Source organism: Lichenostomus cassidix, chromosome 1, assembly GCF_008360975.1.
Source record: "Lichenostomus cassidix isolate B80296 chromosome 1, HeHo_3.0, whole genome shotgun sequence".
In the NCBI taxonomy this organism is placed as follows: domain Eukaryota; kingdom Metazoa; phylum Chordata; class Aves; order Passeriformes; family Meliphagidae; genus Lichenostomus; species Lichenostomus cassidix.
This window is the reverse complement of record NC_139479.1, coordinates 5,263,996-5,394,450: the sequence shown is the minus strand read 5'-3', so window position 1 is coordinate 5,394,450 and position 130,455 is coordinate 5,263,996. Positions and strand designations below refer to the sequence as shown.

General features: G+C 41.7%; 4 protein-coding genes across 5 annotated transcripts; 2 read left to right on the top strand and 2 right to left on the bottom strand.

The window, feature by feature from the left end:
• Positions 1-41,169: 41,169 nt before the first annotated feature.
• ICOSLG (inducible T cell costimulator ligand) lies at positions 41,170-54,797 on the top strand. The gene is made up of 7 exons (XM_085047216.1): positions 41,170-41,280; positions 44,003-44,043; positions 45,945-46,313; positions 46,800-47,078; positions 49,015-49,191; positions 50,220-50,255; positions 52,615-54,797. Exons 1-7 carry the CDS (start codon positions 41,267-41,269, stop codon positions 52,623-52,625), a joined length of 927 nt encoding a protein of 308 aa, XP_084903342.1. The 5' UTR covers positions 41,170-41,266; the 3' UTR covers positions 52,626-54,797.
• Positions 54,798-65,706: 10,909 nt separating this feature from the next.
• LOC146444123 (myelin-oligodendrocyte glycoprotein-like) lies at positions 65,707-97,417 on the top strand. Of its 2 annotated transcripts, none has more exons than XM_085047080.1 (7): positions 65,707-65,876; positions 68,308-68,441; positions 87,159-87,241; positions 87,662-87,714; positions 91,662-92,000; positions 93,154-93,189; positions 95,779-97,417. In XM_085047080.1, the coding sequence occupies exons 3-7, from the start codon at positions 87,234-87,236 to the stop codon at positions 95,880-95,882; spliced, it is 540 nt and encodes a 179-aa protein (XP_084903206.1). In that variant the 5' UTR covers positions 65,707-65,876; positions 68,308-68,441; positions 87,159-87,233; the 3' UTR covers positions 95,883-97,417. The 2 variants fall into 2 exon arrangements, with proteins under 2 accessions (XP_084903206.1, XP_084903237.1); XM_085047111.1 differs by having other exon boundaries at positions 94,542-97,417.
• A 7,585-nt stretch (positions 97,418-105,002) lies between these two features.
• On the bottom strand, positions 105,003-112,341 carry GATD3 (glutamine amidotransferase class 1 domain containing 3). The gene is made up of 7 exons (XM_085047032.1): positions 112,161-112,341; positions 109,545-109,597; positions 108,787-108,900; positions 108,311-108,430; positions 107,066-107,158; positions 106,568-106,723; positions 105,003-105,967 (listed from the first exon to the last, which is right to left on the bottom strand). Exons 1-7 carry the CDS (start codon positions 112,272-112,274, stop codon positions 105,838-105,840), a joined length of 780 nt encoding a protein of 259 aa, XP_084903158.1. The 5' UTR covers positions 112,275-112,341; the 3' UTR covers positions 105,003-105,837.
• A 769-nt stretch (positions 112,342-113,110) lies between these two features.
• PWP2 (PWP2 small subunit processome component) lies at positions 113,111-128,873 on the bottom strand. The gene is made up of 21 exons (XM_085046923.1): positions 128,765-128,873; positions 128,521-128,633; positions 127,760-127,854; positions 127,309-127,408; positions 126,674-126,817; positions 126,150-126,285; positions 125,463-125,683; positions 124,843-124,986; positions 124,045-124,115; positions 123,260-123,396; positions 121,960-122,108; positions 121,173-121,320; positions 119,996-120,146; positions 119,459-119,639; positions 118,375-118,522; positions 117,317-117,425; positions 116,814-116,879; positions 116,214-116,432; positions 114,907-115,057; positions 113,800-113,874; positions 113,111-113,658 (listed from the first exon to the last, which is right to left on the bottom strand). Exons 1-21 carry the CDS (start codon positions 128,780-128,782, stop codon positions 113,499-113,501), a joined length of 2,736 nt encoding a protein of 911 aa, XP_084903049.1. The 5' UTR covers positions 128,783-128,873; the 3' UTR covers positions 113,111-113,498.
• Positions 128,874-130,455: the final 1,582 nt, after the last annotated feature.

Genomic DNA, 130,455 nt, shown 5'->3' with positions numbered 1-130,455 from the left:
TGGATTGCCATCACTGCTGGCTGGGTCAGCTTTGCTCTGCAGTCTTTAAAGGAGGTGGTGGACAGGGACAAATCTAGAAAAGAGCATTAAGGCTTGAAATCAAAAGATGTGGTGAGATGATTTACTTAATTCAGTTGTAACTCTTTGAATTTTTGCACCCACAACAACATCCAGCCAATTAAAACGGCTCTCACACAGTTACCTCTAGATAAAACATTGTCATTAACTCCATTTTGTACCACTGCAAAAAGCCCACTGCTAAGAAATCCTGAATTGCATTTCTCTGAGCCATTATCATTACATTAAATCAGGCATAGGCTTCTTGGTGAAAAAGAAGAATGTGGGAGTAACATACTGTAAAAAATACGTTAATAATTATAAAAACTAGTACTACAAAGGGTAGCACCTTCGCAGCAGGTTGCTCCGTATATAAATGAAATAACCCAAGATCATTGCTAACACTTTTATCACTTCTTTCAGAAATTTCTCAAGCTGTATATATTATGTGACATTGTTTCTTAAATTTAAACAAGCTAAAACTCACCTGCCAACACCTCTGAATTCACACAGATCATGAAGAGCCACTATCTATGATATAGGAGATCTTTATAAATGTTGTATATAGTTTTAAGCTTCACTTCCTCTTTTGATTGGTTTGACACATCATTCCTCCAGTGCTCCCCTGATTTCTAAATTGATTCAATCAGCCTGACTGATGGCAAAGGGGTTGTTCCAGCAACACAGGCATTGGTTATAGCAAAATTCACCAAAGGAACATTTTGTGACACACCAAATACTGCTGACACTGAAAGCATACTGCATTGTGGTGTCAGTTCAAATTTCTTAAGTGATATTTCTCAAAATTACACTTAGAAGAGCCCTGTTTCCAGTTGAAGAAAGAAGCTACGTGTCATAAAAAGCCATTATATCAGTGATAAGAAGTGCAAGAAAAATATATTGCTTAGAAAAGCAAGGAACCTCCTCAGACCTGAACTTACTGAACAGAGGAACTGGAAGGGCAGACGGTGAGGAAGGGCAGCACTGCAGAGCCAGAATTTGTAGCATTCCTTTCCTGCAATTGATTTCTTTACAGTCCCTTCTTTGCCTACTGCAAATATGGATTTTATGGATCTACTGAAGATCAGGACTGCACCCACACTGCAACCAGCACATCCCAGTGGAGCTGGGAGCATCTGCTTCCCAGACTTTTCCACCAGGAATACAAGAGCTCACCTGACTGCAAAACAGTTCTGGTCAGCATTTACCAAAATTGCAGGAGATAGAGGGAAAACCATCTGAGCTCCTATGCAACTCTATTCCCTCTCCAGGAGCCTGTAAGCAGCAACCTTCCTTCCAGCACCCCAGGCACACTGACACTGTTTTCAATGGCACTGCTCTCCCTGTTTTTCTAACCTGCCGTTTGGATTTCACAGCCCACTTACAGCCACCGCCACTCCAGCTCTGTGTTTGCATTAACCCACAGGTTATTTTTCTGTGGTTTGTGTTCTAGGCAGTCTCATACCCCAGCTCCAGGAGGCAGTTTGCTGACAGAACACAAACCACTGAGAGTAGAGGCTGCCAGAGAGCAGGTATCCAGGAGAAACCTCTGCATCCTGGGGGAAAACTCCTGGGGGAGAAGACGTGAGCAGGACAGGAACAATACCCCGCAGTGCTGATGAAGATGTGGTCTGAAGGAGCAGGTTTCCAACAAAGACATGGCAATGCAGGACTGGCAGGAACCCACATCCAGTCAAACACAGCCACAGGTATAGACAGGAGAGACCAGCACACCAGTGAGAAGCCCCAGATCCCTACTTGCTGTGACACCTTGGATGGGAATAAAGGCAGAACACTCACTAAATCCATTTAGCATCCTTTTCCTCCACCAAAGAGGGATCCCCTGCACTCAGAACGCATCTGGCAGATGTTTGCCAAACCTCTCAGGACTCCCATGAAGGAGCTGCCATGGCAGGAGAAGATGAGGGCCCTAAATCAGCAGGGATAGCTGTATTCCCACACAAACACCTTCTCTCTCAAGCCAGTAGGATTTTGAAATTGGTGTCACAACCTCCATTTGCCCAAGCACCACACCAAAAATCCTGACTTCCAAACCTGACCACCGGGATGAGCATTTCAGAGGGCACATTGAGTTATACCTCCAGTTTCCAATTATGGCATTTCTCTTTTCTTCTTCAGCCAGACAATAATTCTCTTATTAGTGCCCAGAAATTTCAGGACTCAACTCCCATTCTCCAGCAGGAAACTAAACATTTTTGTCACTCTCATTCAAACCCTGAGCTGAAGTTTCTCAAAATCTAGCATTTGTTTCATGGGAAATTCCATCTTTTTCAATTATGTTTTACTCTAAAACGAAAAGTAAAAGAGGATTTCTAAACTTTCCCATGGAATAAAAACTCTGAAATTTGTTTCTTTAAAAGAGGGTAACTAGGAGATTTCAATTCCTTTATAGAAATTTTTTACTGCTTAATTTATATATACTGTTCTTATATTATTTAACAAATGGGAATATAGGAAATTGGTTATTCAGGAATTAAACATAACTACTACCATTAATTCATAAAACATCTAATTTTTTATTCCGTTTTGAAAATCATTAATGACCGTAGCAATTCAATACACACTGAAGGCTTTGCTCTTCTTTCTGCTTAAAACTTCTTTCTCTGCGCTGAAAGTTTCATCACATTTTCACTAACAGAACATATATAAAAGATGAAGTCCAATATCAAGCAAAATATGCAGTTTCTTTTTACACCATCCTATTATGTTGAAACATTTTCTAAAATGGAAATTTATACATATATATATATACTTTTTTACAATTCTTTGTGAAATCACTTGAAAAAGATACCACATGGGCATATTTCCACATTAAAAAATTCATCAGATTTTTCTGACAAACTCTTTTCCGGCTAATTGCGCAGGGATTTTCACAAGGAGTGCCCCTAAAAACCTCACTGAGTTGAATACGGAATTTGGTTTCCTCTGTATACTTCCTTTTGGGATCTTGAGTTCACATACTTGCCCAGTATGGACTCTTCCTCTCACAATTAACCTGTTCTCCATTTCTCAGACAAGCAGACCATTAAGACACATCTATGAGTTTGCAGAAAGTGGTTGCTTTTACTGCAAATACACATCCAGGAAAGCTGGTGCCCCACCACGTCTCTTTACGACAGTTTCAATTCCAGCTCTCATTTGTTACCTCCAGGCTTTTGCTCCTGGGAATGCTGATCAAGCTTCTGCTGGGCCTGGGGAAGGGGCAGGAAGGTTGTCTACCGAAGTGTTTATTTGATTCTTTTTGTCCTTTTTCTGTCTCAACACCAGAACCGAGGTGACCAGAAGTTTGTGTTAATTGATAATAAATTAGATTAAATAAAAATTCTCCAAGTAGGGACAGTTTTGCCTGCAACTGCCTCAATCCCTTATGCTTCTCTGCCTGCACTGGAATTTATGATAAAATAAAACCAGCCTTATAAGCACAATGACAAAGCAAGCAATAATTTCACCAAGGAAACACTCACCACTCTAATAGCACTAATGTGCAGGTGTTAAAATGAAGATCCCAAAACTTTTACCAAAATATATTTCACATCCACCTACTGTAAACAACATCAGACTCTTTACACTCTGACAGATCAAAGTGCACAGGATGCTTATTCTCAGAACGAGCAGGTACAGAACATTCCTATCACAGATGATTTCATAAAACAATAGAATTAAACCTGACATACATTCATATGACACTATTTTTAAGATTGAAACAGTCTTTTCTTACAGACAGAGTTTGTTTTCCTACCATTCTTCTTCCTTATTTGGCATTAATTCACAACCAAACTATAACCAACACACCTTGTCTGACTGGAGGCACAGAACACCACTGAACTCCAAACTTCCTAAATCCTGTCTTTTATTCAAGGGTTCCTGACGGTCTGAAGTGAATATTTGAAATGTCAGAAAATCAGACTGTCAGATTTTCTGTTGTCTCAGATTATTTGTCACAGGAAGCTGTCAGGTCAGTTGCATTAGAAGTCTCCAGAGCTGATGCCCTGCCATGGATTTCCTGCTTGCAGGAACGAGGCAGACATAGGGGAGAAAAGGGTATGGAGAAGACACTTTATTGCAAAAATCCAGGGTTCTTAAACTGTTACCTTGTTATGAGTTTACATACTTGTGAGGCACAACAAATGTGCTTCAGCAACCACCAGAGACCAGAATAGGAACAGGCCTCAGGTGTAACCCATCACCAGCCCCACTGTGTGAGCACTTCTTGGTTCTAATAATTGTTTTACAATTGTGGAACTTGTTTTTCACCTCTAGTTTAGCTGAGTCATTCCCAGAATGCTTTTCTAGTTAGCCAAAGTAAGAGACGTGAGCAAGGATTTTACAAGGGCAGCGAGGCCCTCACTTTGCAAGGCCTTTCTGCTCCTCAACAGTAGGGCAGAAAGAAAACATGCGTTTTATCACAGTTACAAAGTAATCATCCAGAAAGGATCCTAAAGGATGAAGCAGACCCCATTCCCACCTCCCTCCTGGTGGCACAAGGTGCCCAGAGAAGCAGTGGCTGCCCCTGGATCCCTGGAAGTGTTCAAGGCCAGGCTGGATGGAGCTCTGACGGGTGACACCCTGCTGGTTTGGAACAGGATGGTTTATAATGTCCCTTCCACCCCAAATCATCCTATGTCACTTTAAAAAGGGAGCCCCTGCATGAAGGAACACTTCAGGTGAAATTTAAAATTGCACAGGTTCCAGGTCTGGATCAAAAGAGGATTTCTCCACTGCCTCAGTTGGGGCTGTGCTTCCATTCACAAGCAGTACAAAACCAAAACCTCCACCCTGAACATCCTCCTAACATGAGCTCATCTAAAAGGAAAAGACTTCAAATCTTAGTTTTCTGTTTCTAGAGAAAAAAAAGAGGAAGTAGCAAAGAAAAGAAAGCAGATATTAGTAAACCAGAGAAAACTACTTTCATAGGAACTCCTTTATAAATTCCTTGAAAGAACTTTTTGTTAGTTGAGGCATTTGTGAGTTGATTTCCTGCTCTTTTTTTTACAGTGTTCTTATCTTTGTTCCTTGTGGTTTGGGTTGTACAAAATAAAACTCTGCTTCACCAGCCAGTAAGGAATTAATAGACACTGTAAACTGAGTCGTGACGTTTGTATTTGCTCATTCTTGTTATCAGCTTGATATCCTCCCTCCTGCCCTCCTCCAGTTCTCCAGGTTTATGAAGGAGGCCACTGTGTGGCAGCCCAGTACCAAAAACAGATGGATGGCAGGGTCAGCAGTGTCCAAGTGAAAATTTATCATGGCATTAAATACATAGGGAGCAAATATCCAACTCTTTTTGCTGTAATCACAGATGGCAGGAGTGAGAGGGACATGATTATTTGCTCTGTTGCTGAAGGAGCCCACTCCATGCAGGTGTACTCAAATATTGTGTAAAGGATCATCTCTCAGTCACCTTTGCAGGGAAACATTTTGCAGAATAACAGATCTGACAAAATTTCTTTGTGAAGCTTCAACTCAAAATTACCTTTTTTGGAATCATTCCACAGAATTCATTATATGACTTTTGATTTAGAATGGTGAGCAATGTAGCAGCTCTTACATAGTCATAAAATAAATTTTAGCATCTTTCACTACTCCCTATGAGAAGCACTGCAGCTGATATAATAGTCAGTTAAAAAAATAAACAACTCCACAAAACTCAAACCCCACCATTGTGAAGGAAACTCATGCAAGGAAAACAGAATCTGAGTCAGACAGAATATTAGAATAATAGTTCAATTGAAAGACCCCAAAGTGTACCTGTGTCTTCTCATTTCTGAAGTGTGAATGATGATTTCCCTTTTAGAAAATTCTAAAATAAGTACCAGAGAGCTCCAGATCTGGTTGCCCTTCATCATACTTCCTTCTACATCCTGGACAAACAAGCAAGTCTGTGAAAATGTCTGTTTTTTCTCATTACAAATATGTTCTGATGTGACTTCAGCCTCTTGAGCTGTGACCTCATCCCACCTAGCAAGCTGAGTAGATCTGTGTGTCTGATCACTGTTTGAGTGGAGAGAGCCAAGGAAAACCTCTCCTGTCCCACAGCTCTGGGGCTGATTCAGTGAATTGAACTTTCTCTTCTGAGTCAGCACTGAGTCACTGGTGGGGCTCAGTGCTGTAGGACAAGGTATTTCCAAAGAGGACGTGTTTCCACTAAAATATACTAAAATACAAACCAAGTTCCAGCTAAGGACTAAACACAGCTCTCTTCAGCCAGAACAATGACTGCAACAGCTTTATGCGTGAAAAAATTTGGGAAGTCAAACTGTCTTTTATTTCCTGCATTAAGGAACTAGATGATTTCATCTAATTGCGAAACAGTAAAACCTTCATGTCAGGCAGTGACACTGCTCTGTCTTCCCAGGGGATCAGTCTCCTCATCACTTCCACACACAGAGAATTAGAGCTCAAGTCTTACTGCTCCCACCCACATTTCCCTCCCCAGCAGGGCCACATGCAGGCTTTATACTCCACCACCACAGCTCGTCTTCCCTCCCTGCAAAAAGGAGCTGGAAGCACTGGATGTGTGGCCCCATGTAAACCCAGTGTTCCTCTAGAAAATCCTACAGCCACAGTAACAGGGCAAGATGATGAGGGTAAGGGTAGGAAATGCTGCAGGATCTCCAGAGCTCACTCAGGAGTTAAACCCTTTCATTCCTTACCACACATTTTTGTTCCTACGGAGAATCTTCTGAGCAAGCACAGGGTAGAAAAGTGTCCATATGGAAACCCTTGCAAGAGTTCAACTCTGTGTAACATCCTGTGTGAAAAAATCAACTTTTTTTTTCGTTGGTGTTTAGGTTCTCAGACACTGAACAGTTCATGGGACCCACAGGCTTCTCTCCACTACACCTCCCAGGACAGGAGAAAATGCTGCAGCTCTTGTCTGGTTACTGGGGCCAGACACTCTGCTTCTGTCCTGATTTCCCTTCCATGTGCCATCCTATGGAATATCCTTCTTTTCACCACCACTCTGTCCCTCCTGTGGTGCCCATGCTGGCCTCAAAACAATGTCAGCCCTCTGGGCAAAGCACAGCCCTCAGGCTGCTCAAAGTGTTCTGTCACCAATAACTGATGCTGAAATCCAGAGCAAATGCCCAATTCTTCAAGTGTTCCAGCCATTGGCACCATGGGATCAAATCCACAATCAGAAGGTTGGTTTTAAAGAATAAATTCCACACAGAAACGCACAGGACCCACAGCTATCACATTGAATTTGCAAAGCTGAAGAGGGGTACCCATGTTCTCACCATATCTGCCTTTGGCTTCTTCTTTTGCTTTGTCTGGTGGTTCATTTCCACACAGCCTTTCCCTGGAAGGTAAAAAATCTTCCTGATGGTCTGCTCATTCCAAGATTACCTTTAGACTGACAGATAACAGTACCAAAATCCTTAAGGAGAATTTTAGCTCATCCATTTTAGAGGCCTGGTATGGCTGCCTAACTGTATGATAGATTGTCATATATTTACATATATTTACAAAGTACATGTGGCTTTCTCACCAATGCAGCTAGAAAAGCATGCTCACTAATCTCCAATTTTAACTCAGCAAAACCTTTCTTTTTCCCCCCATAGGAAAATGCCAGTTCCTGAAAAATATGCATATATATTCTGCAGGAACAGATTGGTTGAATCAAATCTTCTAACAACGAGCAAACACACTTCCTAGGGAAACCTGGCTGGTTTCCTGCTAGCTCCTGGGCTCCCTGGGAGCCTCCCTGGTGAGCAGCATGTCTAAGCTCACAGGCTCCCTGCTGCAATCACCACGGGGAGCCCTGTCCTTTTCTATTTAAAATTGTGAAATAAAAATCTTTCTTTTATTAATTAAATGAGGTTTCATATTCCTGCTCTGTGGGAAGTGAAAAATTCCATGATACTTAATTTTAATACAGAAAGGATGTGAGGGTGGTGATGAACTTGTCCATTTCTCCCTCTACAGGAATTTGAGGTTCTGATGAGCCCTTCTTACTCATCAGTGCTTACTCCACTGCCTACCTCTGGCTGGGTAAAGACAACTGGTGGAAATCCAAACCTGACAAATTAACATTTGAAAAAAAAAATAAACTAACCAACTGTTATGAGTTTAACAACAAACAGGAGCCTACATTCCCCAGAGACCAACCATGGAGAGCAGCTGGCAATAAAACCTGATTGCATGTGGAAGTGGTTAGGAAAACAAAACAAAACAACAATATAACTTCAGCACGCAAACTCAAACTTCTAATCTCACCCAGGCCTTGGGAAAAAAAAAACCAAAAAAACCCAAAAAAACAAAACAAATCAAGTAGCAGAAAGAACAACTCAATTTTTATGCAGAACTTTCCAACTGTGAATCTCAGAATTTAACGAAGTTAAACTTTTTACAAATAGAAAAACACAAGTAAAAAATTTAAAAATAAGGAAGATAAGCAGGCCAGCGGTAGGTGAGCAGAGCATGTTTCATAGCCACACCCCAGCGCTCACCCTTCAAGAATTTATCAAGGTGAGTTAAAGCCTTAGGTTCTCAGGGTATAAACCTTGTGCTCTTCATAGTCAGCTGCTGCCTGTGAGCCCTGGACTGTTCTACTCCCACTGCCAGCAGGCAGAACAGCCACTGAAGTTGGCAGGACTTCCAAATACAGCAAGTTTTTCAGCTGGGCTGATACCAACGTGATCATCTTCCTCCCACAAGCCACTTATATGAAGTCTTCCTCTTTAGGGACATCTGTGGCTGGTACCTGCACCCCTCCGGGTGAAGGTGCAACCAGTAAACAAATTTTTGGTCTTATTTTGCCCTGTTTTGTTCCTACAACACATTTCCTCCATGGGGAAATGACAGAGGCTGCTCTTTGTCCACCTCAGAGAACAGTCAAAAAGCCCAGAGACATCTGCCCAGGATCCTGAGGGAGCATTTGAACTGCAAGCATTGTAACATCTAAGCCAGCGTGAGATCATGTTTTGGCTATCTGCTGGAGGTAATTTCCATGAAAAGATGTGATCCTTTTGTGGCTGGTGTTAATATTTCAGATCAGGGCTGTGAAGGGTGTTGAGAGAAACGCAGTAGACATCCGGTCATATTGTTGGAATTTATGTGGGAAGCAAGAGAAGTATCTGCAAACCACAAAAAACCAAGATTTAAACATAGAAAAGGGGGAAATAACATAGTTCAGGATGGCAGGTAAGAGGAGGCTGCTCCTCCTGCTGCATTTTCCACCATGCACTGCACCACTGCTAGGCAGAGTAAGGGCAAGGAGCATTTCCTTGCAAAGAGATATAGAGGGATTCTCTAAACCATTCGTGCAGAGAACAGTGTGATTAGATTTTCTGTGGCAAGAAACAGACTTCCAGAACAGATTAAAACAGCTCTTAAAAATGCAAAGCTTTGCCTTGACATAGCCTTGCTACAGAAGCATGACACATCCACACCTCCTTGCAGCAAAGGCATTAGGGTAGGCATTGAAGAAAAGCTTGGTACCAAAGGGGAGGAAATTAAATTTAATTAATTCTATCCTGAAAATTAATTCTATCCTGATTGTTTTCTGCATTGGAAGTCATCACTTTTTGGTTTTGTTGATGCCATTTCTTTGATGCAATAGCTGGGAAACCTGTGGGAAGAGAACCCAGGTTTTCTTGGTTCCAAGCCCCAAATCACAGCACCTTTCTGCACAAGAGAAATGTCCTGTATGAAAAACAACTCAGAGAAGAAACCTAACATTTATGATTTCTTTGGCACAGAATTTTGTTGCTCATTTGTTGATAATGGAAAGATTTTTGAAGGGAGGAAAATGTAGTGGATTACAAGGGAAGCATCACATTTTTTAAATAATTCTCAGTTTATTTAAAAGGTCAGAGTTCACACTGCTCAGAAAAGTTGCAGCTCCAGCAGCAGAGGTATTCTCCAACCCTCTACATTTATTGTAGTCATTATTTGCTGTTTTAAAAGAGAAGTGTCTTCCAGGAGAGGACATGCTGCCTTTTGCAGGGAAGGAGGAGTTTCTGCACAGTCCTGAAAAAAAATCTTACTTTTTAAATTGCTAGTCCTACACATATTTGAGGCAGAGCAAATAAATGCAGTCATGAAGACCTGTGCTTTGAGTGATACATTTTCATCTGCAAGGAAACATCTCCAACCTTTGAGAGTCACACATCCAAGTCCTTATTTTTAAAGATAATCCTCAACATGGCCATTTTTCTCACAAAATGGACTTGCAGATTAGATAGGCACCACTGATAATTCTCAGGCAGAGAAAGGAACTAAACCTAAAGTTTTTAGAACAAAGAAAGGCCTTAGAGTCCTTTGAGAACTGAATGATCAGCTCAAGCACAAGCAGCCAATACCCATGAACTCACGATATCCAGTCAAACTGAAGACCCAAAAAAATAAAGTAGGCTTGTCTCGCACTTTCAAGTGAAATTCCAATGTCCCCAAGGCCTAAAGTGAGTGCTTGCAAAACTTAATATAGGAATCTTTTGCACCTTCATGTTTTATGTGAGTTCCTGAGTTAGGAGCAGATGGGTTTTGCAGATTTAAATCTTTGGGGTTTGACTGCTTAAGGTGCACTTAAATACTTCTTATTGCTACTTTTATAATGAACATATTTCACCAGTTAATAAGGTAACAAACTTTGAAATGCAGGCATATGGGCAGCGTGGGAATTCAAGTGAACTCGTGTTTCTGTGGGATGGAACAGCCTTGTGCCATCAGAGGTGAAAATTGTTAATGGCTGGAAGTCCAACATCTGCTACACCACCTTGACAGGGTTTCATGTGAAAACAAAACCCATATGAAGCACTGGTAGGAAGCAGGGCCTCTGAGCTCTCTTCAGGCTCACAGGATGCCCTGACCATCCCTGCCTGGCAGATGCCCAGCCTCCAATTTCACCTGCTACACGAAGCAGGGCTGCACAGTACTGCAGTAAAATATCAACCTTATGCTTTTCCTGCTTTTAAACTACAGCATTATTTAATATTTTAAGGAGACAATATTTTTCAGGTTAATATTGATTTCTGTTTTACACTTTTTCCTGTAACAGTAGAAAGCTTCAAAAATGAGACTGTTGCTGAGACTGATTTTACCTTACCACCGCTTGCTTTACCATCACTCGGTTTCATAAACGATATTTGGTAAGGAAAAAAAAGCCTGTTTTTAATTTTATCAGTCTTCACCCTGAAAACAGTACTCAAAAATTTCAACAACAAGCAGAAACTGAAGATCCCTCATATCCTAAAAAATTTGTATCTGATTTGCAACAACGTTTCTTCCAAGATTTCTAAACCGTTTAATACACCAAGCAAATAACACAAAACCACTCTCCTCATTAGAAAGGACCCTGCCTCATATCCCTTCAGATTTTAGGAACAGAAATTGTTGAAACTTGCACATTCTGGTGCCCTAATGAGGCTTAAGGCCGAGGTCATTCCTCCAGCGAAGGTGACTCTATTGACTGGGGGTGTGCAGGTACTTGCACAGATGAATTGTTTGAAAACCTTTCAGGCTTTTTCAGCAGCTATAATTAGAAACAGTGGCACAATCAAGTGAATCAGTGCAGCCACACCAGGGCTGGACAGTGGTACAAAGGTGCCTCCCTCCCTCCAGGAAGAAGAAACCACACAGACACATCTCTGGCGGTGGAAAAGGAGGAAATTACCATACCCCTAATTAGTTCAAAAACACACAAAGGCCGAGCCCTGGGAGTGAGTTGTGGTAACTGAGTTAACCAGCATTTCCATGGATAAATTTCATCTTGAGAGCACATTCATTAATTAAATGTGGGTGTTGGTCACTGACTCAGTGCAGACTCTTCATGAGCTATGTTAAGATGTACTGAGAGAAACAGGTACCTCTAGGATACAAATTCTTCATCTTAAGGCAGAAGGATAAAGGATGTGAAGTAAATCACAGCCTGCAGTGCCTGTTCTCTCCACTGACTGTAAGTGGAGCCCAGAGTGATTAGCTCTGATAAAGATATCCCTTCCAAATATCTGTAGATGTGAAGAACATGCAAGGTAATCCCTGCCCTAACTAAGGCTCCAATAGACCACAACAAACCCCAAATGTTGGTTTACAATAGAAATGTCCCACTTTAGGGCAAGAGCTGCACCAACAATCAACTGAAGCAGAGTCACCACTTACTGCATTCACAGGGCACAGCTCCTGCTGCTCCACAAGCAATCCCAAAAGCTTTTGGCCAGACTGCCTGTGTGGCAAAAGGTTGGATGACTCCTAGTAGATAAACCACATCCTGTCACTGATCAGGAAGAAACCTGAGGACTTCCAAGTCTCTTGAGGACAAATTATGCAGAGAAAAATCTATAAGGGTTTTATTAGTAGTAGTAATAGTAGTAGTATTTAAAATACAAATGCCTTAAAATAGCATGACCAGGAAGGGTGGGTTCAGGGAGCTGACATCTGACAGATGTTGGTAGTTAAGAAAAACTCTGGAATGCAGCCCAAAGACTCACTGACTGAAATAGGCTTGACACCCAGCTCTAACCAGGGAAATAAATGCCCAGAGCCCTCCATCCTCTGGTGCCTGGGTGCCAGATGTGTCAGCGTCTAGTCAACAGCAGAGAGACCACAAAGTACTTCCTCGCTGTTACAAACAAAACCCAGTCCTGGCATGTGTCATTTAATAAATGTGCCTTTCAGTGCTTAATGTTGTGGTTCCCAAAGCAGCCCAAGCAGCAGGAAAGGAGGATTAGTGTCTTTCCAGAAAGGATGCAGCAGTGAGTCACGATCTCAGCACTGCTGTGAGTCACTTCGACATAGCTGACAGGCTCAGCTATGAGCATAAAGTGACAAAACATTCCCTTTGCATTAGAGATCATGGGCAAATCCCCAAATCCAGACTGGGAGATGTCTGTGGTCCAACCCTGTATCCAGATAAGAACTTCCCCTCTGCTTCTGCTCATTTTCATGATGACAGGAAGCAGAGAGGAGCCGAAACATTAGACAACCCGACCATAGCTGCCTTTGCAACTCTACCCCATCACCCACTAGAGCCTTGAGCTGAAATTGCTCAAATTTCTGAAATCTCAAAGTCCTGAATTTTCACTCACTGTGGCCAGTGCTGCTTCCCAATATCCAGTCTGTGGCCATCCTTGGCAGTGATCCCTGGACCCCACCAAGAGGAGCACGGTGTCTGTGGCTGGGACAGGAGAGCCCTCCCCAGGCACAGGGAGCAGGCAGGAGATTTTCCTTGCCTTCCAGTGGGCAGAAAAAGCCATCCTCACAGGGAAAAATCTGTAATAAATACATCTTTCCCTAATCTAGGCAATAACATTATGCCTGGGTTGGAGTCACCATCTTTCATGTAAACAAGTGACTTCCCTGATCAGAGGTTAGACCTTCACTAGAAAGCCTTCATGCTTTCTGGCAGCAATGTCACATTAAGCCCTGGGTTTAGCTGGCAAAATGATCCCAGGAAAATGTGATGCTAAAGACATTGCCAGCTGAGCCAACCAGATTATTCACCCCAGGCCTTCTTCTCATGTGTCAAAGTGAAGTGAAACCAGGGAGATAAACCTGGAGGTTTGCAGAAAATTAGTCCTGAAGGCAAATCTGAGCCCTTGCCACGAGACACCTCTTGTTTCTGAGAGGATTTTTGCACACAGAAAAAGCAGCAGCTCGCAGCTGAAAGAAATCACAGCAGTTCATGGCATGATATAATTCAATAGAGTACCTAGCAGTCAGATGGAAAAAACCTTTCATTATACAAAACCCCTAAATTACAAATGCTACTTCACACTTTCAGATGACATATTTTAGTGAGTAAGTAAAACTGAGCAGGGAACAAATCATTCTCATTAGTGAGAGACTTACCTGGATGCATTATCCAATTACTTCAGGATGACTGCAATTTGAGAATTGGTTCATTGCATCTCAAATTCAAATTCCATTGGAAAAGGAAGGAAGGAAAAGCTTGCATGCAAGAAAAAAACACATATCTAGAAATCAAAAGTTTGAATTCTGATTGTGCGTGAGTTGCATTTTCCAGCTGTTTCCATCAGCACTTTGCTGCCAGAAAGCCCTAAATCTTTGTCTCCACTTCTTAAAGTATTTTATAATACAGAGTTTTTGGAAAAGACAAAGGAAAGAGCTGCTAAAACCTTTTCTTTACTATTTAATTTTCAGCAAGGTACATAATAGTTCAAAGAAAGTGGTATCCAAGCAACAGGTTTGAAAGGGGCAAAGTATTAAAAGATTGTTAAGTCAATTATCATAGCCTGAACATGCTGTTAACTGGCATAATTGTCTTTGATGCAAAACACACTTTTAATAGTTATAAATAATCACAAAATATTCAAATGCTATATTAATAATGAAGAAAATCATCTCTTAGAATATTCTTCTCACATCCAGCTCATGCTCACATACATTTTCTCCTCCAGCCAGAACATCATATCTCACAGAAACTAAAAGCTGACACCTTGAAGCAATATATTATTCTGATTTTCAGTTAACTATAGCCAGAAAAGTGATATTTCTTCAAAACATACTTATATATATCTGCATTCAAAACAAACTTAATGTCAGATCTCCCTCTCTGAGCAGACTAAAACTTTTTTCCACTGTTTTATTCCCTTAACTCCATGGAACTAATATAGCTGAAAGATTATGTTTAGGACTCTACATAAGCATTATTAAAGAAATAATAAATAACACCACAGAGAATCTTTTCAATCAGAAGAATATATGTTAACCATGTTCTAAGTGTTCCCCTGTGATTGCTGAGTCAAGGCTACAGGTGATGATTCACAAAGAACACAGCTTGACTTTCAGAGTTTCCATGGCTGGCAGATAGATACTCTCTACTCCTGCAACGAGTATAGTTGATGGAAAGACAGCAAATGGATAATCTTAGAATGCTGTATCTGCAGAACTGGGCAGCAGTCCTGGAAATATTAATATTTAACAAGCACAGTGCTGTTCAGACATGTAAAATGGCGTGTATGTGCTTGGAGCATCAGGCTTTGGTTCAAAAACCAGAGCTACACCTTATGATGTGACAATGCTCCCCCAAAACTGCCACAGACAGGGCTGTTTATCATCCAGATTTAAAAATGAAAAGACTTCTCCCAAAGGAAGGTATCTGGCAGTGTAGAAATGAGCTGACAGTTTACCAGGCAGGAAGAGAGCATCAGTGAGGAGATCCACATCCATCCATGCACCTTCCCTCCCTAAGCCAGAGCCACCCTGGCAGAACCTGAGCCTTCCCTGTGGCAAACCAACTCCTTGAGCACAACTTGTGGAAGCACAGAAAGGAAAGAAGGAAGGCATTTGGCATCTGCCTGGCTCCTAGCAGAACTTTTTGTCTCCAGTCTCTTCCTGTCTGCACCGCCTGTGCCTGAGAGATCCTGGGCTCCTCCACTTGGCACCAAGGGATCCTGTACACCTCCATGGTAATTTCAGCAATCCTTTATGAAGGGGGCAGTTGAAAAATTGCCTTTTGTCTTAAATAGGAGGCAAAATCTTGCCTTTTTTGTCGTACATCGATATGCAAAGTGTAACAAATGACTTACAACTTGGAGATGACTACAGAGAAATTAACTGATAGTGGGTCAGCCTGACAAATACCTAGTTTGGCTTCAAGGTGATTTCTGATTTCCATTCAGCTGGTTCAAGTCAACCCAAGCCTCATGATAATTCATGGTAATCAATTTGTGTGGCAAGCCATTTTTTTGGAAGAAGCTTTCCAGAAAAGGCTCTTCAATGTGGTATAAGATCTTTCCAATAACTGTCAAATCTGACACTACTTGATTTAAAGAAGTAAACACCTTAAAATGTTCCCCATGTAGAAACTCTGTGACAGTTTTGATCGTTGTTGAGTAAAGACATTTTCAAAATGCAAACCCACAAATGGAAGATTCAACAAATCTTGCATCACCTGGACTGCAAACAAACCCATTCACACAAAGCAAACTTCTCTTCTGGCAGGGAAAGTAGGTAAGGAAAAGTTGAATTACTTGTGGAATGAACATTAATCCCAACCTTCTAAGGCATACCAAATACCCTTTATACAATAAGAAGAGGAAAGATAGTTTTTGATGGGAAGATGGTTTTTGATAAGAAGATGGTTCTTGATAGGGATGAACACAATGTCCAAAACAAAGCAGGGGACAGCAGTGACTGTGCAGAAGGTGACTGCAAACTGCACATCTCCAGCAAAGTCTGAGGAGAGAGACCCAGTGGTCAGAACACTTTTATTTAAAACTATAAAGGAATCATAAGCTAATTTTGCATGTGATACCCAAATTGCAAGAACAAGAAAAGTGTTTTCAGCTAACAGATTCATTTTTGCAGCTATCAGGTAAGACACACTCTCTAAAAATGTCACAGAAAACATATTATTATAGCACACTTGTGTCCTCATCCCCCTTGAAGCATAAGGGACTGTATGTTCTGGTAAGAGTTCAGGTCACAAAAATTACCTTGAGGGTACAACCTTAGTTGTCAAACCCTTGTTTTAAAAGTCAGTCTGAAAAGTGTTAATATGGTGTCTCCTGCACACTCAATGGCTGATACACTGCATCTCTTAAATATAGTCATGCCACCAAGCATGGGTGACTGATTTCAGACCAACTTTTATTACAGGAGGCTTTTCAATTAGAACTCCTGCTTTGACACTGTGTACTTAGTTGAACCTTAAATCTCATCATTTTCAGTACAATTCTGAAAGCAGATTCAGAGTAATACATGAAGTGGATGCTTCAAAACTAAATGTAAACAGCTCTGTCCTGAGCCAATACCCAGCAAGGAGTTGGCAGGTGCTGCTTGAGTTTGCCACCTACACACAGAGAATTTGACAGAGGATGAAAGACAAGTACTGTATTTGTGTTCCACCTCAAGCCCTCCGAATTCACTGTTGGGACTGACATTTGGGAACAGATTTCTGCAAAAATACAGTTCAGTGAAGTATTTGAGCAGCTCAGCTGTGCTTCACTCAGATGAAGTGGCACAGCAAACTTGCTGCACTGAGAGAAGGAGGTTGCAGCAAAGGATTTATTGTGCAGCTGGGATGCAGAGGATACCAATTCCATCCTCTTCTGCATTTTAGATATCCTACCTGATAAACACCTCTGTCCTTGAAACAGAGAGATCCCATCCTTAAAATGGTAACTAAAATAAATATATACAATCTAACATGCAGCTGCCAAAACCATGGCACATGAGTCAATGACAGTATTTTATGTGGATTCACAAGCTGGCCTTCCATAGTCACCTTCCCAACAGATTCTCTGTTTCAGCCTTCAAATTTCTTCTTCTTCTTTCTTGCTTTAGATGCCTGCAGCTGATAAAGCATCCTGGAGATGCAAGATCTCACCTCTTGCCATTCAGGCTTAATGCTCTTAGGACTCCTGGGCTGTGAGAACAATCCAGTCCCATGGGTATCCCTGGAAATCCAGACCAACCAAGCCCAAACCTCTGTGAAAGATGATGCATTTAAATCCATTCTTGCAGCTCAGTGCAGGAACAGCTGAAAGGCTGAGCTAGGGAAAGAGTGCCATGGGAAATGGAAACTAGGATTTTAGTCCCTTTTGGGGCTGTTTGGGTTGAGAGGCAAAGCAGCAAGGGATTCAGGGCATGGGCACCACTGGCTTGGAGACTCTGCTGGTTAAGGCACCGTTCACACTATCTTTTTCTGGAGAAAATTAATATTTTGCTTATAAAAATGGTTATTTCAGATGCCTCTTTTACTTCCTAGCACCACATAATCCTACACTCTAATTGTGCTTCATTTCTTTAATGCAGTGTTAAGTCTTCAGACACATTTAAAGTCTAGAAAGAACATTAACTGCTTTGTAGGTATTTTTAGGAGACATTTTGATGACTTTGTATCATAGAGTTCAGTCAGAGTTTTCTTTCTAAAAACAACTAAGTCATCAGCATGATTAAAATATAAGTATTAAATTCTTTAAAGGATTTATATAAGTTTGTGGCTAGAAATAGGAGAGTTGTTTGGTTTTTTGGAGACACAGGACATCTGAAACTGTGCTATGGTTTAAAAGTTAAAGATAACTTTTACTGAGAAATGGTCACTGGGCCTTCAAAATCCATCTACAGGTCCAAGGCTAGAACTCATCAATAAAATCATAAATACTGTGACAATCTCAATTCAGACCTAGAACTGTACATATAAATTCTTAAAATTTGACCAGTTATCACTGATTTCCCTCAAATGTGACAAGTTCATTCATGCTTATGAAAGAAATAAACTTTGTATTTGAGCAGGGAGGAGATGCAATAAAACATTAGACAGAAGACATAACTGAAAATCTGACAAGTTCGACACAAATCCCGTTCCACACATTTGTTAAAGCACAACCCCTTCCTCTGCAGAGCCACAGAGCTGTGGATGAGCTTACACAAAACTTAAGGGACCAAACTCACAAACCATCACTCAGGCATTATCCCCAAAAGGCAAACATTCCTGCTCCTTTTAAAGGTTTTCATAGAATGAATGAGAATTACCTTCAGAAAATGGAGTCTGGCAGGATGAATGGATGCTGAACAGAAGTTTGGCTAAAGAAATTCTGTTACAGTTCACAACACAGCCCACAACACAGCCAAGTTGCAGTGAACACCACCAGAGCCTTCCACCCCTCTGGGAAATGCAGAGGAACACACCCCACAGCATCCAGAAAGCACCAGCAGATGGTGCTCTGAAAGCAGGAAGGTTTCTAACAAAAATCAGCTTTTATGAATCAAAATTTGACAAGCACTGACGAGAAAATATCTTCAGTAAAGATATCACAGTAATGTAATAAATTATTCCTTCCTTCAGAGAAAAATACTGCACAGTAAAAGGGCAATTTCCTCCCTAACTCATCTCTTTCAGGTGATGCTGCTTTCATTATAAGAGCACTGCTTTGTTTCCAGAGCACAAGTGGCAGTCATCATGCAGCAATCTCCTCCTCACCCATCAGTATATCTTCAAGGCATCATTCTTTCTTGATACTTCACAGATTTGCCTTGGAGGCAAGAACAGTTCAAGTCATTCATTTATGAAACCAAAGACACTCTCAGTGTTGTCAGAAATTGTGAAAAATTCGGGTACATGATTCCAGTGTCTTCTCTTTTCCTTTTGCTTGGCAGCATAAAATAACACTGATTTAATAGATCTCACACTTGAATTTTTTTCATATATTCTCTATTTAACAGCTTCCAGAGTAGGACTGGCTCTCAGCACATACAGGTGCAGTCACACAGCTGCAAAAGGATGAAACAGCAGCAAAAACAGACTGCAACACCAGAGAGCTGGAGTGGGATCCCTAGAGGAAGAAACTGGTGATAAAGCAAATCAAGATATTTAATTTCACTTATAGAAAGTGATTATAGACCCAAGCCTGACAGAGTCTGAGAAGTGTTTGGACAACACTCTCAGGCATGTGGTGGGATTCTTGGGGTGTCCTCAATGATCCTGATGGGTCCCTTCCAACTCTTCATGTTCTGTGATTCTGTAAAAAATGACCATAAAAAATGTGACATGAAGTCCCCAAACAGGCAAGTCTCCTTGGTGGGAGCAGGGAAGGGATCCCCACCACATGAGCTGTACCACGATGCACAACAGGAATATTCCAGGGCAATCAATGTGCTCCACTCAGCCTGGGTAAGGACTAGTGATCCAATGAAGGGAAAAAAACAAACCAAAAAAACTCCTGCCCAAACCCTATGTATAGTTAAAATGTAGATATTTGATATACGCTTCTACATTTATTTATTTCCAGAAGTTTATTTTATGTTCACTAAACCAGGAGACGAATCTAACATAAGATATGAGGTATTTGCTTCTCTCTTTGGATTAGAAATCATGTCATCTTTAAATATTTAATCATCAGGTGTCTCTCTGGGGACTCAGAAGATCAGAGTCTCTTGGCCCAACTCAGGTTTTTGGTCCATGGTAAGACAGCCCTGCTGCCATCAGGGAGATAAATGAGCAGCAGAGAGGAAGGAAAGGCAGTACCAAGTCCTGGAAGGAGCAGAGACAGCTTTGCTGGGCTGGAACAGCAGGGAAAAACAGGGATGAGGTGAAAGAGGAGTGGGGCAGTTCTGAGGTGCTGATACCTGAGGCAGAGCTGCTGGGAAGAGGTGTGGAGGAAGGGGAGAAGGGTGGGAAAGGGAAGGGGGATGCAGTAGCCTGGACGGGTGCAATCTGGGAACAACTGTAAACAGGTAACTCATTACACCACACCACTAATCCTAATTAATAGTCTTGGATATCAAAGACCTAATTTGTGTAGAGTCTGACCTTGACACTCTTGGCTGGTTTGGATAAGTTGAGGTCACCACTGCCTGCATACAGGAGTGGGATTTCAGCTTCAGGAACTGCCATCCCATAGAATTCATCAGAACCAGGGCTTTTTAAGATAGTCTGTGTACATATGTGACGGAGAGGGCAATATTTGTTCCTCACTAATTGAAGAGCCCAACCTTTTCCTGTCCATTTGGAAACACAAGTTAGACCAGCATTTACCAAAGCTGTTCACCTGCACAGATGGATTCCTCCTGCACATCTGTCAATTGCTAGCCAGCTATTTTACATCAAGGTTTGTCTTTGGCAACCAGTTTCACAACGAGAATATTCACACCTCACTGCTCTCACCACAGCATTTAGCTCCAGGCAGAAAGAGCTGCAGTGGCAGCAAAGTGGGCACAGCTCAGTGTTCACTTGCCTCCCACACTGGGTCACATAAATACTTGTAAGTTCTCTTTTTATTTGCTTATGATCAGTACAAGAGAAGCAGAGAACACACCTCACTCACTGCACCAGAGCACACATTAATTTACTGTATCAATAGAACAATTCATGTGTTGATTTAGTGCTCATTAGTTCCTATCATCTCTCCCTCATCATTAAACTTCTCTCTGATGCTCTGCTTGATTTTAATGAGACCTTAAATTAGTAAAGGGCTGTGCACTCTGAGCCACATCTGTTTCCCCTTAGATTTTTTATGCTATTGCCTGTAAAATATTTCTATATGTTTCAGAGTGAAAGGTCAAAAATTATCATGACGTTGTTTCCTCCTACTGAAGCACTGTTTTCCCACCAAGTCATTGATTTGCATGCAGTGGGAAAGTTCCCCTTGCTCAATATCTTTGCCAATCCTAAATCTTTCATTACCTTGCTGAAGAAAACACATGATGTATAATTTGACACTGTTCCTGGATTAATAGTTCCATCATCTCCACTACAGTTAATTGTCTATATTTTTTTTTCTCTTGGAGTAGTGGTAGAGACAACAGCTCATGTTGTAACATTGCATATATTTTATATTATCTCAGTTTTAACTGATGCAAGGAATTGACATTTGCTGTCTGCCTCAGTTTCTTGGACAAGGGCATGCATTTGGATCCCAGCTCAGTCTTTGGGTCTCACTACGTACCTTTCCCCCTCATGAACAATCTTTCAGCTCTTCATCTCCAGCAGAAAAGTATTCTTTATTCCATTCTACCTTTAGCCTTATTTTATTTTCAGTCCTTCCTGACATCATTGCCATCAACTTCTACTGGTGCAACAGATTCCTCCAGCACAAAATCCAGTGTTTTCCCCAGGACATGATACAGAATATGATGGGTTTAATTTCACTTCTTACCACACCAAAAAGAAAAAACCCTGAAGTGTGAGCAGCAGGCAGTAGATATAGAGTTTGCTCAATAAACAAGAGGAGCATTTTGCAGCTGCAGAGCACATTTCAGCTAAGGACCTCAAAACATAAAATAAGTTTCACAAGAGCCTAGCTGAGATAGGGTTTTGTGAGGTTCACTTAATTAAGGCTTAGTTGATGAATGAGGGTAATGTTTGGGTTTTTGCAGAGGAAATAATGTCAGTGACAAATAACTATGTTGTTCATTCATTATGTGAAATTTGTGATGTTTCTGGAGCAGAATTTTGTAATAAGCTGTGAAGACAGCCCTGGATAATGTTTTTCACACCAGAAAATTTTTAAAAACCTGCAACTCTGCTATGTCAAACCATAATTGATTTCATATCGACCAGTGATGCCACAAATTTGTATCAATGCAATGAGGAGCAAAACACACCACAAAGCAGAAGAGAGCAATTGTGTGGAAAATAAGTGACAGGATTATTGAACCAACTTTATCTGATATTGCATGGGAAGATGACTTGCCATTCAGGCAGAAATTATACACAAAAACCATCTTTACACTAGGAAAACAGTTAATTAATACACTCAAGTTCACAGATGTTTTAATCAAGTGCAGTGTAGATGATTAAAACTGTGACTGTTTGCTATGCCCAGCAAAAGACATCAAAATAAATCTTCAGCATTAAATACTGACATGAATGTGGACCTTCTAATAAGGGAAAAATTTACAATAAAATTAGCATAGGCGTTTCTTGACAATTCAATTAACTTAAAGAAATGTATGGTTTTACACAAATCACAAAAAAATTATGACTTTAAGGAGCTAGAAATCCTTTTACATTTACCATTAGAAAATTAAATATTATGTACACCAGGCAATACAGAAATTTCAATAGCTCTATTGCCACAGAATATTGCCAGATTACTAATCAAATGCCTGTTGATAAGCACACAAATAGATAAATGGATACCAGCTTATTTTAAAAAAATATTTAGGGACATTTGAAAATGTCTTTGACCATTCCATGTAATGATTTCATGCAAAGTAAACCCTCATCTACACTTAGGCTTCAGGGTCTCCCTGCTTGCACACCCCCTGCATAAACTGGGAACATCTCCAAGAGGAGATAAATAACAAATAAATAAAAAATAAATAAAAACACCCTCATGTAAAGAGTCTCCATCTCTTCAGGGAGCTCACTGGGCTCTCTCTGCTGTCCATTCAGCCCAGGGCTCCCACTAGTGTTGCTCTTTATTTCAGTTCCATCACTGGAATAAGGAACTAAAAATAGGGATTATTAAAGAGAGGAAAAAATCAGTAAGAGAAAGAAGCCGTCATAAGGGTTAGGCTCACAGATACTTTCACACTCAATTAATCAGTTTTAAACCTGATCCATGCTGTCAATTCCTCAAAGCTGATAAAATCTGGAAATTATATCATCTGGAAATCTTGTTGAAAATATTCAGATGCCGCTGTCAGCACCTAATGAAGAATTGCAACACTTTGTGAAAAACAAAGTTTTAGCTGGAGCTCTGGAGAAGGATGGAGATCAGGGTGATCTGTCACTGCTGCCTGTGGCTCCTCTTAGGGGCATTCATGGCCATTTTGCTATTACAAGTTATATTCTTGGTCCTCCAAATACATGGAGTTGGGACACAGAAAGGATCTGAAACCAAGGGGAATTCAATGGGGTTAAAATATTTAGTATGGTGGGGGTTTGGTTGGTTGTTTGTTTCAATTTTTTTTTTCTTTAAATCAAAACTGCAAGTTGAAGATCCTGCTCTGAAAAACCAATTGTGCAGGACTGGCTGCAATAGCAGTAACACTGGAAGACTAAGGTCTTGGGAGCAGAGTTAAAGCTGCTAGATATATATATGGATAAATATATATAACATAACTGACAGCTTAGGCTGGCTTATATTAGATGGAAACTTGCACAGCTTAATAATAACAAGTACTTTTCACCACATATTTTTGTGTAGAACTGAGAATTTCTACTGTTGGAACCTTTGCAATATTCCAGCCAAGTTCACATCTATTGAAATGCATCTTCTAACATACTGAAGTACATCCCTGACTTGGATTTTCTTTTCTAGCAAACATGATGAATATGCAATAATAAGAGCTACTAACTGGGGAACTATGAGGTTTTTGGTCTATGTGTATAAAAATTGGGTATCTAAATAGGAAGGGACCTCAGGAGGAAATTCCTGCTTCTGGACTAGATAAAGACATAGGGCACAAATAACATCTTTGTATTTTCATTGAAATTTGCATCTAGTCTGGCAATTTCCAGGCTCATATCCTGCATCCTTTATAAAACAGATATTTTTTATTTGTTTCTTGTGTGTCATGATTTGGCTGGCATGACTTAGGGGAGAAACCAGCCTTTCTGCTGGTACTCAGGAATCTACTGAGAAAACTGTAAAATATCAACTATTTTACATTTTAAAAGCCTGGGTAAATAGCCATGAGGTAATTCCACTAGAGCATACAATAGAGATATTTCTGACTCTTCATATCTCGTGGCACAAGAGCATAACAAAATGCAGAGCTCAGAAAAAGAATGCCACACAAATCCAGATGAGAGACAAACATTTTGTATGGAAACATACAGCAAAGATTTTTCTATTACACGGTCAATTTTCTGATTTATTTTTATTAAACCTTTAATTCAGGTTTGTGCAAACATATATTTTTAAGTACCTGCTATGCTATATTAGGATGAATTACCTGTGGGACAGCAGCTAGGTAAGAAATGGGGAAGAAGCTGTGATTTTAAAACCTCAATTCCCTTTCTCAGTAAAAAATGGAATTCCACAAATAAGTGTCAGACCAACATCTACAGCATTGATAACCTTACTTTTCTGGAAGCTGTCTTAGAAAATAAAATAAAATAAAATAGATAAGTAGATTTACAGACATTGCTGCCACTAAAGAAAATACAAAGTTCCTTGTGCCTCCACGACTACCATGCACCAAATTTTGCATAAACAAATAGAAGTTTCTTTTTTAATCTTCCTGAACTTGTGTTCATTTAAACGTATCCACTTTATGAAAGGTGGGATATGTGACAGCTTCTTTAAAAAAAAATGAAAACCTGAGATTGGATTTGATTTTAAAAGGAGGAGGAGTAAAAAATTAAGATGAGCCTTCATGAAAATGAACCTGCACAACTTTGAAACCTGAAACTTTGCTGTTTCAAATGAACAGGTGCTACTGCTGTAAGTGATTGGATGCCCTTGACACTTCCATGAGTGTTAAAGCCATGAGTAACCAACTGTGTTTTATGAATTTGTGCTCGAGCACTTGCAGGCTACTAAAAAGAAATCAGAAATAACATGCACAGCCGATGTGCTGCTATGCTCAGGTATAAATCTCCATTGTCTTTTGATTGATTACCTGAAAGGGATGATGTTATTTCTAAGCCTGATCAATCCTACAGTGTCTTCCTTTGTCCATATCATTATAATAACACATGCTTTTGTTTTCATCTTTCTTCTTAAAAGGGAATCATCACCAATGAGCCTTGAACTTTCAAATCACTGTTTTGTAACCTTTGAAGGGATTTTTCAAGTTAAAAAAGGTCTTATATGCTTGTGACTCAGAATATAACTTCTGTATTCAGTGCACACAGGGTTTCTATTTACAGGACCAGAATAATGCAGATTATCCCCACTGATCATTTCAAAACAGCAACTGTGGGCTTTGATGACTAGACAATAAATATTTTTTTTTAAGAGACAAGAACATTGCTACAGCAGATTTCATCCTATTTCACCAGACTTGCTTTTCCAAACCACCTTGCCTTTCACCAGCCCCTTAAGGGTACAAAGCCAGAGGTATCCAGAGTCAGCAATTAAAAACAGTTCCACAATGGAACAACAGAAGGAAAATCCTTTGCCTGCTCCTGCCCATCCATCCTGTCCCCAGGAGGGGGAAGCCGAGCTCTGCCAGTTGCAGAATAAAGTTGCAGCGGATTAAAGGAAGTGTGGGAAGGATCTTTTATTCCTTAACATAACTATCCTTACGCTTGCTCCCAGGAATGAAGTTAAAATTCTCCAAGTGTCTCCTCCCACTGCAGATAAGAATGTTTCTATTCTCTCTGAGAATGCTCTAAGTTTTGGGTCAAGGAGGATTTTTTTTTCCTAAGCAATTTTGCTCTTGAGCAATAGGAGGATGAAGCTGACATGAGCCACACTGCCTTTCTGGTTCTCCTCTGCTCAGAGCTTTAAGGAGTCCAAGCATCAGTTTTAATTAACGTGAAATGCAACTTTTCTGTTATCCAGAGCCAGCAGCCTCTCCAGAGGGCTCCTCTCCATAATGAGAAGGATCCTGCTACTTTCACAGAAGGCCATTTTCCCTGCTGGAAATGAGGAGTGTGAGCCAATTGCCAGAACACTTCCACACTACTGGAGACACCTGTGTTCCCAGGCAGGACCAGGCTTCCTGCAGGTCCACACTGCACCCCCAGACGCCCATGGTCATCTGTCCTGGCACCACTGCCCACCTCTGGGCACCAAATCCTCCACCTGGATGTGCTGCCTGGCCACTGTGCAGGGCAGGTGTGAGGTGTGAGCAGCACAGGGCACAGGCTGGAGTGTGGTACTCAGAAAATGAAACCTTCTCATGAAGCAGCAGGACCACGGTAACGTGGTGACTGGCTGTGTGCAGCATGAAGAATCACTAATTCTGCAGTGATTGCCTACAGTTTCAGCTGCTCCAAGGTCACAAAGACCATGTAGCTGTTTGTTTGGCTTTTTTAAATCTTTTTAGAAAAGATTGGATGTGGCACTGAGTGCCATGGTTTAGTTGAGGTGGTGTTGGGGCATGGGTTGGACTCGGTGATCTTGAAGGTCTCTTGCAACCCTGTGGTTCTGTAATTCTGTGAGCTTCCCAGGCTGCCAGGAGCTGGGGTGACAAAGGAACATGTGTGTTGGGTGGTTCATTTATCTAAGGGAGGGCAGGCTGCCTTCCCCACGCGGAGCAGCCGCCAAGCAGTGATGCAACACCCACAGCAAGCACCACTCCAGACCTGTCCTCCTGGGAAATCAAAACCAAAAGCTCATGACAAATACGTGCATTTTATTAGCCTCGGCGGACAACTTCAAGCACTCAGACAATTATGCAAAGCAATCTTTTAATTCAGGGCAGAATAATCCTGAGAGGGATCTGCTTTCATCTGCCTGAGGGCCCAAACCTTTTGTGTCCTTTCCCTTCTGATAATGCTGTGAAAGGTGAGCACACCTGACAAGACTCAAGGTCAGCAAATAAACATGGTATGAATCAGGGATTAACCCAGCAAGTTCTGCCCCACTGGTTCTAATGAGGAAACAGCACATGCATTAGAAGTGGCTCTTGCTCCCTCTATACTATGGCATGCACACAGAGCTGTCCCCCTTCTAATTCCTTACACTTAAAAAAATTGACAAGAAATCAAAAAGATTTTTCAATAAAGAACTATTTAGCAAAAGATGTCCAGGTTCTCCTGCAATATGGTACTTCTAATAAGGTGTCTTAGCCCTGAACTTTTAAATCATCTTACTTTCAAACTTTTCTCAAAATTAGCAAAACCAAGCAAATCAAAAGATGTAATTTTTTTTAACAGAAAAACATGGAGAATATTTTTCTCTCCTGTGCATTTCTATCCATTTGTGTAGTGCATAGACTTTTGGTTCTTATGGGAAAATCAAGTACACAAGCAATATATAGCATTGTTGGTCCAGAATTTTTGTAGTTTCCTACTAGAAAAAAAAGCCTCTTTATTTAGCATGCATCCTCAGGGAGCAGAAAACTGATTCTGTGCATGCCAATTTTTGTACAGAAATAAATAAAATTTGGCACCGTGATTTATATCTCCAGTATATAAGCAATTCCTTGAATAAAAGAGTTTCTAGGAGTATACATGATTTAATGATATACAAGACTCACTGCCACTGCCTCCATTCCAGAAGCCTATATTTCCCATCAGGAGCTGCTGAATATTTTCTCCCACATTAATGCAATGGAATACAACATAAATTATTCTGTTAGACTATTTTTTAATTATGCCTGTTGGAAAAATCCTTATCTATATGGAAGCTGTGTTAACATTGTGCAATTCAGTGTCTGACTTCATCCATGCTCATTTCCCTGCCAGTGCCTTGTGCATTTCCCTTTATACCTTGTGCATTTCTGTTGCACAGTAATTCAAAATCTGGGGCTCTAGGTAATGGAATTTTTTTTACAGCAGTCCTTCCACCAGCCTTTTTTTTTTTTTTTTTTTTTTAAACTAAAAGAAGGTCCATTTAGATTGAGATACAAGGAATAAGTGCTTAACAAGTGTTTCACAAGTGGTTTTGTGTTCAAAGAATGGTTGGACATGGCTCTCAGCCACAGAAACTTGGTTTGGGGTTGGCTGAATGGAAATGACACCAGAGCCACAGCACACAGTCCTCTCTCTCCCTTACTTTTCTTTATTTTCAGTGTCTCTCTGGAATGACTTATATACAGACTTAATTAACCCCACACAAATTCTAGCTGGTGCATTTTTTTTTGTGTTTGCATTTTTATTAATCCCTTTTTTTTTGGTGTGCCTGTAGACACCACCAGAGTCCAAGAGAGGATGTGCCACACCTCTAGGACCTTTGTCACTTAAAAGTATGGAGCACATCCCAGAATTCATCTCAGCTTGTTCCTGGATCTCCTCCAGACCCAGGGCCTGAAAGAAAACTGGAGTGGCTGCTCCATGTGCTCTGTGGCCCTCAATGTCCCCCCAGCATTCTCTCTCCAATACACATCATTAAACCAAGCCTACAAAAATCTTTATATATCTCAGAAGCAGCATTTTCACTCTCAAACAACTTCCACTGCCATGTCCTTCTATACTCAAAAGAGAGACTTTGGGAGCCTCTTTTCATGGGCTTGAGCCAGTGAGCCGTTGTGTGCCCTTTCTGCCTCTCCCACCTCCTCCCCATGGCCTGGAGTGTCCATCAGCTCCTGGCAGCATTGGGAGGTCACCCCTGTGGGTGGATGTGGAAAATCTTGATTTACTGGGCAACAAGCAGTTTCTTGCCCCTTTAAAATCCTTGAAAATTCTCAGAAAACCCACTGCTTCCCCATATTACTCAGAGTTTGGAGGGTAGGGCCTTCCTGACAGAAGAACATTTTGTCCTTCAGGGTGACAACGTTTTCTTCTCTTTAAGGGCTGCTTCAGTTTATTTCCCTGCCCTTTAAGCCTCTCAGCTCCTGGTCTAGGTGGGGGCAGCAGCCTCTGGGGTGTCTCTACAGCCAAAATATCAATCACTCATCAGATTAAAGATGAAGGGAAGGTCTCAGCTTGAGCCCTCCCAGAGTTTGAAACAGAGGAGCTATGAGAACAAGAGAGGATGGCTGATGGCTGATGCTGGAAGCGGAATGCTTCTTGCACAAATTAATCTCATATGACATTGGGATTCATATCTGAACTTCCTTGACTGTGGGAAGTCCTAGACAAAGTTCTTGGCCTAAGTCTGTTATGGATTAATGCTCAGTGACTTTAAAAAAGCACACAAACACCACAGAGTCTGTGCATGCCACAGGCATATGACTGAGCATCAAGTTTTGATGCACTAATATGAATTAATAAAATGAAAACACTCAGATTTTAATATGCCTCGTGTTTATCACTTTCCAGCACCTATTTCTTCAAGAATTTCAATGCTTTTATGAGAAATAAATGTTCATAATTACAGCCTAAGAATTGCACAGCTGTGTATTTTTTCTCTTTTAAAAGACCAAGGCCTTGACCATACAGAGATATCACACAGATAACATCCAGAACTGGATAATCACAAGAAATAACACATCATCTGCCCAGAGGTGACCAGGCAGGGGTTTTCATTTTCAAGAATTCTCATTTCTGGCCCTACTTTTGCTGGTGAAACAGCCAGCTATTTCTATCATCCTCTTAGGTTACTGTTGAAGATGAAAGCCTACCCTGTTATCTGTAGGTACTTTAGGACCATAATAGGATCTGATCCTCTGGTTGACCAGGTCCTTCAGCTTCCTTGGCTTGGGACTTTTAAAATTTTTCTCACCTGATCTGAAACTTCATAGTATTGTCCTCAGGCTGAAGGAATGAAGCACATCTCTTGAGATGGCAGATATTAATAATATCCTAGACAGGGCTGCCTCACATGTCCTGCATTCCCAGAAGTTTGGGGGTTTTTGTTTTTTTTCTTGAGAGAAAGTCTCTTCCCAGAACCACATCTCATAATTAATGAAATTATCACATAAACTGCAAAGAGGTTCCTCATTACTGCCCTAAACTCTGTATTCAATTAAAATCATATTGAAATATTTTGAACTCTTCTCTTGATAAATAAAATATGTTTATTTTAATTCTTTAATTCTTTAAAGAAGACAATAAGGTCACATTTTTATTTAGCCAAATCACAAGGAGATAGTGTTTGTTTGGGCGCAATCATGACTCAATGTCACTATCTACTTCCGCCACAGCCACTATGAAAACATTCTTTTAAAATGTTTCAAAAACCATTATAAACATTATTAAAACAATAGAGTTTTGATAACGCTGTCTGCTGGCATACTTAAAATATGGACAGAAAAAATTCTTCCCTGGTTTGGATTAATAATTCCCCCAGTGCTACAAGAACTGCTCAATTAACATTTGCAAATATATAGTAGATATGTAAGGACTGTAGGCAGCCCTGACTGAAAGAGGTTTCCTCTCAGGACAAGGGCCATCCAAAATTTATGAGATTTCTGTGTAGTTTCACTATTAAGTCCTGGTTTAGATTTCACTAAAGTAAATAAAATCTTGTTGACTCTTCACGATCTTGGTTGAGATCTAGACTGCAGCTTTCCTTATTCATATGTCTTCCCTGGTGCTGTAAAAAACCACACCTTTTTTTTTTCCTTCCACAACCAAATTATTGTCTTTTTTTGACATGAGGTTGAGATTGGTTCTATGTTATTTCATTAGTTACATGGAGATTGTTTATGCTGACCTTTGTGGTGATTTTGTAGACTGCTGAGGTCTTGATTCTGTAAATACCTAATTGAGGGAGTCTCACTGACCCCTGTGTGTCCTCAGGTACAAAACCTGGAAGGTGGAAACCTCTATCAGTACCCATCAGGTCCTTTACATAAACAGTAGCATATAAAAATATCCTATCCCTCTAACCTTTTCAAACACTTACCAAAACAATGATTATTTATAGGTAAGAATAGCAGAATGTGTCTCATTTTGAGAAAAACATAGAGGATTGTGAATCTGAGAAAGGAACAGGATTTCTTAGTCCACAGTTTTAAAAATCATCCTGTAAACATACTTGAAAGTGTTTAATATTGTTTCTAATGGTGTCATTGCAAGGGTTTTCACATCTGAATAGAAACAGGATAATAATCAGAAAATATAACCTCCTGGAAGCTGACAGGAAAACAGAAAATAAAGTCATTGTAACGAGTGCAATTCCACCTGTATGTTACTATTTTGTTCTGGGCAACCTCAGTTCACATCCAGGCTGGCAACAGATGAGAAGCAGACACAGAACCAAAGCAATCACATTAAATTATAGCTACACTAATGTTTTAATGGGTAATTATTAGAGATAATTGCTCTCAGCACTTGAGGAAAGGCCATCCAAAAATAAACACCCTCAAAGCAAACACTACTGCCAGCTGGGAGGAGACTGAGCTCTGCCACTGCTTCTTGATGCCTGCAGAATAATTCACCTCGTGGCCACATCTCTGGCTCCAAGTCCATCACCTTCTGGGCAAAGCCTCCTGAGTTGTAAGTGCAGGCAGTGTCCAGCCTCACAGCCTCTCTGTTCTCAGCTACACCCCAGAAGCAGAGGAAAAATCTTCCTGTCTCTGGTTGCAAAGGCAGCCCAGCCATGCAGCCAACCTGTGTTCAACAGCTGCACCTCAACACAAACCCAGTGAAACACCACCAATCACTACAGCAACCTCATGACAGCTTTTAAAGCCACAATTTTTTCTGCCCCTGGTAAGCAGAAAGTTAATATTGTCTACAAAATATGACTCAGACAGAAAATGCTCAGGGCTGTGGTACTAGAGTGGGGGATATTCTCCCCTGCAGGACTCGCTTTCCTTTTAATGGCTTTCCAAATAGTTTGATCCTTCCAGTGGGAACAAGAAGAATGCCAAATGAATGCCTTCTGCTTGGGCAAGACCTTACTGCACTGGCTCCACACAAAGCCATAGTCATGAACAAAAAAATAAGATACTCAGAAACAATTAAAGCACACTGTTGGGGGTAATACAGGAACAAAAATGTCTGGGAGTCAGGAAGACATAAACAGCCCAGACAATTTACTGGAGTCTGGCTGGAAAAACAGTTACTGGCACAGAATCTTATTTAGAAATGAAGAGACTTGGTTATTCCCAAGGAGGTAATAAAGTTACAAACATTTGTATTGTATGTCAGATGTATATCTGATATTGTGGTTTAAACAGCAGAACTTTCAGGGACAGAAATATCCCAAATATTATTAAATAATTTCCACTGCTAGCAACATTCCCATTAGGAAGGGATTCCCTCCATCCCTCTCACCATGGACCACTCAGGCACTCGCACACTTTCACAGATCCCTGCAACTCCTGGCTGCACTTAGAAGCGTGCAATTCAACATTTTCCATGGTGTCACTGAGTAGCTGCTACACCATTTTCTGTGTATTTTCACAGCTTGTTCTGCTTTTGTGGCTGTGTGGGAGGCCAGGCTGAGCAGCCCCTGCGAGGAGCCTCAGCACAGGAAGCAGCTCCTCATGCATGCTCCACTGAGACCCTTCCGACTGTGATTCCAGGAAAACCCCGCATGGCCCCCATGGAAGAACAGCGGTTTGGGTGGGGAAATTAGCATGGATAGGGAAACTGAGCTCTCTTACCTCTCGTGCTCTCGCATCTTTCATTCCAGCAGGTTGGAATCTGAGTGAAAAATCTCTGTACAGAATGTAGAGGACAAAGTAAAAGAGAAATGTCTAAAGTAAAAGATATATGTCTGCTGGATTTTGAGTTGACTCCATGATGTGTGTTGTGCTGCCAAAGTTTTCCTGCGGTTTTCATTCCCACTCCTTTCTTTTCTAACCTCCTGTGCTCATGGGTGGAAGTTCTCATAAAGAAAAGGGTTGAGAGAACAATAGAGCTTTTTAACAACATCTCATTTTACATTTCTTGTGGATCCATGCTGGCCTTATGCACACAAGAATACAGACATAGATTTCCCTTGCCCTAGAGCTGATATTCTGAAAGCAGAGCACAGTATGGATTGCATCTCCTGCATAGATATATGAGCAGCATGCAGGAGAACCAGGATTCCTTCCCTCCCCTAAAATTAAATTAATGCCCAATATGGTCAATTAAAAAAAAAACAAAAACAAAAAACCAAAACAACAACAACAAAAAAGAACCCAACCAAAACAAACAAACAACAAAAGAACCAAAACAAATACAAAAAACCACGACCACCAAACTTAAAAGACCCCAATACTTTCTCTAGAGCAGTCTCATGATCTGTAAGGGCAATGCTCCTTTCTGTCAAGGTTGATGTACTGTACATGAGTGGGAGTGAAAACAACTAGGGCAAAGAAAATAATCCCAAACTTTCTTTTAGTTCATAGACAATTTGCCTTGCAAATTCCTCCCTGAAAGTCCTTAATCATCTGTTGTCTTCTCTCTCACAGCCAAAACACACTAAATCCTCACAACAGACATTAAACAAACACAGCCCTTCAGGGAGATGTGTGACACCACAAACTCTGAGGTGTCCTACTTTGGGAAATAAAATAGTACTGATTGGAACAATGGAAACAACCACTGCTGAGAGGTGTCAGTCCCTAAAACAGTTACTCAGAGAGAGTTCAAACAGTCCTTAGCAGCTTTTTTTCCTCCTAACAAATCTCCAGAAGATTTGAGGGAGGGCAGAGGAGGGACACAGCTGCAGGTACATCAGCATCCTTCAGTCATGGTCTTGCTGTGTGCCAAACACTCACCAGCCTGCTCACGAGGGGGAAGAGAAATGCACATTTCTGCTCCCCAGCTGAGGTACAGCAGGAGCAGACAGTCTGTTAATCCTATTTGTTGCAGAACGGCAGACCTAGACAGATCCTGCTAATATAAACACACTCGAAGAGGAGAATGAAAGGGATTACAGCTCCTCATTCACACTAAAGTGAAACAACTCTTAACAAGTGCTCGAGAAAACTAAACCTGTAATCGCTTAAACATTCAGAATAGGATCTTAAAACATCTCTCAACAATCTCAGACCTCAAAGGCTGAATGACTGCACGGTGCTTTCAATATTGAAATAAATATTTGTCTTTACAAGGGCAACATTTCCTTGTTTCCACTTAGAGCATGAGTTAGCACACTCAAAAAAAAAAAACTCCATCCTGTACAACCAAGAACGTTTCAAATTTATGTACTTTGGACTTTTTTTTAATTGTCTATTGATTAGGAGAGCAAATAATTTGCATTTTTTTAATAACAAAACTGGGGACCACCACAGGTACAAAGATGAAGGTTTTTTATTCCTGAGGCACAGTAAAATTATAAAGAATATGGAGGAAAATATAAACTCTGGCCTGTCCTTCTCTCCTCACAAAATCAGTTCCTAGAACATTTCACTCGGAGCTTAATTTGGGCTTATTTATCCAAGTCACATGGTCTTAAAAATGGGTTTACAAAGGTTTTGTATGTCTGCCTGTCTTTCTGTTCTTCTTTTTCTCATTTTTCGTTTAACATTTTGGGAAAAGCCAGTCTGTTAAGAGTGCAATGAAGACATCACTTTCAACACCCTGCTAAGAACAGACGGAAGTGTTTATAGAATTAAATTTTTTCTGATATGTTTCTCCTCTGACAGAGCAGAGGCAAAGGGCCTGATTTTTCATCTTTAAAGCCCAACAGTCCTTCTGTACTGACTCATTTATTGAACTGCCTTGGAATTTGGGTTCTATTCCACCCTCAGCTGCACTGCTGCACAGGTGAAGAGCAGTATGTCATGTCAATAACTCTTCAAGCTGCAGGAAAGCAAGAAATGCAATGAAAGGTCAATGTCCACAAAATCAGAAATGTATTTCAGTGCAATGCTATGTCACAAAGCCCATCAAATGGCTGGCTGAGAGACAGGACAGAGGAGGTGGCCACTCTAGCAAAGCTCTTCACTCCAGCACAGAAATGAGAAGAGAAACCAAATGCTGGAAGCAAATCCAGGCCACTGCCATGGGAGAGTGAGGAAGAAGTTGTTAAGAGTAAGAACCACGAGCTCTGGGAATGAACCACTGACGACCTAACAGTCTTGGGGCTGTAGGTTAAACCTGGAGGTCTTTCTGGAGGTGATGCTCTGGCCAAGCATTTGCTGAAGAGCTCAGGGCCCTTTGGTGGCTTGGAGGAGTCAAAATAGCAGGTTTAATGGTCCTGTTGCCTCTGCAAGGTCACCACTTCAAACTCAGATCCCAAACAAGACAGGAAGTGAGTGGGGTGCCTGTGGGAGCAAATATGCCAGAGCCTCCAGCTGCTCTTCCCCTGCTCCTGCCTTTGGGATCACAAGGGTGAGGGTCTGAAGGAAGACTGGGTGGAGGTGGCAGGGCAGTCTGCCAGCCTTGGGGGCCAGCCAGCTTTCTTATCATTCCAGTGCAGCATGTTCAGAAAGCAGATTTCCATTTGTTCTTTGCAGCAAAGGGTGTTTTGAGGCTGAAACCAACTGCCCCAGGAGCTGTGGGTACCTCTGGTCCCAGAAGTGCTCATGCCTGGGGAACCTGAAGGGCTGGAGCCAGATGGCAGAGCTGGGCTGATGCTAGAGTAATTTTTGCCTTTTTTCTTTTATATATTTGTAACCTTCCCAGTGCATTTCCCTATCCTTTTCCCCAGCTTGAAAAACCAAACAAATTCCAGAGCTCCAAGCCCTGGTGTACAGATCCTTGGGGCACCAGCTGCCTGGCAAGAATTGCCTGTGAGTGTGTTGATGTGTGGCAAAGTTCATCTCCTTTTCATTGCTTTCTGGAACATTTCAGGGAAGTACCATCAGAATGGGCAGTGTCTGCTGACACCCTGCCAGATCACATCCTTTTTTACCCCAGGAAAAATTATTTCTGCATCATTAAAGGCACAAACTCATCTTAAATACCATCAAGTTATGGCAGATCATGACCTTTTCCTACAAAGGGCAGAGCCTTCAGAATTTCTCCTTCAGAAATGAAAGTCAGAGTGGATTATCTCTGGAATGTGTCTAGACAAAGATCACATTGTTTCCTTCACCTGTCCGAGGAGAAACTACAGATCTGTGATGTAGATCTTACTTTCAAAATCTCTTTCTTTTTTATTCTTTCCTTCTCTCACATTTTCCTACCCAACTCCCCTACTAAGAAATACATCAGGTGAACCTCAAAGGGCAAAATAAAGTGCCAATTGATAATCTGACAAACAAAACTGAGAAATAAAAGCCACTTCTCTCTCTCTCTGAGCTGTGACTAGTACACCAGTGTACATTACTCCACCAAAGCTTGCCTGCCTTACATCACACCAACATCAGTGATGGGAAAAGGCCAAAGAGGCCAGATTGCAATGTTAGCTAGAGACAAGTACAAGGGGAAAAAAAAGAAGTGAAGAGGTTAGGAAAGTCAGAATTAAAATAGTACGAATATTACACATACGCAATCAATGGTGTGAGAAGTTCAGCACTGGGGGCTGGAGGAAGATGTTGGACAGCTGATCACCAGCTGAGGAGCCATGCAATATTGCTCCTTTTTTACTGGATGTGGCAAGCCCTGTCCTGCTGCAGACAGGAGAAAGAGGCTGCACATCCGTGGGTGCATTTCACAGCCTGGAAACACACAGAAAACCAGGCAGCATCCACAGGTAATCCCCACCTGTCCTCATGGTACTGACAGCTCCTGACCTGCCTCAAACCCATCGGGTAATCAGACCTAACGTCCTGACCACCACAGCTCCTGAAAGACAGAGCTTTTAGGGGAATTCTGTCCTGCAACCACATTTTCGAAAGCCCAGATGCCACACTATCCTATATCTATGCTTTGTATTGCAAGTGGTATCAGAGGGAATTTTTTGAGTTATTTAAGGGGCAAACCAGTTTTTTACAAAAAAATGAAACTACAGTTCTCATCAAATCCTAGTAGCAGTACCATTTTTTTATCAAATAATGCAATAAACAGCATTAAGTCATACAGATTTCAGTTCCCATTTCTCACTACTTGGCACCCATATCATATCCTGTTACATTACATCGTTTCCTATTTGACTGTGCCATGAGGAGAAATAAACACTTTTCTAAATTTTCTGACTCTAAAGACAACATTAAAACATTATTTTAGGTATGTGATGGGCACTGTTTAGCTCTGAAACGAATGTGTCCAGGAATACACTTGTGGTTTTTTTGAAGAGCAAATATTTCCATATCAGAGATTGATTTCCAAAATTTGCTAGATTCTTTACTTCATGGCAACGGCTTATAGCAGGACAAATACATATTTGCTTTCTAATGTAGTGTTAAGATTATTTTTTACTATACCTGTTCTTAAAATAGCTTTCTGTAAGGTCCATTTAGGCTTGGAACACCATATCAGTTTCCAAACCCATGGTTAATATGTTTTATAATTTCAAATCAGAGCTCATTTACTTTAACAACATGATGTTGACATAATCAAACAAGCAAGTTACAATTATACCTACAAAATGATGGATAATATTTTTCCTTTTAATCTGCTTCATAAAACTCTTGATGTTCAGTGAGATATGTGACAAAAACCTTTAATTTGTACAGCAAATACCTGTGCTGCATTTTATGTCCTTAGAGTAAATATTAGTCTTGAGACTTTACATAATTGCATTTTCCTTTGAAAAATGTTTCACCTGTTCAGCTATTGCCACGATGGCTCTTAAGTGTTTTCTCTGAATGCTTCATTAGTTCTCTTTACAGAAGATCACCATCACCAGAAACAAAGAGAGACCTTAATTGTATGGCATTTTATGAACTTAATCTTGCCACAGTTTGGGAAGGCTGAGGTTTGAAATTAGTGTTGGTAGGCTCTAAATACCTTTACGTTTTAGTTCTAACCAGAGAGCAGCCAATGTATGCATCATGAACTCCCCTTCCTGCTCTCTGTAGAGAGTTTGCAACTCATTGGGACTCAGGCTTAGCTGTGATGGAATTTTTTTTTTTAATTGCTCAGAGGATTTTCAATGAGCTGTGTGTTATGTGGGATCAGAAATGCTATGCTGAAGATGTCTTAAAAAACTAACAGCTTCCTTTTGGAGAAGGAAAACTTCTGCTGGATGGTTTCAGACAATCTGCTCCTTCTCCTCCTCAGCTAAAGGCATCTGCATCTGGCTTGAGGTTGAGTTTATTCAGCTGTGCTCCCTCTCTTGTCATTCTTACAGTTAATATAGTGAACCTGGGCAAAAGAAAGTAATCCTTCTCCAGAAAGCAATTCACACTGTAAAACCTGTGAACTCCAAAACCTGTGAACTCTATTCCCAAACAGATTCTTGAATGCATGATCTGGTGTCCTTGACAAATGATCAGAGCAAAGTATATCTGGCAGAAATGAAAGTGAACAAAGGAGCAGAGGGCAAGTCAGACAGCAAGAACATTCTTCTCCTTGGGATCACTCCACACAGGATAAAATGGCCTCAATACAAGAGGCTCAAGGGACATTTTCAGCAATTACATACTGTTGTCAATTTTTTTTTTTAACACACCCACACACAGTTGTGTGCAGAGAGCAAAGTATCAAAAAGTTAGTTATTCCCTTGCTATTCCTAAAACAAAGGTTATCAACTATCTCAACATGCACAGCTAATAAAGAACTGTGAATACCAGTGCTCCTTTCTAACAACATGATTAAATGTGACATAGCACTTTCCTTCTCTGGTTGTAAATAAATGGATTGCCATTGCTGCCACACATGCAGAGGACGTGCTGCCCAAAACATGTGTTTTACAGGGCTGCAGGTTTCTGCTTTTGAGTGGAACAGTCTTGGAATTTGGGTGTTTAACGTGTTATTTTTGGCCAATGCCCTGAGAGCCTGGTGTGACAACAAAATGTGAGCTAGAGAGCCAACAGACAGACTATTGTTTCCTCTTAGTTTGTTCACTCTGACAAATTATTTTCTCAGAATCACAAGATACTTTAATTGCAGTTGAATCTTTTCCCTCATCACCAGACTGTTCTTAGTCTGGTGACTGAGAAGTCAGCTCAGCTTTGCTGTTTTACTCCAGATGTCTCCTCTAGTCACGGAAACAATTTGTGTTTGTGCACTGTCAGACCCTCACCCTCTATTAAGATAGAGTGTCTCCCTTCCATTTGCTACTTCTGCTAGTTTCTCTGGAGGCAGAGATAAAGTGTTGGAAAAGTGTTGCACACAAAACAGAGAACAAATTAGCTGTCAGCAATTTTATTTTATTAACCACTCTCGAAATTCAGCTGTCTCTTTTCATGTAAGTGTGTGGCAATAGGAATGAGGAGCCACATCTTCAATAAAAACTTTTCACAGAGGCTTTTCCAACATCCCTGTCTGTTATTGTTCATCTTATCTTTGATGGAATACTTGTAGGGCAAAGATCATGTCCGTGAGGTCTCTATTTTTACCCTGAGTCAAATACCCTGACTTATTGCTAGCAAATGTCATATTACCAAACCTGTGTCCAGAAGAAAAAAAATACATTGCTATTGAGTGCAAATACAAGGAACCATATCAGCTGCAGCAGCAGCTTCTCTTTTCCCACTTGTGTGGGAAGAAAAAGGGAAACACTCCCCAAGAAACATCTCATGCGTAATGGCAATGATTTGGCAGTGAGAACCTGGTTTAATTAGCCACAGGTTTGTTCAGTGTGTATCATAGGAATGGAGTCACTGGTAGAAGAATATCCTTATATTTCAAGCCCTCTGAGGAATTCTGCAGGTAGGGGCAACTTAGGACCTGCCTAAGGCTGGGCCTTCATGTAAACCATTTAGAAGAGAAATAGAAGACAAGGTTGTCTGATAGATTAAAAATTCATCAGGCAATGCAGATTTAAAAGTCTCATGCAGGCAGCAAAGAGGTTTGCACCCAACCTTTCCAAATTATGAAGAGATACCTGGTTATGGAGACACCTTTGCCTTTCTTGCTTATTGGAAAATTCCTCTCCACCAAAACTGGTACGTGCATGTAGTAATAAGCTGCTCTTATTCATCATGCATGAAAAAAGCAGGATAGAAACCATGGCAAAAAGCAGCAGAAGAGTTCATTCAAATTATGCATCTTAGAGAAAACAAACTTATATCTAGAACTCTAGAAATTCACATATAAAGTCCCAAGATTTTAAAGTCAGGAAGCTTTTAGACACAAAGAACTGATTCCATGTGGACCCCTCTCCACCAAGTTATTTGCCTGTTATTAAAACACCTAAAATATCAAAAGTAGTTCCCAAATTAAGATATCCCATTAGGAAACATTTCAGTGAGAGACATGAATTGGCTGTTGCAAACATGTTCTGATTCAGTTATAATTCCATAGAAATGTTTATGTTGCTTTAAATTCAACACAATTTTAACTCTACCCTCCCAAACTGATCACTGATTTGCAGGTATCAGTGATACACAAAGACGTTGAAGCAGTGTCAGCTTTAAAACCCAAAACTGAAATCCCCCTTCTTGCTGCTGGCTGGCAGCGGAAATGGCGTTGAGACCTGCAGGTCTTGCACAACCCCAGAGTTTCATATTCATGGTGCACAAAGCAATTGCCTTCCCAGGATGACTAACACCAAGAAAAAAATAAAACACAAACGGGGCAGACTTTAGCCACTGATGCTGCAACAGCTTTGCGCTGTGTGTCACAAAATGCTCGGGTTGGCAAAGGGGTCGGAGCTGGGTTGAGGCTCCTGACAAACGAACCAAACGCAGCCGCTGATGTGGAGCCAAAAGCGAAACTGCCGAGACTGAGAACCGCAGCTTTCAAACAGCCGAGTGGTGCTGCAACCCCCCTCAGCAACACACCTACCACAGCTCCAGGTGCTGTTGTGCTCTCTATCAAACCCCATTTAGCTATTTACAAAATATAAATATATAACAAATACGCTATCTATGCAATCATAGACCGAATGCATTTTGATACACAACCTTCCCAGCTCCCAGGCAGGATTCTTCTAGATCCCAGAGCGCCCCGGCTGCAGCCCCTGCCCACCCTGGGGGCTGCGGGAAGGGCACCGCAGGGCTCAGAGGATGCGGCTGTCTCCGTGCTAAGGCAAAAGCTGCCCAGCACGCCCAAAGACAGCCGTGAGGGTCCCTCCCGACGGGGACAGCATCCTCCCCGCGGGGCGACGGGCTTGTGGGGAAGGTAGGTGGGTTTGCGGGAGCCGGGATCCCGCATCCATCGGCCCCAGCGAGGTTCTGTGAAGGGGTCTGTGGGGATGGGCGAGCAGCTGAGCCCCCCGCACGGCCGGGACGGGCTGTCCCCGCTCCCCGGGGCGCATAGAGCCGCAGACCCGGCACCGGCCGCTCTAAAGGCGGAAATCCCCGGCGGGCGGAGGCGTGGGAGGGAAAGGGAACGGCCTAAAGAGGACAGCTCGGCTCGGCTGGGCTCAGCATAGCTGTTCGGCACGGCTCGGGCACGATGAAGCTGCAAGGGTGAGTGGTGGCGGCGGGGAAAGGCAGGGTCCGGGCGGGGATGCGCATCGCCCGCGGGGAGTTTTGCCGCTGCAAGGGGCAAGGGAGAGGGCTGGCGGGGTTGGGCTGCAGAACTGGAGGCAGGGGCGATTTCCCGGCGCCGGGACAGGCTGCGGAGGAGGTCTTGTCAGCCGGCAGCGCTCCCGGAGCTGAGGCAAAGAGAGGCGAGTGCCGCCAGACCCCCGTCAGCCCGGGCAGGGCTCCTCTGTCCCCGCGCGGTCACCAAGGGCTGCAGGCAATTAACGGGTCTTTTATGGGTGATTTCAGTGGGAGGATTGCGATGGGACATGACTCACCTGGGGTTTATTGCCCAGGGAAGCGCTGCTTTACAGCCGCTGTTAGCAAAGCTCCGCAGGTGACCTGCTTAGGGTATCTGCTGATGCAAAAAGAGCAGCTGCGCTGCAAGGTTAGGGGAAAAGGGGGTCTCAGCAGTGGAGCAAAGACCCCAAAGCTGGTATTGAAAGCATCAGGATATCTCTGGCATGGCTAGATTGCGGCACAGCAGCAACGTCCCATGGCTCTCAGATGAGAAGTGATAAAAATGTTTAGAGGCTGGTAGGAAGGATAATCTCACCGAGTAAGAATGTATGAAAGGGGAAGTGCAACTTTCTCCCGTTTCACATGGCATTTAGAAAAAACTTACACAAGAGGAAGGTGTGGGAAAGAATTGAAAAATTAAAAAAATCAAAATACTGATTTAAAATTAGGAGAGCAAGAGCCTAAGAATCTAGTGCAGCTGTGCCTGCACTGAATTAAGCTCACTGTTAATGTGATGGACACAGGAGCTGAGTGAATGTAGAGGGCAAAAGGGTGGTTTCTCTGCAGGCACAGCATTTTTCCCTTTTTCCAATTGGAGCTTTTAATTAAAGTTGTTCATGGGGAACATCGTGGGTTGACACTGCCCCACAAAACCACATGCTGCAAGCAGGAGGATGAGGCATCTCTGGATCTGTCCAACCTAGACGGTGGCATTTATCAAAAAAACTCAAGATCCACTTTGTATACATACATATGAGAATCAGCTCTGGCTGGATATATAAATATTTGTTGGCATTAGCAAATGCCTGCCATGGGAAATTCCCTAGAGAGTCCCATAAAGATCAGCCAGTCATTGTTTTCATTCAATTCAAATGAGTTGCTATATCCATAGCTTCCAACTTGGGTGGGGAATAATAAACAGAGGCATGGGATTAAGAAACACTGAGGACTAACTACATTAGCTGAGCTTGCCAAGACAGACCTGGCACAGAAGTGATGATTTCTACACAGTATTAAAATACAACAGGAATACAATATAAAGCCATGAGCAAAAGCCACTGTCAGAGACAGAGTGGTTACACATGCTTACTTGAGAGATTTCCTTTGAAACTGATAGCAGTTTTACTGAAGTAATAGAGCAGAAATGTTTCACACTGGGCATCCACTTAAACTTTACAAGCCTCGTCTATCAAAACATTTCAAAGGACACGAGAAAAGAAAATAAAGTGTTTTCTTCATACAAAAAGTAATACAATTCAGACTGGTTCTCCCCTAAAGTTTCTCCACCTTAGTGGAAAATGGGACTTGGTGGAAATGGGACTTCAAGGAGATTTTGTGTCAGGAATGTCCCCTGCTTTTGGCATGGGAAGCTAAATGTGGGACCCTGGAGCTCCATCCTGGATGGACATGGACTACTGGGGCAGCTCTCCTCATTGCCTCAGCCCTGGGCTGAGCACAAGGGGAAGGGAGCCAGCTGTACCCAGGCAGTGTGGCCCCACAGCCCTGCCTGCTTGCAGAGGTGAGCTGGGTGTGCTGGGGACAGGCCAGTGCTCCTGTCCCTCTGCCTGTCAGCTCAGCTTTCCACCCTTTCCAAAACTTTTCCATCATCTTCCTTTCCTTTCCTTTCCTTTCCTTTCCCTTCCTACAGCAATCTGGAGGAAGGAGACCACAATGTGGTGGTGAAAGGCAATTTTAAAGTAACTCACAGGGAGTACTCCATGTATCTTCCTTAAAACCCTGTGGCATGGGAGTTAAATCACCTGGACTTTACAGATATGTTAAACTGGGTTTTCCTATAGCATCCTTTACTTCGGAGAAACTCCTGCACAGATTTGCCCCTGCTGAGTAATCAAACAACCCAAATTCCTTCCAGCAAAACCCAAAACCTTCCAGCAAAAACCTTTGCACAGCCCTCCACTGTCAGCAGGTTTCCTGTTTACACATTTTTACTGAGTGCACAAGCTGGTGGGCAGCATGATCAGCTGCTGCCTGTCCTTTAGCCAGATAAAACCATAACTCCTTGAGCTTCAGCAAAAGTTTGGAAAACCTGGGTTTTGACCTGTGCAGCCACTCTCCTTCCCAGTGACCCAGATAGCCTCCAGAGCCTGTTTGTCCAGCAAGCCAATCGATTCTTTCAAAAGAAAAGACAGACACAATACCAGCTTCATGCCCTCTGCCCTGATTCCAATATTAGTGCATTTTGCTGCTATTTGTGGCTTTGGCCACCAAACCACTGTTGAGTTGTATAAACAGAAGTTTTGCAGCTGTCAAAAATGCAAATACTTAATGGGGCATTTCACAGGAGCAGAACCTAATTTACCTACTTCTGCTACTATATTGAAACAATCAATACTGGGTTTATTGCTTATTTAAACAGCAGAGATGCAAAGTCAGTTGTAACACTCTTGTTTGCTTTTCGTTTTAGCTATGGATTTCTGTTACTGCTTTTTCATATCCTGAGAGCTGGTAAGTTTCAGTTAAAAATTAAACTGCCCTCCCTTTAATATGTTTGGCCAAATGCTCAAAGTAGTTATAAAATGCACAATATAAACATCTGTGTGTTTTCTACAAGATATTGAAGAATTCCTCAGTGTGAAATGTTTCTCTGACACGCATCAGGGAAAGAAGAAATAATCAATTTCTATCAGTTTTGTTGCAGAGAACAGTAAAGCACATTATGGATGCTCTTGCTCAGACTGCTTTGCTTGCTTGAGAGAAATCCCTGTGTACTTATCTCTGTCAACAAAAGGCCTTAGAAGTGGAATAATAAGAGCTGCTGATAAGCAGATCTAACATGCCTGTACACTCAAAACTAGAATTTTACATCACAGTATCGAGTAGCCAGTATTAGTAATTTTATTACTATTTATTACTAGTAAATTTACTCCTACTCTTACTAATTTTACTTTTACCACGGCTCTAAAATATCCCTTGCAAAACAAAGGTAGGTTTAAATCGTATCACCTGATGATATTTAAATGTTTTTAGAGGTCTTTTTTCTCCTCTGTTCTTGCTTCATCACTGAGAAGGACCTCAACAAAGTCACCAAGGAAACTCCCTGTCCCCAAAATCAGGACAAACTGTACCAGATTCAGTCTCAATAATTGCTGTCTGGCTTGTTTCTGGCCAGTGATGGAGGTGCCCCCATCTTGCCAGGGAATTACTTTTCCTACTGTTCCAAGGGGTTTCCAAGGGGTTTCCCAGTCTGAGCCAAGGAACTGTGTTGCAGTTCAAGCCTGTTACTTGCAGTTCCACCCAGCAGAGCTGAAGTGCCTGGTAAACATCCTGCCTTTCTCCCTGCAAGTCCCATGTCTGCCTCAGTGGTATTTTTAGACTGGGGTGCCCAGCTCAGATGTGTAGATGAGCTAATTCTGAGCCCAGAGCACCCTCACAAAGGCAGGTCCCCTTTAACATTGTCATCTCCCTCCCACCTCACCACACGCTGTTTCCACCTTTCCAAACCTTCACTCCTGTAATCTTCCTTTCCCTAAATCATCCACCCACATCATCCTTTCCCCAGCTGTAATCTCTCCAATCCAGCGAGGTTTTGGCTGCTGGGCTGGAGCTGATGGATCCTCCTCAGCAGGGAGACCTTGGGCAGAGCTGCTCCAGCCTTGTGGGACTCACTGACCTGTGCTTTCTTCATCACCAGAAATTTCTGACCTGGCTTTCTGTCAGCTACCTCGTGCCTTTGCCTTGCTCACCTGGAGCACAGGCTGCCTTTCTCACGTCTGGAAAAGTGTTCTGAAAGCCAGATACGGTCCTGGTTTTACCTCAAGTGACCCTCCAGATGTAAATCTCTGATGCATGTGTCACTGGAGGTATCTGGGCGTGCTGGTTTGCCAGCTGAGTGTATTTGTTGAGAGGGTGTCACTGACAGAAGCAGTAAAACGTGATTGCTATGACATGCCTGCTTTGAGAAGCACTGCTTTAACTCCTTTATTATTTGGGTTTAAAAGTTATTGCAGTACGCTTTCTTATCAATGTTTCCACTTCTTGTGATTTAAGTGGCATTATTTGGCATTTTTCTTAATTAAAAAAAAGGTTATTATTAAAGCATTAGGACTTGAATATGTGTCTGCAGCCAGTGGACAAAGTGAAATGTGGATATCATGGGGCTGGGAATGCTTAGACTGGTTGGTCCTCAGAGAAAAGGTCCCTTTAGACAATGTACAGGCAAACAGACATGGAGAGAACTAGCCACTGGCAAGTTGTGGGTAGGAATGACTATGAAGTCACCACACTCAGCCACTTGCTATAAAACTAATATTGGAATCTATATGTGGTAGAATGTACTTGAAAATGATTACTTTTTTCCCCACATAACCTCCCTTTTTTCTCTCTCTCTCTCCCTTTTAATCTTGTAGTTATGGCACTAGAGAAGACGAACGTCATCAGTAAACCTGGAGACAATGTCACACTAAGTTGCATTTATAACAAAAGAGACGTGCAGTTAAAAAATCTACGAGTATATTGGCAAATAGCTGATGATTCCAGTAAAAGAAATTGTTTAGTTGTACATGCACTGATTGCTGGCCAAGACAATAACAGTAATCAGTGTATTCGCTTTAAAGACAGGACTCAATTATTCTGGGATAGGTTGGAAAATGGTGATTTTTCTCTACTATTACTGAATGTCAGCCAGAGTGATAACCACACATACAAGTGTATAGTACAGGAGAAAACCGAATTCACCACAGTGATTCACCAGGCTGAAGTGGTTCTCAGTTTAGCAGGTAAGAACTTGTGTCACTTTGCCCAAATTCTCATTTCAGCTTTACAAATCCACTCGAGTTCAATGTTATATTTAAGCACTCATTTAGCTTTGAAACAGATTTCTCTTTGCTGAAATGAAGCCTGCTTTATTTAAATGTTACAGACAGGGAATGTAAACCTTGGAGAATACATGTAACAACTGTTTACTCAGTGTGTGTTCCTTTTCTTCTTGTTTTTCATGGATATAAGGGCTCTTGAATGTGACTGGGTGACAGCAGCATAAGTTGTTCCTTTCTTATTTTCTTCCTTTGCATTTGGCTTTAGCTTCTGCCCTCCCAGTGGTTCTCTCAGCTCTCTGGATTACCAAACACACAGTTATTTCCATTTCAATTCATGAGGATGCTGTGAAATCCAGCAGTTTGGCTTCAGAAACCATGTCAAAATTTTGGTTTTTTCAGTATGCTTCAAAATGTCAACAACTATTTATTTTTTCTCTTGCTCTCCAGCGAGTTACAGCCAACCAGTGCTCAGTGGACCAATAAAGAACAGCACAGGAGAGATGGTGACCTTCAGCTGCAAGTCTGGCAATGGATACCCACAGCCCAAAGTTTACTGGATAAATAAAGTGAACAACAGTCTCCTGATTCCATCAAAGCTGAACATTGAGCACCACGAGGATGGCACTTTCAGCGTTGATAGCACACTGACAGTGAAGGCCACCTCTAACCTGCAGATAGAGTGCTCCATAGAAAATGAGATGCTGCAGGAAAATCTGTCAGCCAACTGTAAGTCCCTTCATGCTGCCTCATGTTTTCTAGACAGCAGGAACATCAGCCTGTGTGTTGTCTGCCTGCAGATGTGCACTAATGAGGGCTATGCCTTAATTCAGTATTCCAAAAAGCACTGAGAAGATCTCAGGTTTTGTTTCAAGCTGGTTACGCTTAGCCATGGATTCAATGTTTAATTCCACACTGATATGAATAGCCCATCAAGTATATTATGATAAGAGCTCTTGTATCCAAGGCAGTCACTGGGCTTTACCCTTTAATCCCTCAGGAAGATGATGAAACTTTTGGGGAGTCAGGTTGTGTTTCAGAGGCCACCATGGGGTGTTAAACACAAAATCTCCAAGAGGGTATGGCGAAGACAGTTTATTGCAAAAATCCAGGGTTCTTAAACTGTTTGTTTGTTACAAGTTTCCATACTTGTGAGGCACAACAAATGTGCTTCAGCAACCACCAGAGACCAGAATGGGAACAGGCCTCAGGTGTAACCCATCACCAGCCCCACAGTGTGAGCACTTCTTGGTTCTAATAATTGTTTTACAGTTATGTAACGTGTACTTCACCTCTAGTTTAGCTGAGTCATTCCCAGAATGCTTTTCTAGCTAGCCAAAGTACTTTTCTAGCTAGCCAAACATAAGTGAGCAAGGATTTTACAAGGGCAGCAAGGCCCTCGCTTTGCAAGGCCTTTCTGCTCTGCAGCACCTCCATACAGCAGATCCATGATTTCTGCTGTATACCCAACAACCTTGCAATGCTCAATTTACTTTTTACTCGGCCTAGTTCCAAAGTTCAGTTTTCAATCTCCAAAACTCAATTTAATACAGTGTGCTACTTAATGAGACACTTTGCCTGAAGCAAATGGGCAATAGAAGCTCAACAGAACAATGTACTTAATACCACAAATACAATATGCTGCTTATTGCTGATGTGATGATTAATAGCAAAAGCAAGTATTTACTCACTCAACTCTTCACAAAACCAGAAAGCTATTAAAAATGAAAGCTATTAAGAAGTTATAGGTTTAGTACCATTGCTACACTTCATTTTATTAAAAAGCTGTGTTAATAAGGAAGCTGTCTGGAGTGGGAAGGCTTATCTGGAGGTGGCTGTTTGGTCTTGTTGCTGTTCCTGGTCCTGCCTGCAGCCACACCTTTCTCTCACAGGTTTCTGCACCCTGTGCATCCTGGTGCAAGGTTGGAATGTTTCCAGAACTGTAGCTGGATACCCACAGTTCATTCACCTGAACACCCCAATCACTGATCCCACAATGCACGTAATATAAACTATTTCCAGGGACAACAATTCTACACATGAGCAAAAGTTGCACAGTAGAGTGTTCATGTGATAATACACAGTGGTGTCATCCCAAATTAAAGGAAAATTAAGTAACCTCATCATTAGTTTCCTAATGGCATTCTGTCATATTGTCTTCTGAGGGAAAAGACTCATATTACTCTTTTTTGTTTGTTTTTAAAAGTCTCACAATCACACCTGTAAGAGGTGTGATCTGAAAGCTTCAGTTTGCAGCTATCTGTGAAGATTCTTCACTAATTTCAGGGAAACAGGTTTTCACCCACTTTTCTGAATACCATTAGATTTACATTACAAATTCTGCATAGATTTATTTTCATCTGAGTCTAGATATAAGCCCAAACATACAGTCTCTCAAAGCTGGAAGGAAAGAAGAAAAAGGAAGAAAGAAGGCTTGATGCAGTGTGATGACAGGGAAGAGTAAACTAGTATTGTATTATTAGACATTATTAACTGGAAATGTGCCTTGCTGAAAAGGAATCACCAGAATCACAGTGATATGAATAGCACAAATATTTAGTCCTTCAGAATTTTCTTTTATGCATGTTAAACATGGTGACATATTTGCCTGGGATGAAATGTGAAAATTTATACCTTATTACATCCCTTTTCTATTTTATTCTAGACACGCAGCAGAAGCAAAGCAATGATTCTGGCACAGAAAATGACGAAAACCTAGGAAAAAAAGGACAAGGTGCTCAAGCAGCTGGCATCATTTCCGTTGTCATTGTGTTAGGTCTTCTAACTGTTTTAATATGCTGGCTGTGGAGAAGGAGGTCCTCTAAGCTCATGTCCTATAAAGGTAAGGGGACACTTTGTTTGAATGACTAAATCTTAAAAATTCTTCTTAATTAAGTGCCAAAATATGTAATATTATCCCGCAGGAAGATAGAAAGGATGACTAAGCTGCATGCACACTACAGCACAAAATCATGCCATCATCAAAAACTTGGGGTGCCCTGAGAAGGGGCCCCAGGACATGTCATTCTTTATGGTTTTCTCCTCCTGTGTCTGAGCCCCACAGGAGTTAATTTCTGGATGTGAGAGTAACTTGGACTTTGTGCCTTTTCAGGCCATTTTTGTGATCCCTGTAGGCTCTTTATGGATGGATGGCATGGAGCAGGACTGGGCTCAGTGCTCTCTCTGCATAGCACAATCTGAAACAGAAATCAGAGCATAATTCAATCCTGAGAGCTTTAGAGTCACTGGCTGGACAATTCAGGGTCACCATCCCACTAGGATCAAGCAGAAATGCAGCTTGTCCCACTGTCACCTGTCCTCTTGTGTAGCTGGATGTGCCCACGTGTGTGATCCTAAAAAAGGTGTAAAAGTCACTTTGTGACCAGACTGAGTCTGGCAGTGTAGCTGAGTATTTGCTGTACTCATGTGCAGGAGCTAACATCCAAGGGAGCAGGGACAGCCACACTTTTCGTGGACAAGAACAATCTACAATTTTCAATCCATGCCCTCCTCCTCAATGCTAGCAACCCTGGGTGCTTCAGAAAAGATCAAGGGAAAGCACCTTGTCCATGACCTGCAGCAGCTCTTGTCAAAGTCACATCCTTCCTTCAGAATCAGCTCAAGAGTGGGGCAGGACACTGTCCCAAGACAGGGACAGGGCTGTCACTTCAACCCCAAAATCTCTCCTTGCTGAAGTGGTAGCCTAGGTTGTAATCAAATGGAATATGAACTGAATTTTGCTGTTGAAAGAACATTTACCACATTGAATCCTCAGCTTTGGTGGATGTTTTGTAAATATTAACCTCATTTATCTGAAGACTGTAGTTATCTATCCTATAAATACTTAAACCCATGCATTTTTTTCAACAGATGTCCTACCAAAAGAAGACCAAGGAGGACTCAACTGTAAGTATTAAAAATATATTCTTTCATTTGTCTCAAGTGACTTAACTTGATAGCTTCAGCACTCAAGTTCAGCACAAGCTTTTGGATTAGACTTCCTGCACACTACAAACTCAAGCATTTTTTAGGCACTACATCCTAGGGGGACTTTAACTAGGAATACAGGGACATCGTTTGCTTCATGTCTGTGAACCTGACCCGATAAACACCCAATTTTTTTTAAAGCACTCTCCTTTCTTAGAAAAAAAATGGTGTTCAGACTTCCACCTTGTTCATATTTTTATAAGAAAGAATGCAATATTGCAGGCCAGCTGGTTTACAAATTCATTTATTATTTATCATAAGGGAAAAATAAAAATCAGGTGAAAAAAATGAAGACAGATTTGGAAAAACAAGCAGGCACAGGGGACTTGGAACAGTAGGGTGAAGAATCTGCATATTTTATATCTCGTTTGGTGATTTCTACTGAAACAACTCAGCAGAACAGGCAGAAAATACTGTGGTTTCACAAAACTGTAGTAGTTAAACATAGCTTGCTGTAGCAGATGCTGTGAATGTATCCAATTCATAGTATCAAGCAGATGCAAATACCCCTTAAATTAAAAAACTTTTTTCTGGAACTTCTTTGGCAGTCATGGGAACTGGGCTGATGGTCAGTTATTTGCCAGACTGCAGCCTGATCCCCAACATTTGTGTTTGCTAAGCATCAACAGGCATTGCACTGTCTCCTGCAGAGTAATATGCAGGGAGGAGGATGGACTTGCTCCTTAAAATGAAGAGACATTTTCTTCTTTTGTTCCTGTGAAACGCATTAATGTAAAACAAGAAGTTCATTTAAGGTCAACTTTTTCTTCCCCAGGCTTACTTACACCAGGTCCTTCTTGATGAGATCCCTGGACTTAGCTCATTAGTAAAAAAAATTTGTGACATAAAAAAGAGTAAATATTTATCTTGTATTGGAGGCTGCTGTAGCATGATTTATTCACTAAGAACAAAGCAAAAATGCCTTCCACACGCTGCCCTTTCCTTGCCATGTCTCCACACCACTTGTGGAAGGGAAGGTGGGACAGAAGCTTTGGTGGCTCACTGGTGACAGAAGCTGTCCCACCTCTGAGGGCCATTTTTAGGTATCTGGATCAATACCAGAGAAATGAGACTGATCCAGGGAATGTGATCTCTGGTGAGAGATTGGTTATGTTTGTTTAGGCTGGAGAAGGCCAGGCTGATTAAGGACACAATAACAACCCTCTCCAGAGTGTCTTTAGAGAGGATGGGACAACTTGTTTATTGTGCTAACCCAGCTGACACTGCACTTAAGGCACAACAGACTTAAACAAAGGAGATTTAAGCTAGATGTTAGACAAAAAAAAATTCTGAGGGTAATGATGGTTGAGCAGTGAGGCCAAGAGTTTGTCCAGGCTACCAAGTCTCCATCAGTCCAGGATTGTTGCTTTGTTCTTTCTTAACAAAAGAGAAAACCAGTGTCTGTCAGAAATTATTTAGAAATATAGCTGGTACTACCTTGGTACAAAAGATGGGCTCTTGGAGAAATTCTAGCCTAATTCAGTCATGTTTTGGTATTTTCCAGCCAGTTGTATGTGGCAGATGGGAGGTGAGGCACTGGGGAAGTGCACCCAAAACGCTCTGCCACAGCATTTTGCTTTTCTGTGCTGATATAAATGCACTTCTGCCTTTGGCAGTTGCACCTTATGAAGGAGGTCAGAGGTTGGTTCACGGGAAGTGAGAATCCTGAATACTGCAAATTGGAATAAGATTACTGAAACTAACTTTGCTGTTAACAAAAGGAAAAAAAGGGTTTGTAAAGTGTGAGGAAGGCAGGTTGTAAAGGAGTAACTCCATCCTGGTGGGGTTAGTCTCTCTAGACACCCATTCCAATCAGTGGGGCAGGATGCTCTGGTGAGGAGAAATCCAGAGCTGGAGCAATTCTGAACTACCCTCTGGAGGAATCCCTTAATTTCCTGAGAGGAGCCTGGGGAAGCTGTTTTCCCTTGGCCACAGATGGGCTTTGTGCATCTCATCCTCTGAAGTAGTTTAAAATGAACCCAAGGTGATGCTGACATCTCTTCACAGGGGAGGGGGATGTTAACAGGAGGCCAGTCATTCAATTTGCATAGAGAGGCACTTCCAGCCTGTGGCACAAGGACAGAAAGCCCCCAGTGTCCTGGGTATCTAGGCAGGACTTCACCCCACTCTCTTCTCCCTCAGCAGCATGAATTCATCTTTTTCAGAGCTTTGCAGCTTGTTCCACTGGTTACATAGGAAAAACAATGCTAGAAATTATTATTTCTGGGGAAGCCTTTTGTCTATTTTTTTATAAAAAGAAGTTCTTTTGTTTTTACAGCACCTGCTTAGATGGAAAGTCTGCCAACAATTTCGGCAGCTGGAGATGTGTCAAGAGAAGCATCACTTCCCATCTCAGTGGCAGCATTGTTTGTAACACAAGTGACAGATTTCTGCCAAGAGAGATGGCAAAAAAAAAATTAAAAAAGCTTCTAGAACACAAGAGACAGGAAAAACTGCTGGATTTTCATTCCAGCCACTGACTGTGTCCACAGAACAGTTGTGTCACCACTCCAGCTCAGCACTTTGGACAGTCCTCTGTGGTTGTTGGTGATTTAGGCACCTGTACTGGGGAAAGCACAAAGCCTGGGACTCAGCTGCTCTGTGCCAGACCACTGAAAGTTGGTGACTGTCCAGTTCCTCAGCATCATCCTTGAGGACTTTGTCAGGAGCAGGAGCAGCTCCTGGAGCAGGGGAAATTCTTGCTGTCACCTCACCCTGATGATGACTACTGCATGTGAAGAAAGGCAGCTAATAAGAAAGAAACAAAGAAAACAAAGAATGAAAACTGAAGGACTCTGCAAAGTGAGATTTTTGATCTTTTCTGTGTTTGGCTCTCTCTAGAGTACAATCCTTTCATTGTCTGTTTTCCCCAGCTTCATGTTGCTGTGTACAAAGCCAGGCAGAACACTTTGACCCATTCCCCCAAAACCAGGAGTTGCTCTAATGGGGTTAAGTACTGCATGTGTTAACCTAAGGGAAGGTGCCTTCTATAATGCCTTGATAGCAACATTTTGGTTTTTACCAAATATTCCACCAAAAAGGGGACTTCCACTTTCAACAGGAGCCAGCTGTGAGAAAATAAACAGGCTGTGGAAATCTCACCAATTAAAAATAGTGCTCTCTGCTATGTTAATGTCAGGGTACTGGGACTTACCCTTTCCAGGATGGAACAAAAATTGTGATTGAGCTCTGCTTGTTTCAACTGAATCTTTATTTAAGCACTTTCCCGTAGCTTCCAGAAAGGATTTTAAACTGAAGTTTTTAAACTGAACCTGTGCTTGTGTCTCATCCTTATACTCACCCAACAAAACAAAGAAAAGAAAAAAAAAAAGAAAAGGTGCAAGCTCTGTCAGTGTGTTGTCCATGAATGTCCAGAAAGCCAAGAACTGCAGTTTGCTTGTGCCAGTGCATGTGTCTTGCTGTTTCAGCCCCAAGTCAGCCAAACTGGTTGAAAAAAGCAAAGCAGCTAACTTTGCTGATGGTATGAGATTTTGAAGGAGGAGGAATTTTTACTAGCTTTCTACCCAGATGGGACAGTTTCCCCATCTTGTCAGAGGGGGATGGAGATTATTATTTTAAACTGAGCTCAGGAAACACTTGACCTCTCCTGCACCAGTTGTTAGACTAAAATTGTATGATTTCTGTGAATAAGTCAGAGCTTTGTTTGTCCTTGCTCTGTGTGTGAGGCACTCCAGTATCAACTATGAGCCCAGACATTGGTTTTTCGTATCAAGATCAGCTTTCAAGTTCCAGCCAAGTGAAAATTTTGTTGTCCTCACATCACATGGAACTCAGAACCATCTGGCAATAGTGGAGCAGTTATCTCTTGTCAAAGCAAAACCCCAGGGAGGCTCCAAGCTGAGTAGCTGTGCTTCTCTCGTGTCCATGAATCCAGATATTGGATATTTTCTGAGTCCAGATCTTGTCTTCAATGAACCCTAAATGGAACTTGCTTGAGGAAAGCTTGCAGACATCTCAAAAATGTGAACATCTGTGTAGATGTTCAGGGTAGCCATTTCCTGGTAGTTCAGTAAGAAGTCCAGTAGACGTTTCCTCATTATCTGTCACATGAAGATGTTTTGTGCAGCCTGTGGTGCTGCTGTACCTGACAGAAGCCTTTTCTAGAACCAGTTTTCCACTTTTATATTCTGCAGCTATAATGGTTCAGAGATGTAAGAAGAGACCGAGCAGTCACTCCACACTATGTTATTAAATTAATCTAGACTTGTTGGATTTTCTTATTTCTGGGCTATTTCATGGCTACATCTCAATGCAAAAGCCTTTTCTTGCAAAATCTGGGCTTTCAGTTGGTTTAGAGGTCCAGCTATTCTCGGAGATAAGTAAATCCTAGCTGACAGTTGGTTGTTACCATTCAAAGGACTTGGGAATTTTGTAGAAACAGAGTTATTGTCTTCACGTGCCATGTTTATATTTTAAATAAAATCTATTCATTCTTCTGTATGTTTGACTGCACCTATCAGCACACAGAGACAAGTCAATCCAAGCCATTACCCCCACCCAAAGTGGCAGTTTTACTTTTAGCCACATCACTCAGGGCATACAAGTGCTCCTTTCCAAAGCCTTCAGATGGGGAGAGACAAACACAATGCAGAGCTGACCCCCTTTGCTTCATTTTGGCTCACACAACAAAATCACTTGAAAAACAGAACAAACTCCATGCAAGCAATGCAGTAGCCTGAAGGCAACATGAAGCCTGGGCTGATTCATCCATTTCTCACCCAACTTTATAACCCCAAGCACAGAAAAGGTACAGCACACACTCCTGCTACCAGAACTGAAACCAGCTCGTTGCACTGCCCCAGATCAGTCCTGCACTCGAGCAGCAGCATCCCTCTGTTTGCCTTCTTTAAAGACATGAACCACAAGTCCCAAGAAAATTAAATACATGCACAGGAAAGCAACACTTGATGCAGCTTTGGAGGAAGGCTGAAGAAATGGACTCACTTTCACAGAAAAGCGAAAGACTTTTGTTGTGGCATGGCTGGTAAACCACAAATGGAAAGCCCCAAGAGAAAACATGCTTTGCTACTTAGTGATCTGAATCCATTTGTCCTGTAGTCAAATTCACTTTTAAATCTTTCTACCTGTGCTTTTGCTCAAAAAAGCATTCCTTTTCTCCACTTAACAGCCCTGATTCCAATGACTTTTCTCAGTAGCCATTGTGCTATGTCAAAGAAACCTTATTTGTTGCTTTCCCAACTTGCAAATTTTTCTCATATTTGTAGCAAACATGCACAAAGTTCATGAACAAGAAGTTCATGTTACCCCCTAAGTGTAATTTCTCTAACCTCTCTCTTTTCCAGAGGAGGAGAAGCTGCTCTAAAGAATAATTGAGTGCAGCCCAATTTCACAGGGAGAGAAAACATCCACCCCCATAGGTGTTCGGCTTTTAGGACTTTTCCTCTCAATATGTGGTGGGCATTAGGGCCTTCACCACATTCATGATAATATGATTATGATATTATATGGTATGGATATGATGATATGATATGATATATGATATTATATGGGATAAAATTGTTGTAATCTGGTCCCAATTTGAGGATCATTGTGGAGCTCCTGGAGCAAGTCTGGAACAAAGGTACAAAGCACCTCACTGATGAGGAAAGGCTGAGAGAGCTGAGTCTGTTTGGCCTTAAGGAGAGACAACTGAGAGGGGACTCAGCCATGTCTGTCATTGTCTGCAGGGAGGGTCAGACCAGGCTCTGCTTGGTGGGGCTGGGAAATGGGACAAGGGGAATGGGCAGAAACTGATGCACAGAAAGTTCCACATGAACATGGGGAAGAACATTTTGCTGAGGATAGCTGAGCACTGAAACAGGTTCTCCAGAGAGACTGTGGAGATCTTCCCTGGAGATACTCAAAAGCTATCTGGACACAATCCTGAATACCATATTCCAGAGGACCCTGCTAGAGCAGGGAGGTTAAACTGGATGACCCACGGTGGTCCCTTCCCAACTTACCCATTCTGTTTATAAAAGGCACCTAACATGTTCTTGGAGGGGATCTCTGCATCTGGCATTCCAGGGAATTACAGAGCAGGAGCTCCTATCTCATTCATCTTTCCAGTGTGACAACAGGTCAGTTTGTACAATTACCTTCCAACACAGGAAAAATGATTCCAACACTTCTGATGTTATCAGCACCATTTATCATAATTGCTGTATCTGAACCATGATCATGCTGCAAACTGCAAGTCCTTGGCAACTACTCATGTGACATTACCATGAATCACAAACTCTTTGTTTGCACATTGCTAGGAAAGAGCCTGGCTCCCATTTTAGTCTGACACAGAATGCTGTGTAAAGATAGATGCTCATATATCAAGGATGCTCAGGCTGACCTTTGAACTTGCCCAAAACAGGTCCAAACGATTTACTAATAAATTACTTACTTGTTTTTCTGTGATTCCAAGAAATGTTGGTTAGGAGGATTTTATAATTGAAAAACTTGGGCACAGAGTTGGGCTCAGAGTCACACAAGGCTGATTGCAGCTGACTTGATGCTTGCACCCATATCTTCAGCTTGCAGAGATCTTCTTCCACTTGCTGGACTGGAAAGTCTGCTTCTTTGCAGCATTCACCCCAGTAGACACCATAGGTTAATAGGAACTGTTGGCTAATTTTGAATGGGATTACCCTGCACAAAAAAAGTTCACCCCTTAAATATTTAGAAGGAAGAAAAAGATAAGATCTCTCTCATTCAGACCGGAAATCTTTTAAGAATCTGTCAGTAAGAAGCTACAGTAACACAGCCATAATGTGGACAGAGAGCGACTGCAAACATTTCTTTTCACATGTCATCCCTCTTACAAGGCTGAGAGTGTAGCTTCGAAACAAGATCAGATTTGCTTGCAAAAAAGCTGTTCCACAGCATCATGCTGGACTGGAAGCAATTCTACACCTCTCAATTCATCCCTTTATCAGTCAGATTTACCATTATTATGCTACCTAACTTGCAAAATGCATCAGCAGTGCAGTTACTGCAGTTACTGTAACTAAAAACAGGTCAAGGAATGAAGGTGCAAAATGCCTGAACTGCAGCTACTTTTATAACTCTAGGCAAACACAAAATATCTTTATCACCTTCATGGAAGTCTTATTAACCAGCTCAGATCAGTGTGATTAAACTCTGTGTCAGCAAAGTCCCACAAGTCCCCTCATAAAAACCTTGTCTTCCAAAGTCTTTTCTCTGGTTTTCCATGCCCTCATGACCTAAGTCTGGGTATGCTGATATTTCTGTCTGGCTGTATCTGCAGCACAGAGGGCTGCTATCCTATTCAAGACACATTATTGAATTCTCTTATCGAAACCATGAGAGAAATCCAGCCCTGTGCTGGTTCCTGACCTACTGAACAAGGCAGGAGGGCTGGCTGGATAATGACCACACTTTTCAGGAGAATTCATTGCCTGTTTCCAGGGTTAGGCAGCAGACACCACCCCAGGAAGGTTTCCTGCACTCCTGGCACCAGCTGACACAGAAAGCATGCCCAGGAACCAAAGGACTGGAGAAGCTGAGGAAGTGGCTTTGGAGACAGGGAAGTCTCCAGGGATTGCTGACAGGGTGAGCCTTGGTGCCAGGTCTCTTCTCAGCAGGTGGAGATCCCATTAGGAGTCCAGGGCACACCCCAGTGCTGAGGGATAAGTGCCTCTGAGCAGAAAAAACTAAAAGCATACATAATTAAATACATAAATAGATAAATAACCCCCATACTTTGCGCAACTGTTCTGTTTAAATCCAGATTATCTGTTTATTTACTTGAAGATGCATTTTTCCTGACTACCACGAGGCAGACAGTTTGATCCAGCTGAGAGGAGGAGCAAGAAAGAAAAGGAAAAAAAAGAATTAAAATCTTTTAATCTGCTCCAGCCCAGGAACAATTCGCCAGTCCTCAGGAGATGAAGCTCTGTGGGGGAAATTGTTTTCTAATTTATTTTTTTTTTAAAGTAGCCCTTAAAGAAGAGCTCCCATTAACAAACATATACTCTGGCCAGCTGGAATGATTAACCACAAAACCACTAGGCATGCACAGAGTGAGCCAGTGCCTTTCATGAGCACTTTTGGCAACGTGGCAACTGCTGACCAGCTTCATACAACGTGCCTTAGCTTCATTTTTGAGCAATTCCTACTGCATCTCAATATAATCTGGGTCAAACATTATTTCTAAACAAAGTCAAACAATGGTTCCTCAGAAACAGGAAACTTGGCCAGATGAATCCACCAGTTTCTGTGGCTGCATTTACTGCATCAATAGACCTTCGAGTCTTGGGAAACTGTAGTGGATGTTCCACATGCTGAATACCTCCATTAGTATTTCATACTATATCAGTTCTTGCATTAAAACTGGTTTTAGTGTTCCCAGATCACAGGTGCTCAGACTTTAGCACCCCAAAGCCACAAGGGATCCCAGGCACAAGAGGTGTGCTTCTGCCTGCATGTTTGTCAGAAGTTTTGGGGTGGGGTTGAAGGGCAGGAAAGGAAAGGAATTGTTTGGTTTAGTCTCCAGGCAATGCTGCTGCAAACAGCAAGGAGGAAACCGCTGAACTTTTGCACCTAGGCAGAAGCCAGGTAAGAATTTGGCTGTGAAGCTGGAAATGGACCCTAAATCCTCCCTACACAGGTCTGGCTCTACAGCCCAGTGCTCTTATTTATGTCTCCCTACATATTTTATAAAGGAAGCTGTAATCGTAATCTTTGCACTCCCAGGTGATGGGATAGAGCACCCAGCCTGGCAATAGATAATTGTATAACATATCTCTGATATATTATATCTCATCTGGAAACTCCATGCAAGCAGTCAGCACAGTTGCAGAGGAGAGCGCAAGGCAGCCACACTCAAAAGTGTATTTGAGCAGAGATAAAGTGCAATTTAGCTGTGTGCCAAATGCTGGTTCAGTTTGACAAGGAGATAAGCAAGAAAGCACGTGGCTCCCACAGTGTCCTTGTCTGAGTGGCAGGATTGCCACAGACTGGATGGAAACCCAACTAGAACGTCACCTCTTTCATTCAGACTATTTATTTCTCTGGCAGGGAAGGTTGATATTCCATCTCCCCCACACCCCAACGTGTCAAAGCTCGTGTCTCTGTTCACTGCCAAGACAGCACAGACTTTTTTTTGAGCCTTCTTGAGGTGCTGCTCCCTACACGTTGGCAGAATATCAGCAGCTTAATTATGCAGACAGTTACTAGAGCCTGCCTGAACCTCCACACCAGGAAAAATTGTGTTTCCTCTCATTAAATTTATAAAGTATTGATTTTTGGCTAAGGTGGGGTCCAAGAGTTCCTGCTATATACTCTGCCCATCACAAAGTTCTTGCTCTCTCTGTGGGTCACAGCCACAGGTAAGGAGTTGGGCTATAAAGGTCTTTGGACACTCACAGCTCAGCAGGTGTTGCTGAGCTAAACAATTTTCCCACTCTTATTCCAACTTCTGAAAGGCCCAGGGGTAAAGGACTGCAGATGACAAGTGAAGAATGGGCACTTTAATTGCTGCTAACATTTACATTAACACATAACTTTCAGAGACCAAAAACACTCTACAAAATAAAGCAAGAGGCACTGGATCTGCAGTACTGTCATGTTTAGAAATTAATACAATAGAATGCATTGGCAAAACTCACACAAGACACCACAGGGCACACTTGGTGATGCATAAACCACATTGTGGGGTGTTTTTGCCCTTGGATTTCATGGTGTCCCTGCCATGCCTAAATGGAAGAACTGCTCCTGTAATTAGCATTAGCCTGAGCAGTTGCATCAGTGAAAGAATGCAGATGGCATCGCTGGAACTGTGCTGAACCTCCTCCACGTACCTCTTCTTATCCAATTCACAGGCCCAGAGAGGAACCCAGTTACACTCCCAAATACTATTACAGTTGCAAATAAGCTGGTTGGAATGTTAAATACCTTCCAGAAAGTGGGTGTGCTCCCCGTGTATTTCTAGGCAAAGCAGAGCCCTCTCCCTACCTGATTAAAGCAGGTCCCTCCCAGCTGGAACAGTATGTTCTATGTCTTGCTTATGGTGGGAGGAAAGCAAAGATACACAGAGCAAATTATGCTTGCAACATCTCCCAGTGCTTGCTACTATTCCCTAGGAAAGCCCAGAATCCTCGTGGCAAATGCAACCATGAACACTTTTGCAGAAAAAGTACAAATCCTCCCTCCTGAGTGTCTGAGATCCTGAGCCCTCGGACAGCCACCCAATGCAGGGTACTCTGAAAAAAGGCAAGAATATACTTCAGAGAAAAACAACAGATAATTGATCAGCCCAAAAGTTTTATCATTTAAGGGATCAGACTGACAGAAATAGAAAAAATCAGCTTCATATTCATTCCTTTCTCACAGTCAAGAGGAATTTTTTTTTCCCATCTCTGCTGGCATGTTCAGATCATTAGGCCTAAGATATAGATGAATATTTCTTGCCAAGTATCTCCTATTGCCAGGACTTAGGACATCTCTTGGACAGCAATGCTGCTGGCTGTCACCTCTTCTTTTGTAAATGAATATGCTGCTTCAATTTTTACTGCTATGATTGCACCATGAAAGGACTTCCACAGTTGCTCAAGTGGTTCAAAAGCCAGCAGAAAAACTCATTATTTCTTCTCTGCATTTCTGTCTCTGCATCTGCCCTCATCCTGGGCCAAGAGTCCTAACCACAGAAGGTGTTAGCTACATGTATGTGGCAACAAGTGAAACCAGACACAACCAGGATTGCTTCCCACGGGCTGGAGAGGCTCAGTCTACAGCCAAATCCAAAACGACAAAGTACACAGATCTCAGTTACCAATTGATGTAAACAGCCTTTTTGTTTCCACCTGAACTGGAGAAGGATTAAGGTTTAGCAACAGGAAGTAGAGAAGATGAGCATGGCAAGCTATAGCTACTGCAGATCTGTACTGCCTTAGCCAAAAAGCCTTGCTGTCTTCTGCTCAAAATGACAAATAGAGTTTGCATTTCCCTTCTGAAGAGAGCTTAGTTAAGACTGTCTATACTATTTGGTTCATCTGATAACAAAATGAAAGTGGGGCAAAGAGAAAAACTCACATTTATTAAAAATACAGTGTAAGATCACCAATGTTAACAAGTTTTGATGAGTAACAGTTAAAAAGGTACTCACTTTTTGGGAGTACTCTGCCAGCAGGGTTAGAAGCCATTCCGACCATAAACACAAGCAGGGGAAAATATACAACTAAAAAAAGGAATATTGCAAGGTTGCACATGCAATCATAGCACCAAAGAAAAATACACAGGTCCCCTGTCCAGTCTGCACCAGTACTTGGCTGAATGCAAGTTCATATTCCAGATACAGGAAATTAAACTCCATAAACCACTCATTCTTCCATCAATTCACTTACAGGTGATGAAAACAGTTTGGCTCTGACTTTGGAAAGCATCTGATTCACAGTGTTTGAAGCAGCAGATGTGTAGGCAACTGTGTTTGGTAACAAAGCAAGGGAGATGTGTTCTGGAGAAAAGGAGGTTATATTTTGCCTCAGATGGAAGCCTTTTAGCAAATATGCAGGATATATCAAATGCAGGGGAGAAAGCACATTTGTACAACCTAAATGCAGCATGACAAAGGTACTGATCATGTGAACATCTCCAAACACTGAAGTGAGGAGCCCCAGGGACTGAAAACCACAAAAAACTATGAGGCAATGGCCTGTAGTACATGATTCAGCTTAAGGATTTGTGTCAGCTTGGTAGCTTGCCTCAACAAAGTTTGGTTCTGTGCTTAGTTCATCACAATGTGTAGGAAGCAAGAAAAGAAAACATACCAAGAAGACTGCATGGATGAACAAGGAGATCCTGGCAAATCTCAAGCACAAAAGGAAGCATGCAGAGGGTGGAGCAGGGGTGGATAACGTGGAAGGAACAAAGACTCACTGTCTGAGCATGCAGAAACAGTTAGGAAAGCCAAAATCCACCTGGCACTGGAGCCATTCAGGGTCTTGGTGGGATGTACCAAGTGAGTGCATCTCACCAAAATGAACAATGAATGCTGAGGGAGTTGGCAGATATCATTGCAAGGCCTCTCTTGATAATCTTGGATTGACGATGGCAATTGTGAGCAGTACCAGAGAGCTAGGGGAGAACAAATATCACCCCTGTCTTCAAAAAGAGAACAAAAAATTATCCACGTTGGACACAAGTCAGCTTTGTATCCTTGTGGCAAAGAAGGTTTATGGTATTCTGAGCTGCACTAGGCAAAATATTGCCTGCAGGTTGAGGGAAGTCATCCCTTCCCTCTCCTCAGCACTGATGAGGCCACTCCTGGAGTTCTGGGCTCCCCCATACAATGAATATATTAATCTAAAGGAGAGAGAGTGCAACAAAGGGCCACAAAGATGTTGAAGAGACAGGAGTGTGTCTTCTGTGAGGAAAGGCTGAGAGAGCTGGGGCTGTTCTGCCTGGGGCAGAGAAGATTGGGATTTCAGGTGGGATTTCATCTGTGTATGGAAACACCTCCAGGAGAGTTCAGAGGACAGAGCCAGACTCTCCAGTAGTGCCCATAAGCAGGAGCAAAGGAAAAGGGCCACACAGGAGGCTCTGTCTGAAGATCAAGTCAGTGCCCTGGCTTGACCAGGGGAGCAGAACCAGAGGTCTCTTCCAGAGGTCTCTTCCAACCTCAGCCACTCTGGGACTGTGGAAAAGTTATGTCTGAATTTTATAGCCATAACAACAGCACTCTCCTTCAGGTCACTCAACCCATGCTGAGTTTAATAGGACGATGTTGAAAGAACAGGAAGGGTAGAAAGAAAAAAATATTTCTTTCAGTCTTTTCTTTCTGTCAAGATAAACAGTTATAAACCAGTATTGCACTGCTGCCAGGTCCTCATTTTATTTTAAGTTTTATTTCATTTAGGGCAGCACAGTGGAACACTGAGCAATCACAGCATCTTAACTTCTGTCCCATGAGCCATTAATGAGCCTGGAAAAAAATATCCCCAACAAAACCTGACTCCAAACCAAAACACAACCACACAAACCTTTTACAAACTGGAGACATTTATCCTGGTGAGCAATCAGCACAGATCAGTGTGATTCCTGTCTTTATCACTGAAAATCAAATGGAATAATAACTGTATGGCCATGCCTGACAGACCCACAGCCTTCACTCCAGGCCATTAAATGACCACAGGTGTCTGTGGCTCCTGCATTTTTGTACACTGAGAGGTCTTGAAAGAATGCATTAGTGATCCATATCTGGTACCTCCTCCTGCAAGATGGGAGGACAACAATAACGTGAGAAAAGAATGGAAGACACAGAGGGTATCGAAGCACAAAGCTGGAGCACAGCAACCTTTCCATTCTCATGATTCTTTTCCTACGTGGTACTTAATCACCAAGCCAGTGCACTTGGAAGACAAAACACAAGAAAAACTTGTTTTTAGAGACAGAGGACTTTAAAAGGATGTACTGGAAAAGACTATTCAAGTCACTGGACACACTGGGGAATTACTGTCAGTTTAAATGTAGGCTTGCTCAAAGCACATAAAGAAGGAATTAGCACATGAAGCATTAAGGATACACCATCACATCCTTAAACTTTGCTCTGGAGTGATTTCTTGTGTTTGGAGCAGGGCATGGCACCTCTGAGCCAGATTCCAACAGTTGTGGTATCTTGGACAATACTTCTGCTATTGTGAGAGGAGCTCTCAGAGCAGAATTAGGATCTTCCAGAAGAGTAGCTCTCAGAAGAGCATGACGGGAAAAAAAAACCACCAATACTACTTTCTCTTGACATTAGTGCACCCATAGATGGTTTTGTTTCTTCATCAGGATCTCTAGTCTTGGAAGCCTTCCACTTTCGTGCTTCAGTGCTAGAGAAAAAATAAATTCTGCAAACTCAGAAGTATTTTCCTCTGCTCTGTCTTCCACTCTTCTAAATGTGAGATGCATCAGGCATTCAAAGCTTTCCAAAAGTGAAGTGCCTCAGGAAATACTCTGGATTATCACTGCCACAGGAGAGAATGAGCAACTCCATTACAGCCCTGTTAGAGTGAGAAAGTACATATTGCTGAAATTCTACCATGAAGCTGACTGATTTACCAAGTGTTACTTTTGAAACCATTAAGTAGAGTGTGGGCGGCTTTGTTTATTTTCTAGCATAATGAAACATGATTTTTCTGGACTTTTTTCAATTATTTAACTTCTAGCTTAATAAAAAAAAAGAAAACAAATCAGACTTATTCTAAAGTTTAAGTTATCTTTTTTCTATGAAAGTTTCATATTAATATTAAAATTCATCCAGCACGATTAAATAGCAAGCTCTCTACTTAATCCAAGCAGAGGAGGAGCTGAGAGGAATGACAACAGTGGTTGTAATACTATTATTAATTTTTAAGAAAAATTATTATTTAATACTTTTTAACAGTAATTCAAATGGGTATGCCTTTTATGGCATGTCTATATAATGTAAAGCTCAAAACTGACAGTGCATTAAGAAGTGTGTCTATACACCTACAAAGTAAACAAAGAGAGATGTCAGAAGGATTCAATTCAATGCAAGAGAGACTACCCAGAAACTGGTAGTCTAAATAAGAGAGTTGAACAGAATCCACCAAATACATTTTTCCACAATTGCTGAATTGCACAATTATGCAACTATGTGCAAAAAAACCCTCCCCAGGGAAGCAACGCCCTTGCCAGAAAATGCCCATAGAAAGAAAAACTTAAATTCCTTTATGAAATGCCACAGCAGACCATGGCAGACCCACAGCTCAGTCGACAGCTCAGCGAGATGCAAAAGCTCTCAAGGAGAAAAAGAAAGGCTTCTGCCATGGCTGGCTGAGAACATAAGGGGTAAACATTGCTCAGTACCTGCACATCAAAAGCAGAGAGCCAGGGAAAAAGCAGTTCTTGACTGCAGAGCAAATAAAAGAAATACCTTTTTTTGGCACTGCAGAGTTTGGAAAGGCATGCTTAGAAATTGCAAGTGGTAGCCTCAGTGCTCAGCTGTACAGGAAACCAAATACATGAACATCAGTCAAAATTAGTTGTAAGATAGGAGTTTTTAAATTATTTTCTTTTCTTAATAGAACAAACTAAGCAAAGTCTCGAGTGCCTGCTTAAGCTGAGAGACAAGAGTTGTTTCAATGACATTGGCAAAATCCTTGTTCTGGACATTTTCAAGGAGCACATGCATGGTAAATGCTTAAGAGTGAGCAGTGTTTTATAGGACAAAAGTTAGGCAGTGCTCCCAGAAAGAACTGCAATACCTGCATGCTGCATTATCATAAATAGCCAAATTCTGGGAAAAGATCAAAGGTGAACGTTCCTGAGCTTTTACCATTGGTAAAGTGCTAGCTTGCAAGCTCTTACGTCAGCTGAGCGCGCTACAGTGAAAGCTGACAGTAATTCCTTTTATTCCTCAGCTTTTGGTTGGAGAAACACAGCTCAGATACTGAGTCACATCCTGCCCTCCTCCAGCACTTCCTCGTTCACAGCAGAAGCTCCCTGCAGCAGCACATTTGGATCTCAGCACGTGCAGAGGGAGCACAGGGAGATTCCACAGAGGTAAGCAAGAGATCAGGTTTTCTGTCTTGTACCAGAAATTGCTAAAACTGCAGTATTTGGACTATGGGTTTTGCCTAAGGTCTTTTACACTTGCTTCAGTTGCTGTAGCCCAGTTTCCCATGCTCTAGCATGGGAAAAATGAAAAAGAAACAAATCTGGGTTTGGCTTGGGGTTTGGTTTTTTGGGTTTTTTTGTCATAAGCGACAGTTTGCAGGGGAAGAAAGGCGACAGATGGAGGGGGTTCCCAGTTGTGTAACTCCATCCCTGTGCTGGATGTCTGCTTAGACTGCAAAAGGGAAAGTGAGGCTGAGGCTGCCACTGAAAAGGCATTTCCAACTAATTTTCTCACTGAGTACAGTTTTGTCTTTACTCCTGCTCATAACTTTTTGCTTTTCTTTAGTCATTAAAGTGACATACAGTCCGAAGTGACCAAACAGGGAATTTCAGTGTAGTGAAATTCAGAGAATGAGCACCAGGCTGAAAATAATCAAATCACCCTTGCTGCCTCAAAGTACCACCTGAGCAAGAAAAAAGGCTCAAGATATTCAGCACACTCCTCACACCAAAAAGGAACCCTGTGTAACTTCTCAGATTCTGAATGGTCGCTGCTCACACACTGGCAGAGAATAGCAGAAAGAAAAGGGAGACAAAGTCCCAGAGCACTGAGCTGCAAACTCACAATCACAGAACCAGAGATCCAGTTCTGGTTCAGGGAGTGAAGAAGTCAAGTGTAAGAGTGACAAGACAAGAAAGAGGGAAAACAACAGCGCAAGAGGGTTTTCCCAAGCTGTGAGTCACTGTGGTTTGTTATGAGCAGTGGTGGACTTTGGGGGAAAAAAAAAAAAAAAAAGAGAGAACAACAGGCTGCTGCACGAGTAGGCTTTAGACAAACTTGGTGCCTTCAAGTCTTGATAGAAGATTTATATTAGGTGAATAAAAAAAATTAATAACCCCACAAAAACTACACAGCCATAGATGTAGTATGGCAGGGCATTTAAAAATGCAGGGTATTTAAAATACTTTCCAATTTTGAAATCTAATTTTCTTCTTGATTGCTTGTCCCTTCCTTGAGAGGGGACTGTACCCACCAAATAAATGCAGGGACAGAGGAAGGTGGGAGAGAGACACCTGGGAAAAGTGCAGAGCAACAGAGGCCACAAATTCCAATATCTAGTACCTCTTCCATGTGAACCTGGAACTCAGACCCCCCATGAGCCAGCTTATGCCAGATAATTTTACCTTTTGGAAAGCTAAATAGAAGTGTTTCACCAGCTGACTAAAAGTGAATCCTGAGGAAGAAGTGAAATGACACAGCTATAGATTTCAGTTCTCATTAAATCAAAAGGTTGCCATTATTTTGAGCTTAACTTGGTAACACAAGTGTAAGTAATGTAAATGTGGAAAACAGCACAGATTTTTCATTCTAGAGAATTTATTTGTCTCTTTCTGGAAAGGGAGAGGAGGTGGTGAGAAATTTTCAGCTCTGAGGGTTCTTCTTGTAACACAGACCAGGTTATCAAAATATTTACTAAGATGAGCATTACAAAAAAGTCTCTGATACACTTTCCCCAGTTGGGAAAGCCCAGAAAAAAGGTTGCATGGGTGTTTACTACATTCAGGAGACTGATCTTTTGGTAGAACAGTCACCAGTTCTGCATGTTTGGTCTGCCAGAGAAGCCAGTCAGGGGTTGGGGGGTGAAGAATCAGTGGGAGAAGAACATTTCAATCTATAAAAGAAAAAACTTATATATTCTCTAAAAAAAAAACCAAACCAAATCAAACCACCACCAAATCACACACACAGGTGCAACTAACTCTTTAGGGGGCTTGTTGGATTTTCCCACCTTCTCATTGTAAATGACATGCACAGTTTACTGCTAACATAAGACCTGTTGTAGCAGATCCAGAAGAGGTCCACAAAAATGGTCAGTGCTGGAATCCCTCTCTCCTGAACACAGGCTGAGAGAGCTGAGGTTGTTCAGCCTGGAGAAGGCTCCATGGAGACCTCAGTGGGGCCTTTCAGGGTCTTGTAAGAAGGAGGCTTTTTGCCAGGGCCTGTGGTGACAGGAAAAAGGGCAATGATGTTAAACTGAAAAACAGTAGATGTAGGTTGCACATAAGGAAAAAATCTTTACAGTGAGGGTGGGGAGGCACTGGACTGGATTGCCCAGAGAAGTTGTGGATATCCCATCCTTGGAAGCATCCAGGCCAGCTTGGATGGGGCTCTGAGCAACCTGGTCTACTGGAAGATGTCCCTGCCCGTGGCAGGGGAGTTTGGAACAAGATAATCTTTCAGGGTTGCTTCAACCCCATTCTGTGCTTTTATGATGAGTACTTCAGAATCCTTTGAGAAAGGTGATCTGGTTTCTGTCTTTCACACCCCTCCCACATTCCTCTTCTGAACTGTGTGACATCTTTCCCTCCCACTCAGGACAAGGAGCCTATAGAAGAAGCCTATAGAAGTCTCCTCTGGAAGCTGAGCATTCCTGAACAGCCACCCAGAGGGACAGTCCAGGCAACAGGACACTGCATGCTCCTGTCAGTGACTGAGCTTGGGTTCAACAGGTGAGAGGAATAAGGGGAGGAGAGGAAAATATATAAACTGTCCTCTGAGTAATGAAATACTTCACTGAGTGTACATTCTCATTCAGTGTATGTGTATATATCTAACGGATGGCAGCAGAAAATATCTCATTGGCACTTTCCAGTGGCATGTGGGGATGTGTACAGACTGTGAATGTACCTGCAGTCAGATTTTTCAAAGCAGCCTGAGCCTCTGAGACTTCCAGTCATTGATTTCAGTTCACATCTGCTCATATGTTTTTAAAACAGCACTTTAATACCTTGAGGGACATCCTAACCCCAGAGTGAGGGGTGGTACAGAGTGCCTTTGCTAAAAGGGGCTGGAGAAGTACCACTGTCTTAGTGTAGCATGAATTCCATGTGCTGAAGGGGAGTAATTAATTGCATCTCCCCAATACACAAAGTTTCACTCCAAATTCACTTCTGCTCTATAAAAAAAGAACACTAGTGAGTGATGCAATTCAGCTTTTGCTTGGTGTAGTTGAAGAATGCAACTTTAATAAAGAATGGAAAGGATGGAGAAAACTGGCAAATTATTCATCTAGATAATTATGATGGGTTATAACCTAGAGGGTTCTAATTTTTAAAATTATTTCTACAACTTAAGTTTTGCATGCAGGTATTTTCCTGTCACACCACTTTGTGCATATGTTATCATGTGGTTTTCCATGTTATTTTATTCCACTTACCATTTCCTTCCACAGCTGCTGAAAAGACCAGGTTAAATGAGATGAGGGAAAGTGTTGTTTGCTTGATTTTTTTTTCCTCCCACCAGTTTATGAATATAATTAATTAGTTCTAGGGTCCAAACATATTTCTCAACTAAGTGCATTTAAGTATAATCTCCAATTCTGGCTTCTTTTCTAACATCTGAGCACCTCATGGTCAACATTAGCATGTGCTTAAGTTTGGAACCAGAACTTTTAAGTAAAAGCAAACTTGCTTTCAGCTCCTTTATCAGGAGTCTTGCCAGGCCACTGATTGATTGATATCACCACAGAGAGAGATCAGAGCTAGAGAGATCAGAGCTGGAGCCAAGCAGATCATTCCCATTCCTTCTCCAAAGAGGACTGATTTATTTTGACATCAGGAATGGGAAGAGCATACAGAACTCCATCCATTTCCCTCATAGAGGTAGACCAGCTTCAACTTTGCTGTTCCTCTTACCCAAATCCAGCTTACAATGCAGAGAATGACACTTTCTTTAAATAGCAATAGCAAAGATGAGGGGACAAAAGGAAATGCCCAGAAGCATTTGAGAAACCCAAGAGGTGAGAAGAAATGGCAAGAGGAGTCACTACTTTTCCAGCTCCACCATTTATCCTGCAGGGGCAATTCCATGGTTAACTCACTCCCATAAACTCCTCACTCATCTCCCATAGTGATGCTTCTGAAGACTCAGCCTGCAAGCTAAGTTTTCTTGGCATCTGGCAGGACTAGAGGTAGCATTGTGCTTGTCAGAGATTTTTGAAAGCAAAGCATGATCCTGTATGAATCTAAAGGCCCACAGTGATAGATTCTACTCAATAGATCCTATCAGAGTTTCCACTGTGTCCTATAACAAAATCCATACTCTTTTATAGATTGGTTTTCTTGTTTGTTTAAGATGAGGAAGGAATTTTTCTTGACAAGAAAGCCTGCAACAACACATGAGGATGGGAATGAAAGCTCCCTGGGGTTCCCACGTTGTGTTGCATCTCTTGGACTTTTTAAGTCCTCTGCTGGGAAAGGGTAGGGGGAGGACATGAAATTAAAACCTTTAAGGCTAAAAGGTTTTCCTGGAAAGGTCTCCTCTACAAGACAGTTGTGCCAAGCTAGAGAGTCAGGGGTCAGCATTTCATTTCATCCCTCACTAAGACTCATGTATGTCCCTGGGCTGTAACACATTTTACTACATCCTTCCCATTTCTTCACTCACCACAGAGGAATGAAGCAGAAAAGAGTGTCTTGATTTGTGCCAGAGTCTTGTCATCCATCCAGTAAGTGTACTCAGGGGAAGCCTAATTCCATAAACATTGCTTGGGCCCACAGTTGGGATCTGTTAATGCCAAGGAAAGCAGCAGTGCCTTGCTGAGTACAAACTGGTTTTATGACACCAGGATAGAGCTGCATGAGTGCCTGGATGAAACCTTCATATTCTCAAACCAGAAAGCAAAATACCTGATGAAAGAGCTAGCAGGGTTGTGTGGTAGGTCTGAATAGGGGAGCTTTGAATTTCCTCATGGGAAACTTCTGTCCTCAAAGATTATCCTCCACACAGTTAATTTCACCCTTTGAGAACCTCACTGCAGCTACAGTTTTCATGGTGGTCATGGAATGAAGCCACCTGGTGACAGGTGTTTTCCAAATACTGCTTTCACTGAAGTTGAATAACTCAACTGAGATGCAAAGTGACCTGCACAAGCTGGTCTAATTCAGTGCAGCTTTGCTGGCTTGACATGCTTGGCAGTGTGTCCCTGCTTCAGCCCAACTACAGATGTGTCCCACACCTCAGAGGGTAAGAGATAAGGATCTAACTTAGGACATTCTTGGCTAAAATTCAGTTTCATTGTCTTGGTCTCCATTTTCCCTGCTCTTCTGTGTTGAGAGATGCATGAACAAGTTCCCACTCAGAAAAAATCCTCATGTCAGGGGTCATCTCCAGGAGGTATAAGGGTTACCTTCAGCTCCAATCCACCTAACTTCAGCTCCAATCCACCTTGCATTTGCAGCCCATGGTGCAGGAGATTTTGGGATGAAGCAGCTGTAAGAAACAGAGCTGAGTGAGGTAACACAAATCATGGCAAGTACACCACTGCCTCCATGAGCGAGGTGTGGATCACAGACAACCCAAGTCCTACCCTGGTCAGGCCAGGGTAGGTATTTCATCTCATATGGCTCCAGAACCTGGGAGGCTGCAAGGCTCAGACATTCTGCCATCCCTGAACAACTGCATAGAAATAGGGTTGCTTTAATTTTTGAAACTTGTGTTCTGCTTCAGAGCTGCTCTAAGGTGTTCACTGTCCGTCAGCTGCCAACTCAATGATGGTTTACAGCTTGAAGGATTATAAAAAGGCCAACATGTAACACTCTTAGTTCAGCCCTCTAAATAAACAGTCCTAGGAAGGCCAAGGTCAGCTTCGAACTCCTCAAAGTCTGGGGCATTGTAAGATACAAACTTAGCAAGGCTCTTCAAATCCCATCTGGTAGTAGGACAGGAATGTAAGGGCTTTGAACTGCAAGTATGAGATCAGGATGTTAACATCTGGAGAAGATTTCTGTTAGTGCCTGGAGGAAGTGCTTCAAAACTAGGTCATGTAAATTTTAAATACCTTGAGTGCTTCCTACAAATGATTTCTCCCTTGGGTTGAACCTATAGGTTACTACTTTGTTTAACAGCTGTCAGTTAAAGCACAAGACAAATCCTATTGAATAATTATTAGATAACTTTACACAAACGTGTCAGCAAGGGGGAGGTGGAAATCTTGTTCCATTACATATTCTCACAAATGGACATTTGTGTCTGCAAAAAGGACACCTTTAATGTTTAATGTTTAGCACTATTCAATAGCACTCTAAAGATCAAAACAAAATATTTCATTTGCCTGCATTATAATGAAGCTCCAAGATGTTTTCAGCCACCTGTAAAATATGCACAATGCCATACCCAGTCGATTAGCACTTGGTACTTTCCCATCTGAGGACATCACATCCCTTTTCCTTTGAAAGTTAGGGATGCAGTAGGTTGCACAGCAAGTCCCATCCAACACTCCTCCCCACTGCCCCAGCTGAAGTTACTAGATGCAGTTTGGGTAATCAGTCAGTAATTATCACATTCCCATCAAGGATCAAGTACTCAAGTTCTCATTGAAGGCATCAGCTCTTTTTACCAGTAAGCAAAGACTATTTGGAGAAGGAGTCCTGCCTTTCCTAATCAAAGTTTCTGTACAGTTTGCATTCCAAGTTTAGTCATTTCTTAAAGCCTAAGTCTGGCCATCTCTTACCACAAATACTGAGGGCTCAAGCTTTGAGCACATCGAAAAGATGGGTTTTCATGAAGAACTTACAGCAAGAGAGGATGTGAATTCAGACAGTCCAGCTGTGGGAACAGGGGTGGCTCAAGGACAAGATCTCCAGCCAGCCATAGGAAGACCCACTCAGTTGCTACATCTGTCTAGACTAAAAGTTGCACATTGCAATGACAAAAATCCTTCTGGATACAGCTTTGTTAGACATCTCCCTGGAAGTGTGTACTTCCCTAGAATCTGATATCAAAGCAGAAAAATCAATTATTTTAGCAGCAACAGCTGTGCATTGAATAATATTGTGTTTTAGAAGAGTTTGACTGTAGTGGAAACACGCTGACAAGTACTTTGAGACAGGCAAGTAAGGACATCCCTTCCATCCAAACAAAATATCCACAGCATACAAGATGCCAAAAGAGCCTAGCCAGATATGGTCCTGCCTCTGCCCTGCACATGGACAAAAAATAAAGTATTTGGCCTGTGATTGTAAACATTTTGTGCAAGAACTGGATAAAGGAAAGTAGTCTTTTCTAAGGAAAATGCAGCAGGCGTTCTTAATTAAGATGATAAACAAAGATAAACAATGATCTCTCTCATATATGAAAATACAGTTCCTTCAGTTGATATTTTACATGTCATGCTCTCACAGAGAACAGGGCTATTCACTGGTGTTCACAGTTCTCAATGTGTATGACATGGCAGAAAGCTCAGATCCTGTCTCTGATTTGGGTATATTTGCACCTGAAGAGATCACTAAAGCAGAGACTATCAGAGGAGCTTAAGAGTAACCATTTTAAAAGTTTTCACAGCTTGGATGCTCAACATTTATGTCATGACTGTAGGAAATTGTGATGCTTTATCAGCTGGTAAAAATCTGAAGCAGACACAGCAGTAAAGGGAAAAGGGAATATTAAGTTGGTTTTTAGTAGGATCCTAGGTGCACACACACCAAGAAGCACTCTGTGTACCACGCATATATAACTTCTATGAACCTTGCAAATTAGCATATCTACCTAAAATCCCCCACTAAGAAACTTAATAAATTAAGTAATTGTCCCCCTATTCTAATTAACCTCCCCCCAGTAAGACTACAGCCTAGTTCACAAAAACATATTCCAGAGAGGAGGCTCCGTCCAAGGTTGGAGCCTCTAGTTCTAAGATAGTATGAAAGTTTGGTCTTCCGGTTTTCCAAGACCCCAAACTAAGCTAAATATCAGACTGTAAGAATTATAAACACGTAGGGCGAGGCGCAACGAGTGTGTATAGAGGGTACAGGGAAGAGAAAAGGTATAAAAGTGTATAAAATGGTATAAAAGAAAAGACAAAAATCATCAGGCAAACATTTGAGAAAGCTGTCCCTGACACTACACAGCCATAACCATCTGCTCAGTTACCAATGGCCTCATAAATGACATTTGTTCTCTGACATTCCTGAAGATATCCAGGGACTCCGAATTGTTAGGTGACATTAGAGATTTCCACTCACACACACCCTTGATTTTTGGCATGACTGGAACAACCAGCACATCTTCCTGCCCTTTGTACTCCAAGGCACATCACACACCCAACTATCAATCTGTACATCACACATAGTTAATAGGATTTCCAAAATCAGCAGCACACACTGAGTGCACTGCAGTGCTCCAACCCACTTCTCTCTGGATTTCCAAAGCACAGCTGTTCTCTAGGTGATGCAAATCCTCATCACTTGTGCACAACTCCAGCCAAGAGCTTGGAGGGTGCCAAAGCAGATGTGCAACAGCCTGGTGTGAGATGGCATCAGAAGGGATTTCACAAGGTATTAGTCAATGGAAAGGAAAGAGTAGGAGTTCAAGGGAGGTAAGTACATGTCAGGAGCAGGGATTTGTCACAGGAGTAGTGCTTCAGCCAGAGCACTGTCAAGACCTCTCAACAGAACTGGTGAAGGTAAATGTTGCCATTTTGGAAAGGAAAGGGCTCAGTCATTTGGGGGAAGGCAAGTTCTAAAGGCTCAGCTGTGGGTCAGTGCAGTGCTCTGCTGAATTTTCAAGCCTTTTCTGGGCTGTGCATTTCACACCCTCAACTTCCACCTCGGGGCTAGTTGAAAATAGGCTGCAAAACTGAGTTCACCTAAAACTTTCACAGGGGGATTTCCTACGTTGAGAGTGTAGAGCCACAAAGAGGTCAGGCTGATCTTTCATACATTAAACCTTGTGGCTCTGCACAAACTGCTGCTCTTTCTTTTCAGCTCATTACTTACCAGCATGCTTCAATCTGCATAAGCATATAAAAGTGCTGTTTGGCATCTCTGACACTGAGAAAGGTTTCATTTGGTGCACTCTAGATTACAGGAAAGGAAAGACAGCAGCTCTCCAAGTGCTGCTCCCCTGGTGCAGATGCAGCTGCCTGCATCACCAGCAAGTCTCCTTTATAAAAGTCTCACACAGTTGATCTGATGCCTTAAAAGCTGGTAAAAATGTGAGGCAGACACAGCAGTAAAGGGAAAAGGGTATTCCCTTGGTTTTAATAGGATCCTAGGTGCACAACTCGTCAAAGGTGGAAACACATCGAGGAGCACACACCATGTACAACATGTATACAATTTTATGGACCTCACAAGTTAGCATATCTACCTAAAATCCCCAATAAGAAACTTAACAAATGAAGTAATTGTCTCCTTATTCTAATTAACCTCCCCCCAAATGAGACTACAGCCTAGTTCCTAAAAACATGTGCCAGGGAGGAGGCTCTGTTCAAGTTGGAGCTTCTAGTTTTGAGATAGTTATGAATGTTTCATCTTCCCCCCTGGAGAACTCCCAAACTAAGCTAAATATCAGACTTAAAAGAGTTATAAACATGTAGGACTAAGGTACAAGGAGTGTTTGTGAAGGGTACAAGGAAGGGGAAAGGGTATAAAAATGCATAAAAAGGGGATGAAAAGAAAGGACAAAAAGCCATCAGGCATCAGATCCAGTGACTCATTGCTGAGCTACTTTGTTTGGGCCCAAGGCCATTTCTAAAGGGACCTCCCCCACAGCTCACAGGATGAACCCATTGTCCCCCAGGATGATCCTACTGTCCACTACCAAGTGACCAGCAGATGCTATTGCAACACAAGGCATCTGGGCAGAATTTATGAGTTTGACACCATCTGGCTGGTTTCAGAGACTAATTCTCCAGCCTGCTCTCAGCTGTGTCCTACTTTCAGATGGAAACCATCATGCTCTCTGGTGAAAGGGTTACGTGGCTACAACTGAAATAACCATCCTCTGAAGAAATGAGACAATTCATTATCAGAGCTCCATTCTCACTGAACCATTTCACCTTAAAAGAACAAATTAAACACTATTTGAAAATTCAGCGACTTCTAGAACCTATATTCCCCCCCTTCCCCCACCCCAGTTCTTGGTAGCTGTAAGAAGTTGGCATATTGGGTTGTCATCTTTAGTTGTTAAATTCAAAGGCTGGCTTAACTTTTCCTGTTCTCTCAAAACACAAAGATCAGCACCAGCCAGCTGAAAAAAGATGCAATTAACAGTTCACAGCCTGGTTTAAGAAAAGTAAGGTCTGTGTGATCAAGAAAAGTATCTGTTTAATTCCTTCCTCTTCTCCACAACATCCCTTGTAGCCCGTTGACAAATCTTGCAAAAATAAGAAAAAAAAAAAACAAACTCAAAACAAACTCAAATGAGATTCTCTTTTCAAGGCAAGAGAAAAGACAAAACCAAGAGAGTCCTGTAAATTCATCTCTTGGGTCCAAGGAATTTGTGTTAGAGGTCAAAAGCATTAACATCAGGAGATATCAGACAACCCATGCCAGAATTCATTTGCCCTTTCCATGTGCTTTTGTGTAGTTTTCTTCCAGCAGTTATGGAGCACCAGTTTGCCTTCCCTGGACACAACCAAGCTACTAGGGAATACAACATCCAATGCAAAACATTTTCAGCTCAACTGCAGGTGTCTCAGTTCTAAAGTCATCCTTTTTAAAACCATCTGTAATGCTGTTATATTTGGATTTTCTATTCTCTCTGCCCTGGTTATCCCAGATAAGGGCTTGCAAGGATGCCAGTGCTGATTTGCCATAGGAAAGTGAAGTCACAGAAAGAAATTGCAGTAAGAAATGTGACTGTATAAGAACTTGTGGCTTTCACAATTCTTATACTTCCACAATATCATCTTCCACAATAACATTTTAAACATTTTGCGCAAGAACTGAATAAAGGAAAGTAGTCTTTTCCATGGAAAGTGCAGCAGGCACTCTTAATTAGAGAAACCCAAAGAGAAACAGCCTTTCAGCTGTGTCCTACTTTCAGATAAAAAACATTGTGCTCTCTGGTTTTAAACATACTCACTGGTGAAAGGGTTACGTGGCTACATGTGGTTTACTTCCACAATATCTATATCATCTTCCACAATATAAGATGTGGAACATCTTACATTCTTCCTCTGCTTTCTTCTGGGGGAAGAGACCTTCTGCTGTCCATTGGGGGGAAAGGGAGAGAAGGAATGGGAGGAGCTGAGTTTAGATTTTTTTTAAACCAGAGCTGTTGGTCATCTTCCAATTCTAGAAGAGCAACACTCCAATCAAGTACAGCTTTCATTTAAAAGAGCATAGAAAAAAAAATCCTGCTGAAGTCCTACAGCCTCCAACAGAAAAGGCAAGGCACTGAACCACCACAGAAAAAGCACAAGTAACACACACACCCCTTTCCCCACGAAGATACATGCACAGATAACAATAATGAAACAACTTTCAGTAGGTCCCCACATAGACCTAAAGGAGAGAGCAAGCAACATGAAAATTAATTTCCATGCACACAGCCATAGGAAGAGCAGGGCATTCTTGTCAGAAAAGGGTAGGAAGGAAGATGCCACCTCTTTCTCATGCCATGGCTTTGAACAGAAACCCATAAGTAGGAAGCAAACACAAGTGGTCTTTCAGAGAGGTTCAATAGAAAGGAGGAATTCCTTGCTTAGCTTCCAAGCCCCAAGCTTTTTACTTTGAAAAGCAGCCAGCCCCTCCCTGTGTGGCTGTGATTACAGTCAGGGATAAAAAAATGCTATTAGTGCTATTGCACTAATAACAGAAATTGCTCTTTTGCTGGTGGGACAAGAATGAGACAAGATCTGATCATGCATACACAATGCTTGAGAGATGGATGCTCCAGATAGAAAATTATTTGGCTGAACTAAATCTGAACCAAGCATTAAAATATATGAAAGCTTTAGGAACACTGACAAACATTCCAGAGTATAGGGGCTGCTTATGAACCCCACTCTTCCTTCTCCTACTTACACAAATTGACTGTTACAGACCTTTTCTTCAGACCAAAAAAAAAAAAAAAAAACCCCAAACATCCATCTCAGCTATGAAGCTAAAAGTCTACAGTCCTCCAGCACCTGGGCAAAATATTTCTGTTTGGCTGTTCTCCACTTGGAACAATTATTTACAGATTAGCAAAAGAAGCATGAAGTGCTTACAGGCATTTAGGGACCTGTGATTAGGATTTTTTTCATATCTGTCTCTGATAGACAGAAGTTAATTGGACATTAATACTCCCATGATTGTAACACAGCCATACAACTGGAAGCTTTCTGCTCCAACACCAGAGCAGATAGGTTTAAAAGACTCTGTAGGCTTCAGTTTCATAAATATTTTCAAAAAGCAGGGGTTGGGAAAGCAATTCCTTTGGGAGGAGGGGGTCAGGTTTAAGCCTGCAATATTTGGCAGCTCTGAGTCTTATTTTTGTCACTGGTTCAAGAGTCCTTGAACCACTAGGACTTAATCTTTTCACTAGTACAAAGTATTCCATGAGTACTTTGTGCTTTACAATGGACATCTATGGAAAAAGCCAAGTTGGGCTCCTGGAGAAGGGAATAGCTTTTCCATTTCTTAATTATTTACTCATCTGGTTTTTTCCTTGCATAAAAAAGGTGCAATCAAAACCTGCAGGACTATCAGAGGTAGTCAGGACACCAGGGGTACTGGCTACAGGACATTAGGACACCAGGGGTACTGGCTACATGCTGTGAATTACTTGGGAAAAGTTATTCTATGAACAGCTCCTCCCTCACCAAAAAGTTCTCACAAACTGCAGTTGCAGGTCTGTTCACAAGAATTAAGAGAACACAAACCACAAATGAAAGCCAGACACCTTCACTTTTGCTTTAAGAGGGCAATGCTCCTCGAGAGATCAGCTCAGGCAGAGAGCAGCTCCTATTGGCTCATTAGCTCTGACATCAGTGAGTTAATTAATACCATTGCTTGGCCCCGGGATTTGTTCCAGGTCTATAAAAACTTTGTGCAGAACAGTTGCTTATAAACATGTTCAAACAGCTGCATTTTGGAGCTGAGTAGAAAAACCTGGGATGTGACTCAGGTGGTTTCTCTTGCTCACAGGAGCTGCTCTCAGGGTTTGTCTGCCAGGTGCACAAACCCTCAGCAAGGTGCCTGGTGTGGAATTCTGTCAGTTCGGTCCCAAATGAACAGCATTCTCCAGGGAAGAGCCAAGACAAGTTACAGCTGGTTAATCTCAGGTTTTTTCTCTCCTCTCAACCTAAACTTCCATTTTCAAACCCACCATTCCCAGTGTTTCCATATCCAATACAGCAGCTTCAACAGCGTAAGCTGCTAATTAGTCTCATTTACCTGTGATGCTCATCAATTCATTGATGAATATTTAAATCTCTCCTATAGAACAAAAACATTTTCTGAACTTGATCCAACTTTTCTTCCTCTTCTCACCTGGTAGGAAACATAAATCCAGCTGACTCTGTCATTACAAGTCAGGGATGAGATATATTGTCCTAATAGGTCTGATAGAGGAAAAAAGAAACTGATTTTTAAGCCTTGGTGGAATTGTTATGCATCACTAACAACAGCATCTTGCAGAAAGAACCTCTCTTTGAGACATTATGCAAATAAAAAAATAGCTAAGAGGAGAGAGGAATCACAATACGGAAAAGAAACTGGTAGTCCTGGAGCCTGTTGCTGGCAAAAATAAACATCTGCAGGTCAGGATTTTCCCTGCTCTCACAATATTGGGCTGGAAAGTAATTTTGGAGAATAGAAATTCTCTGGCATTAGTGTGCTACACTTCCTCCTAGATAATACATCACACAAAAGCAATAAATGCATTTTATTGACTGTTGTGTCAGCTCCAAGCAGTCTCCTGAGACAAAATAGTTTCCCTTCTGCTTCCTAGGTATTCCCCCAGAATTTCCCTTTCTTCCTCTCCCTTGTGATTAGGCTATATCCACTGTCTGAATTCAAAACTTCCAGGGGAGGGAGTTTTCCTCTCTCCTTCTTTGTGCTGATAACATTTACTGAGGGGGTTTTATAATCCTGGCTTAGTGTGAAAGGTAACTGCTGCCTGGACAGGAAAAAAAACACTTTTGTAAAATGGATCATTTTTGAGCTCTGCAATCTAAACAGCTCAATACTGTTCATAGGATGGTCTGGGCTTGAATGGAGTTTTAAAATCATCTTGTTCTAATCTCTCTGGCATGGGCAGAGACAACTTCCTCTAAACTGGGCTTTTTCTGGCAGCAATACCCTCTTTACCCTGTTTTTCCAAGAAGCCTGAACCATCCTTGTACACATTTTGCTGAGCATGTACCTCATCACTCTGAGGGAGTTTAGTAATAAAGAGCTCAAATATTCATGAGATTTCCAATACGAGCAGAGGAGCTCAGCCCAGTGAATAGTGGAGCTGCAAACTATTGGCAGAAATTTAAACTAGGTGGAGACATTTTGATGTAGGGCAGTTTCAAGGAGTAACAGACTTAGCAACTTTTCAATGAGACAGAATTATTTCACCTAGGGAATCTCTAATCCAGGTGGCACAAAACCCTTTAAGGCAAGTAATCACTAAAATGGGAGGGAAAGGCCATGAGACAAAGAGCAGAGAAATACCTGCCAACCACACCCATACTATGCAAGAATTTCCCACGTGTTTCAATCCATTTCGGTCCTTCTTGTCTATATCTGGCTTATCAGGAGCTATATTTAGGGATTCCTATCATTAATTAATACATAATCCCTGTGTAGGTACCTGAGAGGGCCAGAGGGAGGTCAGTGAAGTTTCTTCATTTCACCAGTGGAGATTATTTATTTCTCTCTTACTCCAACAAATTTCTCCCCAGTTTGTGTCCAGCAAGAGCTTCACACACATGACAAGCAATAAGAGCACTAAGTAATCATTTTAGAGATTATTGCAATAACTAGGCACTCACTGGCACAGAAGCTGAGCTCCCTGCTCCAAAGCAGTGCTAGTAACCCAAACTGGATCATCCCTCTTCAAAACTCATTTTTACAACTATCTCCAGATCATCCACTTTAGAAATACTCGTATTGGTCAGTGTTGTATTAATCCAAACATTTTTACTGACAGCAGTTAATTTAATAACTCCTCCAGGACTTGTGAAGTAATTGAATCTAACAGCTTAGCTGCCTGGTTGTTGAGCGCTCCAGAGTCAAGTCATATCACTGATTTAAGTTTTAGTTTGAGCAGATGACAGAGGGGAAAAAAAGCCCACAGTAAAGAACAAAAAACGAAATCCTTATTTCCACGTTAACATTCTAGCCTACAATACCTCTGTAGGTTAAACAACAGTTAAATAAGCCATTATACAGAGAGTGCTAGAAGCAGATGTTCAGGCAGGAACTGCCTCTAAAATAAGAAAAAAATACATAACATGGTTTCAGCTGAATGGAACTTTGTCTCTTTCTGCATTGTCACTTGGGAGCTACTTCTTTAAGGCCACAGTTTCCTAAAAGGTAAAGCCTCACACACCTATGGCTTTTCCACATAACTGTAATCTCTTGAAAGAAGAGATCTTTATTCTTGACAAGAATAATTTATTCATCAAAAGAGGAAAAAAACCCAAATTTTTTTTTGTTTGTTTTTTTTTGGAACTGGCAGATAAAGAGCAGTGGAAACTCTCAGAAGAGCAAAAAGGAATTGAGAAAAAGAAGAACTTTTGTGGGAGATGTCAGAAAGACTTCACAAAAAGGAACAATGGCCTTTTTTGGTCTCATTCCAGAAGCTTCGTGAAAGGGCATGAGACCACCAGACACCCCTAGTCACAAGGAACAAGTCTCAGCCATAGCATGAGGCCAGGAAAGGAAGAGATACACCTCATGCTGCTCAGGCTGTGCTTTCCTGAGATGTTTAGGAGGGTTTAGGACACACAAAACGGGGATAGGTGGGGCTGGGAACACTTGCTAGGGATTTAGAGGGAAGAAATTCCTCCCTGTGCCAAGAGTCTTTCCAAGAGGAAGAAAGGAAATGAAAGGCACTGCCCTGCCATACAGCAGCAGGGTTCTCTTAAAAGGGTAAATGCTCAATCTGGCACAAAAGTTATCTCACTCAGAGAAAAAAGCATGTTTTAAGAGAATGGGATGAGGGCCAACTGCTGAAAATTACAGGCAGATGTCATGCCAAACTGCCTGACACTGACCAAACAGGCAGCAGGGACACAATGTCCCTCTGGAATCTGTGTCCAAACATCCTTCTGGGTCTTGGGTTTGCCTTCACACAGGGGAATCAAGCAGATGGCAGACAAAATTCCTCCGAAATAACAGCTGGAAATATGGATGCCACACATCTTGACCATGTGAGAATTCAGTCAGACCAGAATTAACATGAAACCACTAAACACCCACAAGACTGTAGCATCATTTGCTCAGGGTTGAATCCTGTTCACTTGCAGACCAAGAGCGTGCTTCCTTCCCCCCGAAACTTGAAATGAAACGTGCCAATTTTAGCTCCAGTCCCCTGAGCCACCAAACCCTTCCCCTTTTGCAAAGCCACAAACTACTTCGCTTCAGTCTGGGAGCTATTTAGAAAGGCTATTCTGAAATCAAGAACACAGTCTAGTTTCCTGAGGCTTCCAGTTTGCTAAGTGTGCAAGGTCACACACAGTCCATTTTTGGCCAAACACCTCTAGAGTTTTGCTATTTTCCTTCAAACCTTCGGGAAGATGCTTGTGTTTGAATCCTGGAAAATGAGCTGTTATGAACTGTAATTTCTGTTTCCCCTATTTCTGTACAAAGGGATAAATTCCTCCTTACCAAAGCTGTTTATTAAAAGCCAGGGAGGGTGTGCAATTTCCTGCTGCAGTACCTATATGGGACAAACAAAGGGCAACAGAGCTGGGGAAGAGTCTGGAGCACAAATCCTGTGAGGAGCAGCTGAGGGTGTTCAGCCTGAGAAAAGGAGGCTCAGGGGGAACCTTATCACTCTCTACAGCTATCTGGGGGAGGCTGGAGCCAGGTGGGAGTCAGCCCCTTCTCCCAGACAGCAAGTGACAGGATGAGAAGTGGCCTCAAGTTGCACCAGGGGAGGTTTAGATGAAATATTAGGAAAAAATTTAAGGGTTGTAAAGCACTAGAACAGGCTGCCCAGGGAAATGGTGGAGTCAATGTCTCTGGAAATGTTAAAAAACCATGCAGAGGTGGCACCTGAGGACATGGTTTAGTGGTGAACATGGTGGTGTTGCTGGGTTGACAAATGGACTTGATCTTAAAAGTCTTTTCCAACTTTAATGACTCTGTGATCCTACAGCTTTCCACCAGGAGCAAACCACGCACCATCACTCATTCCTTTGTTATCCCCAAGAAGGAAAATCTTTCCAGATCAGATATGCCTCTGATAATCTTTCAGTCCCCAGAGCCTGTCTGTGGCCACAACAAGCCTAGAAGAGGCGATGGGAAATTCCAGCAGCATGGGGAAACACAGGAAAGCCCAAAGGCAGCACCACACCCACCCACCCACCACCTCTCCAGCTGGGCTGGAGTGACTGGAGCACAGAGAGGGAGCATGGACAGAGCTCACACAGCTCCAGTGCACGGCAGAGAAGGGCAAATCCAGAGAATTACAACAGCAGAAACTTTGCTAAAACAAACAAACCTGAAAACCTGGCCAGCTACCCACACAGGGCACCTCAAGATGAGGATCCCAATCCAAGCTGTCACCACAGCACATTTTGCAGCCTGGAGCCCCAGGCAGTCCCCAAGGAAGCAGAGGACACTCCTCCCCACTGCTTTGAGCCACAAGGGTAGCTACAGATACACTCACTGCCACTGCTCACAAATTTCCAGAAGATTGGTTTCAAATTAGGGTAATTTCACAAATTACAGTGGCTTTCCCTTCAAGGGTTCTTGGTTTTGACTACACATCAGCATGTATCCCTCTCCAAGATGTCTTAACTCTCTCTCCTTGCACTAATTATAGGAGAGGTCTGTAAGTGATGCCCCATGTTGTTTATAGGCTGCTTTCAGATAAGACCAGAAGTAATCACTCAGTTTCGGTACAGACTGTTACATCATAAAACTTTCTCTAAGAAACCAGACTGTAATTTCCACTTGCAAACTCACTCATTAGCTTTCTATTAACTAATGGCTTTTAGCTAAAGGTAAAAGGACTGTCACTGTGGTTGCATAAGAGGAGAGCGTTTAAAGAAATGACAAAGTTGCCTTGATGTGGGTAAGGAATAGCAAAGTGGCATTTTTCTGTTTAGGGTTCACTCAGGATTTCACAAAGTCATGGGAAAAGGAGCCTCCCCCACCCTCCTACAGGGAGCAACAACAGTCACCGTGCATAAATCTGCTCTCAAAAGCCAGAGGCATACAAGGGAGGGAGGGGAAAGAAAAACATACTAGGAAAAATTACCAATGACTAAGCTATGAAGCTTTGCCAGGGGCACAATGAGAAGTTTCCACCTTGGCAGCAGCCTTCATTCCTCTGCTGGGTGATTCTGGCTAATCCTTGTAGGATTACTGATACCTTCTCCAGCTGGTGTCTGCTCCACCTTGTATCACCATTCATTCAGTGCTGGATGGTGGCAAATGAAGTGGAAAAGATGACAAAGCAAATCAGTGCATTCAGTTTGTCCTGCCTGCTCAGCTCACAACTTTGATTTCAGTGTCACTCTCTGGGGTCACCACACAGGAGAGTTTTAGTGCTCCAAGAGCACTAAGCCTTCAACAGCAGCATTTAGACCCTTTGTCACCCCCATCCCTCCTGCACTGGAAAGGGACAATTGCAATCCATTTGCTTTGGGACAAAAAGCAAATTCTACTTCCTGCTATTCTACTTCCCTACTTGATTAATTTTATTGCAGGCTGAGATAGCATGCTCAATAAATGGCTTTGCACATGTGACACAAAGGTTGGATGACAGAGATTGTCAAGAAGATCATAATTTTACAATTTAATAATACACTTTACAATTTAATCATACACTTTAATTACACCCAATGCCTCAGTTATTTGAGGTAGGTTAGTGTGTTAAGGAGTTATTAATTAGCATTTGAATTCTTCAGGCAGTGATTATTCCTTGCAAAGCCTTACTCAGTTAATTATTTTAACCTCTGGGGGAAAAAAGGAAAAGTCCTATATAACTCCTTTGTATGATTAAAATGAACAATAAATGGGTCAAATTTTAATTTTTTTTTTAATTACAAAGAAAAATATTGTTATTTTCCTGATTTCCATTTTGTTTAAACCAGCACTGGAAAATAAGAAAAATGGAATATCAAACATGTTTTAAGTGCTTATCCACATGGTGCATAAAACATCTTACACCAGCTGAACTGAACAGACAGGAACAGATCTCCCCTTTAAGGTACCAGGAACCTCAAGCTCAGTCAGCTCAAACCAGGCAGAAATGTTATTTCAACTAAACAGCAGTGAATTAAGCTAAATGAAGGGTCAGGTGCTGCAGCTAGACCCATCTGAAGCATTCCTGTGGTTAGATTCTGCTTCCTTAAAACAGACCTGCATTGCTCTTTCTTTATGAACAAGCTTCACTTCGGCAGGGAAGTAACAACAGCATGTGCATGGCAAGAGAGCTCAACATTCACACACAATTCAGATGCAATTTGCTATTTCACCTCTGATCTCTGTGATTCCCCAATCCAAAATTTCTGAAGAGGCATTTGTGAGAACCAGAAACCCCACAGGGACTCTGTGGGTGTAAGCCAGGGACACAAAAAAACCAGCTGGGCTGGAACAACCACCCTCATGTTTTTTCTGGAGTCAGAATCAAAACTGTTAGGAAATGACTGACCCTCCAGAAGAATAACACGATTTTCAGGAGCTCTGACTTGTGGGTCCTTCCTGTCTGCTGCTACTGCATCTTAAAAAAGGCCTGTTAGGTGGCCACAATTACCAAAATTTGTGGCTGTTTCTGACTAAGGAGATTATCATAAGGACCACCTTTACCTGCAGAGAGTGGACATGGCCACAGTGCCATGGAGCATCATCTGCTGGGCCAGACACCGTCAGCACAGCCAGAGACCTTGTGCTGCCTACCAGGAGAGGTTGGTGAGGAGCTCTGGTCCAGCAGAACAAGTTTTTCTTGGTATTTTTGCAGCCTCAGGTGGAGTGGAACATCTGCACAAAGCTCTGCTCTTCTCCCAGGAAACCAGGAATAGGATGAGAGGACACAGCCTCAAGCTGCCCCAGGGGAGGGTCAGGCTGGACATCAGGAGGAGTTTCTTCACAGAAAGGGTTGTTGAGCATCAGAGGAGGCTGCACTGGGAGCTGGTGGAGTCACCACCCCTGGAGGGGTTCAGGAAACAGCTAGACATGTCACTCTGCTCTGGGTGGCAAAGTGGTGATCAGACCAAGGATAGATTCTGTCTCAGAGGCCTTTTCCAACCTAAATGATTCTGTGACAGGAGTGACCATCAGTGCCTCAGTTTCTTTTACAACAGATAGGCAGGAAGGAAAAAATTATGGAATAAGCCTCCATAAATGTACACCCTTGCCTGAAGCAGTAACCTCCTCCAGTGGGGAGGGAGGCAACCCCAGGAATTCATCAGAAACTGCAGGACACACTGGTTTCCTGTCAAAGAAGCCAACACTGGCAGGTGGCTTGCACTGAGTACCAGGAAGGGGCTGCTGAATAAAGCATAACCAGGGCTTGGCCATGAGGAGAGAGGGAGGAACACAGAAATCCAGATCTTGCTTATCCCAGCAGCAACAGGCAGGAGAGCAGCAGCAGCACCTTCCCCACACAGAGCTTCCTCAGCTGGCAGAGAACCTTGGCTAAACCACTTCTACCATTACAGCATCATCTCTGGAGACAGAGGGAGGAACAATCACTCAGATATGTGTACTCCTTAAGCTATGAGATCCTGTGAGGATGGCAAAAGGAAGCCCAAACCCCACATTTCATTTCCCTCCCCCCCCCCACCTTCTGGATTCTTTTCCTGACGAAGTACCCGATTTAAAATCCTCCTCAAATAAGCTCTTTCAGGCATCATTTTCCTTACAGGGTTATTATTTTGTTGGTAGATATGCAGCTTTGGTGGTGGTTGGCAGTTTGTAGGATGGTGCCCACACCTTCTGATGAATGCAGCACCCATCAGGTTTCTCCACTCTCTTTGATCTCAGCTGGCTGCAGAACAAGAATCCCTTCACTGGGCTGAAATCTGAGGGCTAGTCAGTGCAGGGCTTGTGACTCACATCCACCCTACACAGGAAAATTCCTTCTTGGTATTGCCAGAGTGTATCCAGAATGCAAACATGCAGAGAATCTATATACACAGAGTATAAATTATACATACACAGAGATTATATAATAATACACCATGTTTTAAATACAAGAAATTAAATAAAACAGCAAATGAAGTACCAGTAAATAGCCTATTCTCTCATAAGAGACACTTATAACAACAAAAATTAAAAGCCTTTCCCTCTTTGCAGAGACACAAGGAGCAGCTGAAGTGTCTGGTGAAGCTCCTGACAGGGACAGATTCCCAGGAGCTAGAAGGCACAAAAATGAAATGGTAAGCTATGCTTTTCCTTGGGCTGTGAAGCAGCTGGAGTTTGGAAGCAGAAGGGATTTCATTTAATTACCAACAGCAAATAATCTCAGGATCAAACTATGACTGTATAGATGTAATTAACTTTGTCCATATGAGAAGGCAAGAGGGAGGTACAGGTCTGGTGGTGGCAAATGAAGCCTCATCCCATTATGGCCACTGAGAAACCTCAGTTCTACAGGCAGGAGATAAAACCCACACCAAGACTGGATGGCAAAACAAGCCAGGGTTTCTAACCCACCCAGCTTCGTATCAAAATTACCACCACAGATGAGGAAGCTGGGAAAGATGGCATAAATTACACCAGAGACAAGGTCTTTGATCCCTGCCCTGGCATTCTAACAAAGCATTTGACCTTTCTCTCTTCTCTCTCCTCCTCATTAGGGAGACTGCTCTCTGGATGGTTGCCTGCTCACTGCTTGCATCTCTACCCAGAGGTAAATATTCCACAATGTATACACCTAGGAATTTGCAGGAGCATTTACATGTGAACACACAAGCTGTAAACAGAATCCTGGAGCAAAACAAAACTAATTAATGCATTGCTTTGCATGTATTTCATCACAATCCAAGGTTTGCAAGTACAGGTCATAACCTTCAGGTAAACTTCTGTATCCAAAAGAAGTGGTTTTCAGAATTAAGGTGTTTCAGACCCATAAACCTTCAATTATAAAAGTTTATCCTGCCACATCCTCAAAACTACCCTACCATTTTCATACTATTAAAGATGACTTGGAATCTCATCCTTTACAACCCCCAACCATCCTGCTTCTGCTTAGATCTAGCAGGGCTGAGTTTCTGACATTATAGGAATTAGATATGATCTTCCCTATGAAAAGAATAGACTAGAATGTGCTGTTGAGGCAGCTTTATACAAGGTGCAATTTCCTTATTGAGGTTTAAAGTCAGCACAAGTAAGACCTCTGCGTGTGGTCAGAATTCCTGTTTGCCCAGAAGTGCCTCATATTTGCACATACTGTGGTGGTTAAGGATGTTACACTTCACCTGGAAAACAAGGTCAGAACAACAAAACCCAATCTTTAAGAGCTTCCCTGCACCACACTTTGGTTGCTGAAGCAGCAGTGTTTTCTCCTAATAGGAATCTTACAGCTTGGTTAAATAGTCTCATTCATCTTAACAGGCTTAAACATTTCAGCAGCATTTAAAACACATAATTAAAAAAAAAAAAAAATCCACAAAATAAACTCATCCTACTTTCCATTCAAGCCTCACAACTGCAAGTGAAAGCTGTGTCCCAAAATTCTTCTTCTCTAAGACAGAGAACTGCCCCTTCCATTGCAAGCAAAGCTTACCTGGTAGGTGAGATGAGCACTATTAATTCTGATTTACATTCCTCAGCAGCAGCTGCCACCACAAGGCTGCTGCAGTTTTCTGGTCAGGAAGCTCCCTGCTTCCACATCTCCTGGTGTATCAACAGCCTCAGTGGGAAAGTTTACAGCATCACCAGCCTTCAGGATGACTTTTCTTCCTCTCAAGTCTGGCTTCTATAAGGACATTTGAGTTACCCCCAGAAGTCTATTCTCCCCATCTACAAAAGACCTCATGCAGCTGTGAACTCATTAAATAACTCATCACAGCACATTTCAGTCACCTGCTCTTGTCCCAACCAACTTCAGCAGTGCCTCCTTTTTTGCCTCCTCCTGCCCTGGTTTTACCAGCTGGCAGCAGTGAGGGCAGGGTGGGCTGAACCCTGTGGGTGTTCATTGAGTCCCTATAAGTGTAACAGGGTTTGTACACCATGGGATGGAGGAAAAGGAAAGGGAATGTCTCAGCTCAGATATGCCAGACAGTGATGCCCTCCATCTTCAGAAAAAGAGCAAAGAGGTGTATTTCCAAAACCATTATCAAATTTACAAGTGTCCAGAGTCAGGAGACAGAGCCAACCTTCTTCCTCCCTCTTCAGCTCTTTGAGAAGATCCTTATTGCCTGTTTTTGTCAACAAAACTACAAATTCTGTTCATCGTCTGTTCTTCATCCCTGTGCAACACTAAGCATTGCAAGCACCCTCTCTCCTAACAGCACCCACCAGGTGCTTTTTCACCCTAACTTTCCCCCCAGGAAGCTCTTCTGGAGGCTCATTTCTTCCAATGCCTCCCAACCACCTGCAGCAGCCTCAGGCACATTCAGCTCCTGCTGTGGTTTCCTGACCACAGCCAGCCATAACCACAATCTGCTTTCAGAGGGACACTGCTGAGTGTTCTTTCCCAGCTCCCCAGCCTCAGACAGCTCAGGGATGTGGCTCAGGCCTCTCCCTGCCCTTCCTCATGCAGTGGTGGCCTCTGGAGGTGTGCTGGGGACAGCTGGTGGCCCTGCCTGGCCATGGCACTGGCTGCAGGGCACAGGGATTGAAGGGGCACAGTGGAGGCTGAGCTTAGTTACAATTCTAGTTCCCTCTGAGAAGCAAAACCTGGCCAGCGACTGATATATCCTGAAAATCACAGAACCACAGAACCATTTAGGTTGGAAAAGACCTCTGAGAGCATCCAACCTGTGGCCAAACACCACCTTGTCATCCAGACCATGGCACTGAGTGCCACATCCAGCTTTTCCTGAAATATCTCCAGGAACACTGACTCCACCACCTCCCTGGGCAGCCTGTTCCCAGCTTAATCACCCTGGGAAGAATTTTTTGTTGTGGCCAAAGTGTAATGACCAAATGGCTGAGCTCTCCACACAACAAGGGGAATTTCCTTCCAATGCTAACCAGAAAAAGCACTTAGGATATGTGGTTTTTTCAGATAAATTTGACAATGTTGGGCAAATTGGACTGGGATTTTCAGCTGAAAACTCTGAAAACCAAAGGAAACCAGATGTGTGGAGATAAGACATTTACTTGGCTCTGAGATTTAGCCGTCTGTATTACACTTTTCCTTCTGCTTTCGTGTCTGGATAAACACAGTGTGACACCACAGAAGGCTGATTGGGATGGAAACAGAGGCCTGAGCATGTGACAAGCTGAGCCCTGGCTGATGTCATGACTTCAAGGGGAAACTGGGACTCTCTTTGCTCTTTAGCCTGTCATATACAGAGAGCTGATGCAAGCCAAAAACACAGGAATGACCCCACTGCAACCAAGAGTATTTAATTCAATAGTGAGTCTAGTTACTTGTCCCTTGTGCTTCATAGAACTGTGGCCATGGAAGCAGATTGAGTTGTTTCACAGTGAATTTTAGCTTTTCTTCTTGGCACAGTCACAGACTCATGCTGCTTTTGTTCTGCTCCATGCTGGGAATAACTTGTCCTTCCAAATTAATTAATCTGCATTTTAATTTATAAACCTATTTTATGAAACAGAGTGCTAGTTTAAGCCCACATTCTGTGCTGCAAATACGTAGTTGTCCATGCTTTATAAATACATAAAAACATTCCATAACCCACATCTTCCCCTAGAAAAGGTAGCACTACAATCTGGTAGGAACTGTCCTACATGATAGTGGCAGACACACCCATTTTTGCAAATTTTGGTGTGTTTTCAGCTAACTTGGAAGGATTTATAGAAACAATTGGCATCACAGTTATTAAATGAACAATGTGTGTGAGTGGGGTGCAGCTGGCTGCCTGCCCTGCCTGTGCCCTGTTTGTTCACCTGCTGGATATCTTCATCTTGGCTCTGCATGTGCTGGAATTGGTTGGGAATGTTGGTAACACCTCTGCCTGGTGTCTAGGACACCAAATCTCCCCAGGGTCTTGCAAAAATCATTTATCTAAAGTGGGAATGACAGACTCTTCTTCCTGGGCTGCTGGAGAGTAACACCAAAGAGCATGAGAGAGCACCAGAGTGGGGTTACAAAGAGTGCACCAAGCCAGACCTGCAGAAAAAAACCCTGTTCTATCTGACCCTCTGCAAGATTTTGCAGGGGAAGGGAGATGGGAGCCTCCAGCACATTATTTACAAGTCAGGAATCACAATCTGGTAGCCAAATAATGGGAGTTGTGGGAGAGCAAACTCATCCAGGAGTTTTCTCCTGGTCTAGCAGTCATTTCACACTTCTCCTTTTTTTTCAGCCAGACTTCCTACAAAACCAGAACTTGTTTAATCATGTCTGCCCACCTTCACTTCCCTGCATTCCTTTTAACCTCTTGTGAATTGACTGATTAATTAAAGTCAAATCAGACACCTGATGTCAAAAACCCCTGGAAGCTGGAAGAAAACTCACCAACTCAGGAGACAAGTGGCAACAAGCAAAATCCACACTTAGAAAGTGAAGGCAGCTTGCCTGTACCAACATCTGTTTTGCTGCACAGCTGGAAGCAGGAGGATTTGGGAAGGAGATTGGCACTAATGTGGTGAAGCCAAACTATGAGGAACCTGGTGTCTCTGTCTCTGCTGCACACTGACAAAGCTGTGTGGTTTTTATTCCAGGTCAGCTGGACACCTCGTGCCATGCATTTGTTGGAGACACTGTGGTTTTGCCCTGCAGCACCAGCCCTCCTGGAGAGCTGAGCCTTTCCAAGTCCATGCTCTACTGGCAGATTGGCAGGAAGATAGTGCACTTCTTTCAGAATGGGCAGGATTCCCTGAAGGTCCAGGACAAAGATTTCCAGGGCAGAACCAGTCTTTTTCTGGACCAGATGAAGCATGGCAATCTTTCCTTAAAGATCTCCAACGTCCAGTTAAAGGATGCTAATGAATATACCTGCATCTACAGACAGACTGAGGATCATCAAACAAAGAAATCAAAAATTAAACTCAATGTATCAGGTAAGATTTTTTCAGTTCAGAGGGAGGGAGTTGAGGGCAACATTTCTTGTTGATAAGCCATGTATAGCCATTGACTGGGATGACTTCAAATTTTAAAGCAATTTTTCACTCAGTTTCATTCTATTCCTTTCTTTTGTTGGAAGAATATGTGAGAAAGAAAAGAAAAATCCTCTTTGTTAAGCTTCAGAACTCCTAAAGGCAAAGCACTTTCCTCTTCCCTCTCCTTTGCAGGAGACATTAATGAATAATGTCCCCAAATTTAAGCATTTGGTTATTTATGGGTTTGCACTGTCCTTGATCCACTTTGCCCCAGAGGAACAGGAGAGTTTAATCACTGTTTGCATGTTAGTTTGTGCAATAGATGTTTAAAATCAATTGGATCCAAAGCCCAGGTCACAGACCCTTGCAGAGGAATGACATCCAGTTGCTACTTTCCTTTTCCCCTGCAGCTGGAAGATGTGGATCTGGTGGTATAGCTGGACAGGTGAAACAAGAATTATTATTTTTCCTCCTTAGGAAAATGAGTGAGACCATAACACATGTTTGAATAATGCCAAACAACTGAGATAACATGTTTGAAATACCTACAAGTATAGCCACCAGGAGGATGAGGCATTGGGTTGGACCAGCTGACCAACTGAAAAAGAAAAGCTAAAAAATAAGACAGTCAAACACATCAAAACAAATAATACCTTTTCAAGGTTTCTTGCTTGAATAAATCAGCTGGAAACTTTCATTATGTTCAATCACATAGATTTAATTCTGCTTAAAGCAGAAAAAATTGTTTTCAAGTCACATAAACCTTTTAATATCTTTCTTTTAATGCACATAATTCTCAAGAGAAAAATGTTTTCAAAGTCTGAAGTGGAATACATTTGCTCAGAAAATTTCGAAGTGAAATGTTTTGCAGGATTCAACACTTAAAAAGTGTTTCAAAAATGCAGAATCAAAATGTTTCCATGATCTAGTTTTCAGGAGCACTAAGGTGTCTTTGATTTAATTTCGTGATAATACTGAAACGTTCAGTTTGTTTGACAAATGTATTCTTCCTCAGTAAGAAAAAGATCATTAACCCTTAGGTCAATGAGCAGAAAAACAGGAAAAACTTCTAGGCTCAAACAATTGACTTTGGTCACTGTGGGTTTATTTCCAGATCCACCTATGACTGAGAAGCCACCTTTCCCTTCTGGTAAGGCAATACTCCTTAACTTGCTGAGTGTCTGAGTGATTATCCTGTGCTTTATTTTGTGTTTGCAAGATTGGGCTGAATGGGTAAAATGGGCTGAATAGAGAAAGTACAATAAACTCAGGGGGCTTATTCTCTGGGGGGTCCTTTTGCTAATACATATTTTAAAAATACATGGTTAATGACTCCACATAAGTTCTTCTGGGAAATTATGGTAGATTTCATCCAAAGGCAATTTTGCAATATAGTACAGATGTTATTTTCTAGGTTTAATTCATTACAGAGAAGTAAGGACACTAAGATAATTTGTAAACACTTCTGGAGTGAATTAAATGCAAAAGGGATGTCCAGTTTTTAGATACCACTGTCAGTAAATTCTTCCCTAAAAATCCCCCTTGCAAGGCAAATGATTCTTATTAGTGCTACAAAGTCTTAAACTGGCATCAAACCTGCAACACTTTGTCATATAAAATCAACAGCTGCAATTTGTATTTTACTCAGTGGAGCTGGAAGATACGATCCTTTACATAACAATTTTCAGATTACAGTTAACATTATAAGTTCAGATATAACATTACAGACAGATTGGGCTGCAGTAAACTCAAATAGAAACTAAGAAAGAGAAATGTTCCAGTGTTTTAGCTCATGATCACACTGAAAAAAATCAGGTTTTGTGCCTCATGAGCAAAAAACAACTTGAAAAAAATGCAGGAAATATCCATTTTTAGACCTAAGATGGGTAGTCTAGCTGGCTTAAAGATCTTCAAAACACATGAAGTTAAATTTAAGATGGTATTATTTGCCTTCATATTGCTTTATAAAAGCAAACAGAACAGGAGTTAGAATATCTCCAGTTCTTACCTTCCACAAGAAATCAGTAATTATCGAGGGTCAAACTTTTTAATGCAGAAGCAGTAGAAGATTCTCAAAACCAAATGTAAGTGTGTTGGATTTAAATGAGATAGTTGTATATATGTTTGACTCAGCCAACACCTTATGTGACAACTATCTCTCAATATTTCTTGTTATGAAAAGAGATTTTCATTGAGGGAAAAACAAATAACTCATTGGGACAAAGGGGGAATGTTTCACTTTGCTATACAAACTGAATCACACACCTTTTATACCCAATGGTTCTTGTACTGCTGGATTTTGAGGGACTTGGGGATGAGGAAAGAACAAAAGCCTAACTTTTTTAATGTAACTTTTTCCAAAAGGGAAAAATATATTTCCTGTTGTCAACTTCTTTTAAAGAAAATAATCAGCCACAGCTCCTTTTTTTTTTTATTATTATTTTCAGCAATTTCTTATGGAAGGGAGAAAGGCAATCTGTTTTATATTCTTCTTTATTTCAGAAGAGACTTAGGAAATTAAAAAATTACCTGCTGAGAACAAAGACATTATATGCAGGAACAGTTCTCACATTTCACAGTCAACCAGATCAACAAATATTATTTTTATGTAAAGCAGAAACAGGTTTGATCTGTTTCACTATGGCTACATTTCTGTTTGTTTGCTGGCTGTATTGTTTATTTTTTGCAATTACTTTAAAGAGCCAAATTTTACTTTCACTCTGAGTGTTTTGCAAGACTCCTTCTAGCTCAATAAAAGTGATTTATCACTTTTTCTGGGTAAAGTGAAAAAGCTTTGGCCTGGGAGAGGACACAAAAGGCCAGGAGGTTTGTTGTTCCAATCCTACATTTATTTCCAAGCATTACTAAGGACTACCTGATGTTTACTTGCTCTCTACACATTAATATCACAAACTCCTTCTAGGAACAGGGGAAGCACCCAGGCTAGGGATAAGTGAACTACAGTGAGATCCTGACAGCTGATATCACAGCAACACAAACAGCCTTAGGCTGGTGATGTAAAAACCAATATAGAGCCTGACCTGCTCAGAGAAGGACTTGGACCTGAACAATTACAGGAAAAAATTCTCTTCTGTTTAAGGCAGGGGTTGAAAATCTCTTTTTACCTGCGTGCATCCAGCTCAGGTTGAAGGTGTCACCTGTGCCAAGGGAAATTTATGTTCTGTGTCCATATTGTGTGTTTTGTACCAAGAGTGGCACAGTGCTGCTGCCCCCTAAAGTGTCTGTGGCCTAAATCTTTTAATATTTATTACCATTATTTATGGACTCTTAATCAAAGCATCTGCCTCAGGGCATGAGCAGGAAGAGTGAAAATATATTTTCATCCCAAAATCATAGAATGTCCTGGCTTGGATGGCATCTCAAAGACCATCCAGTTCCAAACCTCTGCCATGGGCAGGCACAGCACCAAGCTGGCTGCTTGTTGCTCTTCTGTCAGGGTTTTAAACAAGGATTCTCAGTCATACAGAAAAGTTACATTCATTGTTGCTGAGTTTCTGCACCTTTTCTATGAAGAAGGAAAAATGATTTGTCACAGTACCTTGAGACTGTTTTGTTTGGACTGTGTACACACACAAAAGGAGAATTTAGGAAATGAGCCAAAATCCACTGTTTTAAAAACAATCTTCCATCACGTAAAATGTGTGTCATGCAAACTTCAAATACACTTTTTTGTCAAGCCACCACTTTCATGCTGACTTTCCCTTTCTCAATTTTTCAGGGCAGAGCCAGATTTCTTCCAGAAGCCCCAGAGATGTGCCAAGTCTGGCTATGCTTCCCCTCTCCTTCCTCCCCCTGGTGCTCCTGGGGGTTTGGCACTTGTAACTGGGGAAGCCAACCTGGACTTTGGGAAGTTCTCCTCGCCAGAGGACCTTTGTGGGCCGAGCAGCTCTGAGGGGTCAGTGTGACACCCATTCCAGAGCCACAGGAAGGAAGCACCAAGAGCTGAGAAGAGAACAAGCATGAGGTGTTTCCATCCCACATTCTGGTGTTCCACACAGCCAAGGGCAGCAGAACTCTGAGGTGGTAAATCTGCTTTTTCATTCATTTCTTGGAGTCTAGTTCTAGTGCTGCCAGGATATACAATTTATTTTGGATCCTCTGGGTTTGCTTTAATGGCAGGATAAAAGACTCCCAAAACTCCAGGATCACAATGTAATTGATCCTCATGAGATCTTTTCATCTCATCTGCTGTCCTTCAAGACAACTGAGAGGAGGAGTGGGAGTGACTACCCTGTGTGTCAGACAAAAACTGGAAGTAGGAAGACACTCCCACTTTGTGAAGTGTAAGGATGGAAACCTTGTGAAACTTGATCCTGTGGAACTTCAGCTTCTGTTTTTGCTCTTAAGCGTCATGGGCTATCAGTAAGAACCCTTTTCTCATAAGAAATGTAGAATTTCTGCAGTGGAAGGGAAAAGCTGACGGAGAAAGAGGGTAGAAGTTCATAAAATATCCACACAGAGGAAGGAAGTGATGTATTACTACAAAATCCACTGCTAAATTAGCCAGAAACTTCAGCAGGCTGAATTCAGTATTGTCTCTTTTTGCCATGAAACATGGCAAAGCTGGATTCTTGTGCCAGAACAGTGCAATGAGAAATTCTTACTGTGACAATTCTTCTTTAAAAATGGTACCTATGGAGGGGGGAGGAAGTATTTAAAAACTCATCAGAATCATTGCAACTGATACTTACAGAAACTAAATGGGTTTATTTCTGGAAATGTTCAATTCAAGTAGCAAAGATATCCTGTGTAAAACTGGGGTCGAAAGGATCCTGCGTACAAATAAAGTCGAGGAAGTGCATTAGTTTTGTTTCAGGCCAGAGCTTCAACTACCCTATTTCACAACCAAAAATTTGTCCAGAGAACAGAACTACCCCCCGGGCTGGTGGTCAGCAGTGACTGCAGCACACTCTGCTGCTGAGCCCTCCGCAGGGACAGTGACTCACCAGCATGCACACGAGGTTATTGGGATTTGGAACAGCTGCAGCTTCTTTTTCAATGGAGGGACAAGTTTGTTGTGGCAAGGAAAGGACAGAGTAAATCAGGGCTTAAAATGGAAGTAAAGAAGGCAGTTAGCTTTCGGTTTCTTAACTAAAAGCCCTTTCCCCGTGGTGGGAAAGAGAGAGAAAATCCTGTGCTGCTGCTGCTGCACTGAAGCTCAGCTGGTATTTGGCTACCCTGGGTACAGAGCAGCCCAGTAACAGCTGGAGTCCAACTGCACAGAGAGATTTGACTGTAAGAATTGTACATACTATGACTGTCTTTTTGTGTCCCACCCTCCAAATGTTTGCCTCAGATTTCATGTGTTTTTCAAGAAAAAAAATTATTAAAAATAAAAACCAAAAATGAAACAAAAACCCTGATGAGAGCAATTACTTGGCCTATAAGAGTTCTTTGTTTGTGTTCCAGTTGTTCCTACAGTTAGTTCCTACAGTTACAGTTAGAGAGGCTCCTCTGGAATCAGAAAGTTTAAAAGGTAACGTGTGTAGTTGTGTTGGCCCTAAAAGTCTGAACTGCCTGCCCTCATCTCAAGGACTCTGTGACTTCTAAAAATCTAACAGCCACTCAAGCAGCCCAGCATTTCTCAGAAGGTGTAGAATCCCAGGAGAGTTGAGGCTGGAAAAGATCATCGAGTCCAAACTTAACTCAGCACTGCCAAGTCCACCATTAAACCATGTCCCTCAAAGCCACTTGTACACATCTTTTAAATCCCCTGAGGGGTTTAGGGCTGTTCAGTGAAAGAATCTCAACATTTTGGTGCCAGCTGTGTGTGAGAAGAGAATCCCTCACACGTGTCCAGACACAGCTCTGATGGATGGTCAGGCAGAGAGAGACCAGAGACAAATTCCCTTGGCAGCAATGCCCCTGGCCAGAGGGCTGCTAGGATAAAAGCACTCTGTCAGGAGCAAGGACTTCAAACCATACCTAATTTGGAAGCTAATTCCGTGTTTTGAGTCACACTTGAAAACAAACTGGGAGCCAGTGCCTTTTAGGAGCTCTTTGCAAAGGTCCCACAAGGCAAGGGGATGTCGAAACAGCACATCCTGAAATAATTTGCTCTAGCTGTGCAAATTGCATTCCCACATAGTGCTGTATGTAGCAACAATCCAGACTGGAGTTAGAAAACTCCTTTGTCATAGCACTGACTGCCACATCAGAAAAGACAAGTCACATCTTTTAGTCAATGGAGATGGATATTTTTTTTTTTTGGAAGTGCAGGTGTAATTTGGCTGTCTTCTTCCTTTAATGATATCCTCATCTCCTTTCCCTTCTTTTCTCCTTTCCCTTCACCCTTCTCCTTTTCCTTAACCCTTTTCCCTTAACCTTTGTATTCTAAACTATGGCCAGATTTTGGGTTTATATCTCATCCCAGGTGTCTTCCAGTTACAGTGTACATAAGACACTTAAAAGCTCTCCCTCTCCCCCAATTCCTCCCTTTCCCCTCCCCATATCAATCACACAGCTCTGCCTTTCATCCTTTCCAGATCAACAGGCACTGTGTGAGTGCTGATGTAGCCTACACTAATTACATATTAAGAACAGCATTTTTCTCCACTTTCACATGAAATTAAAAAGTGTTTTCATACTTTTCTGAGTATGGAACAACATTTGACAAGAATCACAAAAGAAACTTGAAACAGCAAAAAAGCAAACAAAAAAAAAAAACAATCAAAATATTCCCACACCTAGTTTATAATTACTTTTTCTCCTATTTTTTTCTAAATTATTATTTTTTCACCGTTTGAGAAGAAAATAGTGTCATGAATGTATCACTACATGGAATACGCCCAGCATAGGGTGTTAGAACAGAGGCCAAGCAGTTCCTGTTTCCTGAAGAGCAAGAATTTTAAGAATGAGGATCTGGAGCAAACAAATGAAGAGGAAGGGGAGGAGGAGAAGGAGGTTCGTGGTATTTCCAAATGATTACGCTTACTGATGCCAATTGTTCTTGCCTTCCAAAAACTGCTGCTTGGCCAGCGATGGGAAAGAGAGATCAAGCCAGGGCACTAGTGGTGCAAGGGCAGCAGCAAGAGCTGAGCTGCAAGGACCCAGAGGAGCCCTGGCAGGGCTGAGCTCATAAAGGACACCTGTGAGACTCACCCTGGACTCTAGAAATCCATTTCAGTAACACCTGCATGGCTAAAGTAACCCTGCCATTTCATCCCCAAACCAGAGCCTTTTACAGGAATCCCTTTACAGCACAGAAGGGAGGAAAACTTCCCAATTGCTTCAAACCCAGAACACACTAATGCAGAGATCTCAATGGTAGCATCTTCCCAATGACAAGCCATACAAAGCCCTTTTGATGCAGGCAACTGAAAGGATTTTTTTTAATTCAGGGAGCTCCCCAACACCATCCCTGCACAGTGCTGGAAGGTAATTCCTGGTTTAGGGGCAGAAAGCTGACTCTGAGCAATTTGTTCCAACGGATATTGCTGAGAGATCAAAAATCTGAGTCAAGATTGCTCCCTTTGTTTTGAGCTTGTTTTGTGCCAACAGCAAGAGAAACTTCCTGGCTATTGCTTTATGTGGTCTTGGGCATTTAATCTGTGGGCATCACAATTCCTTGATCACAAATTGAAATATATTAAAAGTCCAGTATCATAAATGGAATAATGTATTCATTCTCAGGGTGTGTTTTGAAGACAAGACCATTGTAATAATTATATAAGAACACAGACATATCCAGGGTGTTGCATATGGAACTAACAAGTTTTACTAATGGGCCTGGTATGGGTAATAGGCTAACCATATGGGCTAGATTATATATTATTTAATTTCTACCAACTTTACCAAAAAATTGTAGAACTCAGTTTTTATGCCTGCTGGGAAAAGTTACTGAAAAAAATTGGAGTTAATAGATTATCACCTCTAAATAAAGCCCATTAAAATTGGTTTGTAAAGCCATTATATGAGTAAGACTCTGATGCTGTCATGTTTTTTAAAATGCTTCACATTGGCATAAAGTTTTTATACTTGAGTCTACACACTGTGCTGTTGCTGAGAAAATAACATTTATTTCCTTGTTGTACCATCCATCATCCATCTGTTTTTAAAAATAATTATTGCTGTGATTTCTGTGTGCTGCTCTGTGCTATGAGCACCTTCACTCACAAGTGTGAGCTGCATGACTGCAGAAGGGGCTGAGTGACCTCTAAATGCTGTTTACAATTCTTTTTTATGACTCAGATTTGCAGTACTTGAGATGTTTGAGCCTTCCTGTTTATTATATTTTCCCAGAGCTGTAGTTAATGCCATTCCCAGTGGTTATCTTCAACCACCATTCCAATTTCTTGGGAGACTGCAAGGGAAGGTTTGAGTGACCAGCAGAACTTGAGTTGTCCTTCCTTGCCTGGGTGATGACACAGGAAGTGCCTGTGTTGAAAGTTCACTCACTGTGCACAATGTGGAAAGAACACTTGTGTTTTCCAGAGTTTCAGTGGAAATGAGAGGGATGGCATTGAAAACTGAGCACAATAACAATTCACACATTTAAGGAGTAATCTCCACTCTCTCACTTGTAGTACCTCAGTGGCCTACACCTACATATTCCATATGGCAGGAGCATGTGGCTGATAATGCAGTACATTAAGAAATTTTTAAGAGGTCCATGTACATTATTATTGCCAAAGAATGACTGTAAAAGTGAGGGGGTTTTTTTCAGTGTTTGGCAGTGACACTGGTAAGACACAAAAAGGAGTTAGTTTGATCATCTTGTACTTTTTCTAAGTTTACAATGAGGCCAGATTAACTGGTGTAAGGGTCGATCAAAGAATCGAGTTCTGTCTCAACATTTCTCATCAGAAACTACAGGTGCAGGACTTGCACAGAGAATGCTTTGTACTTCCCTGAAGCTGGTATGGAGAGAATGCTCTGTACCTGCCTAAGGTGGTATGGAACGAATGCTTGGCACCTGCCTGAGATGGTTCTTTTTTCACAGAACAAAGGCCTTGTGCTGCCAAAGCTGGTACATGACAAAGGTCTTGCACCTGTAGCCCTGACACCCATTATTCACTATGGTGAAAAACCTGCTGACCATGCCTCAGACACTCCTCCCTTGACCCTGCCAAGGGGAGTTTGGCAAATCTCCACAAGAATTAAGGGGGAGCAAAGGCGGGTGGCAAGGAGGGACCAGGTGTATGGACTAGCATAAAAGACAGCTTTGGAGTGGCTGAATTCCAAAAATCTTCCCCACCAAAAGATCACATGGATCTTTGCAGAGGCCAAGGAACGCCGACTGGACGGGACGCCAGGGACGCCGGATGTCTGTGGACCCGTGGTGGTAGCTATAGCCCCTTTCCTTCCCTTTCCTCCCCAACTTTTTCCAATTTCCTCTCTTTCTCTATTGCAGGCTGCTTTACAGGCTAAATTAATAAAGTTCCCCTTTGGTTTGAAATTTAACTCCCTTGACTTGTTGGATTTTGTGCTTTCTTTTCTTTTTGCACTCTGAGATCATTGCTGATATGAACCATCATGCATCTGCTTATAAGTGGACTGTGACAACTGGTTAATGATTTCCTCTCTGAGCTCCCTCTAGTTTCATGTGATATGGGAGACATGGCAATTCATATCAGCAAGAAATCAATGTGGACACATTTGATGCAGATTCATAAAATCACAGAATGGTTTGGGTTGAAGGGACCTTAAAGATCATCCAGTTCCAATCCCCTGCCATGGGCAGAGACACCTTCCACAAGACTGAAGTTTCACCATTAATTCAGCTAAGCCTGAGGGCAGTCATTCCATAGCCTGACACTCAGCAGAGGAACAAAGAATATTGAAAAATACTGAAAACGAGCAAGGAAGGTGATTATTTTAAAATATACAGAAGGAAATCATGTTGCAATCTTCATTACAATCGTCACTGCAACTTCTGTTTCAACTTCTGGGATAGTCCAAGTTTAGCTCCTTCTCTTCCCCTCTCTCTCTCTTTCTGCAGAGATGTTTGCCACCATTGGAATAACCCTGGAGGAAATAACCAAATATCAGCTCCTCAATTCTCCTGAGGGCTAAGGCTCACCCATACAATAACCAAGCTTCCCCTTGAGCACTTGAAGCAACAGGAAGAAGAAAACTCCCTCAAATAAAAGACTCAATGCAGGCAACTCCTAATTATTTGTAGGTGGAGGATTATCTAAACTCTTACTCTGAAAAAAATAGAAATAAGATACTGCTAGCTTGCAGAAACACAGACATTTCAAGAAACAGTGTGTTTCCTTCCAGGGATGTTTCTTGGACTGATAAAAGTCCCATCCTACAAATCTTCATTTTGGCTATAACACCACTCATATTAAAAACAAACAAACAAACAAACAAACAAGAAAAACAAACCAAAAAAACCATTGCCTTCAACAAAACCAAACCTCACTGTGTACTTTTATGACTTTATACTGCACTTTTCCTCATTTTCTCCGTGATAGCTATATCACAGGAAGGGGTTAGAGCTTAATTTAGGTGTATTTGCTACTATATTTTCAGGGGGATAAATAAGAAATAACTGTGATGAAGAAATGAACCTTAACAAGACAGCAGGACAAATGCATTCATTGCAATGGAATTTGATGTCCTATTTATTTTTGTGAAGCCAGAAGGAAGCAATATTTATTTTATTCTCCTTATGCACCCAAAATGTAATAAAAAAACCCCAAACTGTTCTACAGAACTGTCATGTTCCAGCTGTCATACAGCTGGAATATCATGCCTGGGCTAGTGGAACCCTGCACAGAACGTTGTTCACCAAGTGCCCTCTGCTGGCTTTTTATTCCCCAAAAAAGTGTCTCTTGTAGCCACAAACCAAAGGGTACAAACAAAAAGGGCTTCTCAAACCCCAACTCTCGTTTCTGCTTTTAGAAGAGAAAAGCAGTGAGCAAATTTGTGAGCACTGTAACAACCACAGAGAAACCTTTCACAAAACAGGGTTTGTGTGGAACCATCAGTGAGGCAAAACAGGACAGGCAGAATCACAGCTGAGGCAGCAACTCCTCCCACCCCTGCAAGCACAAAAAAAGCAGAAACACGTTTATCAAAACTTCCTTTCAGTTGGACAAAGCTCTTAAATGATTCCCAAAGATAAGAAACATCAGGAATCTGTAAGCCAGGTATTGCATGACTCCTGGTGGAGGCTCGAGAAGCCTCTTTCACTTCTGATTTCTGGTAGCATTTAAAAAAAATGTATTAATCACAAATTTCTGCCAACTTGGCTGAAAGTAGCAAATCCCTCACCAGCTCTAATCTGCCCTACTATGGAAGAAAAATCCCAGATTTGCAGATAAATGTCTCTAATAATAATGTCCAAGTGCACTTGGAATTTCCCTCCAAATTTACACTGGCTGGAAGCCAAGATACCAAGTTACCTCTTCCACAAAAGTTAAACAACTTTCTACTAATAATAAAAAACCAAAACCAAAACAAAAACCACCAGACAAGCCAATGCAGCCAAAAACCCACAGCACCAAACCCTTGGAAAACGTACATATCAAAGATTTGTAGTCACAACATTACTGGGAAATTAAAGAGAAAATAAAAAATGAAAGGCAATTCTGGGGCATGATTCTTTCTCCCTTAAAAAAACCCATTCTCTCAAAATTCTGAGAATTTAAAAAAGAAGTGTAAGAAGAGTTGAGGACTGTACAGAGGCACCGTCTGGATAATCCAGCCACCAACTTCCCAAAGGTGGTCACTGAATGGTAGCAGCAATTTCTTCCAATGAGAATCTTTATTCTCAGGGCACCTGAATCCAAGACTCAGAACCTAAGAAAGCTTTGTGCCACCACAGCTGCACTTGGTAAGAACTGTAGAGATGGGAAAGCTTAACTCAAACCCTCAGCCCTGCTGTGGTGAAGGAGTTCATGGGAAGGTTTAACCCAGAGCTGAGCTCTTGCAGCAGAGGAAGGCACTGCTAACTCAGGCACAACAGCTGTTCTCCTTCCACCCTGGGGATTTCAACACCATTCCTGCTGTGATGTTCTTTTACCAAATTTCCTTTAAAACTCCCTGCAGATGTGGGAAACACATGCACTTTAAAATGGTACATTTTATATTAACAATGACCTCCCATTCTCTGCTAAGCTTCTGTGTATAAAATTGATACCAAAAATATCCACACTTTGTACAAGCAAAGCTCACGAAGCAAAGTTTTTTACACTGAATTATATAGTGGCAGGGTTTTAAATTCTGTTTCTTACCAACTTGATACTGAAAATTTCATGAAGAATTTGGTGCATGAGCAAAAAAGGTTTCAGAGAATGTCCAAAATCCACTTTATGAATCATGCCTACTTTCACAATGACTTGGTGTCTGTGTATTATTCCTTTGCAACCTCACTGGAGTTGATGATCTGCACAGGGAGTCTTTGAAAACCCCCAAGGAAACAGTGCCAGCACTGAAGTACAAATTCAAATCTTCTAAATCCAAATGTGGGGTTTTTTTATTAACAAATTAATCATTGAGAGGCTGCAGAAGCAAAAATATTTATTCCCTGAACACTGGCTGAGCAAGCTGAGCATGCCCAACACTCCTACTCAAGCTTCTCTTCTCTTTGCTCCCCCCAATAACAAAATGTCAATCCACACCCCTGGCAAGTGCTCAGCCACAGATAGCATTTGCCATACACCAACTCAATATAAGGCTTGTAGATTGATTTATGAAGCACACGATTCTCCCTCAAAAATATGGGCTCACTTCAGCAAGTCTGTCATGGAAGAGCAACTTTTACCCATGGTGTCACTTTGCTTGTTTGTTTGAATTTGAGAAACGTTGTGTCCTGCTCAACAGAAAGGTGACAAAAAGCTTGAAAGAGGGGGAGGAGATTCTGCTGGATTCTATGTGGAAAAAATGTACAAAATTGGTGAAACTGAAAAGCAGAAAAACTGCCAAAATGTACCAACCACTCCAAGTTAACAAAGGCAACTCCCAAACAAAAATTAAATGACAAGGATGACATAAAGGCAGAAATTAATTTATTTATACATCATTATTCCAGACATTCAGTAATACTTCTTTGGAGAAAGCTGTATCACCCTAAAGCAGTGGAAGTTAGGATAATTTGAGATTGCTTTTTCCATTCACTACTTGTCATACAACTGCTTTAACACAGATGCTGTCCTTAAGAGTTGTGCGTCACATCAGCGGATATTTTCTTCTTCAAGGACTTTAAAACTATAATGGGCCAATGGATGTCCTTTTCAAAGTGCTACTGTTGTGGCAGTTGTGTCCTGCTGCTGATTGGTGTTCTTTGTGGAAATGGGATTCTTTGAAATGGGAACAAAAAAAATCTCTTCATTAATACTGAGCTAAATGAGGATGTGGAAGATGATTATTCCTTCAACAGATGAACCTGGCTTTAGTTCCCAGACACAGGCCTGAGCAGATACACCTGGAATCATTCACTATTCCCCTCTACTCCCATTCTTCATCCACTAGAAAAGTTGCCACATGCCAAACCCCTCCAACACATCAGCCCTCAGCTTCTGAAAGGGCCTCGAGTCTCTCATTCCCCCTTAGAACTGGTTTAACATTGGTGTGCTGGGTACACTTTGTTTCAAAATATATCCAGTCAGCTCTCTCCAGCTGGAAAGGCTCAAGAAAATGCTGTTTCAGGCCAGGTTCCTTGTCTTCTGTAAGGCTCCTCTCTCAAAAAGGCATGGAAAATCCTGCAGCTGGGAATCAATCACCTTCATATCAGCATTCACTAGTGTGAACAGGACAAGCAGGTGCAAATGTCTCCATTGGTCCATGATATGTTTGATGCTACGCCCTAAATTTAAACATTTCAGTTTTATTTGCCAGTTAGTTTTAGCACATTCTTTACCATTGCCCCAATGCCATCGAAGATATGGTGTAATGCTGTTTCACACATAAATGCTGGGGTGGTCACCACCTTATTTTTTGTATCCACATGAGCTTCGTAAAAAGGAGTCAAGGAAAATACAGCACTTGCAGATGTTGCCTGCAAAATGAACCAGCACTGACAAAACCTCACAACTCCACTACCTCCAAATATGTTTTACCATGAAGCTCCAACCTATAATCCAAGCAATTACAAGGTATTTTTGCCAGAAACACAAATGCTGCACGAGAAACCTGTGGAAACACCCAGAAACACAAGAAAACTTCCAAAATTCACTGATTATAACAAAATGTCTCTGAGTGCAGTCTGACTGCAGCATTAAACTTCAGGAAAAGAATAAAAATCTCAAAGAGAACAGAGCAGTTGTAACTCATGCCAGTTTTACGTGCCAATTCATTCAGCATTTACTGCATTACTGGGTGTCCAAGGGAGTTGACTGAGAACACCTTTTAACTCCCAGTGTGTAGTTACACAGTAGCAGTTACACAGCTGTGTACAGAAGAGTTTCTAATCCTGCACTGGAGCACTGCTATCTGCTATACGTTGCACATTCCCATTAATGTCTAAGCAGAAAAGCACAGATCCTATTTGTGCTCATTCCTTTAATGACACATTTCTAAATTGTCTCCTAGTGTGGAAGTTATCAGGAAAGGATATAGTTACTTCTTTCACACAGTGCTTTGCTCCCAGCTCTTTGATGGCTCCTGCAGTCCCAGCATAAGGCCACTTGCCCCCTTCCTCTTCTTCGTGGCCCACAGTGACTTCAGCACCAGAGAGCACCTTTGCTGCCAGCACTGGGGAAATGCAGCACAGGCTGCAACAGAAGGAATTGTAAGAGCAATTCTACAAAAGCACTGTTCAAGAACTTGCTCACAACTGAAAATATTCAAATGGACACAGCCTTGAAAATCTGAAAGACATCTCAAGGCAACTTCCTCTCAGCATTTTCTCAGTTTCTCCTTTGACAAACACCTACACCCACACCCACAGACACACATCTTGAAAAACACATTTAAAAAACAGGCTACAAATGATACAAAATAAAAGGTACTACTAGAATTTTTCCAGTTCCAGCAACAGCTGCACATTTCAACAAAACACAGGCTGTCCCCATGCTCACACCTCCAAACAAATGCTATCCAACTAACATACATACCCTATAGGTTTGCCTGCTTTGTGGAAGTCTTTCAGGACTCGTTCAACTTCTCTGTTCACCTTGCAATCCTTCCCATCAACAGCAAAGGTAGATCTGTCACAAGAAACGTACATAAAGCTCAGTAAAAGCCTACAGAGGTATTTGCCTATGTGCCCCAAGACTGGCTCCAAAGGCTGATCCCAAACTGAACAGCTTCTAAAAAGTTGGTCAAAAACACTCTGTAGACAACCAGCAATAATTTAGCCAAAATGTCTCATTTCTAAGGCTTTGGTCTGTCAGGAAGTCCCTTACTTAAAAAAAAAAAAATCTAGAAATGAGAATTATCAAATCAGCTTTCTAGGGTTACTGAGAAGTTGAACAGCAATCTTTTCAAAGAAAGAAAAGTACGTAAGAAGAAAAGGGAAGTAACATTCATGTTTCTCAAAGCCAGCAAAAAAGCATGTCAGTAGCAAGATAATCAGTATTCCACATGGCTAACACTTTTTGTTTTCTTTTTCTTTTTTTTAAGACAGCTGTTTTATAATTATAGAGCAAGAGGGGATTTTTTGGTAGAAAGAGAGGAATAAACAGAATAATAACACTACAAGCACCTGAAACCACTTAAGTTTTACCTTCACTTCCCTCAGACCCAAAAAGAAACACCACTAGGGGTAGGAAAAAGGACTTCTTGTGCATTATCTAAACTCTAGAATTCTCACAACATCATTCAGAAAATTTCAAACAAGACAATGACAAGACTTTGAAAGGAGTTATCCTTATTAAGCAGGAGTTACATGTGTAGGAAATAAGGCATTTATTGATTTTATTGTGTGAATCATGGTTCACAGAATCACAGAATGGTCTGGGGTTAGAAGAGACTTTAAACATCATTTAGTTCCAATCTCTCTGCCACGGACAGGCACAACTTCCACTAGATCAGGTTGCTCAGAGCTCCACCTAACCTGGCTGCAAACATTGCCAAGGATGGGGCATCCACAGCTTCTCCTGAAAACCTGTTCACCATCCTTACAGCAATCAGCTGTTTCCTAATCTAATCTAAACCTCCTCTCTTTTATTTTGAAGCCATTGCCCCTTGTCCTGTCACACCAGGCCCTAGTAAAAAGTCACTTTCTATCTTTCTTGTCAGCTCCCTTCACGTACTAGAAGGCTGCAATTAGGTCACCCCAAAGCCTTCTCTTTGTCAGGTTTGTGCATAGTTAATTATGAATGTTTAGTTGAGGAATCTAATGCTTAGCTGGCACTCACAAGTTTTTGGCAGCTCCGAATCCACCGGGGAATATCACAGCATCATGGTCTGCTGTAGTGAGCTTAGCCAGGCTTGTAATTTTACCACGAGCAATTCTTGCAGATTCCACTAAAACATTCCTTGAAGAACAAGAAATAAAACCATGTGATTAAATAAACATTTGCAAACAGAATGGTATAAATAACATTTGGCAGAGGAAGAGCAGGGTGAAGAAAGGAGGAAGCAAAAACATTGGTATTTAGTAACTGAAGCTATTGATGGCTCTGAAATGCTACTGCTGGGAAACACAGGCACTGAAAGACTGTATAAAATCAAAAGAAAAGTCATGTAATATCTTCTCTCCAAGAAAACCCCCACAGCTGGCATAAAGCTACTAAAGGCATTCAGCAAAGTGCTGCAAGAGCCACTACAGGCTGCTGTGTCTGAAGGAAGTCTAAGAGACTGAGGCTGGAAAACACCTTAATCAGAGACTTACCTTGACTCAGCTTCAGCTGGCTGCCCTTTACAGTGGTCAATGACATGCATCTGAGGGACATCTGGAGCATACATGTGAACCTCAGCTCCCCCACGGCTCAGGTGCACCAGTACACTACAAAAATAGAGTTAAAACATGCAGAAAACCTTAAGGGAGAAGCTTTATGTGGCTCCCAAGTTTTGCTACAAATATTCTACCGTATGATTTTGAAAGATGAGGAAAAACACACATCCTATCAAAGCAGGCCACCAGGATCCAAAAAATCTTCCTTTCTCCAGCTCCCCACACATTATGGAAGAATCCCACAATTAAAATACCCATTAACATTTAAACTAGGTCCAGGCAAAACATCTCTTATTAATTCACTGTAAGAGTTAATAATTCAACTTAAGTATTAACAATTCCAGCATTATATTTAGCCCAGGAATAGAAACCAAAAATGATTCTGAAATTAAGTCTGTATTTAACTCTCTTAAGATTGAATCTGGAACTCTGAATTTCTGTTTTTGAAGGAAAGAGTCTCTCTCAAACTCAGTATTCTGGCATCACATGCACTGTGCTGTATCTTTGGACAATCACTGAGTTCTGCAAGAACACAGCCTGAGCTCACAATTATGCTGTGAGAAAACGGTGAGAAAGCTTCATCATACACCTCTCAGGGTAATTCTGATGGCCAGAGACAGCAAAACTAAATTAAACAAACTGCTGCAATGTAATGGAGACGTTTTTAGAGCCTGGAGTTTCATAAAGCAACTTACGCTGATGCCTCGTGGATTTCTGTGCCATCATAGACACCACAGCCAGACAGGACCTGCAGTCAGAAAATCAAGAGACTATTGCAGGTGACACAAAACTTCCTAAGGATCTTTCACAAGCTAAGATGAATTAAAAAGTTAACAAACAACCAAAAAAACCCAACTTAACAGCAAGGTCTTACTTATGCTATTAGCACTGGTGTCACCACTTGACACACTGCAGAACTGGCATTTCCTATTTATAGCAACCCAGCACAGGGCTCAGAAATAACCACTATTTATTTCCTGGCTTATACAGTTATTCCCCATTTAATAAACTGACATGATACCCTTAGGAATGTTTTTATTGTGCACACAGTGGGTTGTTCTGAGTGTCATTCATCTTTTTTATGAAGTGTCCACATCCATGTGAAACACCTTCTCATCCACATGCACATCAATCAGAAGAGGGACACAAATGCACTTTGAGGTGGCACTTAAAATAAATTACTTTACCTGCTGCTGTATTTTATCTGAGGGTCTGCATCAGAAATCAACAGCTAAATCATTTTTAATGCAATAATGCAATTATGCTGTATTAGCCATACTTTTTGTTAATAATGTGGAAATAATACTTTTGTTTATGCACATCAGAGAATAGAAACCACAAAGCAATCAGCTACCTTTGTGGGGGGGAGAATCTCACAAAGTAGGGAAAAACTTTTTTTTTTTTTTTAAAAGCCATTTTAAGAACAAAACAAAAAAAATTCTAAAGGTTTATCTAGTTCCTGAAAGTATACAGATGAACTCTTTCGGGGATTTTGTCTGACTCTTTGTTTTGAAAGAAAAAAATCCAGTTTGGAAGTCAATTTCCTTTTCTCTACTTTTATTATTTGTTTTTTACTTTAATCTCTTCCCTCCTGGTTTTCCCTCAGTTTTTTGAAGCTTCAGAGTTTTTAAACACAGACAGATGAACAAAAACTCACAGCTGAAGAAGTCTTAGCTAGAAATGTTAAGACTTGAAAGGACTTTCAGCTCACAATACCCAAGTGTCTGCTCTCAGGGGCATGTCATCCCAGCATCACTTCACCAGATGGGCAAGATCCATGAATGTTCTTCTGTCCATGTTAATCCTGTTCTGATATTTAAGAGCTGCCTTTTACTTCACAACTTTTTGTTTTATCATTCATTTAATTTAGAGTGAACAAACAGACAAATGTGCTAAGGTTATGCTCTGTGAGCAACACCTTTTAAATGTTTCTGGAACTCAGGGAAATCAAAGTACTGTAACACTGTTATTATCAACTCTTCTCTATATAAAGTCTTCTGTTATTTCAGTACCTGCTTGATGAACAATCTTTTACCATAGTCAGAAATGTACATCACTAATGTCCAAAATAACATGTTTTCCCAGCTCTATTTAAAAAGCTGTGACTTGGTAAAATGACAGCATTCCTCCTGGGTTATTTTTTAGCCATTTGGACCAGCATCTTGCCCTTTCCTTGCCCCAACTCTGCCCCAAAAAGATTTCTTCATGCAGGTAATTCTTTTACGTTTAATGCTGTCTAGACTATGCAAAGCTCGAGCTTCAGAGACTGTTCACTGAGTTCCAAAACTGTATATATTTGGGACACCATCCACAGCCTGTATTTTCCTTTACAACTTCTGGTTCCTCCATCTCCTCACTTTCTTTTGTGTTTGTGACATGGTTTACCTCCTTCCAGCAGAAGAGCATAACCCAGTTTAAATATTTTCCTATAAACTGCCAGTTTCTCCAACAGTTTCAGTATGAATCCCAGCTCCCCTGGGCTCCTCAGGACAAGAGAGACATGGAGCTCCTGGAGGGAGTCCAGTGGAGGGCAATGAGGATGATGGGGGACTGCAGCATCTCTCTTATGAGGAAAAGCCAAGGGAGCTGGGCCTGTTCAGCCTTGAGAAGAGATGAGATGACTGAGAAGGGACCTCATTAACGTGTGTAAATATCTAGAAGGGGGCTGTCAGAGGATGGACCAGGCTCTGCTCGGTAGAGCCCAATGGCACAGGAGGCAAAGGGCAGAAACTGATGCACAGAAGTTCCACCTGAACTTGAGGAAGAACTTCTCCCCTGTGTAGTGACCGAGCGCTGGGACACATTGCCCAGAGAGGGTGTGGAGTGTCCCTCATTCCAGACCCATCTGGACACAATCCCGTGCCATGTGCTCTGGGCTGACCCTGCTGGAGCAGAGGTGGCACCAGGTGACCCACAGTGCTCCCTTCTAACCCGACCCATCCTGTTGTTCTGCAGTTCTCCACAAATCAACTCCATGCCAACAACTGTAATAGACGCCACACCAGGTTTCCCACTCCTGGTCTGGCTTCCTCCAAGTTTCTGAACTGTAAGCAGCTTTCTCTTCTCAAACTCAACGTCTCTCCAGGGTTTCCAACTGCCGCAGCCGCCAGACGAGGCTCTCCCAGGCCTCTGCCCCGCCGAGCCCTGCCCTGCACCGACCCACGGCCGGAGCGAGCCCTGCCCTGCACCGACCCACGGCCGGAGGGAGCCCGGCTGCAGGCCGAGGGCGGCTGGGAAGAGCCAGACAGTAAAAACACCAACAAACGCGTCTCCTCAGCGCTGCCCCAGCCCCGCGCTCCTCCATTACTCACCACAGCGACGCGCGCGGCGCGGCAGCGCTGGGCGGACGAGTGGAAGGAAGCGAGGCCGCCGGGCGCTGCCAGGCGCAGCGCGGTGCACAGGGCCGGGCCTCGGGAGGTCAGCATGGCTGAGGGCCAGGGGAGCGGAGGAGCCGAGGAACGGAGGAGCCGGGGGAAGCGGAAGAACCGGGACGCGGAGCAGGTCAGGCCTACGGGAACCGCGCTGGCCGCGCAGGAGGCCGCTGCGCCCTTGGCGGCGGCGGCAGCGGCGCCTCCTGGCGGCGGGGAGGAGCCACCGCAGCGCCGGGGCCCGTGGGCTTCCCCACCCTCATTTATCGGGAATGGCAGCGGTGGGAAGGTGACTGAGGGGAAAAAGATAACGGTGCGGAAATAATGGGGGAAAAATAAGCAAGGTCGCAGATGATACAAAACTGGGAGGAGATGTTGACTCCCGCGAGGGCAGGGAGGCCCTGCAGAGAGGCCTCGATAACTGAAGAGATATGGGAAATCAGCAATTGTAGGGAAGTGCTGGATTCTGCACTGGGATGGGGCAATCCTGGATGTAGAGACAGACTGGAGAATGAAAAGCTGAAAGATATTGAACTATCAGAGGGTGTGCAAAGGCAGGCAATGAAGATGGTGAAGGCCTCGAGGGGAAGCCGTGTGAGGAGTGGCTAAGGGCACTTGGTCTGTTCAGCCTGGGGAGACCTCAGTGCAGTTACCTTTAGTATTTATACCTCTCTTCTATTCCAGCAGTGGAAAGTGACCACAAAACAAATCCAGAAGAACAGAGTATGTTGGGAAATCAATTCTGGATCATTGGTAATGTTTGCAGTATCTTCATTAACAAAGCCCTTTCAACATGGGGCTCAAAAGTGTGACAAGGACAAACATAATTATTTGGATTCAGGACCCTGCCCTTGTTAGCCAGTTCTCCCACCAATTCACAAAAACGAATGGAATCAAAAGTTTCAGATTTTAATGTGTTACTACACAACATTTAAAAAAAGACAAGAAAGGGCTTTCATAAAAAAAAAAAGCCAAAAAACAAACAAACAAAAAACCAACAAGCCATGACATTTGTAATACACTCTCTTACCGTTTAAATTACATTTTTTAATTGATAATGTCCAAACAAATTTTAACTACAGCAAATCAAAGGGTAAACTACCAAAGGGTACATGAAATAGGCGAAGTGCCATCTAAGGCATATCCTACATTTCCATCATTACCTCACTCAGAACTCCATCACACTGCCAGGAATTGATGCCACTATGAGGGCCACTCACTTTCAGTGAATACCACTACATAAAATACCATCTGAAGTTTTCTCCCTCTCACAAAGAGTAATTAGGATCTCAAATTATCCTTATGAACTTCTTGCATAAGATAATCACTGTCAGAATCCAATTCTTCTTCATCTCCTGGTGTTTCCTCTGCTGAACGTTTCATGCCCCGCTGTTGTGAAATGGCCAGTGCATATTTGATGTTGTAGATATTCCATTCACAGCTGTAAAAATAATAGCAACATGTTGTTTTCCTCCTAAAATAAAAGTATCTCTAAAAGAAGAAAGTCTTGAAAGTCTAACAGAACACTGTCACCCCCCAAATCACTCCAGGTTTTTGAACTTTTAAATGTAACAATACATACAGTTTTGAAACATCTTCAAAGTGACGCTGGATGCCCTTCTGAAGGAACTGAATCACAGGGAGCAGCTTCACTGACCTGGGATGGAGAAAACATGCAATTTACAGTGAAATTCCTATTTACATATGGAAATCTAGAACTTTTCTATACTCTCAAGATTTTAATGAGCATACAACTTCAATGCAAACTTTTTAATACTAAATAAACAAAAGCTCTTTGCTTTTCACTCTGTCGTCAATACAAATACTATATTGTCAGAAATCTTTTTTTCTAGTATCAAACTGCAGGTTAAAGGGCTAATTCTGCTTGCTACAGCAACAACAGTTCCTTCCAGATACTACAATACTTTCTGAACCAAGGAGTTTGTTTTAAATTGTTCTCTTCTACTTTAACATCAACAAAAGGAGAAAATTCATTCCAGTCATTTCAGTAACTAAAACATTAATACCCACACTGAAGCAAGGGAAGAGTTACACAATGCACTAGTTTTTAAATTACAGGACTCCTTCTCAGATTACCTCTCAATCAGCCCATTTTAAATTTGTAAATTTGCCCAGTCTTGTTCCTAAAAGTCTAAAAATTCTGTATTATGGATGGACTGAATACAATTCACAGACCAGGCCCACGTAGTTCTAAAGTACTATGCAGGAGGGCAGAGTACTACCAGATATAATCACTAAGTCTACAAAAAAGCAATCAGTACCTGCACATTACCTTTCAGTTACTTTTCAGATGCATAATTGTTTAAAAACACAATTGCCAAAATCCTACTATCACTCTTGAAATCCTAATGCAGTTATTGTCTAAGCAACGTAGTCAAAGTTTTATCTGTGTAATTTGAAAAATGTTTCTGCAATGTATCTTCTCAAATCCAGTAGCGTATTCCAGTTCTGTCACACACACTTTTAAAAATCTTTTTAGACCTTTAAGATCAAGTCCAAACTGTAACTTTTACCATTAGTAAAGAAGTTGTAAAACTGGAGTAGTTCTAATTGCTGTGTATGCATTATCTAGAAAGTCAGTAAATGTTACGTAAAAGCCTTAAACTGACAGGTTTTTAATTTTGATTTTAAAATTCTTGTCAATATTTTGACTTTCACAAGATCTCACCTTGTTTTCAGTTTCTGGCCATGCAGCATGAGCAACTTATAAGCCCAAATGAGATAGAACTCCAAGTGACAAGAGGTCTCAAATGCAGAGGCCAGGAACTCCAGTAACTTCTCCACATACAGGTCTGGCAGGGAGGAGCAGACAACATCAACTGTGCAAAAAGAAAAAAAAGACATTGAACAGAGTTACTATTTGGAATAACATGAAAGAGACTACAGGAAAGCATAAAGGGAAGGAGAAGAAAGCAGTGTCTTGGCAAGTGGTAGATATGTAGTGCTGTATTTCAGGGTACAGTACCACAATCTCTCAAGGGAGAAATCTTCCTTCCTTGAACCTTCCAAACACTAATGTATTCAAAAGCAAGAAATTAACTCCTCCCTCCCCAGGTTCTTCCTCCTAACAGAGTATTCCTGCCAGCAGCTCTCCTTCAGAACTTTTACTTCCACCCTTTCCTCCTCTTTCAGTGTAACAGACTTTATTGTTCCTGCTTCTGACTTCACCCAAATTTCTGTATTTAGAGGAACCAGTTACACACAATGACCAGAGGCAGTAAAGGATACTTGAAAAGACAGCAAAGTCACCTGCCCACAGAGGAAGTGTCTGAATGCTGTTAGCAGCTGCACAGCACAAAGGAACACAATTTAGAAGCATTCAAAGTAATCTCACATATAACTATGATGATGTCATTATATATAATTCTCTCTCAAAAATAATCAATTCCTGCTCTCTGCAGCCAACCTAACTGGCCTATGTGACATTCAACTGTGAAAAATACCTTTCTGCTCAAGGAACAGGCACACAGTCATCCTGTTAACAGTGGATTACAACAACCTCTTCTCAGCTGTACTCTGGCCCTGTAATAATTTTCTAAGCCCTCCACCAGATTCTCCAAAGTATCAATGTCTTGTCTCATACTGTCAATCCCAGAACCAGGCACAGTACTCCTGACCTGGTGACAAAAGTGCTCAACAGACAAGATTCATCACTTTCTTCAAACTGCTGACTACATCCTTGATACTGGTTAATGGTCTTCATCACACAGTGAAGGCACAGTGCTATCTCCTGTAAAACCTGCTGTGCCCCTCTAACACCAGCTGCTTCTGAGAACTGACATCCAAAAACTTTGCCTGCACATCTAGACCTGATCAGATTCCATGCTGAAAAGTCACTAAATGAGTATGAAGTAGATTGGTAAAATTAAAACATAAATTAACACTAAAAGGTCTACTTTTACACCTCAACTTATTTTGGCTTACACACTTCTGCTTACAGCTAGCTCAGCTCAATTTCATGGCAGATCCACCCACCTTCACTGCTAGGGACAGCCTCTATGACTTCTTGAATTAATTTCTTTTCATTCAGCTTGAAGGCCATGACAATAGCCATAGTGTATTCCTTCTGACTCAGTGTTTTGCGTATATTGCTGGGTGTGACATCAATATCCAGCTCAAAAGGATCAAAAATTAGCCCAGAGTCCAGTGAATAGAGCAGAAGACCCTCTGTGGTAGTTGCTGCCCAGCTTCGTCCTGAAAGAAAAATAGTAACATTTAACGACAAAGAGGAGTGTTCTAGAATGGAAACAGAAGAGTAATGATGAATAGATCACTCATTTGTTTGCAAGAAGTGGGTAAGACTGAAAGCTGTGCACCACTGATGGACCTGTCAGCAATGACAGCTTGCAAAAAATACTATCCCAAAGTGATAGGAAACTTAAGTTTCCTAATTATCTACTGCACAGAAAGCCAGATTATGAACATAGCAACACTATGCCACATCTGGAAAGATCATCTCCAAGACATTTGTATTTTTTTACTTCATTATCACTCCTCCAATTTATTTATTATTCCTCTATTATTTTGCTTGTTGTATATGGAATAAAAAATCCCAAATTCATTGTCAGTACTAACCTGTAGGACAGAATCGCACGCAAGTCACCCTTATTTCCGGTTTAAAGTGTCGATAGCTCATGTCACCTAAAAGAGAAGTTTAGAAATGATTTAATGTATTCACCAGACGTTCACAGTCTAGTTATCAATTCTAATGATGATGTCACCATCAAATACTACTGAACGTGGCAAAACCTAGCAGAGTTAAAGACTGGCTAAGGAAGGACAGCCCATGTCCAAGAGATCCTACAGCTTAAGTGGTGGGACTGAATTTTCTTTGAAAATTAAATCAGGACTGCTGGATTCTTTATCCAGGAGACCACAGTAGCTCCCATTTCCTGTTGCTTCTATAATGCAAAAGGACCTACCATAAATCAGCTGAACACTTATGCAACAAATCCCCATGGCTAGAGAACATCCAGGTAATCCTAACATTAAAACTGAGTTCAACAAGTCAAACCCTTCTTACTTCTGCCAAAGGTTTTGATGCACATAAGACTAGAAACAAGAGAGCAAAGCCTTACCTCTTTTTACTCCAGGAAGAGGGATGGCAACACCATCGTCACCTCCGCCCCCTTCATCAATCAGAGCCATGCTGCCAAATTCAGTCATTTTTCTACGATCTAAGTACTCCTGCAAAAAACACGCAAGTTCCATTCACTGCACTGAATCTCTTCTCAAACAGCAGAGCTCAGTTCAGACTGTGGCTTCACATTATTATAACTTTGTTCCACTCCAGAAATGCACTGTTTGCTCCCTGACCTGCAGCTCCACCCTTTCTGCCCTTCAGGCTCCAAAACAGCAATGTGCTAATGTGAGGGCTGTGTGGGCAGACAGCTGTGCAAGAGAGATTTTAGGGACCTAACAATGTCAATAAGATTTTAGGGACCTTCCTGCCCCCCATTTCTAGGCACCCATCCCCTCCACAATTCTTTTGCAGCTGGTTCTCTTCCCTTCAAGCCATATATTGAGCTACACCAGCTCACAAACCACTGTTGACAAAGAAGTTGACTCGGAACCACAGTCAAATACAGCCTGACACAAACACTGGAACAACAATCATTCTTCCAGGTAAGGGGGTGCTGAAAAGAGTTACTGGAATTTTTTTTCCTTTGGATGTTTTTCTTCATTAACTTTACTTTCAAAGGAATTTAATTTGGCATTTGGCAATATTCAGAAACAGAGTTTGTAAAGGTCAGTGAAGATGTTCTGTGTCCACAAAAAAATCCTTCATTTCTTTGCTAACACAAAGTGACACCCAGGGAGTTAGCTTAGTACAAAATGTGGATAATTTAAATTTTCACCTCCATTTTAAGCCTAGTGCCAACTAACTTAAAATGCTTGAGAGTTCTGCCCATTCAACACAAGCACACTGCAAATCTGGCAAGACTGTGGTTAGCTGAGTGTGAGGAATTAATTCTGTTCTAGGAAGAATATTTCCTTCCCCCTCTCTTGCACAAAAATAAACTCATTCTTAAAAAAAAAACCATTCATGAATCACATTTAATAAGATGTTATACCAAAACTAAACTCTGTTGGGGGTGGGGAAATTTAAAAAAAAAATACCCCTGTCCTCACATACCTCCATTGCATCCAAAGAATAGTTGCATGAGATCTCAAATTTTTTCATAAGAATCTGTTCCTTGACATTATATATACAGACAAATTTTGACAATCCACCTGCCAGAATAGATTGGCCATCTGCTGAGTAACACAGAGTAGTAAAGGATCTGGTAAAAAAAAGAAAGAGAAAGCAGTTAATTTCACTGTCACATCTGAGCTAAAAGACATGAGTACAGTGTGAAGACTCAGAAAATAACCATTCCATGGAAAACGTGGAGATCTTTATTCACAAGGTATGTACTTCACATACAAATTTACTACAAAGCATTTGGTGCTTTACTATGAATCACAAACAACTTAGAGCTCAACAACTTTTTAAAATACTTCCATACTTCCGATTCTGAGTCACAGCTCAGTGAATGAGCTCTCAAATTACACCCTACACAACACTAAGGACAGTCAGAAAACCCAAAGCCATGGCATGTTTGAAATAAATGGTTGAGAGCTCATCACCAAAAAAAACCCCTTTTTTCCCTCAAAAGGTCATTGTTTCTTTTTTTCTATTGTTTTGAGAGGAAGCAATATGAAAAAAAAAGAGAGAAAAAGAGAGGAATAAAACATTTGTCTAATACAGTTTTGGACAGCACACAAACTCATCTTGCCTTTAAATATTACTTCACATGCAGTGTAACATGTAATAAACCCCATACTTCAATTACCTTTCTAAAAAAATTTAATAGTTCCTACACACTTATGGTTATATACTAGTATTTCTGTTGGAAGATGACTACTTAAAAACCTATTACATAGCAAATTAACAACTTGGCATGAGAGGCTTAATATTATCTTGGCAAACCAAGTTCATAACTGACAAAAAAGAAAAGCTCAGAATGATGCTGACTGTAGCATGATCAGTGAGCGAAACAGCAAACTACAAAAGGGAAGCATCTAGAGGTTAGGCACTCTTTTCAAATCCAACATCAGAATGAAAACAACTGAACAGCAGATGCACTCTGAAATCTCCACATTGAAAACAAATGAAAAATCAATTCAAAAGCAACCCAGCATGGCGCCCTCCTGTCACTGCAGCCCCCTGTACCTACTTGCCCTTGGCTGCCTGCTTGGCAGTTATTTTATCCAGCTCCTTCCTGCCCATCTGGAGATCGTGCCTGCCCTCAATGGAGCCAGTCTGCACTGCATTTTCATGATCCCAAAATGTTATCTGGCCATTCAAAGCAGCAACCGCGAGCTCCTTGCCATCAGGACGGAAGGCAACAACAAGAACTGCAAAGAATTTCATTAACAATTACAAATGCAATCAGATCCTTGTCTAAAACAATACCCTAAATTTTTTTAGGATGTTATTTCTACTACCAGAAAAAGTTTAAGAGTAGTTAGTATGACTGTACTTTTTTCCTGGACAACATACAAATGGTTAGCTAATTATAAAGTTGAGCGAGAATTAAATTAAAATATTTCCTGCACTGTTAACCAAGTACAAGAGTGAAGTCTCTGAACTTTTGATTCTCATTACCAAGAATGAGTCTGTCTCTATCTGACAAGTTCTGTTGTTCATTATTAACATATTTTACATAGTATTTTTATATGTGATAGAAGATGAAAAATGAAACAAAGATTACCATCTGAGTTCATTATTAGTGTCTCCTTAGTTCTCCAGCTGTCCAACATATCCCATAACTTGACAGTCTTATCCCAAGAGGCACTGGCTAGAACACACTTCATTGGGTTAAAGGACAAGCTGCTGATGGGACCCTCATGACCTGCTAAGACCTAAGAAGAGAAGAAAAAAATAGGCTGGAATTAGGTGAAAGAAACTGAAATCCATGTAGTCTGCATTCAGTAAACACTAGATATAGCCATTAAACCATGCCCAACTTGCCCATACATGCTTGAGATCACTTTTGGACACAGGGCATGATACACACCGGTGATTCTCAACTTTTTATTTTCACAAGTTTTAAAAAAATTCCCTGAAGCGCTACCACTGTACAGGTATCTACAACCACTCCTATGTACACACTTCAGGAATGCAGTGTGCCATTTTCCTCCCTCCTTTCAAAATAATCTGACCAACTGTGAAAAACCAAGTCATTGCTCTGAGAATTCAGTGCCTCCTGCAGTTGACAACACTTCAGAAAAAGAATAAAAACCAGGAGTAAGAGTAACACATATTTTCATTTCATGGAGCTCTTATTCCTTTAAAAAAAAAAAAAAGCAAGGAAAGAAACTAAACTCAAAACTCTGGAGACCCAGTCAAGTATAACCTAAGTTACTAAAGTGATCTGTATTCAATGGTTGTGCCAAATTAAATACATGAATCACTGAGCTCTTTTACTTGTACAAGATGTACAGTAATGCTTAAGAATTGAAAAAATAATTGAAAAATCATGCTCCTGCTCTGCTCCAGCAAAACCCTCCATGAAATCTTTATCAGTCTTAATACAGCACCTACAATTTCTTAATTACCTGCAGAAAATATGTAGAAAAGAACATGTCTGAACAAGGAGGGAAAGACTCTTGTACCCATGTGTTAGCTCAGCAATACTGGTGTTAATTCACCACTAAAAAGAGCTCATTACTCAAAAATTTTAAAAACTTTTCCCACACAAATTCAGGGTGGGAATTATTTTTTAAAAGATGCTGAGAGCAACATAGTGTAGCTCCAATTTTGAATATAACCACAACAAAACACTTCATGTTGTTCGGAAACCACTTCCACTAGTCCCAAAGTTACTGAGTATCACCACACTCCACACTGTGTTAAATTCAAGCCCTCCCAACACTGTGGATCCTTACATCCAGCAGCCTCCCACTCTGCATTGACCAGATGAATATTTCAAAGGAGTCCTGGGAACCAGCTGCCACAATCTCACCGCTGGAGTCCACAGCTAAGCAGGAGAACTGACTTGGTCGTGGAGACGTAAAGGTGCGGAAATTGCGGTACCTGTTGAAGAGGTGAAAATAAGTTATGAGAACATTTTAGGTAGATTTAAATGTGTGTTTAACAAGTGTATTTAAAAAAGGAGTTAATTTGATTTGTGAGGTCTTTTAAGCTACGTAAAGAAAAAATATTTTTTGTATAAAATTAGATGTGATGCCCCAGCGTGAATCCAAAATTCAAAAGAAGTATTAAAAACTCTGCAGGAATAGGAAATGGAAATACTCAAATAGAGGAGCTTTCTTCTATTAAATAGTATATGTCAATTCTTTAGAAACATGGGCTTGTTTACACACCCAGTTCTGTGCACAGCTGTATTATAATGGCTTAGCCACTACATATGGAAAGTGTTATGTTAGGCAAGTGCCTTCTCCCCATTTGAGCAGAGCCAGACAATGATCTTCCTGGATTTCCAGCTTGTCTGAAGAAAGTTCTTCCAGAATTTTCTTCACAGAAACTGGACAGAGTAACAGCGTTCCTAATTACTATCTAAATTTAAATCAAGGGCTGAACCAAAAATCAGTAAGGCAGTGCTGCTCACCTTTATGTGACTTCAAACAAGCAATGAGCAGTTTGCTGTGTTTTGGAGGGAGTGTGAAATCTGAGGACTAAATGAGACACAAAAGCTTTAATGTAAAGAGTTACCTGTGCAGATCAAAAGCGCGAACTGTTCCATCCAGGGAAGCACTCAAAACAACATAACCAGTGGAAGTGAAAGTTACTGCAGTCACACCACTGTTGTGTTCTGTAAAGGTGACAAAACAAAAGCTGCTCAAAGTGTTCCATACTTTCACCTGCAAGACAGACAGGAAAAGACTTTTTAGAATCTCCATCATCTGTAAAGAGAGTAAAAAGAGTAAGGCAGCAGAAGAGTAAAAAAAAATTATTCTAGAACTCTGCAACAGCATCAGACTCTCAATAATAGTAATAATAATAATAATAATAGTAAGGAATTTTGTGCAACTGAAGCAAACAGGCCACAGCTTATCATTAAACCTCTAAAGACACATTTGCAACATAAAAATCTAAGTGGAGATAGACAAGAAAAGTTGAAACAAAGTTAATTTTCAAGGAAAGTTGTAACACCTGGTGAGCATTTTGAGCGACCAAGCTTTGTACCGTCAGGGATAAGAGAAGTGTAAAATTCAAAACCAACTCTGAAGCCGCTGCAGAAATTACAATTGAGATGACATTTCAGTTGGCTGGTTTTGGTTTTTTTTTTTTCCCTGAACAAAAATGTTATGCTTTTAGCTTTCTGAAGTTTGAGACTTCTGGAGTTTGGCCACTTTCAATCTGAACAGCAGAAGCTACGAAGTGGCAGATCTTTTTTTTTGACATTCAAAAGTTTTGATTGGATATCAGCTACTACTGTTGTCCCATTTAAGTGCCAAGACACTGTGGCAAAACATCTTTTAAAATGAAAGTATCTGTACATGCAGCCTATCATTTCAAAGCAGGTCATCCATGAGAAGTTAAGTTTTCTTTTAAGTAACATACTTCTGGAATGGTGCATTAAACAAAAAAATATGCACTTTTATAAATAATTTGAAATTAATTTAATATCAGAACCTAATTATTAAAAGGACAAGAAGTTGGGTGACTGAAGTTCATTCACCCCAAAATACCATGGAACCATAAATAAATTAACATTGATGAATTAGATATTTTTGTTTTTATGGCGGCTGGATCTATAGCAATTAAAAACTCATCTGCTAGAAAGCATTAAGTGATGCAATTTGCAGACACAAGTAGTAACAAATCAAAATGTACATGCTTCAGAGAGAAAGATCAAAACATTTAAGGGAAGAGAAAATAAAAATGTATTATTTTATACTAAGAGAAATATGTATCAATTACAGTAACAGAGCTTTCTACATAAAATGGAAAGTCAAACTGCTTAGCACTTTATTAAAAGTTGATATTCCAGCAATATTGCCTCACTTACTTTGCCATCCTCTCCTCCAGTTACTATGTATTGTCCATCTGGAGAATATGCCAAGGAAACCATGCTGTTGAAATGTCCCTGCTGCTTCAGCACGTAGGACTCACTCTGCCATTCCCACACCAGCAGCTGACCCAAACCTGTAACCACAACAGGATTAAATACAATTATATACAATAACCCAGTAAATGCAAGTCACAAAACAAACCATGGCAAGCAAAGTTGGGGAAAAAAAAAAAGTTTATGCAGACAGGTTGAACTCTGGATCTTTCAATCCTAATAAAAGCTTTTTCCCTTTTATAACTTCAAGGTAATTGGCTCAAACAAGAGCTGTTACTTGGAATAATGTTTTCAATACTACAACAGCAGCTGATAAGTGAGGAGGGAAGAAAAGCAGGGCTGCATATTGGGGTAAAATTTTGGTTTTCATGCAAACTATTATGGCCTGGGTGGGACTGTTGGAACAAGTGGCAAAGGAAGAGAATGGCCCAGAATGAAAGCAGACATGAACTACAAGGGATCTGGGCTTTCCCCTAAGTCTGTGAGAGCTTTCCTACATGAAACATGTATTTTTCCTTGTATCAAGAAAATATTTTCCTTAATCATAACAATTCTGTGAGGAGAGACTGATTAGTGATATTTGCTTTACTGTACTGAGACACCAAAGGTATGAGACTATAAATTATTTTACACTTGGAGTCAAGACAAGCAAGAAGAATTTAGGCCTCATGCCCACCACATTTTTTATTTTTTTCCATGAATTCAGACTAAAAAAAAAACTGACAAACCTGAACATCCAAAAGCAATCCAGTCACCAGTGCAGTTGATAGAAATAGAAGATATCCTTTGATCTGAAATACTGAAGTAAGAGATTAACAATAAACAAACTTGTGGTTTTATATCTTGTGTGATAAAACTTGAAGTCTAATATTTATTAAGTCCGTTCAAGTAAGTAATTTGATTGTTTAACTGAACTTCTGTACCACTGTAACATAAAAAACCACAAATTTCATTCCTTTGCTCCTCTCCAAACCATCAAACACTCCTTATTCAGAATGAAGGCAGAGTATCTGCATCCCAAAGATGTATTGCCAACAGAGAGTAAAACTCCCCCAGGTCTAAGAAAATAAAATAGGATTTTTGTACATTGAAATTGTTTACCTAGCATCCTACAGCTATGGAAAACAATTCTGATTTGATTTCTCAACTTTGACACAATTTACAGATAATTTTACATATACAGAGCTTTTTTTTCAGCTTATATTTTCTACAAAGAAACTGAAAATACTCAAGTCCACAGAGTTAAAGAAATCTATAGCCAACAAGTAGGAACTCCTGAGAAGTTTCCTTATTCTGACCTCACTTTTCCAAAATAACCTATAGAGTGTAATTATATTTATTACATAAACTTATAATTCTGCCTTTCCAGAAATCACAGTACTGAGCAGATAGGCATATTTTAAAATTTTTATCATGTTTATTCATCCTTCACTACTTAACATGATGTGTTCTCAGTCAAACAAACAAGAACCCTCCTCAAAAAAACTTACTCCCTTTCCCACCAAACCAAACCAACCAAACCATACCTCAAGGAGTGGATCAGATTGAAATCTGGAAGCTCATGGAGGTGAAAGATTCCAGAGGCAAAACCAGTGACTAAAAGGTGTGTCTTCTTGTGATAGGCTGCAGCTGTCAGGTTATTGAAATCTCCCTCTTTATTGAAGAAATACCTGGTATCCAAGAAATAAGAAAGCAGCAAAGCGAACATTAAAGAAAAGTTGTTAGAGTTGTATGTCCAAGCAGCTCACCAAAGAGGCTGATGAGCCACCTTTATGTCACCTCCTGAAGTCAACCAACCCCTTCTTGCAAAAAATCAAAGACTCCAAACTCAGACAGGGTACTGTAATAAAGATCCCATTTACCCCTTTTGAGTTCCAAACAATAACACACCACGAGCCAGTATTTCCTGTATTATTAAAATTACATTTGTTATTCTGAAGGTGAAAGATAATAAGCCCTTCAAATAAGCCAAGCAAGACAAACAGGTGCTCTACCATAACTACTTAAAATGGGATCTGCAGTAAATTTTCAAATCTTAGATAGTTTTATACTGCTTTAAATGAGTGATAACAGATGGGAAAAAAAAGGCCCTGCATAGTAAATCCCCATTACAACTTTTGACTTTTGATAACTGAAAACCACTCACTTTGCTACATGTGAGTATTTCACCTTATTCCTAGTCTCTTGTTCACTTGGATCAGCTTTTCCATGGATTTCTTCACCCTTTGGCTCTTCAAGCAGCTCTTCATCCTCTTCTGTTGCCTTATTTTCCTTTGCTGCATCCTTAGGGGGCATGGGCTTCAAACCATCCAGCTCTGTGTCACACTGCCACACACACAGAGCTGCATCCTGGCTAATTGTGTACAGCTAAAACACAAACAGACAAATTATTATTGTCCAATACCTATGCTCTGTGCTCTGAAGAAATATGAATATGGGCTTGAAGAAGGGTTAGCAAGTGTGCACTCTATTTAATCAGGATAATGCATTACTTAGTCCTCCTGAATTCAAGGTGCTTTGAACTGGAAATTTTACTTGTCCTCAGAACTGGTGATTTATTACACCTGCCCTCAGAAAAAATTTGCAAGGGCCAAAGGCAACTTGATTACCAGTCAGCATTACAGCTAAGCTAAATAATTTATTTATATTTAAAGCCATCATGTTTTTGGGGAGCAATTTTAAATAACTTACTCTTTCAAATATTCATGGAATTGTAAACTCCCAATCACAGCAGATATTTTCTGAGATATTGTCAAAATAGTCACTTAGAGATAAGATTCTGCTTCAACTACTTTAATATTAAAATTCCAGCATGCTGTGTGATTGTACATACATCTAGGCTGTTCTCTTCAAAAAAGCAGGCTACTATGACATCCTTATGGCCTCCAAGAGAGTAGTAGATCAAGTTTGCCCATCGTTCTGCCCCAAACACCCACGTGGACATGTCCTTGCTCCCCACTGCAAAGCATCTGCAAAAGAAAAGGTAATTCCCATTAGAACACTGGACTGCAAAACTCTCCACTGTGTGGAGAGTGTTCTGAGCTCAAATTCACCAGTCACCACTTAAATTTTACAAACAACAGAGCTGTAAACTGAGTTTGGTGATTGTAGCAGATGTAGAAAGGGGTTAAATACACTCAAAAGGTCAACCAGGCTCACATTCCTAAGATATGTTCCTTTTATGAATTGCTGTGCATTTTCAAGCAAGAATCCGTTGTTGATCACTAACACATGCATATTTTGTACTTTCTAGTCTGCCTGTAATATACTTTAGAGGAAAGAAAATGGGACTTGAATGCAATGTGCATTCAAATATTAACATGTGCAGGTAGACAGTGCTTCAGTTGAACAACTCACTTGGAATCATCAGTCCAGTCAATACAAGTTGTCTCATCATATGGACCATAGTAGGTTTTGTCCAAAACAAAGGCATTGAACTCTCGTTTCTTCCCAGGAGCATGGTACAGGTAAGCAAGATTGTCTTTTGTAACCACAAATTTCCTGGCATAAGGGCGGGAAAGACATAGTTACACAAAAAGCTGATAAAGCAAACAACTTTTCAGTACAGACTGCAATACAATGAAACAACACAATAATAAAAAGGTTCCTGCACTACTGAAACAATAAAAACAGATTGCTTTTGAATGAAAAACAAAATATTTGCAGATTGGTATCATCCCCCAACTTAAGCATTATAAAAGAAAAAACGTTCAGCAAAAATCACTGATGTTGAATAATGAAATTCTTATTCTCCAATTCTCAAAACAGAAGGAAAAGCTCAAACACTCAAGCCAGGATAATTTATTTCCAAGGCTTTTTCTTCCTTTTTTCCCCTTTCAACTTTACAGATAAAGTGACCCTGATCAGTTCAAAATCTCCCCTCTCTCATGAACAGGAAACATTCACAGATTGGTTAGGATGTCTTCATAATCACAAGTAGTTTATGGAGCAATTCCTGCTGTTTTGTTCTAAACCATGCACTCTTTACTTACTTGCCATCAGGGGAAAAGCTGACACTGTGAACTGGCTTGTGAAAATAAAACTGATGTATCACACACTTCCCAATCAAACTGACAAGCAAGGCAGCTCCCTCTGTAAGGGCAGAAAAAGGATCATGAAAATAATCGAGTTCCCAAAGAAATCATAACCCTAGAAAACTTGATTTCTTTCCTTAAAGGGCAGGGGGGAAAAGTACTTTCTCAGAAACTTTTCGAGACAGTGTGCTTAGTATTTTTTAGTTAAAAAAATATAATCCAAATTATGAGACATTATCTACACTGTGTAAACAAGTTCTTCTTAAGTTCTCATTCTAATGTAATTGTTGAAGCAGAGCACTTCCAATTTTGTGCAAGGGATGAACACCTAGCAATACAGATTTCCCCCTCTCAAGGCTGCGTTTTTAGTGAATTCATTCACAAACAAATGTCTCCTTTGTGCAAGTACCTTCATCAATTAGAATGGCAAGACTTCCATCTGGAGAGAGCCCCACGCACACAATATTGAGCCGTGTAGCCAAAGGCAACGTCTCACACTTGTTACTGCAACAAAAACATAAAAGAGTAAAATGGGGACAAGGGTGCAGGAAGAACATCTTCGGTATCAAGGAAATATGGTTCGATATCTCTGTTAAAACCACAGACAATTTGGAATGTAAAACCCCCCACAACTTTCTTTAGCTGTCACAACCCCATGAACACCAACTACGTGGGTTGTTCTGTGCCAGGCCAGAGTTGGACTCGATGATCCTTAGGGATTCCTTCAATTCAGGAATATGTCAGAGACAGGCTCCTGACTGCAATACAGGCACAGGAGCATTAATCACAACCCTGGCACACAGGAAAGGCTGCTGATGCTCTAAGCCTTGTTATATTCAAGACAGAAGCACACAAGGAAACCATACAACTAAATCAAACGCAAAAACATTTTTTCTTTTTTTTTTTTCTTTTTCTCTGAAATACATCTTTACGTAATTCCTCTGCTCTTCTCCACATGGATGCACCCGCCCAACACCGTGACAGGTATTATTTCACTAGGCAGGCTTGTACCTTTTAATACTAAGGCGGAAGCTTTCCAGGATGTTTTGGAAGGCCGAGCATCCCACAGAGCCCCACGGCTCGAGCTCCACAACCTCCTCAGAGCTTTATTCCCCCCAGAACCCCCGCGCTGGCAGCGCCAGGCCCTTCCCCGCCCGTCCCCGCTCTCACTTCTTGAGGTCGAACACGGAGATCCTGTTGCCGACGGGGCTGATCAGCGAGTTGCCATCGCGGGTGAAGGTGAGGTTGCCGCGGCGGTACACGGTGCCCAGCAGGCCGGAGAACTGCGGGGGCAGGAAGGGGCAGGGTTAGAGGGGCTGGGGAGATGGTGGGGAGCAGGGGGGCGATGGGAGGGCGATGGGGAGGCGATGGGGAGGCGATGGGGATCGGGGGATGCCAGCCCAGCCCCGCTCACCCGGTACGCGAAGCGCATGGCGGCCACACGTGGGGAGCGCGGAACGGCGGCGCTGAGGGGAGGGAGCTGGGCGGGATCTGCGCATGCGCCCGAGGTGAGGGCAGGTCTGAGGGGAAGGAGCGGAGCTGCTGCCTCAGGCGCCACAGAATACCCCGGCACAGCCCAGCCCGGCACAGCCGAGCCCGGCCCAGCCCAGCCCGGCACAGCCCGGCACAGCACAGCCCAGCCCAGCCCGGCACGGCCCAGCCCGGGCGGTGACACCGTTTCGTGTCCCCTGCCCCATCCACGGCCCCGCCGCTGCTAAGCACCTGCCACGAGCTAGGGGAACTGTGGGGGGTTTTTAGTAAATATATTACAGCATTTATACTTTTTAGTTAATGCCTTCGTGTGACTGTGGGAGCTGGGCGGGTTTAGTCTGGAGAGGAGAGGGCGGAGATATCAATCCATGTAAGTTTCTCCCAGGCAGGTGCCAAGAGGATGGTGCCAGACTCTTTTCGGTCGTGCCCAGCAACAGGACAAGGTGCAGTGGCCGTAAAATACAACATGAGAAGTTTCATCTCAACATGAGGAAGAATTTCTTCACACTGAGGGTGGCAGAGCTCTGGAACAGCTGCCCGGGGAGGCTGTGGAGTCTCCCTGTCTGGGGACATTCCAGACCCACCTGGACACATCCCTGTGTCATTGGACTGGCTGATCTCCAGAGGTCACTCCAGCCCTGATTATTCTGTGATTCTGTAATTAGAGTGAAACAACACTGAATGACCAGTGTATGGATGAGGGAGGTTTATTTTAAAGCAGTTTAACTGCAGTGGAAAGGATATTTGTGGCTAGTTTGGTTCTTTCAATGGAAGTGTCAAAATATCACAAAGAAAATACATAAGGAAAAGAAAAAAAGGGAAGGGTAGATAGTCGAAAGATAACATCACCCATCAACGCTAATCACCCAATATGATTATAACTCGATTGCTGTAATTTCAATGTCCCTTGGTCAGAGTAATGGCCACAGTCTCGATCCTTTGGGGATGTGACCCCACAGAACAAAACGTTCCTCGGGTTATGAACATTCAGGTTAGCATTGGAACACCCAGATCCCTCCCCAGGAAGGGGGTTCTTCATGCCTGATGCAAACTGGGGTATGCACCCTCTTCTGAGGGAGAGTTCCAAAAAGTGTCACAGGATGCTTTGGGGTTTTTGGTCTCAATCCCCCTCTTGCCTGCTCCCTAACTCCACTTCTGCACCTGCACTGGGGGTTGTGTGGCCACCGTGGACCTGCACAGCAACACTGGTACCAGAAAGATGCTGCCCTACCTTCTTATTTCCAGCTTGAGTGGTTATTGGTGTTTGAGGCACAGCAATCCATTAACTCCTTACTGTCCATGGTCCTACAGCTGGGTCCCTGGATAATCACTTGTAGGTGTTAGTGTTGCAAAACGTGGAATATGTCAAAATTAACTCAAGTCAGGATGTTTTTTGATGGTTGATCTTTGTACACTTTCAAAGCCTGATCAGCAAGGATGGAGAATTAATCAGTGGCACAGAGAGCAGCATTCCTTAGTCATGGACATCCTAGAACTGAAGAGCTTTAAGGATGCAGTAAATCAAGATGTGGATGTATGTCTAAGTGTATCTTGCCAACTTGGCAAGAGACACAGGTCCAGGTATCCTATAACTCAACTATCTCCATCATCATA

Excerpts from the sequence above, each read along its gene's own strand:
- ICOSLG (XM_085047216.1), top strand. Across the intron at positions 44,044-45,944 it reads TTTTCATATCCTGAGAGCTG|TTATGGCACTAGAGAAGACG; the intron begins GTAAGTTTCAGT and ends TTAATCTTGTAG. Across the intron at positions 49,192-50,219 it reads TAAGCTCATGTCCTATAAAG|ATGTCCTACCAAAAGAAGAC; the intron begins GTAAGGGGACAC and ends TTTTTTCAACAG.
- LOC146444123 (XM_085047080.1), top strand. Across the intron at positions 87,715-91,661 it reads GCTTGCATCTCTACCCAGAG|GTCAGCTGGACACCTCGTGC; the intron begins GTAAATATTCCA and ends TTTTTATTCCAG. Across the intron at positions 93,190-95,778 it reads GAAGCCACCTTTCCCTTCTG|GGCAGAGCCAGATTTCTTCC; the intron begins GTAAGGCAATAC and ends TCAATTTTTCAG.
- GATD3 (XM_085047032.1), bottom strand. The coding sequence starts at position 112,274 with ATGCTGACCTCCCGAGGCCCGGCCCTGTGCACCGCGCTGCGCCTGGCA. Across the intron at positions 109,598-112,160 it reads GCGCCGCGCGCGTCGCTGTG|GTCCTGTCTGGCTGTGGTGT; the intron begins GTGAGTAATGGA and ends TTCTGACTGCAG. Across the intron at positions 105,968-106,567 it reads CACTGTGTGAAAGAAGTAAC|CGAAGCTCATGTGGATACAA; the intron begins TATATCCTTTCC and ends GACTCCTTTTTA.
- PWP2 (XM_085046923.1), bottom strand. Across the intron at positions 124,116-124,842 it reads AATCTGATCCACTCCTTGAG|TATTTCAGATCAAAGGATAT; the intron begins GTATGGTTTGGT and ends CTCTTACTTCAG. Across the intron at positions 116,433-116,813 it reads CGTGCGATTCTGTCCTACAG|GACGAAGCTGGGCAGCAACT; the intron begins GTTAGTACTGAC and ends TTTTTCTTTCAG.